At 44.5% G+C, this 144,179-nt stretch overlaps 2 protein-coding genes across 3 annotated transcripts; both read left to right on the top strand.

The window, feature by feature from the left end:
• Nucleotides 1–41,379: 41,379 nt before the first annotated feature.
• Nucleotides 41,380–76,141, top strand: APCDD1 (APC down-regulated 1). Its single transcript, XM_086682449.1, has 5 exons — nt 41,380–41,834; nt 55,042–55,225; nt 58,280–58,811; nt 72,274–72,595; nt 74,063–76,141. The coding sequence occupies exons 1-5, from the start codon at nt 41,777–41,779 to the stop codon at nt 74,512–74,514; spliced, it is 1,548 nt and encodes a 515-aa protein (XP_086538575.1). The 5' UTR covers nt 41,380–41,776; the 3' UTR covers nt 74,515–76,141.
• A 37,680-nt stretch (nt 76,142–113,821) lies between these two features.
• On the top strand, nt 113,822–143,474 carry NAPG (NSF attachment protein gamma). Of its 2 annotated transcripts, none has more exons than XM_086682448.1 (12): nt 113,822–113,978; nt 123,586–123,653; nt 125,621–125,705; nt 126,398–126,415; nt 127,289–127,319; nt 130,708–130,817; nt 130,932–130,998; nt 131,279–131,349; nt 137,112–137,190; nt 139,387–139,463; nt 140,013–140,142; nt 141,188–143,474. In XM_086682448.1, exons 1-12 carry the CDS (start codon nt 113,923–113,925, stop codon nt 141,326–141,328), a joined length of 933 nt encoding a protein of 310 aa, XP_086538574.1. In that variant the 5' UTR covers nt 113,822–113,922; the 3' UTR covers nt 141,329–143,474. The 2 variants fall into 2 exon arrangements, with proteins under 2 accessions (XP_086538574.1, XP_025787023.1); XM_025931238.2 differs by having other exon boundaries at nt 139,384–139,463.
• Nucleotides 143,475–144,179: the final 705 nt, after the last annotated feature.

Raw genomic sequence — 144,179 nt, 5'->3', positions numbered from 1 at the left:
TGGGCCTTCCCCAGCCAGGCCCCTCAAGCTGTTGGAAATAACGCCTAACCTGCCGTGCCCTGAAGTGCGAGGGACTCATCCACCGGCGAGAATCGACAAGACAGTATGGGCCGGGGTTAAGGGCACACACTTGAATCTGGGCTGCACTTGCTGGCTGTGTGATTGCGGGCAGTGACCTACCTTCTTTGTGCCTCAGTGTTTCTCACCTGTAAAACAGATACTAATAGATTGCTAATAGATTATTAGCAATGATAATCCTGCCTACCTCGTAATATCTTGTGTGGATTAAATGAGTTAATAGCCGTGAAGCCCCTCAAAAATTTCCCAGCTTCTATTGTAAGCTTGCTAAAAAAAAGTTCACATAATAAATATGCACTATTTTTAAAGAGTTTTTTAATGTTTATTCATTTTTTTAGAGAAAGAGGGAGACAGCAAGAGTGGGGAAGGGGCAGAGAGAGAATGAGAGAGAGAGAGAGAGAGAGAGAGAGAGAGAGAGAGAGAGAGAGAGAGAAGGAGTGGCAGAGGGAGAGGGAGGCAGAATCCGAAGCAGGCTTCAGGCTCTGAGCTGTCCGCAGAGAGCCTGTTGCGGGGCTTGAACCTACAAATGGCGAGATCATGACCTGAGCCAAAGTCAGACGCTTAACTGACTGAGCCACCCCGGCGCCCCAAGAAATCAGCACTATTAAGAGACAAGCTGGACTTTTCCAAGTCTCCTGCAAAAGGCCAGGAACTGTGGGCAGCAGTTAGGAGCTGGGAGTAGTCTCCAATCAATAGCTAGTCACAAAATAGGCACCTCCGTCCTACAACAGTAGGAACTGGATTCTGCCATCAATCTGCATGAGCTTGGACGATGACCCCTGAGCTCCAGACGAGAACTGTGTGGTTTCCTGGCACCCTGACTGCAGCCTTGTGAGATCCTGGGCAAAGCGTCCAATCAAGGCAGGCCCTGACTACTGTGTATAGAAATGCAAGACAATAAATGGGATTTGCTTTAAGCCACCAAGTTAGTGGTAATTTGTTACACAGTTGTAGATGACTAATACGAGGAAGAAAAGAAGTCTCCATAAACAGATAGGATCTTTTGAGTTCCCTCAAGGGGTATTGATTTTTCTTTTCCGTACAGGGTAAAAGTAGGCAGCTTTAGTGACTGAATACACTCCATGATAAGACACACACTTAACTATTTTCTTTCTTAGAAATGCAATTTACCAGTATGAAGATATAGGGACTGTGGATGATTCGAGTTTCCCAATAATGGATGGATTTTGCAAATGGCACATCAATTCCTATTTCTTCTTCCCACAGAATATGAGGAAAAGAGAAAAACAAGAAAATCCAGGGAAGCTAATCAGTAAAGCAGAACCATTTTGTCAGCCAGGTCTGTAAGATAAAAGTTTCCATACAAACATTTATTTAAGATGGACGTACGTCAACTCTAACAGGAACTAAGGGCTAATCATCATTGAATTCTATTTTCATCAATTCCATTTTCCTCTTACTTTTATCAATGCCCAGTCATGTGTTCTAGCTGACTGCAAATTGGCCACATACTGTATGTAAAGTTTGCCTCTCTGATTAATGTTAGTTCACATGCATACGCTATTCCATATCTCATTACAATCCATCGAGGTTTGACTAAAGAACATGGATTCTGGGTCATAAAACTTGGCTTCACGGATGCTTCTTAATGGCCGTGATCTTTTTAAGTGGATAACTTAACAGCTCCAAACTCCCTTTTCCTGAGAAATAAATGGGAGCCTCCGTAATACCCACTCAGAGGTGAGAACGCCAAGCCAAAAGTGGCCATAACGTATCTCCTGCTTTGTGAACCGGTAACAGGTCTTCAAAGTTCAATTCCAACTCCCCTTTCTCTCGCAGGCTTGCAAGTACACTCAAACAGGACCAGGATAAGCTCAGCCAACTACTGTGGCCTCCAGACAGCTTTGTATACGTTCTGCACAGTTTGAAGAGTGAAGAGAGTGACTGGCCCACCCCACTGAGAGCTGGGGACACTGAATTCCTGGGACGGGGCCATGGGGCTGTAGGGGGCATCCAGTGCCGAGGGCCAACTGGGTATAGCTGGTATGGCAGCCTCTGGAGATAAGGCAGGGAGCCCATGCTCTTCAGCAATGTAGGGACTGCCTTCCAATTCAGGACCAAGTCAACTCCATCATTCTGGCCAAGAAAAAAGCTCCCAGTCCCTAGAGGAATTCCCCTCCTTCTCCCCAGAGGGTCCATAAGGTGAAGGAGAGAACGCCGATTCTGGTGAAGGAAATAGGCAGGGCTGCAAGTCTCAATCCTGCCCCTCTGTGACCGTGCCCTGACCTGCTCTGGTCCCTAACACCCATCAAATACTTTCCATGTGCCATGCACCCACTGGCTCCTGTCCCGACCCTCCCCCTCAACCGAGTAAGGGAGGATACAGGGTCTAGGGGGTAACCATGACATCACTCTAACTGATTTTCAGAAATACATAACTTGTAAAGTTTCATGAAATCCAGCTTTGAGATCAGATTCCGAAGGTTCAGTTGCCAGCTTCCCGCCCCTGGTCGCCTGTGTTGGGTAAATTGCTTACCCTTTTCACCGTCTCCATTTCCTCCACAGTAAGCAGGGAAATTGATGGTACTGGCCTCATGGCGTCCTTGTGAATGTTCATCAGAACATAAATATAAAGCGTTCACAGGTCTGGAATAAAGTGAGTGCTTTGTAAGTATCACCCACCATTAGTAGCAAGAATAGTGTGAACAAGGGAGTTTCGACCCACTGCGTGTCTCTGAGCTCTGGTTCAGATGCTGTTCTGAAAAGCATCAGTGGAAGAGAACCTCTTTCCCAATGGAATAGTCTAGTCTACCCTCATCCTACAGCGCTTGGACAATATCCTGTCTCAGCCACCCCTCTTCCTCAGGTCCACGTGTAGCTCCGAGAACTGCACAGTCTCAGAGCTGAGGGATGGCTTAATGGCGGTGCCAGTCCTCAGGCCTCAAGATGCATATGACAAAGCCCAGGACAGAGGACAGGACTACCCCTTGTCTCAGCTCTCTGTCTGCTACTGAAGCTTACATTAAACAAGCAGCTGAAGGAGGCTGAGAAGGTTTCGGATGATGGTTTGCACCAGGAAAAAAGAGAAACCCGAATTCCTAGTCAGTGCACCCCTCCTAGCTAAGGGAAGCACCCCCCCCTCGCGACTTAACAACAAATCTCTCCCATGACATTGATAATGGGCTAACCTTGACAGCATCACTAGCAAGGCTGAACGTCTGTCATCATCTTAGCTCTCGGATGGCTTGAAGGTCCACGCCCAGGCCATCGGTAGGATCAGCCCTTTGCCAGAGGAAGGCCATGCTGCTGCTCAGGACTTTCTTTAGGGTGGCAGAGTAATGTTTTGTAGCGAGCCTCCTCTTGGCTGGTTGTGCCTTCTTACTCTTCCCGAGCATTTACTCTGCATTTCCAGTGCTCCTTGATGGGCCAGCTGGTGGATGGAGCTAGAGAATGGACTGTTTGCTGGACATGGCCCCAAGCATCCCACACACTGGCTCATTTACCCATAATATAACATTTTCAAAAAGAGTGAAGTAACTTGCCCATGGTCACACAGCAAGAGGCAGATCTATGGGCCATCAAAGGGCCAGGGCATCGCTGGGCATCGCCAGCCTTTCCATCATTGGATAGGACAGGAAAGAGTCTAGTTTTTATTGTTTCTTACGTGTTGAGGACTTTAGATGCATGTATTTTCATTCAATCTTAAAACCACAGGAAGTAGAGTTTTCTTTTTAATTTAAATCCAAGTTAGTTAATATCTAATGTAGTAATGATTTCAGAAGTAGAACCCAGTGATTCATCACTTACACATAACACCCAGTGCTCAACCCAATAAGTACCCTCCTTAATGCCCATCACCCATGTAGCCCATCCCCCCACCCAGCTGTCCTCCAGCAACCCTCAGTTTGTTCTCTGTATTTAAGAGGTCTTTCATGGTTTGTCTGCCTCTCTGTTTGCATCATATTTTTCCTTCCCTTCCCTTACGTTTATCTGTTTTGTTTCTTAAATTCCACATATGAGTGAAGTCATATGAAATTTGTCTTTCTCTGAATGACTTATTTCGCTTAGCATAATACACTCTAGCTCCATCCATGTTCTTGTAAATGGCAAGATTTCATTCTTTGTGATCACCAAGTCATATTCCATTATATATATAGGAATTCCATTTTCCTCTTACTTTTATCAATGCCCAGTCATGTATTCTAGCTGACTGCAAATTGGCCACATACTGTATGTAAATTTTGGTGTATATATATATATATATATATATATATATATATAGCACATCTTCTTTATCTATTCATCAGTCAATGGACATTTGGGCTCTCTTCTTAGTTTAGCTATTGTCAATAGTGTGGCTACAAACATTGGGGTACATGTGCCCCTTTGAATCAGCATTTTTTATCCTTTGGAAAATACCTAGTAGTGCAATTGCTGCATTGTAGGGTACTTCTATTTGTAATTTTTTGAGAAACCTCCAAGCTGTTTTCCAGAGTGGCTGCACCAGTTTGCATTCCTATCAACAGTGCAAAGTGTTGCCCTTTCTCCACATCCTCGCCAACATCCGTTGTTTCCTGAGATGTTCATTTAAAAATTTTTTTTTTGGGGGGCGCCTGGGTGGCGCAGTCGGTTAAGCGTCCGACTTCAGCCAGGTCACGATCTCGCGCTCCGTGAGTTCGAGCCCCGCGTCAGGCTCTGGGCTGATGGCTCAGAGCCTGGAGCCTGTTTCCGATTCTGTGTCTTCCTCTTTCTCTGCCCCTCCCCCGTTCATGCTCTGTCTCTCTCTGTCCCAAAAATAAAATAAACGTTGAAAAAAAAAATTAAAAAAAAAAAAAAATTTTTTTTTTTAACGTTTACTTATTTTTGAGACAGAGAGAGACAGAGCATGAACGGGGGAGGGTCAGAGAGAGGGAAACACAGAATCCGAAACAGGCTCCAGGCTCCGAGCTGTCAGCACAGAGCCCGACGTGGGGCTCGGACTCACGGACCGCAAGATCATGACCTGAGCCGAAGTCGGCCACTTAACCGACTGAGCCACCCCAGGCTCCCCTCCTGAGATGTTCATTTTAGCCACTCTGACCGGCATGAGGTGGTATCTCAGTGTGGTTTTGATTTGTATTTCCCTAATGGTGAGTGATGTTGAGCATCTTTTCATGTGTCTGTTAGCCATCTGAATGTCTTCTTTGGGAAAGTGTCTGCTTAAGTCTTCTGTCCATTTCTTCACTGGATTGTTTTTTTTGGGGGGGGGGTGTTGAATTTGATAAGTTCTTTACAGATTTTGGACGCTAACCTTTTATCGATAGCAACCTCTTTGACCTTGGCTGTAGCCACTTGTTACTAGACATGTCTCCGGAGGCAAGGGAAACAGAAGCAAAAATGAACTATTGGGGCCTTGCATCAAGAGATTCTTACTGTGAACATACACCTCCATATCCCCACCCGCTCTTTATGTTCAGTCTCTGATTTTGCGGTCGTTATACTTTTTGCTATGCAGCACATATTTCACTTAGCTCCTTGTTTTTTCTTCCTAGGATGCAAACCACGGGGCTTTGTCACTTTATTTCCCACTCCTGGGTTTCCCATACCTACAACATGGCATATAAGTGGTGTTCAAAAGAAACAGTGGAACAAATACCCATTTCCCCAATGAGAAAACAAACTCAAGGTTGTTGTCTAACTAACCCAGGGTGGCCGAGCTGGCTAATCACCGGCTTGGGGTTTGAACTCTGGGCGTTCTCACCTGGAACGCACACTCTTCGCTGTTCTCATCATCAGAAAGCACATATATGGAGAGACACCTTTTCTCTGGTATTGCCGCTTACCATCCCAGTTATTATTTCTGTATAAAAAAGTGAGTCTCGTCTCTATTCTCCCCAACAGTCCTCCATATTTGCAAACAGTTCTTGTCGCCTCTCATCCACACCCTGGGTCTTCATATAAAGCAGCTTTTCCACCTCTCTCCCCACCTGGGTGTGTTTTCGTCTGTCCTTCTAAAAGCATGATGCAGATCTCGCCTCGGGATGCAGGGAAGTAGAAGAACAAGCCAGATGGAAGGACCCAGACGCTTGCACAAGGGTCTTTGCTACTGCTCCCCCCACTACCCCCTGCTACCTGAGCCCCAACAAGCAGCCAAGCCAACTCTTCCTCATCTTGCCAACTGACATGGCGGATGCAAAGTCTCAAGCGCGTGTCCCTGTCCTCCGCAAAGGCACTGCTACGTGGGCAGAGAGAAGAGCCACCGGCAGCCAGGCAATCCCATCCGTGAGGGTGGGGAAGGCGGCCAACCTCCTCCAGCTCCTCTGTAGGCCGAGATCAAGACTGAGCAGGCCTGCGCCAACGTCCCATCCTGTGTGTTCAGACTTGGGGCTGTCACATTCCTCGCATAATTTCCCGTCCTTATGCCTGCAAGGCACCACCGTGTGGGAAGGGCACCCTCGCCTAATGAGCTCGGCTAAATCCAGCATCTCATGGCCGTGTGGGTGCCCCATTCCCCCGGGGCTCCCGTAAAGGGTGGCGGTTGAAACGGAGTAAACCCAAGTAGGAGGTGGGGACCCTCTTGGTCAAGTCCCTACTCCAGGAAATCCCGCGTCACATTTTTCTGACTTCTAAAAATTGCAGGCTGAGAAATCTTTCCTTCACCTCTGTCTCAGGATGGTACTGTTGATTCTGCTGGTGACAGGAGCTCCGCCTAAGTTCCCTGTGAAACCTGGAAGGCAAGGCTGCTTGTACACAGCTCATGAAAGCCCATGTATCCCTGAGTTCAGACCCTCCTATCAACCCTCTTATCACTACCATTCTGGAGAGAATCATGCCCATATGCTTACAGTGCTCTGCTGTCCTTCACCAAATCAAGAATTGATTAGTTTCTCCTGGGTCACCAGCGAGGAGTCTAGTTGGAGCAGAGCTGGGTGATGCTGCTGTTTATCTTCGAGGCTTGCCTCTTTCAGAGGTGGCCTATATGACTTCAGTAAGTTCCGGCCCTCAGAGATCTTTCATCTGGAAGCCTCCGGAACATTCTGTACACCCTCATGCCTCATGGAATGCTGGACTTACCAATATTAAAATACCCATTTTTCAAATGGAGGAAGTAGGATCTTCGAAGTTCACAGCATTCAGAAGCATCTCGGAAATGGCACCAAAGCAATTATTTTAAGCACAAATGGCTGTTTTGATCTGTGCAGGCCCTGAAGGCAGCTCCACTGACTGCCTGGCAGCTGGGCACAGACGAGTACTGACTGCAGGCCTGTCTGCCACAGGCTCGCCCGTGGCCACGGCAGTTCTGTGCTCCAACCCAGATGGCTGCTGGTGTGGGAACGTAGCCTCTTTGCTCAGCAGCTGGTGCACTGGACATTCTCACTTTCCCTCAGAGGTGTTGTTCCTCCAGTACAAGGTAGTTTGAATTATCCCAAGGCAACAGGCTTTGGCTTTCCCATCCAAAATAAAATACTACAGAAGCGGCGGGGAAGAATCCCCAATGATATCCACAGGAGGCAAGCATAACTTCCACCGCTTGGCCAAGAAAGGAGGCTTTGGCTACAGACAGCCTGGAGTGGGGAGCAGGGGCCTTCCCAGAGGCTGCCTGAACTTCTTTCCCTGCTGCTTGGGCTGGCCTCCCTCAACATGGCTTTTCTCTAATCCCGTCTGCACCCAGCAGCCAGAGTCTTTTTCTTGACACTTAATTTTCTCATGTCCCTTTTTGCTTTAGCTTGTAAAGGCTTCGTGTCCCTTTCGGAACACAATTCAAACTCTCCACCCTGATGCACAGAGTCCTACAGGCGGTGATCCTACCATACCTGCTGCCACCCCGGTCTTGGGGCTCTTCCTCTTGCCCCCTATGCCCCAGCACACAGACCTACTTTCTTTTTTTCTTGAACTTGCCAAGCACATGCTCGCCTTAGAGCTTTAACTCGCTTCCTTCCTTCTTATTGTCTATCTCTCACACTGAGATGTAAGCCGCATGAGGACAGGCCACTTGTGTCCCTAGCATCTAGGACTGTCCTGGGGGTGTATAGTCAATCACTGCTTTTTAAAGAATGAGTGAATATGTAGAACACTATGAGAATTTCCGTCCCACCCCCCAAATTCCAGTGCCTAGAAGACTCTCGCTATAGGCACAATTATTTATTCACAAATGTGTAGGAATATGATGCTCTTTGGGTCACACGTGGGAACTAACCTTTCAAGTTCAGTTGCATAATGCAAATGACTGCTTGAACCCAGAAAGGAAAAAATGTGTTTCCAAGGACACAATCATAAGGACAATGTTCTTGCCTTCCATGTTTGCTTAATGCCATTGCTCTATTCTTTGGGGTCTCCTCCTGGATACCCAATTCCTCTGACATTTAAAAAACAAAATATGCTTCTATGACAAAAATATATCTTATTTCCCATATCATTCATCTTTGAGGATCCAAAAGGTATCTTGTTCTTATGTATATTGATAGCAGAGGAAAAAGTAATTTTTAGGTCTTAAATTATCATTGAACATATAACCGGAACTGGAAGGAAACTTGGGATTGTCTGTTTAGTTCAGAGGCTTTTTAATCCCCTTTTCCTTAACCAAGACCCAGAGAATGAATTCCACTTTATATGATAACCTGGTACTCATACACATATATAGCTGAAATGGACAATTCACAGAACAATCTGTACCCTAACTACCTATAATGTTCTCCTATATTTCTATTCTATTCTATTCTATTCTATTCTATTCTATTCTATCCTATCCTATCCTATCCTATCCTATCCTATCCTACTCTACTCTATTCCATTCCATTCCATCCCATTCTTCAAAAGGCTGGCTCTAACTCACTAAATTGATTTCACAACCCACTAAGTTTATAACTTAAAGTTTGAAAATGTTGATTCTAATCCTAATCCCACCCTTTTTTTTTGCACAGAAGAGAGCACAGCCCAGAAGGTTGTGAACTGCCCAGGGCCCAATAGAACCAGGATACAGAACCGGGATAGAGCCCAGCATCTTATTTATGGTTCCTATCTGATCAATTGCTTCAAGTCTCCAGTGTGAACCTATGATCATCTGGAAAGAAATTCCATTGGTTAAAGCATTGTATTTTGTAGTCTTTGAAATTTAAACAATACTCAGCAATTAGCAGTTCATAGACAAGGTCCAGTTGTTGTCATGACATCACATACATGAATGATTTCCTCTCCAATGTGATCAGTCTATCTGCTGACCCACCCAGTAGACCACACCTGCCCCCACCCCCTCCAGAGTTAATGACACTCCCCAAAAAACAGACCCTCAGTCTGGCAAAGTATGTATATGTGTATAGACCATTGTGCCCCAGAGGGCTATTTACTTTGCAAGACAATGTTTTCTTACATTTTTCTCAAAGAGAAATGACCTGCTGATCTAAGATCTTATACACAGAGGAAAGGCATTTCAGGAGATAGTAATTCCAAAGGAGAATTCCAAGCTCAAAGTTAAATGGCTAGATACACACTGGAATTAATATATTCATTCATTCATTCATTCAAAAAATATTTTTCTAATGTTTATTTGAGAGAGAGAGAGAGAGGCAGAGTGTGAGCAGGGGAGCGGCAGAGGGAGACAGAGACACAGAATCCAAAGCAGGCTCCAGGCTCTGAGCTGTCAGCACAGACCCTGACATGGGGCTCTAACTCATGAGCCATGAGACCATGACCTAAACTGAAGTCGGACACCTAACCAACTGAGCCACCCAGGTGCCCAATTCATTCATTCATTCTTAATATGAGGTAAGCCTTAGAACAAAAGAGAAGGTTTTAGACACGCCAAGAAGGAATCTGGCCCAATATGTATGATTTTTTTCTAGGTTTAAGGAAATGAATGAGAAATACCAGGCTCTACATGGACACTCTTGGTGGGTGGTTTGAGAAAGAGTGTCCAAGAGCTCAGAGAGACAGAGGTTTTCCCTGATTTATCAGTAAGTATGCACTGAGCTATGTAAGAGCTACACCTACATCTGTGACACCTTTGCACACACTATATAAACAGCACATTGAAAAGTACAAGCGGCTGGAAATTGAAACACTCCCAAAGGAAAAGTCAACCAGGACAGACAGGCAGCATGAAAATCCCAAACCAATGAATGGAATGAATTTGGCCCAGACATTGTTGGCCAATTCACCTGGTCATTCAGTTGTGTCTTTGTGCCTTTATTTTTGGCTACTGTGCCCTTCCAGGGTCCTAGACAATGAGCCATTGTGCTCATAGTCACAAAGCTTGCTTTCCCTGACTCAGGAAGCATGGACTAGACTCCCAGTTTGTTCAGCCCGTAAGTTCTGTCACTCACTGTCTGAGCCTTCCTCCCACACAGCAGAACCTGGGGCGCTGCACCTGAGTTGGGGTGGGTGGGGTCCTCATGCCAAGACTGGGTGTGGCATTTCAGGTAGAACTTGCCCCTGGGCTCTGATGCTTAGAGACAAGGGAACCAGGCAAGAGAAAACACTTCATGTAGAAACCAAAATCAAGAGCACGGCAATCCTTCCAAATGAGGATCAGACTGAAGAAGCCAGGCACAAGGGGAATCAGGTTTGGGGCAACAGGACAGAAGGGTGGTGAGTGGTAAAACTTGGAGAAATTCCTTGAGCTATTCCAAGGCCAGCTTTTTGAAGGATAAGATAGGATAGAATAAGATAGTGTGGAAGAATATTTTATGTAGTAAGGGTGCGGTTATCCTGTGAAACATCATATTAGTTAAGTTAACGGGTACTGAGTTATGATGGCAAATACAACTCCTCCTGGGGCTCTTGGTTAAAGAAATGGACTTTGGTTACCCACTGCTACATGCTTGGAAAGTTGCTTGGGTATGCAGCTCCACTAACAGCATGTCCCCTGGAAGTGACCCAAGATTGCCCAACACAATACTCCACACAACCCCATGGCCTTTGTTCGGTGTCAGCTGCATCACCTTCTGTACCTTGACAGGCACTTTTATAGGTTGGCCTGGCCTGAACAAAATATGCTCAGCCCCCTTGACCTCAGCATGCACCCGCCACCCTACCCCAACCCCACAGGGTTACTTTTTCTCAAAATAGGAGCTATGCCATTAGCCAGGAATGGCGACTTAACCATAAAGAACACAGAGAAAGGGTGCCTGGAGAATACGAAGTGCCTTCATTGACGGTCAATACACCCGCAAATACGTCTCTCCCTCCATTATTCTAAATCTTTATTGAAAAATCACTATACGTGTCACGGACTTTTGAATTTTGAAATGCATATGTCAAGCAAGTTGTACAGACAGGGAGCTCTCAAAAACTATTGGCCCAGAGTCCTTCAAACCCTGAAGCCAGCTCTAGCAAAGAGGATGGTTGCCTGATCTTGGCCTTAATCTTATACTTAATCTTTCTCCTTGGTGGTTGCCTTCGAATTGTGTCCACAGTGCCGGCACAGTGATCGACCTATAGCTAGTCCTCAATAAATATGTTCTGAAAGAAAGAGAGAGTTGTTAACACTGGTAAGGACCCTAATGTTTCACTTTTCACCTTCTCAAAAGCAGTGTGTGATAGATAAGGGAATTATCCTAAACAGTGAACTAATAAAAGTACTTCTAGAAGATGAGTGTAAAGGTCAGATTTTAGGCTCCAAAATGAAGTTCAGTTTCAGATAAAAGTAAGGGTCTCAGCATGGAGTCACTCAGAGACAACACAATGAGACAGAGGGTGTGGGGCAGGCTGTGGGCAGTGGGCAGTTTTCTCTTTGACCTCCACGGGTGGCCAACTCTACTATAGATTAGCAAGCACGCAGAAAACCCCCGGGACAGCCACTTCGACTAAAAAGGGACGTGCTCTCAAATGGTAAACCCACAAATGAACATACAAGTTCAGAAATCATAAATGTTCCAGAAAAGACAGCACAGTTTAAAAGCAGTATGCGTTTCATTATAAAGCAAATTTACTGATTTGTTTCAGTTTTATGTCACTGGAAGGATATATTTTGGCAGGATTTCCATGTTCGGATCACTCTGTGCTGCTGCTTTTGATTTTTTCCTTCCTTAGTTGTGACCTCTACCAGAACTCTTGACATTGAGCTATGATGTTCTTGAACATGCTGCAATGCCAAACCAAGGCACTTAATCAAAAAATTATAGTTGAAATTTCTGATCTCTTTTGTTTTTGAAACTTGGATTGAAAATGAGGTTTGAGGGCAAAGCACTCTTTATAAGCAGAGACATAACCAGCACTAGTATAAATTGCTGAAAGGGCTATTCTGCCTAAAGATCTACATTTATAAACATGTGTGGTAACAAAGGCATGACGAGAGCTACTGTCACATTCCTCCTAACAGCCTGACTGTATTTCTGATGACCCCACCCATCTTGATGTCCCCTCCTCCCAAATCCTGGGAAACGCTCAGCTTCTCAGAATTAAAGGATTGAGTATCTCCAATTAGACACAATTTCTTCCCAACTGAGGAAGAAATTGCCTTTGCCAGATTGGGGAATGGCAGCGAAAGCATCCCCCCAACACCCACAACCCCCACTGAGCCCTGCTCATTGAGGCCACGAATATACACGGTGCCTGACCTCGTGGCAGGCACCATTCTGGGCATCTTTGCTCCCCGTGACAGTTGTGGTTGACATTCCTGCATCGCTGAGGGTTTTCCTCTGCAGTGACCAAGAAGAAGAGCACGTGCGTTTTGTTGGATGAACTGACACATGCGTGCAGGCTGCAGTAGACAGTTCTCTGCCCTCTGGGGGACAGACTGTATGAACTACTGTTGTATGACTCTATGGGTACGCCCAGAGGTGGAGTGGGTGAGGAAGCTCCATTCATAAGGAAGAGCAAACTGCGGCAGCCTTTACTTTCAGAGATTCCTGAGGGAGGAGACCTTACCCCTCTGACCCTGTCCTTCCTCCTCCATGTGAGGCCAATGGGATACAGGTTGCCCAGTTCTCTCCTGTGGCTTCCATAAGAGGCAGCAAATTGATCTCTGAAGTCAGGGGTGTCAGAGGATTATTTTCTCCCCAAAAGAGTCACCCGCTGGTGTAGAAGAGTCACAGTGATAGCTAGTGAGGCAGCCACAGAAACACAAGTATCACAAATGAGAGGGGAAAAAAGTGGGGGGGGGGGTCATTCTGGGGCCCAATACCATGTCAGTTCTGCCTGGAAACTGTGGTTTTGTATGAGCCCAAGAATCCTGGAATCTTAGAGCTGGAAGAGATGTTTAGATCATCTAGCCCAACATTCAGTCAATCCGGGAATTTTCTCTAAAATATCCCTGGCAGGATGTACAAAACCTTTGCAAGGATGAGGGACTTTCCAGCTGAAGAGGTGTCCATGGCATGACCATAAAGAGCCTTTACAAAACTAGTCGCATCCATCTGTTGAAGGCACACTAGGTGTCACACATCATGCTAAGCCTTACTTGCATATTCTCAGCCTTCAAAACAATAAGGAAACTGGGGATTAGACTTGCTCATTAACTTGCCCTTGGGCATACAACCAGTAACTGGCACAGTCAGGATTCAAAAACAGGTCTGGTTGACATCAGAGCTAAACAGGTAACATAAACCGTCCTTTCTCTGTGGCTCCCTATGTCATATAACAAAATGTCAACTTCCTTCTGAGGTCAAGAGGAAGCTTGAAAGGCTTGGAGAGCAAGGATATACCTCCTTCCCAAAGATGCTTCAGAATGCCAAGAAACTTGCCAGAATGGGCTACTCAGAACTGCCCCCCATTCCACATTCATGGCACACCATGGAACTGTTACTTCCTTTGTTTAAGAAATAGTCATAACATCACTCCTAAATAACTTGCTGTAGGGTTTCGCCATCAACCTTTCCCCCTTCTTCTGAAAGTTGGGGCCGTTTTCACATCTCTAAACTTCCGGTGCTTCTCATGTTTTCGTAGGGTATTGCCAGTAATATTACAGGCGAAGATGTCAAAATCCTATCTTTAATTCTTACATATTATAAATAGTGTTATTAGAATCATGAGGGAAACAAGCTCCAAAGATGGTCTCCCTGTGAGACATTTAAGACATTTCTAGTAGATTTTAACAAACTTCCCCTCATGCCAATAAATAAGGGCAGATAAATTGCACTCATGAGGGAACCATTTCTTTCAAGTATTTTAAAACATATTTTACTGAAAATTTTATTCAGGAAATACTTTGTAGACCAGCTTCATTTTTGCCAGCTCGGTTTTACCAGGACTTAAGTGGGTCATTTCCATTTAAGTGGGGACCATAGTCATGGAACCCACAATTTCCATCCTGGGACGGACAATCCCTCTATCTACCAATTGGCTTCCCTCTTACCTACAGCACAGAGCAGAATGCTTGATACTTTGAAGATTACTATTAATCCTCAGGAATCAGAACTTCTTTACAATTTGTGGTATAGATAGAACTTCAGTGAACCTTAGGGACCATCAATGGGGCCACCAAAACTAGCTCAGGTGATAAAAGCTTCCTCTGGTGAAGACGGGGAGCACAGGGAATTTTTAGGGCAATGAAACTATTCTGTATGATAGTGTAATTGTGGATACATTTGTCAAAATCCATAGAGTGTACACGATAAAGAGTGAACCCTAAGGCAACCCAGGGACTTTAGTTACTAAAAGTGTATTGATATTGGCTCATCGAAGGTAACAAATGTACCACACACCAGTGAAAGACATTGATAATGGAAAATTGAGGCACAGAGTGAGGGGGGTATGTGGGAACTCTTGTGCTTTTCCTTAATTCTTTCTGTAAACTTAAAACCGATTTTTTTCAAAAGTGTTTCAATTAAGAAAGAAAAGCCTCCTCTTAGTGTACAAATCTGTTGCAACAAAATAAGAGAAGAGAGAAAGGGGGATGAAAGGAAGAAAGAAAGAAAGAAAGAAAGAAAGAAAGAAAGAAAGAAAGAAAGCAAAGAGAGAGAGCGAAAGAGTGTGTGTGGTAGGAAGGGAAGAAAAAAGCATTACATGACAAAGGACCCAATCAGGAAAAACACATAACTTAAGAAATGGAAGAAATTTAAATATAACTTAAAGGAAAAGAAGAAATTCCTCAAGTGCATCGCACTATGGAACTCTGAAAACACATGTTAATAAATGACTGTAGAATGGCAGTGATCTTGCCAAAATAAATAAATAAATAATGCCGGATCCAACAAGGCAGTAGCGAGGTTAATTGAATCTATGATGTCACAAAATAAATTGTCAGTAACATGAGCACAGTGCAGAATCCCATCTGTCCAAGTCAGAGATTAACACTTAACAGAAGAGCAGAACTGGACACGGGAAGGGTGAGCACAGGATGGGCTGGTTGGAAAAGTAAATTCCACCTAAAAGTGGGGGTTGGGGGTTCTCTACTGACCTAACTGCCATCAGACCGGTGGAGTATATTCATCTGTGGCTTGGTATCATCACTAGCACTCGGCCGTGTAAGGTGCCTTTGTACAAATTAGAAAAAAGGCACAGGCAACAGGAGAATAAGTTGATGAATTAAAAAAGTGCCTCTCTGGCTACACCGGTTAGAAAAAGGCAAGGGGTGCCTGGGTGGCTCAGTCGGTTAAGCATCCGACTTCAGCTCAGGTCATGATCTCGCGGTCTGTGGGTTCGAGCCCCGCGTCGGGCTCTGTGCTGACGGTTCAGAGCCTGGAGCCTGCTTCGGATTCTGTGTCTCCCTCTCTCTCTGACCCTCCCCTGTTCATGCTCTCTCTCTCTCTGTCTCAAAAATAAATGTTAAAAAAAAAAAAAAGAAAGAAAGAAAAAGAAAAAGGCAAGGGGTGCCTGGCTGGCTCAGTAGGTAGAGCATGCGACTCTTGATCTCAGGGTTTGTGAGTTCAAGCCCCACGTTGGGGGTAGAGATTACTTAAAATGAAACAAAACAAAACAAACAAACAAAAACCAGAAAAAGGAAAGCGTTCTGGGCAGAGCAGTTGGCGAAAGGGCCCTTCTTCCAGGCTGATGCACGGCCTTGCCGGGGCCACGGCTTAGCAGAGTGCGGGCTGGATTTCAGCTCCCATAATCCTCCCGTGAAGATACCCCGGTGCAAAACACCACCTACACAACGATGCCTGACGTCTTTACTTGGATAAATTCATCCTGCAAGCGTCGCCCCCAGTTCCTGCGTGCTCGCTTGGATCCCTGATTGACAAGCAACTCCACCCAGGCCTAGAAGTTTGGTCCCGGAAACCCTAGTCACGTGGGAAGGCAAAAACGATTCCTCTTTGCTGAGTATAGAAATGTATCAACCCATGGGACTTTGAACAATAAGTATAGAGATAAGGTAACTCAAACTTACAGGATTAATTTTGGGCTTTGGTTTATATTTATACATAGAACTGTTAGATTTGTGGGTTAAACTTAAAGTCGAAATCATATTTTAACATTGGTGATTTTTGTCGGTCAATTTTCCTTTTAAGCCGATATCTCATGAGTAATCCATTCTGTACCTAAAGTCACCGCTTTAACATTATAAAGAACTCCAGAAAACAATAGGTAAAATAGGATTCCGGAAAAACACAGGGTAAGGATTATGGAATCACACAACTGAAGAAATAATTTGAGCATGGAAAGAACACCATTACAGAGCCAGTACATAGATTAGAAATAACGAGCAGCAAAATAGTTAAAGTCAGAAGTCAATTACTAACATAAAATAATGGACTCCAATAATCAGAGTAAATGGAGAGGAAAAAGGCAAATTACAACAAAGAGAACGTAATTCATAAAAGTTAGTGTCCTTAAAGAAACATGTCAGCAAATGAGTGGATGATGGGCATTGAGGAGGGCACCTGTTGGGATGAGCACTGGGTGTTGTATGGAAACCAATTTTACAATAAATTTCATAGTAAAAAAATAAAAAAAATGAGGGAGTGATTCATAATAAATAAATAAATTAAGTAAGTAATTAAAAAAAAAGTATTCAAACTAAGAAGTGAATTTTCCTGAGATGCAGGGAAAAGGGAACCTCTGAACCACAGGGACACGTTTTCCAGAAAGTCGATGCAAAAATTATGACCGCTGAGACTTTTCCTGATTGTTATCAACCTTCCACGCAAAGATCAAGAATTCTTCAGTCATCCAAATAGAGAAGCTTCTAGAGACTATCTGGCTGGCCTCAGACTTGTCCACAACAACATTCATAGCCAAAATACGTTGGAGCAATGTTATTAGGGAAGGAAAGCACAATCCAGGAATGTTACACCCAACCAAGATATCACTCAAATACAAAAAGTCCCAAACATGAAAAAGAGCTCCAGAAATACAGTATCGTTGAGTCCTTCTTGAAAAACTATGTATTGATATAACCAATGGACCAATGAATAAATGGAGAAACCAAGGACTAATATTTAATGCCAGAAAATACTGAAGCAATGTTTACAAGATTCTAAAGAAAAGTGATCCGGGAATATGCTATCTGGCCAAGTTTTCCTTTCAAGCATTTAAGAATGAAATCCAGCCAATTAAGTGATAAATCAAAGTAAAGAAGTAAGAACTGGAATAACCACAGTAAAAGAACAGATGGTGAGTAAGGAATCATTTACAAAGAGAACTAGGGTTAGAAAATGGAATATCAATGTTATAAATCTTAAAATCATATAGGACCTAAGAGAGGAGGCAGGAAGAATAAATGTACGCAAATATCCCACTTGTCACATCTAAATGTGAAATGTACTTCAAAACAACAAATGCCTCCTGCCGTTTAATGTTGTCTTGATCTTTTCCATCAATCATAGAAGAATATCTTCAGGAAAGGCTCTTTCACGGAGAAACAAATTGATCTGAATTCCTGAAATCCCATTATTTTACATACATTTGTGCTTACTTGAAGAAAAATTGTTTTTCATTCTTTTTTAAAAAATAGAATGCACAGCATGATCTCACGTTTATAAGACAATGTTTTGTCTGGTTTTGATTTGTATATATGCCCAGAAAGATTGCCGGAAATTTGTTCACAGAGTGCTAATAACACTTAATTCTTTGTGATGAGGTTTAGGATGATTTTTTCCCTTTCTTTATATTTTTCTGCATTGCTTAGACTTTTATATCAACTATGAGCCATTTTTACAAAAAGGATACAGTAGTCATTCTTGAAGAAAAATAAATTAGCCTCGGGGCACCTGGGTGGCTTAGTCGGTTGAGCGTCCGACTTCAGCTCAGGTCATGATCTCACAGCCTGTGAGTTCGAACCCCGCATCGGGCTCTGTGCTGACAGCTCAGAGCCTGGAGTCTGCTTCAGATTCTGTGTCTGCCTCTCTCTCTGCCCCTAACCCACTCATATTCTGTCTCTGTCTCTCTCAAAAGTAAATCAACATTAAAAAAATTTTTTAAAAATAAGCCTCAGGGGGTAAAAAATTAGCAGACCTGAAGGAGAGGGTTGTATACACCACTAATCACTTCTGGGCACAGAACTAACTTTAAAGACAAGTAGAGAAGACACCTGCCTATATTGCGTAATTTGAAGGACATAAAATGACACCAGCCCTTCAAAAATTATCATCCTTTTGACTTATCAGTTATGGTTACATCCACATGAATTCATTTATCAAATCTTTTATCAACCTGCTGGAAGTGAAAAACAAAGATCCGAAGGGATGACAGATGTTTGCTGGAAGACTGAACGGAGCTAGGAAAAACCATACCCAAGATCAGCAGGTGTGTGGGGGAACGAGGATGGAAGAAAGCAGAGCTGATGGGCAGAACTGGCCAAGGAACAAGGTGTCTACAAAGCAGAGACTCCAAAGACTGAATATGTCACCAAAGGAGGTCCGTTTGAGAACTGAAGTCAATGAAGAACTAAGGGACAGAAAGGATGGAAGAATAAATTCAAGATGGGGAAACTGGAGTAATTTCCTTTGGGCAAGAGTCGTTTGCCAGACTCTTCTTTGGGAGGCCACTGGCTCACATTACAGGTTCAAGTTGCCGATGTGGGACCCCCAGAAGTGTAGTCATAAGGCTTAAATATTAGGCCTGGTCTCAATGGGGCTAACTTGGGCAGGATCCCACAAGAGCCTGGGAGTGGCAGGGGACATCTGAGGCTCCACGGCAAGCGGGGCAAAGCGTAACCTTGAAAGGAGGGGTGTCTGTAGAGAAGGGCAATGTGTAATCAAGCCCCAAAGATCAACCTCATAGCCTTCACCCTTTGTCCTATCTCCAGCTAGCCTTGCCCCTGTTGGAACTGTAGGGCACACCCCTTAATATAAGCCAAGGCAAAGATGCCTAAGAGCTACTAGAAAACGTCTGTTTAGGTAACAAGCGTCGGTCTCCTTGTGACCAGGGGTGGGGATATATCCGTGCTGGTCACTCTGTACACACAGCCATTTCCGAGACCCTCACCTGTGTCTGAATTTTAAACTGGTTAACCCTAGCTGAAGGCAAAAAGCCTGCGTGGCCTCTGTTTGTGCAGCCGTGGTATGGAGGCGACACTGAGCTCCTATTAAGCTAGCTGACTCACGCTGAAACTCGGGATTTATTTCCAATTAGCAGTGATGTTAAGTAGAAGGTGCTCCTCGGGCAGTCTTGAAACACTCCCACTGTGTCAACATGGTTCACAAAGATAATGTTTGGAAGCACTATTGCCCAGTGAGTCGAAAATGGAGAAGGGATTAATTCTGTGCAATAGAAATTCACTTAAAAACCAGTATTAGTCACTTTAGTGTACTCCCAAAGACGGACAAAGCCCGAGTCCGCACACTCCCTCACTGATGCGAAACTTGGAACAAAGATTAGAACAAACCAGCATGCACGGGGTCAGAGCAGGAGTCAAAGAGCCACAAACGAGGTGTAATAAATGGCGTTCCCCGAAGGGGCAAAATGGCTCCCTGAAAGGAAGTCCACGAGTAGAGAGTGTTCTGGGTACAGCTGCTGAAGCAGCTTCTCACTTCTACTCCTATCCTTGTGCTCCTTAAAGACCACGACGAACGCTATACCCACCCCACTAGGAGGATGTCAGAGTCACCGTAAACACTTTGTGGACAAAGAAGCAGTGTGGCTCCTCCCGTAGTGGATATTGTAGGCTTGGCCAATGGTTTAAACGTTCACAGTCTCCTATACCTATCTGTTTATCAGCACCATCCACTCAACCCCCAACCACAAACCCGGGAGCCACCCTCCGGACTTCAATGCCCGGAAGCCAGGGCAGCAGATCCAGTGTTTCTGTCTGGTAGCATATTTAGCATTTTTGTCCCTTACCCGTCACACCTCAAGCACCTTGCCTCAGGTCGTGTCGGTTCTCACTGGATTCCCTGAACTCATTACAGCAGCTTCCTCCCTGCCTGCCCTCCGTTCCTCCCTCTTTTAATCGAGAACATCCATGAGCCTTTTGAAGTGATTTTTCTAAAACACAAAGTTTATTATGATTCTCCTCTGCTGAAGGCCCTTTTTATGGGTGTCATGGCTTCCTGGTTGGAGTTAAAGCCCTATGACCTGGCTCCAAGGAAGACCAGTGTGTGAATTATGCCCACCTTTCTGGCTTTGTCCCTTGCTGTTCCCAAGAGACCAACCATCTAGGTTCACCCAGGTTTGTCCTGGTTTTAGTCCTGCATCCTGGGGAACCTCCCAGTCACTCAACAACTGGTAAGATTGCTATCCCTACTGAGGCCCTTCTCTACAGCCCTAAGGGCTATTATAGCTCCCTAGAGGATCCCTATCTGGGCCTTCACCCTTGGTATTGTGTAAGCCTAGAGTGATCCTCTCTTTCTTCTTTTACAAAACCCAGCCAAGAGCCTCATCCTCCAGTACCGTGGTTCTCAAAGTGTGGGCCCCCAGTAGGGGTTCAGCATCATGTATGAACATGTCAGAAATGTGTATCCTTGGGCCTCCACCCCAGACCTACTGAATCAGAAACTATGGGGTAAAGCCTGGCAATCTATGTTATAACAAGCCCTTCAAGGGATTTTGATGCTTCTTAAAGTATGGGAACCACTGCTCCAGAAACCTTTCCTGAGCAAGGGCCCCAAGCCCAAGCAGCCTTGCCAAATCCCTGCTCTACATGACCAGGAGGCCAGTTCTAGGTGATATTAGTCCATGTTGATAAGTTTTTGGCAGTTTTATTAACTCTTTTATTAAGGGAACAGACTTACTAAATTGTATTTAGTTCCCTAAGTCAAACCATGCTGTAGAGAAGTGAGAGAAAAAAGATCAGAGAATGACAAAGAAGCAGGTGTTCACCTGTATGAGTAAATTTTACCCTAATTCTCATTAAAAGACACAATTCTTGGCTACTCTCATTTCATCTTAATGATAGACACTCTTTTCCTGCTCAAAGGATTATCACTACTTTTCAAAATATCTTATCCCTTGAGCTCTAAGGCTGCACACTGAATTTTTAGGCATTAAAAAAAAAACCCCTCTGGGGGACTAAAAATTGATCTTGAATATTTCACTGCCTCTGAGTTCTCACTGTCTTTGTACTATGAAGAACCCACACTTTTGGTCTCAATTAAAAACACTGCCACATGTCTGCTATTAATAATGACAGCAATTTACTTCTGTTGAAATTAAAAGCCTTCAATTCTCTTTGAAAAACCTAAATGCAATTCACATGGTTTACAGACATGTTTCAAAGCTTTCTTCCCCTTTATGGTTTTTTTTTTCTTTTTGTTTTTTAAACTAGGCCTAATCTTCAAAGTTTACGATTGCCATTTAGGGTCTGAAGATACAGATCTAAACACACACACCAGCATATGAGTGTGTGCATATACATTGATATTGATATTTGTATGTTGTGGTCAAACAAATAGTTCTGCCTTTTGAGGCAACATGTTATTTGTTCATCGGAATATAATGTAATTGATTTTTTTTTTCCCCTAGCATTTTTACTTGACATTTTAAGATTCAGTGAAACTATGGGGGGAAGAAAAGAAGAAAGAAAAAAACCTTTCAGTGAAGAAACATAATTGTTTTCAGCAAACCACATGTGGCATTTGAGATGTATGTTTTATATAGCATTGTCTTGAAAGAGTATACATTAGGGAAGATTTTTTTTTCAGTAAATCATTAGAAGAAAACCTAAAACAACTAATTAACATTCATCAAATGCACAAGAAGAGATGTAATTTGGACCACATCAAATGTCCAAGTTTTAATGGTCCAGTTTCATACAGTGAACATTGGAAAAACAGATTCTGATTCAAAAGGATTATTCCCTCCCCCAAACAAGTGCATATGGTCCAGAGTTGCTGGTATGGGTGAGGGAGAGACATCTGGAAGCAATTGGGGCAAGACTTCCCCAATACTCAATAGGAAGCAAATCCTATGCCAGGGCCCTGGAAGGACTAGGAAAACTTAGGGTCAATATCAAGTGTAAAGTTTTTAAGGCAATAAGATGAAAACTTCATTTAAAAATTATCTTAAAGCCATTAGTAGCAATGTTGGAGATTTTATTTGAAATGTGTTCAGCTTGACCCATGTTCGTTGATAGTTGTTGAAAGAGCTTATCTGTGCCATTTTGTTGAATAGATAGACATAAAACAAAACCATATGCAATCACGTAATTACCTACAATGGAGTTCATACAGAGAACGCCCTAGATTTATGATGACTCAAATGAGGTTTTTGACTCATTGGTTTATTTGTTCACTGCTGAAAGAGTGGTTGGCTCATTATAGACGCTTGATAGATTGGCTATTTTAGTAATTGTTCAATAGCTATTGTGAATTCCTAACAGATATTATCTTGTACTATATTGCCTTTGTAACTTAGTTTTGTGTGTAGGAGCTGAACATGCCACATATTTCAGGGTCACGCAGTTTGGCTATATTCACAAACGTGATGTGAAAAGAGCATACAGATATATTATATCTGGGTGGTGATTAATGAGAAACTAGTTGGAAGTGACATGCAAACAGGTAAACACACCAAAAACCCAGATGCTGCCGTGTTACCAGCTCCACGGGAGTCTGTAATCAAAATCAAGTAAAATGCTAATCATGAAGAGCTAAATTAACATAAGTAGATTTCACTGAACCTGTAGAATAGATCAATATTTTTGATAAGGTAAATGTGGCATAAATATTCCCCAAACTTCCACCTGAGAGCACAGTATTTATAAGACTCTTTTTGTAAAAAGACTCTGATATTTAGTAAACCATTATCTAAAATGTGTCAAGACTAGAAGCTGGAAATACATTTTAAGATAAATAGAAATTAAACAGGCTAAAATTCCTTTTACTATATTCACTCGGTCAATCACATCTGTGTTACTGTCATTTTTATTCTGCCACGGCCAGCTACTTTTGACACTTACTTAGGGCACGTTTTAACAAATTGAATAGTCGATGTATTTATAAACAGTTAAACGTGGAAAATTATACACATTTTCTCAAGTTCATACTCTCAACTCTGTCCTTAACTTTTTATTTGAGACACAAAATGAGCACAGTTCAGTAAACCCATTGAGGTTTCAGTTTACCTTACATGGTACATGCCTCTAACCAATGGAGAGAAGACCATGTTCCATTTGCCTTGTCTATAGGAAGGGATTCCGTTCTGCCAGTTTTATGCAACATCTAGAGCTGCGGCCCCTTAACATTTTTGATCTTATGCACCTGTCAGTTTGAAAAAAGGCATCACTGCTACATCCGTAATAAAACATACGTAGTGAGTATGATTTTCAAAAGGATGAACTAAGGGCAAACTAAACAGTATCTTAAACAGTATTAATGCCATTAAACACTTTCTCTTTGCTTTGTGATTGACTACGCTCCCTTGAAAAATCTTTGAAAATCTTTCTTTGATACTTTGTGATAAAGAAAGTTAAATGGTTATCTTCTTTCTTCACTGTAATAGTTCTGATGGCTGAAGTAGGCAATGCTCAAAATTACATCCCTCCAAATGGAAAAAACGTTGCATTCGTTGGGAGTTTTAAATCATGACACTCAATTTTCAATTCTGTCTACCAATTTTATCAAGGTTTCCAGTGAAATTGGCTGAACAACTTTCATTTTCTTATGTCAATCATGACTTTGAACTGTTCTGTTTCACTGCAAACTAATCAGAAAGTTTTGCACTTGAATGTTTGGGCATTAAATTGGACAGTTTAGAAAATGTCCAAGCGTTTTAGCCATAGAGATATGAGGGTGTTGATACAATTTTAGCAACAAATCATATAATGATTGAAACAATTGCGAAGATATATTTTGAATATTTGAGGGTAGCAATAGTCCATTTCAAAAACCAGTTTAGTCCTCATTTATTATTTTTTAAAGGCACCTTTGCTTTGAAGATAATAAATAACCGCTGGTTACTTATTTTTGAGTCTTGCTTTTTCAACAGATTACTTCCCTCATCTTCCTCCCATCTGCCTCCTCCCGCACACTCTGCCAGGTAGCTTTCCACTGGCAGGGACTTATTGTCAAAGAAAAGGTCAGAGTTTCCGAAGCATGCTGTCCCTTATTAATAAGAAAAAAGATACTGCCTATTTTATAATAGACGACTCTCCTAAAAACGTTCCCATATGACTAACAGTAAACCTCAGGGTGGCACAAAAGGTATGTTAACTCCCAACCTCATTACAAAGTTTCATGAACATTCCCCATCTAAAGTTCTCAGTTTGTGGGGGACCTGGGCGGCTCAGTCGGTTAAGCGTCTGACTCTTGATTTTGGCTCAAGTCGTGATCTTAAGGTTCGTTGAGTTCGAGCCCTGCATTGGGCCCTGCAATGAAAGTGTGGGGCCTGCTTGGGATTGTCTCGCTCTCTTCCTCTCTCTGTCCCCCTCCCCTGCTCTCACTCTCCCAGAATAAAAAATAAATAAATAAACAAACAAACAAACAAACAGATTTCTTAGTTCGTGAAAACAGCAAACTGAACACCCCTAGGACACAAACTGCCAATGCTGCAGTGGGCCACAGCCAGCACCCGTGAAGGTCCTGCTAGGGCTGCGCATTTGAGACCTGAGACCCCCTGACACACAGACCATCTGAAGCCTCTGCATGAAAAGTGAGGAAACCTGCATCTTTTTCTTATTTTAACACAGGAATAAAAGTAAGCACAAATGCTGCGATCTTCTTCCTGTCCCCCTCATGAGGCAGGAAGTGGATAGGGACCACTTTGGAAATCACCGTCTGGGGCTTTCCCAATCATGTCTGTGCATCCCGTCCTCCTGCCTCCAATCTCAAGTCTGGGGATAGGCAAAAGTATAACTATGTTATATAACGTCAGATCAACCCCTGCCAGTCATATCCAGAGAAAGCGGAGGTTGGTAACTCTTTCCCCTCCATGTCACGGACCTGTGAGCAGGGAAAGCGTTGGTGATCTCCCATGGGTTTTCCTGGCTCTGCTTAAGGAGGAGTAAAAGTTCCATGAGCACCCGGTAGGGGCACGAGGAGCTTCTTCAAACCTCATCAGTACACAGGGTAGGGACTCAACCCATGCTGGAGCCATGTGACAAGGCAGAGGCTGGACTGACCTCCCTGCAACCCAGGTGCTCCCCCCACCCCCCACCCCTGTGTGGAAGCGTAGCTGGTGATATGCTCAGGATTTTCAGCCTGTTCCCTCGGCTGACCTCCCTTCTCAAAATTCAGTGATGTCTTCTTCCATATTCATGTTCCAATACAAAGCAAACTTGCTTTCTATGCTCACTGTTTGCTGTCAATTAACCCCATAGATGCCTTTTGCAAGGAGACTCACCAGTTCCCACCTTCTGAGCTTTAGGGAAGACTGAGACCATTACAGACGGGTGGGCTGAAATATCCAGAGCCCCGCCACTGTCCAGTCCTCAAGCATCTCTTCTTGAGTCATGGGTCCCAGGGGCTGGAACGGACTGGATCCCCACCACAGAATTGGGCAGCCCCTAGGGGGCAGTAGTGCAGAAAGTCTGAACAAGAAGAGCCCATCTTTCCCCAAAGAGTGACTTCAAGGGGTGCCAAAGGTGCCAGTCCAACTCACCCGCTCCAGGTTTATAGCTGGAGCTCATGGTGACAAAAAGGGTTCCCGAGGAATCCGTTCTGCTGTGGGTGGGGCCAGCGGGGGAAGTTAGTCACCACTTTAGGGGGAAGTTAGTCACCACTTCAGTTCTAGTGGCCATCCCGGGGTCCAGTGTCAAAGGTGTCCACAGAGCAATCTACACAGTGTGGTCCAGTGATAGCAGTGACCAGCTGTATGCTTCTCTGTTTAAATTAACTAAAGTTGGTCTGTATTGCTTCACAGCCAAGAACCCTAGCTTGTACAATTAGTGACTCAAACAGATTTCAAGGAGAACGTCAAGAGTTGCAGGGGGCTCTCAGACTGGTTGCTGGCACGGGCTGGCACCATTAGGAGCTCATCTGCTCAGCTTATCTCAAAGGCTGCTCAGCTTTCACCACTAAACACACATTTATTGACTTCCACCAGGTGCCAGGCACGGTGCACAGAGCTTTTTTGTGTCACTCAGCTAATCCGCGCACAACGCCATGAGATCCCCACTGTGTCATTACCATTTTACAAACGCGCAAACAAGGTTTTCGAGAGATTGGATAATGCGCCAGAGCCCCGCAGCTATAGTAAAGATACGAAATGAGGCCCACGGCACACGAAAGTCCACGCCCTTACCTCCGGTCTCACGCATCGCTTTCCCCCAGGCACACAATCATTTACCACCACGCAGACCAGCAACATGTTCCTGACCCCGACAGGACCTCCCTCCACAATCTGATCCGGTATGAACCGATCTGAAACCTGGGAGCAGCTTTGAGCTGCTCATTCAGACTGTTGCTGCTGTATACAAGGCGGGTTTGAGAAACAGCCGTCAACACGGCCAGTTTGGGTCACTGTGGATGTGGCCGTGACTTTCGGTGTCACTGAAAAAAAGAAAAAAACTGCCTGAACCACTGCTGGCTTCATCGCCCTAAGCCGCAGAAGAAAAATCTGTCTTCCACCAGGCAATGGTCTGTGGTCTCCCTTTGACAGTATTGTCTCAGGGCCAGACACCCCCATCAATGAGTAAGTGGTGTTATCTTACTCAACACCGACCAGGAGACGTTATCAGAATTTTTCCTAAACATCTGATCAACAGCCTTCCTGCCTTGTCTGAGCCAGTCCCGACCACGTGGGTGCTACCTAACTGAACATCCCTCTTGTCAGCCGTCTTGAGGGCGAGCGATGCCATCACTGAAGTTGGGACAATGGAAAATCAGCGCTCTGAATGCTCCTTCAATGCACATACAAGTCCCCGTCACGCCTCCCTGCGTACTGGTCTTGCCCAGCAGATGGTTTAGTTTACTTTTACAAAGCCATGTTGTCTCATCTAGTGACACCATCTACACTTCCTACACTTCATAAAGGGAGTTGGTTCTCTATGCTACGGTTTTAATATTGTCCCTCTTTGTATGAATGTTAGTGCTAAAATGCTCACGGGAGACTGTCAACCAGCTGACATGTGAACTTCATCCAGCTCGGTTTTGTTTTCCTCCAGTTTATCCGTATTATCATGTGTATTCTGTGAATGTATGGAGCGGGCACCCCCCGGCCTCACACCCACACAAAGCTCGATTGTTCAGCAGCTGCCTGAAGACAGCTTCATTGTGTAGTGAGATACAACGTCGTTTAATGTTATTATTATTTTTCTTTGTGTGCGTAATTTCAGGCTAGCTTTTAGCCGCGCTGTGTATTTTATGGATTGTAAGTAAAACCGAACCCCGAAAAGCAAATGAGTTAAAGCTAAACTACTCCATTTCTCCTTTGTAACACCTTCTGTGTCTGCTTGAAATGACCTGAATAAACTGAAGATGCGACACCTTCGGATTACTAGAAATTGTTCTGCTTTAAAAGCAGAAAATAAAGGGGACATTTTAAATAAACATGGACAGCCCACCTCTCAGTAGGACAAAAAAAAAAAAAAAAAAACCCACAAAAATACTTTTCTTTGTGTTTCCCATCTCATAAAGAATCACCAGGCTTACTGCAATCCAGAAAAATATGTTTCCTTTTACTGTGTTTTCTGGGTTTTTTAATTTCTATTTATTGTAATTTCAAAGAGATCTGCATCCAAAAGGACTAGAAACTGAAAAAAAATCATTTTGGAACTCTGATAAGAAAATGTCTGCTTTCATCTGCAAAAGGGCAAACGTCTTTCCAAATGAAAGAAGTGATAGGAAGCTGTTTTCAGAGTCTGTCCTAGTTATTTATTTATTTGATCCAGGTATACTAATGTTTATAATGGGTTACAAATAAGTTTGTTATAGCTGACAGTTATCATACCAAGTCCCACAAGTAAAAATAGATTTATATATTCCTTAGTTAATACTGAAACAGCAGAGTAATTTTCGTAGGTCTCAGGCTAGGCAAACCCCAGTCCCAGGCCACCATCACCACGTTTGGGGTTTTTGACCCATCTTGAGGTCCATCTAGAGCTTGTAAAGTCCATTGCGTCACTGAAAAAAAAGACCCACGCAAAGTGCTTCTTCCAGGGGTCATCTGCATTTTCCCATTTCGTAAAGTGCTCTTGGACAACGCAGAGCACCATTGGCATATTCAGCGATAGGATCATTGTCCAGCTCTTGAAATGCACCAACTTCCCATCTATTACAGGAGACCTCTTCCATAATGCCACTGGCTAGTAGAGAACAGGAGTCAGAAATCTTGATCTCGGCTTGCTGATGATGAAGAAATCACCACTGGGAACCCAAGATACGGCAATCTGAGCAAACCATGGAATGAAAGCCAGGTAGAGCTTTCGGTTATTCCACGTATGTCTAGCCTTTCCCCAGTAATACTTTACAGAAGATATAGTGACTGGCCAAAGGACAGTAAAAGCGGGGGAGAGAATAGAACCTTCTTACACATGAGAAGCAAAAGATCCTCTAAATCTAACTAAATATGTATGGTGACTATCTTCAGCCATCTCTCCTCTTCCTCTCTGCTTTCACACGGGAGAGGGAAAGATTTTGCAACCCAATTCATGGTTCAGGTAATCTAGCTGCTGAAGGTATATTACATAAAGTGGAAAACAGAATAGAACTAGATAACTTCTACAAGTTAGAACAGAACCAGAAGACGATACCCCAGTGGTGTCACCAAATTCTCCACTCCCAGATAGAAATCATACACAAAACAACCAGAGCCATAATGAGAAATCTGGCTTCCCCAGAGTTCAAAGTAAACAAGTCTCCACCACTCCCTCACTCACACCCCCACAAGGGAGCGAGCAGCCTCTTAAATACAAGCACAGAGGCTCACAGGCAATACGAGTGTTTCGCAAAGTTGAGATGCTCTGGGGTCAGGGTAGTTACTCAAGACAGTCCTTGGATGTCCCTCTGTACTTCCAACTGAGATGCTCTGGGGTCGTCGAGTGGTTACTCAAAGCGGTTCTTGGATAGCCCTCTGTACTTCCAACTGATGCCTGAAACTCCACCTCTCCAGCTTGATTCTGGGTCAGGGTTTCGTCTGCAGTTTAAATGCTGACACTACAGACTTCTTCTTTGCATTTTCGTATGAATGAGTGTATGAGATCAATTCTTGTTTTGTTAGGGAATAAGGGCAGAGGACACAAGGACACTCTGGTATCTTTGGGGAGGATGGGACAAAGGAAGGAAGGAAGGAAGCCAAGTCAGATGAGCGCCGAGCATGACCTCGAGCAGCACCAGGGAGATGAGGGTGGGAAATTCATCTTTTTGAGACCCTTTCTCTAATCCCGATGCTCTTCTGTGTTTTCCTGTGAAAATAGCGATGCACTTACATAAACGGTGTCTGAAATACAGTGGATGCTAAGTAAATGCTTATTGAACAAAAGCATGATTTAAAGTAGACACAGAAGGCTCTTGGGTTGTTTAAGCAATAGTTATAATAGGAGGCCCAGCACAAGGGATGGCATACAAGGAGGAAGCCCAAGATGCAGCCCCTTGGACCCACCCCTTTTGGTTCCTAGAGGGACCTCAGTGAGGCTCCTCTGAGGACCGGGCGCTGTGCTTTACATAATTCATATCCCTAATACACCCACCAGCACCAAGAGGTAACTATTTTACTATTATGACCATCTCTCAGACGAGAAGCCTGAGATTTGGTTTGCACAAGGGCTCACAGACAGTAGAGTCAGAACTTAATCTGGTCTGCCAGGACCCAAAGCCCGCACCTCTGACCACTACGCTGCCTCCATTGTCGTAGAAAAAGGGAAAATATGCCAGCCTCTGTATCAGTGTGCTTCTCGCCACTCTTATCACATGTGTTTGGAAAGGGCGTAGATATCATGTAGCAGACCTTCGTGGGAAATTTTTGGAAACCGGTGGTTTTCAAGTCAGGAGTGTATCTGCCCGTGCTAATTCCCACACGTGTGTGACTATCCTTGTAACCTCAGAGATTTTCATTTTCAAACATGTCCTCAAAGCCACATGTATTTGCAAATGTGCAGGTGCACGTGTGTGTGGGGGGGCACACGTGTGTGGCTGTACGCGTGTGAAAAGAGGGAGGCGGGGACAGAGACAGAAAAGGCTTGTGTATGCGGATGCCTGGGGCATCTCACCTTTGTCCTCACCTCTTGTACAGTGACTGTTGACAGACACATCAGAGAATCGTGGGGCATGAGCATGGACTGGTGGAGACTGTGCACGGATCTTCTCCTGGGGCCATCTTTGCCTCTGCTCTGTCCTGTCCTGCAGCAGCCTTTGTTTCTATGCACAGTTTCTGCCAGGTCCTCCTGGTTCTCACTGCCCTGCTTACAGGAGGGGTCTTACCCCGTCTCCCAGGGAAAAGCGCACACCTCTTCAACTCCTCCTCACCCTTCAAGGCCCAGCTCCACCCACAACTCTTTGATGAGGCCCACCCCCCACCCCCCCAGCCCCCTTATCCTCTACATCTCTAGTTTTGACTGCTGGCCTTGTTGAGCCCAGTACAGTGCTGCAGTTAGGAGCAGAGAATCTCTCAGAAATGCCTGGGTCTGAATCTGGTTCAGCCTCTTTCTAGCCTTGGAATCTGTGGTACTCAGTTGCTTTGTGGGTAAGATGGGGCTAATAATAGCTCATGGCTCACCAGGGAGAACAAGCGGATGAGTTAATTCAAGGGTAGCTGGAGCTCAGCATGGAAAGGAAACGTGAGGTACAAGGGACGGAGGGAGTTTCCTCGATCTTAACCTGATGTAAATTTTAGCTCACTGCCACTCCGTCAGGAACACTGGGAAATGCAGGATTTCAGCGGGCCACATTTCCACCCCAAACACAAGGATGCTGATACTAAATCAAAGGGCTAGGATAGGTGTTAGACAAGCAATCGGCCACTGTCACACTGGGTTATGTCTTTTCCGTCTCTCACAGACATGCCCTCGCCAGGTATATCCTTGATTGCAAACTTAAAGATGCTGAATAAAAACATCATTGCTTCATGCCAAAATGAATATCCTTTGGAGAACATATTTCTTAGGATCAGGTTCATAAGCTATGCCTTCAATGGCTTCTGAAAGGTACATAGCATAGTGCTGGTGAAACAACCAATAAGTTTAGGGTGACCGCCCTCTGGCTCCATTTTCTCCTCCCAGCGAAAGACCAGTGGATATAAAAATTCTTCTGCTCCTTCCTCGGGACAGGACTCGGTCCTGGGAGGGGCCTAAGGAAACCCCGATCTCGCAAATGGGGAAACTGAGAGCATTAACTGTTAGGAGCAGAGTTGAAAACAATACCCCCACCCCACCTACCCCTTCATGGTCTCCCAGATTCCCCGTGGTCTCATGTTGCCCTGACTCAGGTTATCAACAGAATGTGTCCAGCAGAAACTATGATTCTCAACACACACCTCACATTGGCTGTGAGCTCCCAACGCCCAGCCAGACACCTAGAACATGTATCCGTTCTTTTAATTATGCAACAGGCACTTATTTCATTTATAGTTGTGCCACGCCTGTCCCGGATGCTGGCTTGAGTCCCTGCCTTCCCACAGCCATCGAGTCAAGTGAAGTGTCATCACTCCGTGAAATGCCGTGTGGGCCACAGCCTGAGGTCCAGGAAGGCTTCCAGGAAGAAGTGACATCTGAATTAAGATCTGGGTGATGGGCATTGAGAAGCACACTTGTTGGGATGAGCACTGGGTGCCGCATGTAAGCCGTGAACCATGGGAATCCACCCCAAAAACCAAGAGCACACTTTACATCCCGTATGTCGTGTGTCAGCATATGTTGTATGCTGTATGTTGTACATATTGCCAAGCCAACTTGACAACAAATTATATTAAAAAAAATGCTTCCAAAAAAAAAAAAAAAAAGATCTGATGGATGTGTAAGAGGGGAAATAAGGCTCAATTCTCAGTAAATATTTGTTGGACAAAGGAGAAAGGTTTTTAATGTTTTCCTTTCTTTGTGTTTGGCTCTCTGTGTGTAGCAACTTTATTCCAAGATGGTTCAGTCATGTTTGTTTTCTTTATTCTTCTGCGCTCTTAGATTGTTCCTGTTCTTTGACTTATTGGAGACAGGTGCTATTTGTTTTCAAATTATTTTGTGACAATAGGATTTCAGGGATTGCTTGTGCAAAAGTGTCTGGTCAGAGACATGCCTAACCACCAACTTCTCACTTTGAGTTGACCTGACCAGCAATGGAATGCGACATCAGCATCACTTAGTATCCAAGATGAGGATTTGGAGAGGGGAGGGGTGTTTGCTTTTTTAATTTGTTTTTTTTTTTTAATTTTTATTCCAGTAGAGTCAAAATACAGTGCTATATTAGTTTCCAGTGTACAATATAGTGATTCAACAAGTATACATTACTCAGTGCTCATCATACTAAGTGTACTCTTTATTTTTTTAATGTTTTACTTATTTTTAATTTTATTTTTTAAATTTACATCTCTAAGTGTACTCTTTCATCTCCACCCCCTACATAATCCATCCCCCTCTCCCCTCCCCTCCAGTAACCCTCAGTTTGTTCTCTAGAGTTAAGAGTCTGTGTTTTGGTCTGTCTCTTCCGCCTCCCCTTTTATGCATTTGCCTTGTTTCTTAGATTCCATATATGAGTGAAATCGCGTGGGATTTGTCTTTTGCTGGATGACTTATTTTGCTTGGCATTATTCTCTCTGGTTCTATCCATGTCGTCGCAAATGGCAAGACTTCATTCTTTTTTGTGCCCAAATAATATTCCATTGTGTATATACCACATCTTCTTTATCTGTTTTATCTATCAATGGACACTTGACGATGAGGATTCAACAAGCGTTGGAGCCAGACAACTGCACGTGGGGACCTGTCCTCTGGTGGTCGTCATAACGACTAAGGCTGTCTATATAGTGCTTTATGCCTCTTCCGTGGCAGCACCCACCTCCTGCAGCCACACTCAGCCCTGCACAAATGCTTGGGCTCCACGGCAAGGTCATTTCTCTGTGACAGAGGAGCGGATGTGTGCTTGGCAGTGGGGAATGGGGGTCTTCTGTGCACAAACTTTGTTCAGGGGACTGGATTAAGATTTTAAACCTGAGTTATTGAATTCAACTATAATATGTGGGGTCAGCCCTCTTCAAATGGGCTTCTAGCAAGCCGCCCCACCTCTAAAAAGCATCCAGGCTCAGGGGGCCTGTCTGCCACAGTGGCTTCCATGGAATTGATGGCAACATGGCACCATGTTAAATTCAGCGTGGGCTGGGAATGCCTTACCTTCCCATCTGTGAAGCATGGAATTAACCACTGCCCCTTTCTCTACCTGCCGTGTTCTTGGAGAGCTACCTAGTCTGGGCATACTTTCCAGTTATGCAATGGCAAGGAAAACGTCTCTGCATTTCATTTTGCATTAAAATATTAGAAAGATGAGTCAGAGGATCTAGGAAGGTATGGCACAATATGTATCAAAATGTAGCTTCAAATTTCTCTCCTTTATCCATCTCTCCCCAGGCCTGATCTGCGACATGAGTGAATTCTTCAGGAATAGTTTTCCCCAGCAGCACAGCTCATCTCACAGAATCACAATGGCCATCCTGCACAGAGGGGGTCAAAGTCAACAGCTACCGTGATGGACATAAAAAAAGAAAAAAAAAAATCACAGGTACCACAGATAAAGTCCAATTACTTAGTTTACAATGTGAACTTACATGCTTATAAACTAGGAGTTTTTCGTGAGGTAGAAAATATTTGGGTCCAGGAGAGAAGAATCTAAGGTACTTCCAGAAGCAGCAAGGACAGAATTGATGCCGTGAAGGAAAGAATTAATTATGCAGAATATACTTTTACAAGGAAATCCCAAATATAATGCATTTAACAAACAATGCCTCGTAAGGTCCTGCTTTCCAAGTTTTTGATCATTACAAGAGAGAAAATACAGATTTGAAGCACCAGGTGGGAGTGAAAGACCTCTGAGATGAGATGGGGACGCGGCGTCTGGTCCCGGTCCCCAGCTTGTGTGACTTCTGGAAAGTCCGAGTTCAAGGGCCCTCAGTCTACTCGTGGCTGTGAACCCTCTGGCTAACCCCAGGGCTCCTCCCCACCCATCGCAGGTAGACTCCATCTCTCCAAGTGTGGGAGTGTTCATTCCGCATTTCAGTTGTTTCGCCTCCGACTGTTTTGGAGTTACTCAACCCTTCTCCCATTCCAGCGTGAAAGAAACGAGTTCCAGCCTAAAGGACAACAGGCCCACTGTTCCGCTCGACCACCTGCTCGACTCCACCTGCCGACACCATGTGTGATGGTGACTGTGCAGCCGTCCTCAGTGGTGCCATTCCGCCCCGCAGCGGGGTGTGGGGTCAACCAACTGATCAGCGTTAGACTTCTACAACCGGAGAACCCTTCCTAAGCGTGATGTTTTGTTCTGGATGAACTTACTGGCTGTTGACATCTTATTCTATGAGCGTGGTTGGTGTAGATGACTCAGTTTCTTACCTCCTTATCCAGTTTCCAGCATGATTTGCTAGCGTATTTGCTGCTTTTCATTTGACTCAATGGTTCCATTATAGTAAAACACTAGGTTCCATCTAACCAATGGAGAATCTGTCAATAGCTGCTAATTTAGGCTAAAGCCGATGGAAAATCTAGAGATGAAATGTAAGAAAATAAACTGTCTATACACTTGCAGTTTTCCTAGATTAATAGGATTTATTTTTTTATTTTTTTAATGTTTATTTTTGAGAGGGAGAGAGAGAGCGTGAGGGAGGGAGGGGCAGAGAGATGGAGAAACAGAACTTGAAGCAGGCTCTAGGCTCTGAGCTGTGACAGAGCCTGACGCGGGGCCTGAACTCATGAACTATGAGATCACGATCTGAGCTGGATGCTTAACTGACTGAGCCACCCAGGCGTCCCATGATTAATTTATTTTTAACCAAACTCTGGTGCTTTTTGAGTGCTGTGTCTGTCTTTAAAAAAAAGATTTCCCCTGCTGCCTCCATAAGGATAAGGGCAGCAAAGACACCACGTTCTGTATAAGGAAATAAAAAGATTCTAAGTTAGCACCTGCTCTGCCCTGATAGAACTAAAGTAATGTTGTCGGTGCATGGAGATGCAAAATTGAGAAGTGTTCTGTGTCGTGAGGAGGTCTTAGCACAGACATCGTAATCCTCTCTGAAACTGGAGTTGGCATCTCTAAATCGAAAGGCCTGACTGTCCTCTGGCCTACACAAAATTGCACGAAGATCAAACGAGACCATGCACTTGGGAGCCTTTTGAGAACTGGGATGTGTTACTCCAACGTGGAGGTTAGGCGTCGCTACGGACCTGGTGATGTCGCAGTCGGTGGCCCGGCGGACCGTTTTGCTTAAGTTCAACACTGCTTTAGAGACCTGTGCTTCGGGGAGATGAAATGCGTTTGCGCACAGCCACGCCCACACAGCCCATCCATCACTCGGCCTGTGCACAACCGAAAACACAGTAACACGGATGCGAATGTTCTGAAAGGGCTGGGCACGTCCTAATGCTGAGTTCGGAGACTCACAGCAGCGAGCAGCACGTGACCATCTGCTCACCCCTCCTAGTTTACAGATTGCAATCATCTGTTCTAGAGATTAGACTGTTTGGGTGCTTTACATGTAAAACAGAGAACGGTGACACCAACCATCCAGACGGCAGTTGCAATCAGTGTCCTGATAGCCTATAGGGCAATGCGTTTTTTAGCTTGAACACTCACCTAACCCAAAAAACCTTTTCCTTCTGAGAGGTAAGAGGCATTTATTTTTGGCGGTATAGCATTAGAGTTGAAAATAGCCCCTTCTTAGGGAGCCTACCCTCTAAAGTTGTGTGACCTTTAGGCAAACCACTTAATCTCCTTGGCCTTAGTGTTCCCATCTGTGAAGTGGCTTATAACAGTTAAAGTATCTAAATCACAGACCAACAATATTGAATGTGATATGATGAGGGTGTAATCAGACGGTAGAATGCCACATCAGATGGCCAGTGGAAGTAAAACATATTTGGGTTCACGTAATCAAAACATACCAGGCGGATTAAAGAAATAAAGTTATGGTAAATGTTTGATATACGATTAACTATAATAGGACTGACCTGAAACTTTATTCCTCCAGTATTGTTTCTCAGACTTTTTTTCATTATTGGTCCCCAAAGAGCCTTTTAGACATTTATTGCTAATTGCTCCCACCCCCATCAAATTGTAGGGAATGTGGATATACATTACACCTGTTTAAGCACTGTGCCCCTCTGGAGACCCACAAACCCCTGTGTTCATCGTCGTTGTCATCGTCCCCTCTCCGCACCGAAACTCAATTTGCACCCTCTTGGGGGCAAATTCACCATCACTGACAACGTATGGTCTAGTCTGAAGTCATCATTGTCACTGAGTTATTTTTTAGGGTACGCTTACATAGTGCTTGGCTACGTGCAGGTATTCGTTACCGTTACGCCCGTCTCACGGCCACGTTAAATATCTTGCCAAAGGTCCTGGAGCTGAGAGGTTTGGGCCTAGCGAATCTGGCTCCTTAACAACTGTGCCACACTGCCTCATTTGACAAACATGTTTGAGCGTTGCCATGTGCTCCATAACAACACAGGGCGTGCTCGGATTGAATACCAGTGTTTTTGTGTCTTCCTGTTTCTGTAGTTGTGTGCTGCGGTGGCTTAGGGTAGTGTTGGCCTCATAAAGACTCTTTCTTGATGGTCTGATCTTATCCTGCCTCATCTACCAGCCCAACAAATGCCCATTATGGAAAGACTTGTGGAGGGGCTGGGGGAGGAGATACAAACATAATACCCAATTTTCTTCCCGCCCTCCAAGAGCCAAGTAATCTCGTTAAGCAGATAAAGCAGTTAGACAACCAGGGCGACCAGCACTACAAGGAAGAATATTACGAGAGGCACATGAAAGTAAAGACCAAAATGTTACCAAGGTCCTTTATTGCCTCCTGTCCCTGTTGATCTCATATTTTCCTTCGGTGATAAGGGTCCTCAGTCTTGTTATCAGCCCCCCAAATAGACGTGTGACATGGGATGAATGGGTGGTTAAACTGGGCCATCCTCCTGCATACCTATCCCTATTTTTGGATCGTTGTACGCATACGTCTGTATTTGGCAGTGGTCCATACGTGTTGGGACGGATGAACGAATGAATGCTAAGCTCACAGACATTTTAGTGGTTTCCCTTGATAACCGCCATGAGTATAAAATGGAAGGTAACCTTTAGTTTCTGAAGCTCAGAAAACCATGTCGCTCAGAAATATATCTGAACTACACTTTATTTTCAAAATAGTTTGTTCAAACTAATGTGTTGTAAAAATGTAACTCAGACGTACGTCCCCTTCTAAGGACTCCTCAGGATAATTTTGTTAACTCTGTCTCTGAGGAAACTATAAAAGATTTTTTAAATTTAATATCGCTATCAACTGCTAAAGTCCTGCTGGGGCAAAACACTGAAAACACTGGCCTAGGTGCTAAAAGGGTTAAGTCATGACTAGACATCATTCCTATCCTCCAGACTCTGACACTCAGAGGCATTTCCACGGTGTCACAGACTGGGCATTGACGTCTAACAAGTTTCGAGAAAAGCCTATTCCCAGGGACATTTCCCATCCTCTGAGGACACGGCCGTAGTAAAATGCTTTCAACCTTATTCATAGTTGAACATATTTCAAGATTAATGTTTTCATTCCTCTGACCCTTCTTAAAACTATCATTTTCTTCGAGAACCAAAAGACATGGAATCCCCCAAGTTGCAAATGGCTTGCACGATCGTCCACCCTTAATCAATTTCCCCAAAGACTGATTAGGAAACCAAATTGTAGCACAGGTTTTAAAGGACATTGGTCCTGGCACCTCCCCGGGCAACAATGCTGTTGAGCTGTCCACTACTGTGCGCTCACTAAAACCCGAGACACAAGCTTTGGGGCCAGCACAGTCCATTCCAGAGAATGTGCTCATGATTCGGAGTTACCAGGAAGAGCGAAGGGCTGGTTCTGACTCAAAGACGGGGCCAACTGTAGAGCCTCTGAGTGAGGATCAGCAGTGTTCGTGGGAAAATACCACTTGCTGAGCATGTGAGACACCTCGTGAGCCGGTGATGGAACACTCCTAGGAGTTCCAAGTGTGCCTCTGATTTGCCGCGTGGCTGAGAACTGACCCTTTGAGTTTGCTCTTCTCCATCGACCCGGCAAAAGTGAATTATGAGTAGCTCTGAATATTCTAACACACTTGTTGATGCTGCTGAGGGTACCTGTCCCCCTACCCCTGCCAGGGACTCTCCCGTTATCACCAGGACCTGGCCACACACGCTCCTGCTCGAGGCTCGATCCTCACAAGTGGCCTGGAGAAATTTCTCGTGCAGGTGGCAGGGGCCTGCCTCTGAGCTGGAGCTCACAGCCACCTTATTACCTCCTAGAAAAGGCCCTCATCCCAACTGTATTACTTTAAGCAGATAGCCACACACTGTGTAATCACTCTAAGACACATGTCTAACATCGTTTTCATTATTCTCTTCCAGAAGAGAGTATACTCAGGGTAAAACTAAACTTTAACACAGAGAGTGAACCCTACTCCTACGACAAGGCGGAAGGCCATGAGGGAGCAGAGACTCTGGCTGGATGTTATGCTGAGAGTTGAGGGTCGAACATTTAAACCTATGACACTACATGTGGAAAATAAACTGGCAAAAACACATTTTAAAATGATGACATCATCCTGGCTATATTTATACGACACCAGTAAAACCAGTTGGAAAACAAAAATTGAATCAATTTGACTGTCAAGATGACACCAAATTATTGGCTGGCCTGCTGGTTTTCTCCTTGTCTTCCTCCTCCTCCCCCTCCTCCTCCTCCTCCTTCTTCTTCCTTTTAAGTAACAGAATCAAGTAATTATTTAACTAAATATATTACCTAATTTTTCTGCTAACATGTGATGAATGACCTTAACATTTTTCAATTACTGTCCACCCAGTGCTTATTCATAAACACACCAACCCTAACATTCTGTCCTGTTGCTTGCTTGTTTCAAATATTCGCGGATAGGCTAGAAAAGCATCAAATGACCAGGAGGCATAGAAAAGCGAAACACTGCCTAGTATGTGTTCTTGGTGACAAGGCTAATGTTCTGCTTAAGCAGCCAAGTATGCTGTTTACATCATTTCCAACTGCCCAACATTCGTGAGGAAATCAAGTTCCTGCTTTAAACACGACTGACCTTTGGGCAACATTCAAATCCAACCAGTCATAGTCTGCTACCCAAACCTCGTAACAGGGACAAGCCAGAGACCGGGGGACAAAGTGAGCCCAGAGAGATTCAAGCCCAACACAAAATAATGCTGCTGCTCTGCCTTCCCTTCTCTCGCACACAGATAGTCTTTCATCTCTGAGATTTGCAAACATTGGCACGTAACCCTCACAACATCCTTGTGAGCCAGGCAGGTGGTACATGTTACGATCCCTCGTATTAAAGATGGAAAGATGATAATGATGGTGATAAAAATTGAAGCACATCAAACAGTGTCAGCATTATCACATCAAAAGACTCATGGCTTTCTCAAAAAAAAAAAAAAAAAAGAAGAAGAAAGAAAGAAGGAAAGAAAGAAAAGAAGGGAAAAGTAGAAACTGTCAAATGTATTCTTATCTATTTTACTAAATTGTACGCCCATGCTAAGGTCCCACTAGTTTTGAAAGTCTAGAGCACAAGGAGTTGAATTGTTACATTGTTCAAAGGGGCAGAGAACTCTCTTGGGAAGTCAGGCATTCTTTTTAAGTGTTTTATTTATGAAAAACAGCAGCAGAGTCAAGAAACGGTCTCTTGATTCATCTGGTCCCGTGGCTGCTCCCTTATCCCAGTGTGAGGAGGAGGTGACATTTAGCCTAGGAGCCTGGTTAAACCTCCTGGGAGCTGCTGAATGGCCCCTGGAGGAGCTCCGCAGAGGAGGGACCTCCAGATAAATCAGGGAGCCCTGGCACATCAGCCCAGGGGAGCTGCCCTGTAGGCAAACAGCTTGTACCAGGGCTCTGGGGAATGAAGAAAGTGGAAGCCGTTCCTGCCTTTGGGTCTGTAAAACTGACCATACCCCCCAAAGGCCCACAGAACATAAACAAAATCAAGATTTGGGCTGGGAGAGAGGAGGAACCAGAAAACGGGCCTCCGTGCACTTTCTTGGAGATCGACAGCGAGTGTTTCTCAGAGATTTCTCCCGTGTTTCAACAAGTCATTTGCCTCCTGGAAGGCTGGCGGGGGAGGGGGGGGGGCGGGGGAAGCAAGGGCTCCTGCTGCCTACACCATTCGCTTCACAGGTTGGGGCTGTGACCGGGCTCCTTGCTCACCCGGTAGGACGGCCGGTTAAAGCGCACACTGCGCCCCCCCCCCCCCCCCCCCCAGGGAGTAGGCACTGCAGCGTCGCCACCCCGAGCAATTTTCCAGAACTCACAACTCCTCTTTTTGCAGTAACCTCTTGTCTCTCCTCGTCTCCTTTCTCTCCTGCGCGCGGACACACACGCGTCCGTCCACACACACACACCCCAATCGTTGCAAGTGGACTTTTCTCAGACCCCCACCCCCCCTCGCCATGAGCCCCTTAGCTCTACAGCGCCCTCCCCGCCCCTTTTCGGAACAACTTTCAAAAGTGGTGCCTCCACCTCTGGGGAGGGAAGAGAAAGAGTCCAGAGTGCCCGGGGGGAGACGGAGAACGGGGGGAGGCCGGGACGGCGAAGGGCACCTCTTTTCTGGCCTGCGGGTGCGCGGAGGCCGAAGAGGAGGAGATGGAGGGGGGAAAGGGGCGCTGAGCCCAGGGCGAGGAGAGGGGGCGCCGGCGGGAGGGAGGAGGATAAGAAACGGGAGGGGAAAGGAAGGTGGAGGGGAGCTGGAGGCGGGGAGGCGGGAGGAGGCGAAGGGGCTGGAGAGGAGGACAAGGAGGAGGCTGGAAGGGGAAGCTGGAGAGGCGGTGCCCCACCCGCCCTTTCAAGTCTCCGCGCCCCCGGCCCCCGGCGGCGGCCCGGGAGGCGGTGGCGCGGCGTCGCCGCCCCGACTCCTCCCCCGGCCCCTCCCCCGGCCCGCGGCACGGCCGCCCCGCCGGCGGCGCTCGGGAAATATGAAGAGACGCTGCAGCTGCGGCGGCGGTGGCGGCCACTGCAGCTCGGAGCGGCGCGCGGCGGCAGAGGCGGCGGCGGCGGCGGCCGGGACGGGACGCGGACGGCACGGGAGCCTGCAGGCCGGGAGCGCGGACAGGGCCGGGCCGGGCGCGCGGGGCCCGACGGCGCCCAGGGAGCGCGCGCCCCGCAGCCCCCGCGCCGCGCCCCTGGGGCATGGGGCGCGCCGCGGCCGCCTGACGCGCGGGGCCTGGGCCGGCCGCCCGTGTCCCCGCGCCGCCGCGCTCGCCTCGCCGGGCGCCGCCGCCTCGTCGCGTCCTCCGGGCTGGAGGCGGGGGGACAGAGCGCGCGCGGCGCCGCGGCCGTTCCCGGGGAGCGGCGTCCCTGGCCGGCGGGCGGCTCGCGCGGTCCCGGAGGAGGACTGGAGATGTCCGGTCTGTGCCGCCTCCTGCTCGCGTACCTGTTCCCGGCCCTCCTGCTTCACGGTGAGTTCCTCCGCCGGCGCCGCGAAACCCGGGCGCAGCCGCTGCTTCCCACCCCCACCGCATGCCCGCCCCCCCCCCCCCCCGGGAGGGGGGCTCGCGGGTTCCCCGGAGGCGCCCGGAGCTGGTTTGCGGCTGGAGCTTGCTTTCTGGAAGGGTGCAGAGCTCACACACAGACACCTTTTAGCTCCTGAATGGATTGCTTCAAGTTCCAGGGAAAACTTTTACGCAGCCTGTTGGATTTTCAGAGTCCAGACTGTCATGAAATCGCAGGCTTGGCGATCCCGTCTCCAAAGTGTCACGGCGCCTGCCGGAGGGGCTCTTGATGTGGTCCAGGCTTTTGTGGGTCTGTAAAGCGAAACTGTGGTCGTTTAAGGGGGAAAAGCAGCCCGCGCGGGTTTCTCTGTGGCCTCAGAGAGGACTGGTGCCTCCCGAGGTGTGGCGATGGGGCTCTCTCCCAAGTGGACTGGGTGCAGTTCAAGGAGCAGGGGACACTTTCATGGCCACGGTGTAGTCATTAAAACCAGTCTGCTAAGGTTCTCCGGGATGGGACGCCTCATCTCCCGCATACTCTCGCTGGGTGGTTTTGTTTCTGCGCTTCGTGTGCCGCATTTTCTCAGGGGCTCCGGTAACCCCTTAGCCGGAGAACTCACCAGCGCTTTCAAAGAGTTCCAGGAATTGCCCTGAGAAAAATAAGGCAGATTTTGTGGTAGGTTGGTGTTGATGCTCGCTGCAGGCGGTGGGCAGAACGCACTGTGCTGATTCAGAAATCCAGAGTGAACTTTCCCTAATGGTGGACACCTGACATTTCGGCAGAGCGTCAACGCCGTGGCCTCCACAACCCCTGCAGGGCAGATGAGCACCCTCGAGGACACTCTGGGTTTCTGAGGATCTGCAGCAGGATGGAGCTTCAGAATGCATTGATGCATTGTTGCCAGCACTGAAGACCAAGCTGTGCCCCCCCCCGGCCCCCCCAAGATCTAGGAAGGGAAGAGGGGGAGAATCCAGGGGCTACAAGTGGCTCTTTTCTTTGTAGTAGGGCTTCAGGGCAGACAGCTCCAGCCCTGCAGCCCTGCTAAGGTGTCTGGTGGGGCCAGACCTGCCTGATTGCCAAGGTGTGTACCCCGAGCCCCAGTGATCCCAGACTTTAAAAGTCAGGATGGAAGGCTTGCAGTTCGAGGGCCGGGGAGAGAAGGTATAATTATAGGGTTGCACTCCTAGGCCCATCTGCTTAGAATTACAGAGCAGTTTTAATCTTTGGCTGAAACATGAAACAAATCAGAGCCAATGAACAGATCAAACAGCAGCTGCCACACACACCAGGGGGGAAAAAGAGGGTGAGAGAGATGAAACAGACAAAATTGTCCCCTTAAAAAAATCTGTTGTAATATCTGTGAGCAAAAATGGCAGTGTGGTCAAATGACTTTTGAAATGAGAAATTACTTGAGAGTTTGGCATAAACAGAATTTTTTCGCATAAGCTCATTGCCTTTTGCACTACCAAAAGTGGTCCTCAATGTGCAGTGTGGACCGTCTCATTCCCAACTTTCTCTCTCTCTTTTCAGAGGTGGGGGTTGTAATTACGGCCCCGCCAGTCCAAGCTGGGATAGTAACTAATAGTTCGTAATAAGAGCCCAAGTATATCCTTAGTGAGTGTAGCCCCTAATCTCCAAACTTGAGTCCGTGTTGGCCTGAACGTCTTGGAATGAGCGATTTACCCAGACCCGGTGGTGCTGGGGAGAGAACCTTGTGGTGGGAGGGAGGAAGGAAGGGGCCAGTCTGCACTGTAACCTGAGGAAGGGGGAGGGGGGCAGACCCCGTGCTTGTGTGCACGTGTGTGCCTGTGTGACGAAGAGGATGTAAGATAAAAAAGGAGTTTGCGAAGTTTAATTGGATGACATTGATACCCTGCAAAAAGCTATCCAATTTCAAAGTGAATCTGCAATGGCAAAATTATTAACACTGAAGTTGCTCAAAGATCAACTTAGATCCTGCAGGGAGTGTTGGACCCTAGCACAAAAAATAAACAGATGGAATAGTTGTGCAATGCATGAATCCTTGGGATTCAAGAAGGGCTTGTCATAATTCGTTAGGATAGTGTAAAGCACCAAGAAAGAATGGAGTATGCTCCCTCTCCCCTTTTTCTTCCTGATTCTACCCGATGGAAGTAATTTTAACAGAAAATGGGTGTTAATCAACTTAATCCAGGAGAATGCCTTGATGAATGTGTCCTATTCTATAGGGAGGGGCTTTACAAGCATTTACAAATTTGGTAGTGACAGATGAACTTGATCATATATTTTAATAGTTATGAGTCTGAAGATTACCTGAGATCTTTTTAGAATGGCTTAATGATTTTTTTCCCTCGATACCTAGGCATTTTATTTTGCTAACCATAGGACATTATTTGTCTATTCATGGTAACTATTAGTAGGTAAAAACACATTTTCTAGAGTTATGAGTGTATTTGTGACCAACTTTAATAAATGTAGTTTCAGACATTTATAGATTGTTACACCTGCAAGTCACATTAATGAGATTTCAAAGGGCACAGGGCCTTCACGAAGATTCTGCGTGAGGATGCTGTAGAAACTATGATGTTTGGCCTCCAGTCTTTGTTCAGTTTGTTGGTTACTTTTATTTCAACTCATTGCAAGTCATAAATCACCCCCGGCTCCTATTGGTGAGTAAGTTAGGCTCCAGCTAGACTCGAGCCTGTGGTTTGTTTTTGCTGTTTTGTAAAGCTGTAAATGTAGTGCAAAACTCAAGTTCAAAATTTGATGGAATAAAAGTATACATGTCAGTTTTACTTTCTTCTCCTTCAGCTTCTGAAAACAATTGCATTTCTTAATCCAAAAAAAACCTATTGAATGTCACGGAAGAATGCAGCTGGAAGATGTCCATTATCACTGTTTTCTTTGCTTAGATGAAAAGCCACAAAAATCATTCGGCTCCAGAAACACAGATTAGCATGAGGTATTCCAGAATAAGTGGTGCTTTAATGCGCAGCAAAGTGCTGACTCTCTTTGCTAATGGAAACCTTTGATTTTAAGTTTTGGAACTGATGCTGGGGGACATGTTCTATTCCCCAGAGCTGTTTACTTGTTCAGAATTCATTGACTTTTTTGAAAGGTGAAGGCACTTTTGAGCCATTCCCTTTCATTCAAGCATATTCTAGCAAAACTTGAACACACACACACACACACACACACACACACACACACACACAACCTGTAGATTTCCAAATGATACCTTCACCAACAAAATCTAAGGAAACCCTTAACTAGGGTAAGATAGGAATCTTTGAAATACCATTTTTCTGAAGACCGGTTTTGTAACCAAGAAAACATTGTGTTTCCTGCGCCCTTTCCCTGTTGGTCATAAAACGAAATCTTGAAAAGAAATATGACTCATTAGTACATAACAGGGAGCAAGGGTCTTAGATGTTAAATATTCTCTTGTGAAATAAATGGACTTGCTTCAAACATGTGGCCAGGCAGATCTATAATAGCCACATTTATTCTTTTTTCTCCCCAAATGAGAAGAGAATCGACCATTAAGTGGATGATATGACTGTGTAATTATATACTGCTTAGGGACAGACTGATGACAACTTGATGTAATCAATTAAAGTGGAGCATAGAACGTTTAAGACTAGAAACATAAAAAGAGATGTTAGTGATTGTATACATCTGCTGACAGCTAACACAGGAGGACATGTCTTCTATAGAGTCTCGTGTATGTAGTTGAAGCACAGAACCTGCCACCGTCATCCACGCACAACTTCTTGCCGTGTTAAGATTTTGTGTGTATAGACCCTTGTTTCCTTCTCTCTAATGCGGGAATAGAATGTTTCAGGAAAGTCACATGATAGGTATCTAGGTCAGAGAAATGATACAGTGTCGCCCTAAAATCATTAAGAGTATTCTGTTCTGTGGGAGTTGTCCCGTTTCGTTCGGCTAACCACTCGTTCAGGAGGTACGTTTATGAGGTCCTACTCTGGGCCAAGAGGCCCTGCATGCTAGGGACAGGAGGTGTGAGGAGATGCACACTGCCTTTCCTGCAGAGCCCCAAAGAATATCGAAGGGCGAGGAAACAAAAGCAGAGCTGGGAGCGTGGCAGGCTCTAGATGACTGCAGTATTTTCCCTGCTGAGAATCGCCACAAACCACGCCAAACATACACGTACCACGTGCACACCACGCACACACTCCATGCGCACGCAACACACATGCACGCACATGCACACGACTGAGCTGAAGAGGACGGGCGTGGCAGGCAGCAGCAGTCAGTTTCAGAGGCAACATGCAAATTTCGCAGTCTGTGGCTCCAGTTCAACCCCAGTGTCTAGCCTGGGGACTGTGGCATTAGAAGAAAAGGACATCGAAAATTACCTCCTTTGCAACGACAGCTGAATGGAGCCAGGAATTTGAAATCTTGACTTTATTATAATATAATATCCTTTAGATAAAAAGGCTTAAAGATTGGCAAAGCAGCTCTTTTAGCTTTTGTCTCAAAAAACAATTTGGGATAAGAGTTTGGTAGGCACAGCTACCCACACGGTCGTAAAATCCAGTTTGTCTGCAACGCGTGCGTGCTTTTATTCCAGCACATGGAAAACTGTGCTGGGGCTTATCTAGCAGAATCCAGGGTAAAGCATACATTTACAGTAATGACTGCTTATATAATTGGGCTGGGCAATTTCATGGCCAAGTAATTACCTTCATTTAATCTAATCAGTCACATTTTATCTGCTTTGGGTTTTTACATATCACACCAGTTCTAACTTGAGAATACTTTCTCATTCTGGTTATCCAAGTAATATATGTCACGTTATTGAAAACAGGAGCATGCGAAATGAGCAAGAAAAGAATCGCTCAAAACCCTCTACCCAGAGACAACCATTGTTAATATTTTCACATTATGCTTATTTAGCTCTTGAAATTTTTTTGAAGCATTCAACCACATATTCTAAAGACTGACCTGATCAAAGATTAGTTCAGTCCCAGTGTGCTGGAAAATTGTTTCCTTCCCCACTAATTTTGCATTTTACGACACGTAAACCAGTTTGGAGCTTTTGGTTCTCAATCTACATAGGTGAAAAACTCTGGAATATATCTAGAAAATTCAGAAATTTTAATATGTTACTGAAAAGTTGGCGATTTGGACTTGGGGTGTACCTACCTTTCCTTTCATTTATAAACAATGTCCCATGCTTGAGAGAGAACCTCACAGGTAGTATGCACTCAGCTACTTGGTGAATGAATGAATATTGACTTTCAAAACGCAAGTAGCCCCTGCTTCCTCCCCAAACCCCCACCCTTCACTCTTCTGTTTGGCCCCTGTCCCTGGATTGGCTTGCTTCCTGACAACACCGTGGGTTTAGGAACAAGCTTTGCCATGGATGACTGTAGGAGAGGTACTATATTCATTCCCTCTGAAAACTGTGCCAAGAACTGCTTTCTGAATGCATAATCTGGTGAATTCGGTGGTATAAACAGTCACCTGGTCCCATATGCTTTGTATTTAGGGTGTAAATCTCTGTGTAGGTGGTCAACCCTATGCTTCATTTTGGGAAATCTATGGCTTTTTTATTGATATCATTGAGAGTTATCAGCCTCTGAACAGTAGACTGTTACAATTATGATAGTGGGTAAGGTCATTCTACAGTCATTTTGGATTACTAGTATAGAATGATTTATTCCCTGGGAGTAAATCATTTGTGTGTGTGCATGTGTGCGCACACAAACACACAGGCACACACGTGAATAAACCCTCCAGAGCTCCAGGGTCTCATTTAGTTCTCTAGAAATGGTAATCTGTAGAATTATATCCTAAAGCCTTCAGGAATTAATTTTTTTTCAATAGATGAATAATTTCCTTCCAGAATCTACTTTTTTCCCCCACACTCACTTGAAAGAAGTACGCATTTGTCATCATAATTTTATCTGAGCCCAGGCCAGGGGACCCCCCCAATGCTGGAGACCATTTTATGGTGAAGTCATTTTCCTGATTTGGAGGTCTGCCGGACAGGGCACGATGCTGTGGAGAGCTTCCAGTTTAGCTGGTGTCGCAGACTGGCAATCTATATAACCCTTCGACTTTAGTTATTATTACCATTACTATAATTTTTACTTTTAAATAGATAAAAGGCACATATTACATGACCCACCCAAAGCTGCCTTTGGGACTGAATTCACAGTCACTTTCTTATTGTAGGGGTGTTGGTTTTTAATCCTTTGAGATGCTCTTTCCCTTGGATTCATTTGCAGCAAAAATCCTAATAAATGAGAACCCAATGAGCTAGTCTTCTCAATTAGCCAAAATGTCTAGAATCCTCAGTGAACCAAATTGTTGATGTTACTTGCACCCGCATTCCCACACACAGACTTTGTCACTCTTGTCTTATTAAAAAAAATGAGGAAAAAAAAAACTTTCATGGCTTAAACAGAGTTATTACCTGTTCACCCCAGTACCTCTGTATCCAAAGTACCATCCTACAAGGACTGATGTTCCTAGTAATGACCTTGAGCCTCTTTGAGAACCTAAATCATCAAAGAAAGACCGTAAATGTCGACTGCGTTCAACACACAATGGCAGAATTTTCAACAACTAGATATTGTGATTAGTCAACACTTCCAGTTACATAGGTAATCCAATTAAGTGGAGGTTTTAAAAAGTTATTATATGGGGCGCCTGGGTGGCGCAGTCGGTTAAGCGTCCGACTTCAGCCAGGTCACAATCTCACGGTCCGTGAGTTCGAGCCCCGCGTCGGGCTCTGGGCTGATGGCTCAGAGCCTGGAGCCTGTTTCCGATTCTGTGTCTCCCTCTCTCTCTGCCCCTCCCCCGTTCATGCTCTGTCTCTCTCTGTCCCCAAAATAAATAAACGTTGAAAAAAAAATTTAAAAAAAAAGTTATTATATATAACAAGCACGTTTAGTATAAATAATAGGAATACTCAGGAACCATTATGATAGTCAGCATCCTTGATTACTACACTGCTAAGTACCAGGATGACGGATTTACACAATTTAAAATTAAAGTAGGACATAGAAATATTTTGCACAAGGTTTATTTCAGATGTAGTGCTAAATTAGTATAGGTTCCTATTTTTCTTCCTCCCTTCCTCCATTCCTCCCCCCCTCTTTCCTTTCTTTGACTATAACTTCTCATATACCTTCTCTACAACACGCAAGAGATGGCCAGTACAAAAAACTCCCAAGACTACAAAAGAGATTTACTGCTATTTGTCCAGAGTGGTTCCCTTCTCATTTATTCAGGCAAAAATGATACACCGAACCAGACGATACACTGACCCATAGTAGAAGCTTCATAATGGATCTTCCTCTTTCCTATCTGTTTCCCATCCCTCCGAAAATGGGAAAAGTGATCTTCCCCAATTGGAATTCTTATTGTGCTGTGACATAGCTTAAAGTGTTTTGATGGTTTCTCTTCACCTTTCCAGTGAAATGCACACTCAATATGACCGTGACACTCTTGATCACAGCCCTGCCTCTCTGCTCTTCTGTCATGGGCCGCCCTGTGTTCCCCCCTCCCTGAGTCTATCCCCAGTTCCTCCTATGTGATCCCCTCCTGTCTGCCTCTTTATGTTTGGATAGGCTGCACACTCTGCCTAGACCACTTTGGTTCAGTGTTCGAGACATGGCTGCCCCTCCATGAACCCTCCAAGGATGAATTTAGAGCCTGCTCGCTCTGTCCTTATGAGGCCCTCTACAAGCCCACTCGGGGTCTGGTTTCTGGCCCAACTGAGACTCCCTGAGGGCATAATGTGTGTAGCTTCAGTGCCTAGAACAGAGCCTGGCCCTTCAGAACCATTCTGATGGTTTCTCATTCTGATGAATGAGTTACTAGTTTCAGTCCCAAATTGGAGTTGACATACTCTGAGTGATACAATGAACAAAGGGGTCCCTGGGTTAGTAAGGCTGGTCTCCTTGGAGGGCACACCATGGCTGAAATAGAGGAGGAAGTCTTGGGGGATAAGGAGAACTATTATACCTGACCTCTATTGCAGCTAGACTTGGTGCTTCAAATGGCCTTTTAATTCTAAGCCAATTAATAGAAGTAGCACTCATGAGAAAGCCTCTCAGAGTTTCCACACCAGACAAAACGAGTAAACGTTGGAGACCACTGTTGGCAGGTGACTGCAGACCAAAGACAGTTTCTCCTACCATACAGCAGGTCCTACTTTCACGTGACCCATTTATTTATTTATTTATTTATTTATTTATTTATTTATTTTTTAATGTTTATTTATTTTTGAGACCGAGAGAGAGCATGAACGAGGGAGGGGCAGAGAGAGAGGGAGACACAGAATCTGAAGCAGGCTCCAGGCTCTGAGCCGTCAGCCCAGAGCCCGACGTGGGGCTCGAACTCACGGACTGTGAGATCATGACCTGAGCCAAAGTCGGACGCTTAACCGACTGAGCCACCCAGGCGCCCCTCACGTGACCCATTTAATTTTGCTCCTTCATGGTAACCAAGGTGGTGGGTACTTCAAAGGGCAAAGATAGAAAGGGAACAAATCCCATTTTTTCTATGCTAAAAGTATAGCATCAGCCACGAGTGCAAACCCTAACTCACTGTGTGCTGAGGAGCCGTGCTAACTGGAGAGTTCTTCTCCATCTGGCTGCTCACACTACCACTCTCCTCCCCTGACAGCCTTGCTGGGTCTGTGAGCTTTACTCGTTGTCTGATGAGAGCGATGGCCAAGTGGAGATACGTCTCTAGAAACCCAAGTGATGTAATGATCTTTTGCCTGCTTTCCAATGGTTTGTGTGTTGGCGGTTCTGGGGTTTTATTTCTTCCACCCTCGGTTAGAAAGCATCACTGTAGGCTCCCTTCCTGTGTGACTGGCCTTATGAACGATCCATGCAAATCCTGACCACCACTCCCTCTTCCTCTGCCTTTGAACTCCCAGCTTCCTTCCCAGAGCCCTCCTTCATCATCTCCACCCTTGTTCTTGACATCCAGGCCAATGAGTGCTTAAGAGCCTCAAGGTCAGAAAAACTTATCTTCATTCTTGGTCATGCTTCCAGCTCCTGAAATATACAAAGTAAGAGTGAATAGGTATTTGTTAAACTGAGTAGAACTCGTCAACAACCACAGAGCCCGGTGCTTTGGGTCCCACCTTCTTCTGCATCAGGGTCACCAGTTAACTTTGCCGGGGAGCCCCGTGTCATTCTCAGAGCCCAGAGGGGCTGGCTCTGGATGACTTTTCCCATTATTTTAGCTGTTCTATTAGTTAGAATGGACTTTTTGAGGGCAGTCTAAGAGCCTAATCGTTATTTAAAATAATAACGCATTTAATGAGAACTATGTGCCTGTGCTAAGGAAGACAGTCTCCGATAATCCTGAGACCAGCCCTAAGAGATGGGTAGTGTTATCCCCTTTTTACAGATGAGTACACAGAAGCTTGGCGAGGTTAAGTCATTTGTTTAAGGTCACAGTGCTAATGGTGTGTTTCATCGATTGTGAGAAACACATTTTCTTGTCATTTTAAGATCTCTGCAGTGGATATGCATCTTATGGTCGATGGGGGTTCCAGTCCCTGTTAGCCTGCCGGGAGCAGTCAGGGGGTGATACGGCCTTTGCCTCTGTGAACCTGGACATAGTGGCACACACTGTCATCCCATCACTTCCCTTGTGTGTGTCCTTGTGACTCCATGTCTATGGATTAGTTGCAGACAGGTTGGTTTTGAAAGTAGAGTAAACGTTTGAGCCCCGCATGCTGGGTTGCTTTCTCTGTAACTTACTGATAAATTACACTCTTTGCGCTGAAAAGAAAAACCACTGTGAAAATTGGAGTGGCCTCATAACAGAGCAGCAGAGCGTTAGTGTGACATCAGCGAGGCAAATACTTATCACTGGAAGAATAACTGCAATTCTATATTTTCTCATGTTAGCAGTGATCAATTACCTGGAAAGGAAGATACCCACAAAACGGTGTGGCTGTGTTTGTTGTTTTGCTCTTGAGATCCTTGCAAAGCAAACATATTGCCTGTCACGTGTGAAGCATTGCAGCAAGAGACATTGTCAAATCTCTTGGAACAGATAAAAGCGATGTCAGAGTAGCAAATGCTACTCTGATTCGGGGTATCTCGGGACTGTAGTTCAGGCATTGTGTCCTCATTTAAATGCAAGTGTTTTGTCACTAGTACTAAAATAATGATGCATCTTAACAATCCTTGAAGTCTTAGATTCAGAGAAATCCTTCAAGTGGCAGATCCAGTTTCAAACTCACGCAGCCTAGCTCCAGATATTTCGCCCATACCCACTACCCTCCCAGCTTTCATCATCTTTACAGGAAAACAGTTGCGGGGTATAAAGGGGCTTACAAATCGAATTTTAGAACATAGCTTGGTTGATAGCGAGCTGATGGTTCTTTACTAAGTGTTTAGTGTCGCATTTAAAGCAGAGCCTTCCCCAACTCCCACTGCTTTGTAACTTGAATTAACATTGTAATTGATCACACAGTCCATTGACCTACCAGAGACAGCAAGCTGTACTGTCTCTCATTTCTTGATTGCCTAACAGGGAATTCAGGAAATGCTTCCCATCATCAGGATAATTACAACTCTTGGGATTGGTGGGAGGTATAGTCCATAGTATCCCCTCTCCCTCCTCTAGTTCAAAGCCAACTGACAGATCAACAGAGGTCTCAGACAGATGAAGGCATGAAAACATGAGGATTGTGAGAAAAATCAGAAGATACCGTATAGATGATGGCCAGGATAGGATTGCTAACGGTTCACCCCTGAAGTTTTCAGACTTTCCACCTGGCCTAGTGCCACAGTCAAACATCGGAAGGGGTGGGGTCCTTACTACGTGGCGAGTGTGGGAGCTGATCAAGATACACGAGCAGTTGACTCTTGAACAACACAGGTTTGAACTGAGTGGGTCCACTTACATGTGGACTATTTTTTTTTTCAATAAAGACACTACAGTGCTATAAATTTATTTTCTCTTACGATTTTCTTGAGAACATTTTCTTTTCTCTAGATTACCTTATTGTAAGAATACAGTACATAAAACATGTAACATGTTCAAGGGTGAACTATATTTTGAAAACAGGCCAGTTTGGCAAAGAAAGAGAAAAGGGCGTGGTCACACACACTTGTTTCCTTCTCCATCCTGCACCAGGCTTCACTGGGCAAGGGTGAATGAGGGAGGCAGAAAGGGTACCGAGAAATGCCACTCTTCCTTCCTCCCTGGAAGCAGGGGCCACGGGAAAGAAGGTCCTCATGGAACAGCCACGAGCATCGACACCACCCAACATGGATTTCGGATTTGAGTGTTTCGCTCATTCTGGCTGGGGTCCCAATCACCTGGCTGGGCGACACGGGGTTGGTGGTGAGGTTGCGTGTCATTTGAACACAGCACCATCATCTCGTTTTAGAATCTTTTTTCACACTTGTCATTTAGTTGAATTGTACCCATAGGTGTCTCTGCCTCGTTCCCTGTTCGCTTCATTTAAGATACATAAGAATAATCCCTGCTCTAGCCCACGGCCAGCATGTTGCTCAGAGGAAAGCCCCAGACTTCCCACGTGGAGACTGCTGTCTTCTCAAGTACCAAGGACTTTCCACAAAGGATTCGTTCAGCCCTCTGAATCATGGCAAATATCTGAAAATCTGAATATTTTACAAATATCTGAATGTTATCAACCTGTGGGTCTGAGTTTCCCCAGTAGATTTCATCATGTTGCTGTAAGTCACCATATTCTGGGTCTAACGTTTCATTTTTATTTATTTATTTATTTATTTTTAATTTTTTTTTCAATGTTTATTTATTTTTGGGACAGAGAGAGACAGAGCATGAACGGGGGAGGGGCAGAGAGAGAGAGGGAGACACAGAATCGGAAACAGGCTCCAGGCCCTGAGCCATCAGCCCAGAGCCCGACGCGGGGCTCGAACTCACGGACCGCGAGATCGTGACCTGGCTGAAGTCGGACGCTTAACCGAATGCGCCACCCAGGCGCCCCTAACGTTTCATTTTTAAATTAAATTAAATTTTCTCTTGTAAGCCATGGTTTCTCTATGAAGTTATTAAGGTGTTGATTAAAAAATATATGATTGCCCCCTCATAGGTAGCATTCTAACAGATGCATTTTATTTATTTCGTGTATATTTCTATTTTGTTTTTATACATTTGTCTAACTGGGGTTTGCGGGGGGGCGGGGGGCTTGCTAACAAGGTGCTGAGTACCTAGTAGGTCCACGATGAAGTCGTATTAATGTGTTAATTACTTCAGGAGTGAATCTCAAAACAATGGGTTTTCAGAGTATAACTTCATTTGCCAGCATGGCTTTATTCTGAACGTGGGGCTGGTGGCTATTTTGCATGGTTAAGTGTCCGGCAACATAAACCACTTATACTGAAGACAAACTTAGTCCTAATATCCCTTTACCCATGGGAAATAAAAATGTACAGTCTTCTTGTAGTTATTCCTATTAGAACCCTGTATTGTCACCGACTTTGTGGGTGTGAAGAGTTGGAGTGGGAATGTAACTGGGGGAAAGTGTCCCACACTTCCCCACTGTAGGGCGGGTAATATGACTTATACCCGACTGATGGGCAGCCCCGTGGAGGGTGTCCATCCAGAGACAGAACCAGAGGATGGAAGGCTTGGCGGGAACAGCTGGGAGCCAAGCCAGGGAGCACATGTCAGATGGGAGTCCATACAAGTTGTTCCTGGGCCTTTCTCCCCTCCATCACAATTCCCTTTCCCTTTCCACTGAGGCTGATCTCCACACTCTTCCCCCTCCTCCCCTAAATGGGTCCCCGCACGACCCCTTTCTTACTCCTCCCTTGGGACATGTTCCTTTCTCTCTTCAGTCCCTGTTACATTCATTTGCCTGCACTGTAAGCTGCTCGTTTGGATGCACGACCTTATTTGCTGCTTCACAGATGCACGGATTTGAGCTCAGGCTTTGCCAGGAACTAGCCAAGAGACCTCCCGCGAGTCTGTGTTGTCTCCATGGGCCTCGGCTTTCCCACCTGGGAAACGGTCTCCAGGGACACCTCTGCCTTTGAGATGTGAACTCCACGAGAACAGAGACAGTGATAAGCGTGGCGGGGTAGGAGTGCGTTTCCCACTTGCAGTGATTTCCGGCCAAGGAGCAGTTCCTCAGCCTGACTCCTTCCTGTCTGCTGCAAGCTCTCCTTTCAGCGAACTTCCACTTTTCTCTTTCAGGGCTGGGAGAGGGTTCTGCCCTCCTTCATCCTGACAGCAGATCCCATCCCAGATCCTTAGAGAAAAGTGCCTGGAGGGCTTTCAAGGAATCACAGTGCCATCACATGCTCAAACATCTCCACAATGGCGCCAGGATCACTGTGCAGATGCCACCAGCGATCGAGGGCCACTGGGTGTCCACTGGGTAAGAGGGCCAGGGCTGGACCGGGCCAGGGAGGGACCAGAGAGCACAACGTCTATGGAAGGCCTCTCTTAGGGTTTCTCAGATGCACAGAGACTGTCTCCTATCTGCAATGGTGTAGGTGTTATCTAAGTTCTAACTAAAAGCCAAGCAACACTTTGAAACTCTGGTTGGTAAAGAAACAGAGCTAAGTACTGTAGAAATCTTAGCTAAAGCAGAGATGTACCACTGTTAACCAAGGGGTGTGAGTGAATGGGTCCTTGTTTACCGAAGTCTGTGGGACCACTCGTGTATGAAAAGAAACCATTAGCAAGTGAAATTAGGAGTCTGTGTTTCACCAACCCTGAAACATGACTTGCAAGGTTCTGATGGTCTAAATATTCTAGCCATATTCTGGTAATTTAATATACGGCTTCAGGGTTCTAAGAGTACGTGAAAAAGTACTCAGGCTACCTCTACTAGCCAGGGCGTAGATCTTGGACTCTTTTCCAGGTTGCAGAGCTGAGATTTATCCCAGTTTGAGCTCTGGCTTATCTTCCATTAGAGCTTTTAAAAATAGCCTAGAGGCAGACCTGCAGTTTTTCCCCTACCCATTAAATTGTTGAGAATTAACGAGGCTCACTCTGGGATCTAATCACTTCTCCCTTGCAGCCTCCAGGTACCTTGGGGAGGGATCAAATGCACACAGAGAAGACAAAAAAGGAATTTTATAAGATGATGAAGACCCAGAGGTTTTATTTTTTTCTAAAGATGGGGTTTCTTAAAATAAGGAGATGGTAAATATTTGCACAGCCTGAACGCGATGTGCTTTTAATAATTTATCATTTTATTAAAAAAAAATATTTATTGATTGCACAACTATTTACTGTGTGCCAAGTACTGTTCTAGATTTTGTGTACATAGCAGTGAACAAAACAAGACATGGTCCCTGTCTTCAGGAATTTTTCAAATAAACATACAAAGAAGTGCTATGAAGAGGGAAAAAAACAACAGGTGCTAAAGGGGAATACCAGGGACCTTATTTTAGGATGGGGGTGGGGTCAGGAAAGGCTACCGAAGGAGAGGACACTTGAGCTGGGATGTCGTTAGCTGTGCAAAGACCCAGGGAAGAGCTTTCCATCTGGAAGAACTAGCAAAGGCTGGGTTGGAGAAACAACTGACCCAGAATCCTTGTAGCTGAGGTGCAAGTAAACCTGGGTGTCTGATCTGGGGAGAACAGCTCCAGAGGAGGCTCCTGAGGCAGGCAAGGCCAGCCAGAGCACGTCTGTCCGAACTGGACTTACCATCCAAGAGGAGAACTGGAAGGTCTTTGACGAGTTTGCAGCAAAGACCATGCTTTCATGCGAGGCACCCTGGCTGAGTGGTAGAAAAGTGATGTGAGGTTGACCAATTAAAAGACGCAGCAGGTGCATCTAGCGGCGAGGAGGCCTAGGTGAGGGAGGTGGTGGGTCCGTGGAGTGTGGAGGACTTGAGGTGCTCAGAGCGCCGAGCTCTGGAGCCCCCCGAGGCACACCACCACCAGTGCCCAGATGAGCAGTTAAACTGCATTTACCACTCACGCCAAAGGGAGCCTCCTTCCTAGGGGGGAGGAGCGTTATGTCTGTCTCCTTCCAAGCCTTCTCTGCAGACTCTGCCAAGTTCCTCTGAGTGCCTTCTGTGCATGCACCCTCATCGGACGTTCACTGACTGCCCTCCCCAGAGGGAGTTGCCCGCTTGGAGTAATGTTTACCTCTCTCCAGTGTGTGAGCTGAAAAAAAGGACATGTTAGCAATTTTGAGAAGCACGGGCCTTTGAGATTTCAGCCCCACTGCTTGATTTAGCGATGCTGGATCTGCTCAAACCAAAATTATTATAAATAACATATAGTAAATACTATAGATATAACATGATATATGATATATTGTGTATCACATTGAGTTCTGATATTACATTGTGTGTATATATATATGAAAATATATATGTGTGTGTGTGTGTATATATATATATATATATACACACACACACACATATATACATATATATACATATCACAGATTGGAGCAGATTTATAAGGCCAAAACTGATGACATGTAAGGCATGATATAACTGAGAGTGGGATCTAGCAGAGGGTTACAGAGGACGGAGTCTTTGGCTCTTTGGCCGATGTGTTGAAGGAACTCTCCAGCATTTCTCTGGTGCGGGCTGTGCTACAGAGACAGGAACTGGCCACAGGTACAGCGGTGATCAGTTCCTGTGAGCCATTTGTGCCCTGTAGACCTCATCCAAGTATTTCTGGCCTAGGAATCCAGCATTTATCTAAAGCCACAGCATAAAACCATTTTGTCATTGTCATTTTGTCAGCACAGACGGAACGGACCCTTATATCTGTTGTTATGTTAGCTTTGCTTTTTCACTAATGGACCCTTTGTTTTTCCAGGAGAGGGAAAATTAATTTTCACTAGATGGGAGGGTGAATGTGCAAGTGCCTCTAAGTGACTTCTCCCCAGACTGGATTCCATTTCAGGATGACAGACATCCAGCACCTGCCTGCTCTAGACAAGGTCCATAAAAGGGAATTGTTCAGGAAATCAACTCTTTTTGCACTAGCATAAGGATACTTCCTTCATAGGCCAGCACTATACTCTTCCCTCGTCCCACCAGAAAGGAAGACACTTCTCTGCAGTCGGGCCGCTGGGTGGAAGTGAGGCTGGCAGGATTGGGCTCTCCTGGCTTGTTCATAAAATGAATGAAAGAATGTGGTGTAGAGAGATTAGGAACACAGACCTGCAGCCAGACGGCCTGGATTCCTGGTCTGCTCCTGCTACTGGCTGGTTTTGGAGCCTGGGGCACATTCCCTAATCTCTTGTGCCTTGGTTTCCCCAGCTGTAACATGGAAACAATACTACTTTACTCAGGGGTTGTTGTGAGAATTCAATGAATTGGTGTCTCTGAAGGCAGAGAGTAATGTCCAGCCGAGTAAACGTTTGTTATCATGACCATGATTTCTTGACAGGGTAACGAATCTGTTCCACATGCCTTTGGGTTTTAAAATGCCTTCCTTCCCCTTTTCTCCTCCAGCTGTGAAGTGAGGTCGGGCCCAGAGTTCATCACAAGGTCCTACAGATTCTACCACAACAACACCTTCAAGGCCTACCAGTTCTATTATGGCGGCAACAGGTGCACGAGCCCCACCTACACCCTCGTCATCCGGGGCAAGGTCCGCCTGCGCCAGGCCTCCTGGATCATCCGCGGGGGCACTGAGGCTGACTACCAGCTGCACAATGTGCAGGTCGTCTGCCACACGGAGGCCGTCGCCGAGAGGCTCAGCCAGCTGGTGAACCGCACGTGCCCCGGCTTCGTGCCGGCCGGGGGCCCCTGGGTGCAGGACGTGCCCTACGACCTGTGGCGAGAAGAGAATGGCTGCGAGTGCACCAAGGCCGTGAACTTCGCCATGCACGAGCTGCAGCTCATCCGCGTGGAGAAGCAGTACCTCCAGCACAACCTGGACCGCCTGGTGGAGGAGCTCTTCCTCGGGGACATCCACACCGACGCCTCGCAGAGGATGTTCTATCGGCCGTCCAGTTACCAGCCCCCGCTGCAGAATGCCAAGGTACCCTGCAGCTGACCGCCCTCCCGGCCTGCGGGCTGTTTGTTCTTTATTAAGTAAGATGAGTGGCCCGCAGGGAGACGTGTCAGTGGGGCCCAAAGCGCCCCATGAGAGGAAGCACCCGGCGTCATGGGGGAGATGTGGAGGGCTGCACGGGGAGGCACGCGCAGCAGAAGCAGGAGACCTGGCTGGGCCACCACCTTGCTCTACGGCCAGGGGCTGTGGTTTTCCTGTTGACATGGGTGGTGGTAGTGGGGTTGTTGGTGTGCTAGGGGTTCCTGGGGTGGTTATTCTAGAATATTTGTAAGGCTCTGTTTAGCTCTGACCCTTCAGGAATATCTGCTTTGATTCTAAGAGGAAAGCATAAAGGGAATTCGGAGATGTTATAACCACACTTGGGAGAGACAACGACAGCAATGATCCCAGCCCTGGAGGAGGCGGAGGGGTGCCTGAGGGAAAGCGACAGGGCTCTTGTAAGGCTGTGGTCTTACACCCACCCACGTTACTGCTGTCAGTCTTCACAAGGACCCCTTGAGGCAGATGTCGCCACCCTATCGGGCTGAGGGGAGAGGCAGCAGAGACTCAAGGGGTTGTCTTTTGCCCCAGGTCACCCAGTTAGGGAGGTTCTGCACTGGAACTTGAACCCCGCCCTCTTTCTCCAGACCCCACATTCTTTCCATTCGACTAAGTGAAATGTAAAGTCACTGTAATCACCAGGGAGGACGGAGGGGGGCAGGAAACAATTAAAACCTTATAATGTTCTTTTCTTGAATGATAGTCCAGTAATTATATTTGGAATTCACAAAGCATTTCCTTCCCATGGGCTCAGAATCCGTGTCAGCCTGTAACATGATCGTTTCCACCGCAGAAGTTGGGGAAGCTCTAGACAGGGAGGGGGTGCAGAGAGGGTGCCAGGGGAGATTTCTCCAGTGCTCCCCTGCATCAGATTGGCTTCTGTGGAATCTTCTCTAGAACAGTGATTTTCTAAATGAGGGGCCCCATTTGACTTCTGTTTGACAGTTTACTCATTATTTTTCATCTTTTTTTTTTTTTCTTAGTCCTTTGAGTTCATTTATGACTGGTAGAGATATCCCAGAGTACTTTCCCTGCCAAAGACCACTTGGTGTTATCTTCTATTTATCTGTGTTATTGTGAGCTCCTGTAATGAAAGTCGCCTTTATTATAATTGTGGGAAATCTGCTGAGGAAGCCCACTTGGCGGAGGCTGCTTCCTCTAGATGCATCTCACCAGGGACTGTCCCCACGTGTGAGGTGAAGCCAGACGGAGGGCCCAGGGCCCCAGACCCAGCGCTCCCTGGGCTCACGGCTTGACTGTGTCCTGCCGTAAGGTGCCAGACGCACTGAGGAGGAAGAAGTGAGTTAGGGCAGTGAGGGAGAGGGTGGCCTTTCCTGCCTGCCTTCGTCCCAGTATCTGCCTGGGATCCCCCAGCACCCCTCAGGATGGGGGAGGAGCTGAGAAGCTGAAGCTCCACCCAAATGCACATCACACAAAGGCATCCAGAGGACAGTGGCACCTGGGCACGGGTGCGGTTTCTGGGGAGATTTTTAGGAGTCACGGGCTCCCAGTACCATCGTGGGACCCTTCCAGGTGGAAGTGTCATCCAGAGGCGGTGCTGTATGCTGCTGCTAAACAGCACTTCCCTCCTTTTTATTTTTAATGTTTGTTTAGTTTGAGAGAGCATGTGAGTGGGGTGGCCAGAGAGAGAGGGGAAGAGAGAGTCCCAAGCAGGCTCCATGCTGGCAGCACAGAGCCTAATGTGGGGCTTGAACTCTCAAACCGTGAGATCATTACCTGAGGTGAAGTCAAGAGTCGGATGTTTAACCAACTGAGCCACCTGCTGCCCTATGAATAGAACTGCTCTTGATATCTCTGGTGTGAGAGAGCAGCAGGGTAAGGAGCTTTCGTCCAAACATTTGGCTTTCTCTGAGTACAATCTAGCCAACTCTTCAACTATCTATGGTAATGAGAGGTAAGAATGTCATGAATCAAAATGGCCCACAGATAATCCAGAAACGTTATGCAAGCCAAGAGCACCAACCGGGTCCCACTCTGAAGCTTTATGAAGATCTGCTATGCACAGAGAGTCCTTTTCGTGGCGTGCTCACCCACCAGCAGAGACACTGCTCAACAACAGACAGCCAAGAGGCAGGAGCATTGAAGCAGGGAACTGAATATGGAGGAGGGAGTCCGAGGGAGGAGGCTGAATTGCTGCGGGAAGAGGCAGGTGCAGCCCTGGAGCTGCCCGAGCTGGAGTCTGGTTGCTCTGCTGTCTGCACCTGACCTTGGGCTGATAGCTTGCACACATTCAGGTTCAGATTCCTTTCCCTCAGCTTCAGATGCCTATGGAGGCTCTTTTTAGGACTGAAAAGAAAAACAGATTTAACCATAACACCTTTCTCTTCTTACCTCTACCCCCTCACTCTGAATTTACTGTGGTACTTGTGGCATGCCTCATCAGGAGGCCTGACAGGTAAAATCAGTATTCCTAAGACTTGCAGCTCTGGAAGATTCTCTCCCACTCCTTCCCAGACCTGTAGGAGGGATTTCTCATGCTGTCAGTCGACTCACTGAACAGAGCCTGTCTGTTGGGAGGGCAAAGGCACACACTTGTGGTTCCTGGAGGAAAAATGTCTTGACTGTGAGTTATTACCATTGGCACAGGGACTAAGGATGACAGTTGTAAGGCTGACCTTAGGATTTTTGTAAACAAAAAAGTGGGAGACATGCTTTTTTTTTTTTTTTTTTTAACACTGTCTGGATAAATTGATGAGAATATGGACTTTGGAGGTGGTAGCCAATCCTGGAATCCTCTTCTGTGTCCGTCAGCTGCGGGGTGTTGGTTGTGTCATCTGACCTTCTGAAGCCTTAATTTTTCTTCTATAAAGTGGGAAGACTATAAGAGTCGATTGGATTGGTGTGCAGAATGCTGCCCGCCATCTGGAAAGGGCCCTCCACCAATGCTCCTTTCTCCCCACTCCTGGAGGAGGTAGCCCTTCTGGGCAGGTGTCTCCTAGAGGGATGACATTGACCACGGGCCTCCAGGTGTTTGATGATGACTCACTATGAAGCATCTCCTTCCATTTTCTGCTCCCTCCCCTGCTAAGGCGATCGTGAGGACATTTACCCAGATTCTTAAGACATAGATCCTTTAAGCCCCAATCCTAATGCCCTGATTTAAGAAATTTTAAAGGTAGAAAGAACCTTGGGCATACTGTTAAGAAGAAGGAGGAGGGGGAGGGTGAAAGGGGACGGGCAAGGGGTGGAGGAAGAAGTATAGAAGAGTAGGAACAGTATGATACCACTGTGTAAAACTAATAATGAAGGGAGAACAAGATAAGCTTACAGAGGGGGCAGTATTTCTGGAAGGGGACGTGAGAAACAAAATGATTGTCTCCGGGGAAGGGAACAGTTGGAGGACAGTTGGACGGAGCCTCAACACTGTATACCTTTTTGTACCTTTTGCAGTTTGTGCCATGAACCCGTATTATCTAAACAGAATCACCATGCAAACTTTCAATGAATTAGGAAAGTTAGGACCCTGAGGCTCAGAGGAGTGCAGTGGCCACAGCTAAAGATGGCGGCAGGGCTGGGAGGAGGACCCAGGCAGGCGTCCAGGGCCGATGAGCCCTGTCCACCGCCTCGACTGCCAGCCCGCGTGGCCAGGGGCGTCCTTCGAAGGCCAGTGAGGTCTGTGTGGCTCTGGGAGCTGAAAGGGCCCATTCTTCTCTTGTTGTCCCTGGCGTTGAACGTCTTGGCCTGCAGCATGCCGCCAGGTCCTCAGGAAGTTTTTAGATCCTTCCCCAGGACAGCTACGAGAAGAATAAACGGACTTGGCCATTGGTGCCTTTCCAGACTCGGTGCAGGCAAAGCCCCAGGTGCTCCCTGCCTGCTGGCCAGTGGCGGGTCGCCTCACCCGCTGGGAACGGGAAGGAGGAGGGCTGGGAGCACATCCGGAGAGACCGCACTCCCCCCGCCACCCGCCTCTTTGAACTCTTTGCCTCCCCCTAATTGCCGGTCCGTAGAGACCTGGCTGAAAATTAGTTTAAATGCTAAATTGAGTTTGAAACCACTAGTCTCAGCCCCTCTGGAAACGGGACACCGTGTAAAAATAGAAACTTTAAATCAACTTGTTTTTCTAAGCTTTATACAGCTTTGCTGTGAGGTTCAGAATCCTTTGGCAAATACATTGCCTTTGAAGAGAATCAGGTGTGCCGGGAGGATTCTTTCAGGATGAAATTGGCTACCCTTCGCTACGAAAAATCAGGACTGCATAAAATAACCCCGAAAGGAGAGGCTTTGCCTGAACTGAGCTTAACATCAGGGCAGCTGTCACCCTCTGCCTAGATTTTTTGTGCAGTTGAAGGGTTAGCCAGCCGAATTCTTTCAGTGGTAGAATCGAATAGTAATTAAAAGCAAATGATTGCCCGGGAAACGCCAGAGCCTCAGGATCAGACTTGTAAGCAAATGGAATTGGTCTTTCGCCAAAATCCTGCACTGATTTAGCCACAGGGTCGTAAATCAAAGGGGTTGTCTGAAACCAGACAACTTTCCGCAAGCCGTGTATCTCAAGTATTCTGCCCCAGCACATGCATAGCACATCGGAGGAGGACAAGCACCGAAGTGTTTTAAAGAGTAGCTGAGGACTGAAAAGGAAGAAGGAAATACTCATGGGCTTTCTGTCCTGAATTCTGTAGAAACTTCGAGACTGTGAACGAGCATTCGGTTTTGAGGGAGCTTGCTTTTCCAAGCCTTTTCAGAGTATGTGAGAAATACAGAGACTTTCTGCTATCTATGACATCAGAGAGACTGTGGACCAGGGCCGTGGGCAGCACACTTCTCGGGCCAGCTCCGGGAGATGGCTGTGCCGTGGGAAGTGGCTCCTCCTTAGGCATGTGCTTGGCGGGGACCCCGGACGGGTGGGTAAGTGGGTGTCACGGAACTAACAGTAGAGGGAGCCGTGCATGGTGTTTGTGGAAGATCTCGTGTTCCTTCTCTTCGCGCCAGCGTAGGGAAAGGAGACGGGCTTCGTGGAGGCGACAGGGAATGGAAGAGGTGATAGAGGACCAGAGAGCTCAAGGAGTCATGACCTAGGAAAGCCCGTCTCGCATTAAGGATGAATCCTAAAGAGAAGCGTGGCCCAGCTCGCCGGGGCTGGGTGTTGCAAATGTTGCACATCATAAGGGAAGACAGAGCTGATGACTGGGGTTGAGTGATGGGGTCTTGACTGTGAAAGGGTTGCCTGTGTGGACCTTTTATTTGGGCCAAAGTATGAAATGCCCTACAGTTGCTCTGCCTCACAGCTCCTGGCATACACTTTTACTGCAGAAACAGTTCATTACATTTCTTGACTCCAGAGTGTTTCAGCAGATAAACAGACATGCAAGGTTGCTTTATTTAAGGAGTTAGCACACCAGGAAATACTTGTTGTCAGGGACGGAACAAGTGGTAAACATTTCAGCCCTTAAAAGGCAAGAGAGGGGCGCCTGGGTGGTGAAGCGTCCGACTTCGGCTCGGGTCGTGATCTCGCGGTTCATGAGTTCCAGCCCCGCGTCGGGCTCTGTGCTGACAGCTCAGAGCCTGGAGCCTGCTTCAGATTCTGTGTCTCCCTCTCTCTCTCTCTGCCCCTCCCCTGCTCACAGTCTGTCTCTCTCTGTCTCTCAATAATAAATAAATGTTAAAAATTTTTTTAAAAAAGAAAAAAAAAAACAAACCAAGAGAGCCCAGAGGACGGAGTGAGAGCCTGGGCGTGCCAGAAATCAACCATCCACAAAGTCTGTAGGAAGCCCATTCTGTGGGAAGAGTGGAAGGGGGGCGGACCCTTGGATGGGCCAGACCTTGGGGTCTGCTGGATTTACAGCAGATTTAATTTAATTATTACAATGAATCTACTTCAACTATTTAAATGAATTTAAATTGATAAGAGTATAAGAAACAAGCAAAAACATCTATGAGAAATTTTCTTCTGAAACGTTTTTGAAGTCATTTGTTTTAAAGAACCAGCCTAGGGGCGCCTGGGTGGCGCAGTCGGTTAAGCGTCCGACTTCAGACAGGTCACGATCTCGCGGTCCGGGAGTTCGAGCCCCGCGTCGGGCTCTGGGCTGATGGCTCAGAGCCTGGAGCCTGTTTCCGATTCTGTGTCTCCCTCTCTCTCTGCCCCTCCCCCGTTCATGCTCTGTCTCTCTCTGTCCCAAAAATAAATAAACGTTGAAAAAAAAATTTTTTTAAAAATAAATAAAAATAAAGAACCAGCCTCTTAGGGCCCTTTACATCTGGCTGTTGAGTCTGTACATAATGTGTACGTGTAGGCAAGGTGGAGGCAAAATTGTCTTTTGTGTGATTTGCTGATGTTTTGCAAACTGGAAAGGCCTTTGTGGGCTAACCTCTCAGATTCTAGACTTCTTAGAGAACACCGTTCTAGGAAATGAAGGGTTGCTCCCAGAGACACCCCCCCCCCCCCCGCCCCCAAACAGGTGCCCCTTCTAAACTCCAGGATGCAGACAGTGTGGAGTTGACTTCTGCCTCGGGAGACAGATGTGATCTGTGAGAGTCAGCAACCCACCTGGCCTGTGTTCTTCCATCCGCCTTCCATCCCCCGTCCCTTCGTGGGCACCATCAGCCACCGCTTGTGGCCCGGAAAGCTGCTGTTTTAAGACACAACAGGTGTGACCGTGGCTGTTCCCCTTGCTTCCTCCTGAAAGCAGAATCATCATGACTCATTGAGGTGGTCAGAATGAGCCCAAGTTCATGAACTCCTGGGATCCCAGATCTGAAAAGCACCCAGTGAGGCCCCTTCCACAAGGTGGTCAGCTCTCATTTGTGATGAATGCTGGCCTAATCTATTCATATTGTTAAATAGCCGGTGACTGCATTCAAGCAATCAGGCTGTCACTCTCAAACCTTTATCATACCCTCCGTGCTCCCCCCAGATGTCACGGGAAGTCGGAGAAAGGGAGAGTACTTTGGTCTTAGTTTCAGAAGGCTTGATGAAGTTGTTCTCCAGTGAAATGGAGAGGCCCTGGGAAGTCTGTATGTGTAGGAATACCTACAGTAGAAATTTAATCAAATGTGTGGAGATTCGGAGTTGTAAAAAAAAAAAAAAAAAAAGCTTTCAGCTTCAGTCATTGGCAGGTTTCTTCCTGAGAAACATGAATGTTTTTTATCCCATGGAAGAAAACTCTGTGAAAGGAACTTTCCAACATCTGTGCCCATTTCTCCTCCTCTTTGAGCAAAACTTTTAGACCAAGAAATGTTTTATTCATCCTGCTTTTCTAGTTGATCTGTTCACAGCAAGATGATATCAAGTAATTTCTTCCATTCTGGGGAGACGCTGGAAACAAGTGGATACTGTCAGCAAATGTTGTCGACGCACCAGATCTCTCCAGAAATAAATATTGGCAAGGAACGAGAGAAAGCCTAGAGAATCCCTATCAGTCATCGGCCAGAGAAGACCTTTACCCAGGGACCCGAGTCCTTGACAGGGAGACATCTGTTCTTTGCAGGACCTCAGCCTAAGAGACAGCCTGGGGCCAGGGTGTAGCGCTCAGCAAAGCCCAAGACCAAATTATGCTCCAGATTCTACTTTTGGCTTGTAAAGTCATCTGAGCCATGTTATTCTATCTCTCTGTGCCTTGGTGGCCTCATCTATGAAGTGTCCCCGTGGTCTCTTTGAGAGGTTGTAAAGCTAAGGGGATGGTGTACTTGAACCTCCTCAGAATCAAATGTCCTGTGTGTGCAAAGCTGCCCTTAGCTGACGTGTTGCCAGGGTGCTGGGCAGGAGAACAGAGTGGGCAAAACCCCACTCTTTGCCTAGAACATTGCTCGCTTGTGATGTTGAAGGTTTATCTTTCATTTTTAGAGTAAGTTTGGTTGTTTTCTTTTACGATGTTAATTACATAGGGATCTTTTTTTCTCCCCTCCTCCTTCAGAATTAAAGCTTTTTATGGTTGGTGGGAAGAGTAGTAACAAGGAGACATATTCTGGTCCCTTTGCTTTAACCTTCAGATCTTTTGTGTTCAGAAACCCAGACTTCAAAGCAGCCCTTTCTAAGAATCAGGGAGGGGAGTGATGTAGAAAGAAGCCCAGTGGGAGAGCCTACAGACCGACAGCTTCTCAGAGGAGAATCATGTATCAGAGTGTGGACCAAAAAAGAGAGCAATTCCATAAAGCAAGTGATATTCCATACTACACATGACCCTTCATGTCGAAAAACTCTTCTCATTTAGTAGTGTTGAAGAGCTGCGATTTAAGGAAAGCATCCTGAAAAAGAGAAACGTTAGAGCCAGTACAGTGTATAGGTCTTAATTTCTGCTTCCCCATCATTGTTCCTATAGGCCTTTTGGGTTTTATTCAAGCCAAGGATGGTGGGAATGAAGAGTACAAAAATATAAAAATCTGTCCATAAAACAGAGTGGTTTCCCCTTTACCTAACCATGACTAAAACTGGTCTCTTGGTGATAATATCCACAGAGAGGTCAAAAATCCCACCCCTGTTTGCTACATCTTTGGTTTTTTAATGCCTTCTCAAAAGTTGTTATCAAAAGTTACTAGTCGGCAATAACCAGAAAAGCAACCCTGTTAAAAAATGGGCAAGTGACTTGAATAGACAGGTCTCCAAAGAAGATACACAAATAGCCCATAAGCACACGAAAAGATGCTCAACATCACTCCTCATTAGGGGAACACAAATCAAAGTACAACACACCATACCCATTCGATGGCTGTTATCAAAAAGAGAAAAAAATACCAGTTGGCAGGGATGTGGAGAAATTGGGACCCTTGTGTACCGTGTGTGGGGGTGTAAAATGGCGCAGCTGCTGTGGAAAACAGTATGGTGGTTCCTTCGAAAGTTAAACACAGAATTACAGTGTGATCCAGAAATTTCACTTCTGAGCACATGCCCAGCGTTCCTGAAAGTGGAGCCTTAAGTAGCTTGTACACCCGTGCTCATAGCATCGTTACGCACAGTGGCCAAAAAATGGAGTGTTCGTCAACAGGTGAATGGATAAACAAAGTGTGGTCCATACATACGTTGAGATACTATTCGGCCTTAAAAAGGAAGGGAATTCTGCAACATACTGCACCATGGGTGAACCTTGAGGGCATTATGCTAAGCGAGATAAGCCAGTCCCCCAAAAAACAGTAAGTTCTGTACGCTTTCACTTGTGTGAGGGACCTAGCGTCGACGGAAAGTACAAGGGTGATTGTCGAGGGCTGGGATTGAGAGAATGGGGAGTTGCTGTTTCTTGGGTACCGAGTTTCAATTCGGGAGGATGGAAAAAGTTCTGGAAGTAGACGGTGGTGATGGTTGCACAACCGAGTGAATGTACTTAGTACCGCGGAGCCGTGCACTAAAAATGGTTCAGATGGCAAGTTGTGTGTTATGTATATTTTACCACAATTAAAATAGCTTAAGAATTTGGCAAGATCAATACCTAAGGGCCAGGTTCTTCCCATTGTGTCCCTCAATTCTCACCGACCCAACTCCTGGACGGCGAGCTTCCTTTGCTTGTGGCCCGCTTTTCTCTGTCGCCAAACAGGATATCTTCCTCCAGGTCCCCATCTCAAAGGTCAGGACCCTGCCCCATTATTCTTAAAAATGCCAAGTGGACTCCAGGTGCTACCATGGCACCTTCCTGGAACCGCCTGGGCCAGGCTGGACGGTCCTCTTTCTTTCCAGGGCCGTCTTCCGCACAGCTCAGCATCCTTGCCTATTACAATAGGCCCAGGCACCAGAACGCTGCTGTTCGGTCTGTGAAATCTCAGGGATTTGGATCTGAGTACTGGGCTGGTTTTACTCAGACTGTGTGGGGCAGGGTCAGGGGACCAGGAACAGTAGGTATGGTTTGGTAAAGGTGCTGGTCATGATGACATTTGTTAGCAGTTAAGAGGCTGCTTCCTCTTCATATGTGTTATAGACATTATGTTCACTTTGCATCCCAGACTTTTGAGTATCAGAACCCCATTCCAGGGTAAGAAGTTTGGATTCTTCCCCTCCTGATAGTTGACTAAGAAAATACATAATGATAAAACTACTGAATTTGGTGGTGCTTTGTTTTATTTATTTATGTTTATTTTATTTATTTTTTATTTAAATTTTAGTTAGCCTACAGCATGATACTGGTTTCAGGAGTAGAATTCAGTGACTCATCACTTATATGCAGCACCCAGTACTTATCCCAACAAGTGCCTTCCTTAATACCCATCACCCATCTAGCCCATCCCTCACCCACCTCCCTCTATCAACCTTCAGTTAAGAGTCTCTTGTAATTTATTTCCCTCTCTCCTTTTTTCCTCTTCCTGTATATTCATCTGTTTTGTTTCTTAAATTCCACATGTATTTGTCTTTCTCCGATTGACTTATTTTGCTCAGTATAATACATTCTAGCTCCATCCACATCGTTGCAAATGACAAGATCTCATCCTTTTTGATGGCTGAGTAATATTCCATTGCATAGATATACCCCATCCTCTTTACCCAGTCATCAGTCAATGGACATTTGGGCTCTCTCCATAGTTTGGCTATTGTTGATAGTGCTGCTGTAAACATGAGGATGCCTGAGTCCCTTTGAAGTTGTATTTTTCTACCCTTTGGATAAATACCTAGTAGTACAATTGCTAGGTCGTAGGGTAGTTCTGTTTTTTTGAGGAACCTCCATACTGTTCTCCAGAGTGGCTGCACCAGTTTGCATTCGGTGGTGCTTTAACTACATTTTTATCTTATCCACCCCAACCTGTGTTTGCACCTGTAGTGGGAGACATGCCTTTTTTTAGTCTTCCTGTCAAATGCCGTGCATGCCTGCGATCCAGCTCCCTGGGCCTCATCTGAGAAGTTTCTCCCCAAAGTGATTCTGGGTGTACTGAGTGGGAGCCATCTTAATCTACTGCTAATTTGTTGCAGCAGTTATGCAAGTAGAATGACCCCCATTTTATACATTAGGACATTGGAATAGAGATTAGTGACTTGCCCAAGGTCACCAGCTGAAAGCATGGGGCTGGCCCGTGGCTCCCAGGACCTGGCCAGAACTTCTCCTTCTGTGCACAGAATATGTAACAGATGCATCGGGACCCCAACACAGTGAGGACTTGGCCTTCATCTCACTCTGTGGCGGCCCACTTGATCTTACCATCTACAAGCCATAATCGGTGTTAGCAAAGGAAGCCTTCTCTCCCCTCAGTGACAACTCTAGGCTCATCTAACGAGCACGGTGACAAGTTAGTGAGCCTTGAGTTCTCCCTGGAGGAGAATGTGGAGGGAGGGCAGCTCCCTCGCTCTCGGAGACATCCGAGCACTTAACTAAACAAGCGCAGGAACATCACGCTGAGTCAGTGCTGAAAACGCGAAGGCCTTGGGAAGTTGGATTCCTGACTTTGGGAAACACGTGTGTGCCCTCCTGGGAGTGCCTGCCAGTCGCTGTTACTCGGGCCTGGGGCCGCACCATTGAGCAGCTGCACACCCTGGGCCCCGTGGCTGGGGGAGCCCCAGGCCGGTGTCCGGGAGCTGTCCCCCTGAGAGCGGGCCACAACTGTCACCCTCCTGCGACGGCACTGATTAGATTTGCCTCGTGCTTCTGTCCGCTTTGCCACAGCCAGTGTGGGAGGGAGAATTCCGGAGAGACGCTCCCCACGGCCAGGGGCAGGCAGCCCCTGGCACACAGGCGTCCTCTGACTGAGGTCAGATAGCCAGGCAATGGCGCGGGTGCTCAAGAACCCAGCTCTGCTGTCTTCTAGACCGTGGCATTTTGAGGGGAGCCCTGAGCCGTCTAGGCAAACAGCATTTATGTGGCTGGCAGTCTCTGGCCACCTCTACTCACTGGAGGTTTTCTAAGCCACAACCCTAAACAGACGGCCCTTGTCCCCGAGGCTCCGTTAGCGTTCTGAAGCAAATGCAACCGGGAGGCACTCCCGGAAGAGCCGCAGCTATCTTGCACTAATTAAGTGGCTTAAAGCTATAAAGCAGGAAGCAAATGAAGAGCCCATAAACCTTGAAACCTGGGGGCCAGCAGACACAAATGGATGTGCGTGCTGACTTCTCGGAGGCCGCTGCTCTCGCCCTCTTTCCGGCCTCCTCCTTCATGCCCTCCTTTGAAAGGACCCCTGCCTTACTACGCAGCTCCCCTTGTCATCCCAGCAATTAGAACATTATCCTTTGTGTGTGTGTTATTTTGTGTGTCTCATCATTGTTTTTAGTGGGAAAAAAAATCTAACTGTCAAATACACACACAGAATTTCCATCTTAACCATGTTAGGGTATCTGGTTCGGTGGCATGGAGTACGTTCACACCGTTGTGTAGTCGTCTCCCCCATCCATCCGCAGAGTTTTTTCATCTTCCTGAACTGAAGCTCTGTCCCCTTCAAACACTAACTCCCCGTTCCGCCCCTCCCCCGCCCCCGATGCCCGCCCCGCCCCCCCCCCCCCCCCCCCACCAGCCCCTGGCAACCACTGTTCTCCTTTGTCTCTGACTTTGATCACTCTGGGTCCCTCCTAGAAGTGGAATTGTACAGTTATTCGTGCTTTTGTGTCTGGCCTATTTTTTATTTACATTTACTTAATTTTTGAGAGAGAGAGGCACACACACAGAGCACGAGTGGGGGAGGGGCAGAGAGAGAAGGAGTCACAGAATCGGAAGCAGGCTCCAGGCTCCGAGCTGGCAGCGCAGAGCCCGACACGGGGTTCGAACTCACAAACCGCGAGATCGTGACCTGAGCCAAAGTGTGTCTGGCTTATTTCATTTAGCGTCATGTCGTCAGGGCTCATCTATGTTGTAACGTGGGTCAGAATTCCCTTCCCTTTTCAAGATTGAATAATATTTTGTTGTATGCGTGGACCACATCTTGTTTATCCATTCACTCGTCAGTGCACATCGGGTTGTTTTCATCATTTGTCCATGTGAATAACGCCGCTGTGAACACGGGTGAACAGCCGTCTCCTCAAGACCCTGGTTTCAGTTCTTCGGACTATAAACCAGAGGTGGGGTTGCTGGATCCTACGGTAGTTCTTTTCCGCAGCAACTGCCCCGTTTTCCATTCCCACCAGCAGTGCACGAGGGTTCCAGTTTCTCCACATCCTTGTCAACACTGTTAGGCTCAGATGTTTCTCAGAGTAGCCGTCCCAACGGGTATGAGATGAGGCTCGCCTTTCTGAAGTCAAGTGTCCAGGACGTGTGATAGGATTCTAAAGAGAGTACACATCGCAGCTGAAATAGACAAGTCCCTGATGTCGGTGCTCACAGGTGCACTCTTGAGCCCACACCAGCGCGCACACACACCCACCGCGACCCTCCTGTCTGTGCCCAAGGGCGTAGCTCCAGGTGTCTCTTGGGTTCCCAGGTGGCTAGTAATGGTGCCTTGCCCGGCCCCACTGGTGAGCCTCACTTGAAGGAAGCGTGTGTGCGCTGCTCTGTCGTGAAGACAAACGTCTCTCCATGTGTTTGTTTCTTGGCTCCAGAACCACGACCACGCCTGCATAGCCTGCCGCATCATCCACCGGTCAGATGAGCACCGCCCGCCGCTCCTGCCCCCCAAGGCTGACCTGACTGTCGGGCTGCACGGCGAGTGGGTGAGCCAGCGCTGCGAGGTGCGGCCCGAGGTCCTCTTTCTCACGCGCCACTTCATCTTCCACGACAACAATAACACCTGGGAAGGGCATTACTACCACTACTCCGACCCCGTCTGCAAGCACCCCACCTTCACCATCTACGCCAAGGGCCGCTACAGCCGGGGCGTGCACTCCTCCAGGGTCATGGGAGGAACTGAGTTTGTGTTCAAAGGTAGGGCTCCCGCCTTGACTCCCAAGGGAGCAGCCCCACGGGTGAGAAAGTGGGCAGTTTGGGGACATTTTTGTCCAGGCAGAGCCTGAGGGAAAGGGCTTTTCTTCTGGTAGAGATGTTGGGGGAGAGATTAGGGAGGACTTTCTGCTTCAAGTTCATCATTCGCCACAGCCTCTGAGGTCCTCTCTGCTCAGAATGGGGCCAACAGGGGTGGCTCAGCCCATGGGCCACAGTGCTGGAGCCGCCCACCCCGCTGTGCACGGTGTCAGATGTGGTCAAGGAGCATGTTCTCCTAGTAATGAAGCCTCAAGTCTGCATGTTTCCTTTCTTGTGCACAGCTCATGGCGACTCTGAGCTGCCCCTGTGATAACATCACACTTACTTGCTGCATTCAGTGTGCTTTCTTGAGTGGGCAGTAAAGAGCAGGTGTTAGTCACACCGCAGGTGCTCCCACAGTTGTCCTTTCCAGCGCTGAGTTTGTCACGCGCTTAAGAGTTGTCATGTGCTTGGGGGGAGGAGGTTTGAGATTTGCAATGATTACCTAAGCGAGGAAGGTAAGGTGAGGGGTGAAATTCACCAGGCTGTTATCAGCAAGGGAGGCCTTGTGGCCTCTATTTCTAGCATCTTTTAAGCTTGTACACCTTTTTAAGACGGAGTCAGTCATGTCATTGACAAATAAAAGAGAGGTGGCCCAGAAACTGGATGTGACCCCTTCTAGGATGGCATTCCGTGGTTCAGTCTTTTTAATGTGAAGTATTTCTGCTGACCCAGATAAGTGCCAGGGCATCTTAACCCTCCGCTTAGAGAGAAAGAGTTTCTCCAGGAAATATGGACCTTTGCTAGATTTGGCCAAGAGAACAACCATCTCTGTCTGATTCCACCCCGAAGCTGCCTTGGGATACATAAAATATAATCCCCTGGGGTCTTTCAAAAACAGCCCTCTCCAAGCACTGGGATTTTTTATTTAATGCGTATACTCACATTTTCCTTGCTCGCAGCCTAATTTATTTTAGTCGCCTGATCTATGGGCCGGTATTAATTTCCAAGACTGCTAATTAGTATAGGTGTGTGACATGACAGCAAAACTAAAAACCTCCAAACCTTTCATAAAAATAAAATTCCAGTTTGCGTCGAATATTTGGTCAATCCCGAAGAGTCAGTGTTCCCAAAGACCACTCCTTGGAGACCCTCTGTGTGACAGTTTGATTTCACCCTAACAGGCAGTCAACCACAGTCTGGGCTCCGCATTTATACACCAAATACAGTCTACCTGCATTGTATTCAATGTGATGGCCATTCGGACCAACACGTTGAACTCTTTCCACTGGGGAATGCTTTTAGGGAGGCCGCGACAGGTGGGTGGCTGCGCAGGGTCGGGTTTAGAGCAGGTGGCCTGTGCAGACAGAGTGCTTTCTTCACCGCACGCCACCCCCTTAGAGTCACCACCCTGTCGTCTCTCCTTCTCAGTGAACCACATGAAGGTCACCCCCATGGATGCGGCCACAGCCTCGCTCCTCAACGTCTTCAATGGGAACGAGTGTGGGGCCGAGGGCTCCTGGCAGGTGGGCGTCCAGCAGGACGTGACCCACACCAACGGCTGTGTGGCGCTGGGGATCAAGCTACCTCACACCGAATACGAGATCTTCAAAATGGAGCAGGATGCCCGCGGCCGCTATCTGCTGTTCAACGGCCAGAGGCCCAGCGACGGGTCCAGTCCGGACAGGCCTGAGAAGAGAGCCACCTCCTATCAGATGCCCTTAGTCCAGTGTGCGTCTTCTGCGCCCAGAGCCGAGGACTTCTCCGAGGACCACCGGGGTCACCAGTATGGGAGCCGGGCGCCAGGGAGGAGCGCTTGTCCCCTGCTCCTGGCCACGCTTGCTGGCCTTTTGACTCTCCTGCAGTGGCACGTCCTCAGATAGAAGTTGTCAAAAAGCTATATGTTTTTCCACACCAGGATTCCTTACAACTTACAGGTTTTCTTTACAAAAAGGAAGGACACTTCTTGTGATGCACTTGAATGGCCGAGAACTGTGGCTCCTTTTCTGCTGTCCGGCCCCCTCCCTCCCGGCCTGAGTCCTGAGCAGCGCTGTTTGAAGTTCCTGCTTTGAACTCTGTCCATGGGATCCCAGGCCTGGGTGCCTTCTCAAGAGTAATTGCACTTTAAGACCGCAGAGGGTGTCGAGCTAGTGTGTGTGGTAGAGGGGGCAGGGTGACAGCTAAGTCCTCTTCTTTTCTTCCCTGTAATTATTATTAAATTTCCGAGTTAAACTTAAATGGATATCAAGCTATGGCGTTTTTTGCCACTATACCGCAGTCGCTTCCTGTCCTCCCTCAAAACTGCTTTACGACCTGGGAATCCAGTGTGGAGTTGGTTTGGAACTGCAATCAAGACACCTTTCATTAATAAAGAAGAGACTTGGGTGTAGATATGTACATAGGGAAAGACACAGGGTTTAGCTTAACCACCTCGACAGCCTTTATGCAAAAAGAGGGAATCCAAGCTTTCAGATGTTGAGTGCAAAAGTATCTGTAATTAAAGTTTCAACATAATTTAAAGTATCATTGTTTTAACTGGTGGGGAAAGGAGACTCGGTTTCTGGGTGGCTGCAGGACGCACACTGCTTTATTCCTGCTCCGTTGACGAGGGCGGTTGAGCAAATATCAAAAGCAGTACAGACAGGAACAGTGACCTCCGGGATGGTCACAGTGTGTTAAATGCCACCTTACTGATAGAAAGTGCCTGTTCCTTCCACAGTTGCCTCTTCGTGGGACCGTCGTCCTGGCTCATGGTGGTTCTGGTGAGGGGCGACCAGACGTCTTCACTCTGCCATCTCTGCTAACTTCAAAGATGACTGTTCAGAGACCACGCTTTGCTGTTAAGGGGCCTGGCCGTTCAGAGAGTGCAGTGAAGGCACCCTCACGGGGGGGCTGCACTAGACCCTCGACTCGTGTGAAACCCAGGCTCTGGGTAAAGCCGCTCTCTCGTTGGACATGCCAGTTTGACTCGATTTCTGTCCTGCTGTTGCCTTGGCCGTGTGGCAGAGAGTCTCAGGATCACCTTCTACAGAATCTGTGAGTGTCTTCCTCACAGGCACTGGGAGGGCGCCTGAGTCACGTCTGCCCATTACTTTGGATTATTACACACGGTGCTGTCTGCACACCAAGTGCTATTGCTAATAGAGACTGATGGAGGGAAATAGCAAGTCACTGAAAGCCTGGATGCAACTGGAAGTGAGCATCAAACCATGATCAAGGTCAAGAGTCATACTTGTATTTAAAAATTAACTTTATGAAATGCTGTAGCATTCAGGATGGTGATAAGTTAAATGGATAGCATGGAGCACCAAAGTGCTTTATCTTTAGAATATATTTTAAGTTGTGGTGCATACTGAGGGGGTTTATTCAAATGAAAATACTAACTTAAATGTCTGCCAAGTTTCATAAACAAAGATGTCAACGATACTCCCACAGAATACATTTTGCCTGTGGATCTATTTAATACTAATGCTATCTTTAAAGGATATAATAAAATTATGTGGAAAACTATGTTCACCGCTAAAGAATACCTCAGTGATTTGCCATAAAAGTGATAGATTTATAGCCATTTAATTCACAGCCACTCACCTAGACTTAGCTGCTCACACTCTTAAAAAGTACACACACACACACACACACACACACACACACACACACGCACACACTTATATCCAAATACATAGGTATTAACATGCATATAATGTATGTGTATGTATATGTGTCTTAGGGACAAGGTGGCATTCATGTGGTCATATCACTTTCTGATACTCTATACAGAGAATGGCCAGTATAATTTATTCACAAGTTATCAACCCAGTTAGGTGTATGCCTGTCACTTGCTGTATCCCCCACATTTATCACATCTTGTCTTGGTTATGACATGCTAACACACATAAGGGTTAGGAAGTTAGTAGCAGGCAGGTCCACATGTAAATTCTAGGTTTGGTGAAAGAAGTAAGTAAATAAAGGACAGCTCTTCCAGACTTCCCTGGCCTGCTACAACTAGACTTGCTCCCTTCCTGGGTAGTAGCTGATGATGGTCAGGATCAGGAAGTTGTTCCTTGGGCGAGCATTGTAAACTCCAAGTTGACCTTGGACTCAGAAGCCTCCTGGAGCCTCCAGTCCCCGACCTGTGCGGACATGACAGATCTGGTCATCTGCTGAGAGTAGTAGCTGACACCGGGCCCAGTGTCTGTGATGTCCATCCCACCATCCTGAACAGTCCGCGATGATGCCACAGTGCCGTGGCAGCCCACGGGGGTGACTCTCAGCAGTGCCCAGCACCGAGGATGCCTGCAAGAGAGGCTGGGGGTCAGGGCATCCTCCATGGGGCTTTACACACACCTTGTAAACATGACTGGATTAATGGAAGTCCTGTGATTCCTGGTTGAAGGGACAGCTTTCACAATCATAAAAAAAGCCATTCTGTATTCCACCAACTCTTTAAATATATCTTGAAAACAAAGATGGTGTTCAAAACAGTCCACACACACGTTGCCATGTTTTATTGTAACGTGGTAATCCCCCCTCCCCCGTCCCTACAAGACTTACTAGGCACGTGGCAATGGAGTGCAGAAACCGACAGATGGCACCTCACTGGGCATTTCGGGATGCTGTCCTCGAAGGAAAATGCAGACCATCCCAAAGTGGTGATATTGGAGCAAGGATGTGGGGTGGAAATACAAGCGAGAGTGGGTCCACTCCCACACACAGACTTTCTCTGCCCGGCACAGAACTTTCCGGCCATTTCGAGACATTGAAGCTTTCATGAATCCAAACATCTTTCGTAAGGATACCTCTGCGTCAAGAATAAATAAAGGTAGCTGGGGCAGATGTTTCTCACTGATTTCTGGATTCATGAGAAAATGTGTAAGCACTCTTTCCTGAATCACGTGTCCTAAAGTACTAATTCTTTAAATCCCTGTGATGGTCCAAGAGTGTTTCCGGCTTGCAGGGTAAACAGTCTCTGAAGGTACGTGGGACTCCTATTTTATGATTGCCCCATTTCCCCGGTGTTCCGGCAGGCAGAAGTAAGTGACACTATCATGAGAAAAAAATACTGGGGGGGGGGGGTTATGACCTCCAGCTTCTCCATTGACTGAGACGTGATGACGTTATGTCACATCGCTCACGTGACATAACCACATTACTCCAGGGGAGACCCGACACCAAGTTGTGCTCCACAAAGGGTGCCACACTGAGCAAACACAGCTCTTTTACTCCAATGCACGGCACACTGGGCAGCAGGTTGCAGGATCCCACCGGTGGGCACCCCCATGGTTTCCGTGGATTCCTTTTGGTCTCTTGGTGTCTCACATCTGCCACACAGTCACCTCTGAGAGCCCTACGCCCTCTGGAACACCACCTGAGAAATTCCACACCCCCTTCACTTAATCAATCTTGTGTAGCTCTTACCCTAGAATTTAGAGGTTAGAGGGTTTGCGGGCACAGAGAGCAGCACTTTGCAGCCCCAGGCCTCCACGCCACCGCGGCAACCGGTGGGTAAATCTTCATCCTCCTGAGCTGGAGGGGCTCCTGGCAGCTTGGTCAGCCGCTCAGGGACTGCTCCGGCCTTCTTATTCCTCCTGAAGTGTCTCCCTCTCAAGCGATATGAAAGGCTGGGAAAGATCCTCAGAAGGCTGGGAATTGTATTTCCTGAGGACTTTAGGCACTTGAGGCTCGGGCTTTTTCTGCAGCAGATAAGGCAACATAGGTAGGACAATTGAGAGGACGTATGTAACCTTCAGAAGATCAAGGTTATAACAAACAGGTGAGGGACACTGTGTATTAAGAAAGCTCATTTATGGGGCGCCTGGGTGGCCCCATCGGTTCAGTGTCTGATTCTCGACTTGGGCTCAGGTTATGATCTCACAGTCAGTGGGATCAAGCCCCGTGTCAGGCTCTGCACTGACAGCTCAGAGCCTGCTTGGGATTCTCTCTCTCTCCCTCTCTCTCTGCTCCTCCCCCATTCTCGTGCACGTGCTCCCTCTCTGTCAAAATGGATGAATAAACATTTCACAAATTTTTTAAAAAATAAATAAAGCTCATTTACAGAATATCTTCCTGTTCCCTAACTAAAATAGGCTGTGTTCTCATATGCTAGGCCCAGGGTAATGCATCTGCCCTGGAATCAGTTTGAAGTCTTGAGATATCTCATTGAAACTGAGATATCTCATAGATGGAAAAATTAGGATATCGGTTGCATGTTGCGGTCTTACCCTCTCAGTCCCAGCATCACTTACGTAAAAGAAAACAGTTAATCAGCCTCGCAGTATTCTCAACTCATAGTGCCTAAGTAGAGCATTAAAAAAAAAAAAAAAAAAAAAAATTCCCTGAAAAGAGTGTGCAGTCTCGAAGCATGTCCTGGGAAACTCGTATTTGCAAGAAAATACCTCTTCCGCTATTGCTGCCTTGCTCTCCCTGGAAACAAAAGACACCTTAGGAATACGTAGGGCTACTTTGTCTTAAAATCCCTTTGCACAAATTAAGCTTTTGAAATGAATTCTCTTCCTAATATCAGATGGAGAGCACAGCAATACATGCACCGTGGGCCATTAAAAAGAAAGAACCTCGTTTATAGAGTTCTCTGCCACCTATGTAGAAAGAGAGGCAATCATTATCCAATTCCGGTGGACATCTTTATGCATTTTCAATGCTTTTTCGGCCCTTTATCAATGGGAAGATCTTTCTGTTTTTTTAACCGTGTGTGTATTTTGTCAACGTACAAATCAATTCTTCCCCATTACGTGTTCCAGATTCTATTGCCCATGAAATTTGACTAGGTGTTAAATGTTTGTTAAAATAAGGCTAGCGAATAGCCTTAAACAAGCATTAAACTGCCTGGAAACTTGGATCAACTCTAGAGCAGACCAAAAACGTGTTATTAATTTCATGTTGTAGATGATGAAGGTGAAGCTCCCTGAGGTCAAGGATTAGGGAATCAAAGAGCTTTTAGTGAGCTGTTGTTTTTTTTTTTTATGCCCCAGCAGTTCAGCCTGGTTTTCTCAAGCACGGCAGCCGTTTCTTGAATGCTCACCAAATATATTGCATCATAATTGGTTGTCTACGTATATTTCTTTGTTTAATCTTCAACCTAGTACCACGCTTTGCAGTCTGGAGTTCTTGCTGAAAAGTCTGGTCATGGTTTGCTTGTCCTAATTCCCTACAAACAAACCAGTTTTTCTTTAGGGACTTTATCACCCACCCTTCCAGAACATGTGGAGACGCAGCAAGCAAAGCTTACGAAGCATATGTTAGTCCCCTATCTCAGGATAGAGAGAGAAGAGAGACTCGGGGGGCATTGGTCTCTGCTTTTAAGTTTGAGAGTGAAACTCCCAATCATTCCTCCCAGGATCAGGCTTGGGAAAGCCGAGGGAGACTCTTTCCTCCCAGAAGGCTTCGGGAACCATCTGGACAGAACAACCGATGCCCTCTTTGCAACAAGTGGGCCTTTTCAACTTCCAAACCTCGTCAGGCTTGAGTGACGACCCTCAGTTCCTCAGCCAACCCAAGATGATTCCGTCCTGATCTTTCCTGGTTGGTCCAAGGTCTACTAGACCAATGGGTAAAGGTGCCTTCAGGATGGGCTCCTCACACACGAGCACACACTTGATATTTAAGGTTCGAGGGACAGGTATTTGAGCCCCTCGGGTCAAGCCGGAGAGATATTTAATGCATTCAGTGGAAGTCCTTAGAAACAGCATGTTGTGCATGGGAGGGATCCTCTGGGTAGAAGTACATGAACTATCGTCCGTGCTCTCTGGGGCCAAAGTATATTTTAGGCCAACTTTCATCTTGGCCCTGGCTTATCACACAGTCCAGGTAAAGCCACATCTGCCAGGGTGGCTAAATAGCCATTGTTCAGTCCATCACTCCCTTCAGCTCTCCATTGTGCCTTTCAGTTCTTTCACCCAAGTCAAATATTCAGCCATTGCTCCCCTTTGTGGGGTGGTGTTATCAGCCAGGCCATAGCCTAGACATTTCAGGTATACAGGCTCACCTACGTCTTGAGGATGAAGTTCTAGAAGCCATGCTCAGCAGGAGAGGCCCAGTGGAAAGTCCAGGGGAAGGACTCCATGGTAAGCTGAGCAGGGTAATATCTGCTGGTTTCTCCAGGTCCAGATCTGGGCTCCACTCTTCCCCGCCTGGGTCCCCACACAGACGGCAGCCATGCACTCCCTGGCCATCTGACCGACCTCAGCCAATGGGGGTATAGGCGGGAGGAGAGGGGTGGGAGAGTCTGTGGAGAGGGTGTGGAGAGGACTGGCTGGTAGGAGCCCTGGCTCTCTCCCCATTGGCTCACTTTGGTCAGCTGCCAGAGCCACGGCTCCTACCAGACAGTCCTCTCCACACAGCTGTCTTCTCTGCTCTCTGGAAGCCCTTCCTCCCACACCCTGCATGGCTCCCCACCAGGCTTGGCCCTCGTTGCTTGCCTTTCATTTTTGGTGCATTCCTTCATAAATAACCTTCATTTCCCCCACTTTTGGTGACCAGCTTTGTTTTTCTATCTTTGTGGCACATCTGATCTCATTAGAGGGAACACATAAATATGCATTTGAATCTTTTTTTTTTTTTGAGACGATGCCTTAGCGCTTCTAGGACATCTGGGCGAATCTGGTGGCAGCCTTTCCAAGGAGCTGCCTCCTTTCATAAGCAGTAAAGTCCTTCCTTACCTGACCCAATCTTCCGGGGCCCATGCCCACACATGTGGTGGCCCCTCACACTGCAGATCGCATTTCCATGGAGACAGGTTAACTGCTGGACAGGGGGAGGGGGCAAACAAGAAGAGGAGAGACGTGGACGAGAAGCTGAACTGCTCAGGTTCCATGAGGGCATGCTGAGTGAAAAATATTTTCCATATTACACAAACTTCACTCTCCACTTGGGGGAGGGGAGTAACTGATCATTTAATTCAGATCAGATTTCACGTTTTCACCCCAAGCTCTCTTCTATTTGCCTGCATGCCCTATTCATCTTCCCGTAGGTGACTTACGTAGTCACTATGACTTTGAATTAGTTGACGCTTTTATTTTCAATATGAAGAGTTCAATGCCAAAACGTGGTGTGTGTTACATGTATTATTTTTTTTATTATAGTAAGAAGATTGAGAATGTCTAGGCTTTTAACAGAATTTGAAATGTACAGGAAAGTATTGTGAACTATAGGCACGATGTTGTACAGCAGATCTCTAGAACTTACGTGTTTCGCATAACTGAAACTTTATGCCTATTGAAGAACAATAACCATTTCCCTCGCCCCACAGCCTCTGACAACCACTATTCCACTCTCTGATTCTGTGAGTTTGACTATGTTGCATACCACATATAAATGCAATAATACAGCATTTGTCCTTCTGAGTGGCTTCTTACACTTAGCATAATGTACTTCTAGCTCATTTGTGTTGTCACATTTTGCAGGATTTCCTTCTTTTTTAATGCCGAGCAAAATTTCATGATGTGCATATACCCCATGTATCCATTTGTCTGTTGATGGACATTCCGGTTGTTTCTACATCTTGGTTATTATAAACAATGCCGCAGCGAACATGGTACAGATATCTTTGTGAGACAGTGATTTCATTTCTCTTGAACAAGTAGGCAGAAGTGGAATTGCTGGGTCAGATGGCAATTCTATTTTTAAGTATCTGAGGAACCACCATATTAGTTTCCATGGTGGCCGCACCATTTTACATTCTCATCAGCAGTTACAAGGGTTCCAATCTCTCCATGTCTTCTCCAATACTTGTTATCAGTTTATTGTGGTGGTGGTGGTGAAGTGGTTTTATAAGGGCCGTCTTAGCAGGTAGAAGGTAATATTTCATTATGGTCTTTATTTGCAGGTCCCTAATGATTTTAGTGTACCCATTGGCAATTTGTATGTCATTTCGGAGAAATGCCTACTTAAGTCCTTAGCTCATTTTTTTTAAAATAAAACTTTATGTTTTTAGAGCAGTTTAAGGTTCACAGCATAATTGAGGGGTAGGTACAGAGATATCTCAGATGCTTCCTGCTCCCAGACATTCACAGCCTCCACCATTATCAACATCCTGGCACCCGAGTGGTACATTTGTTAGGATAGATGAACTTATGTTGACCCACCATTATCACCAAAAGTCCATGGTTTTACATTACAGTTCACTTTTGGTGCTGTGCCTTCTATGGGTTTGGCCAAATGTACAGTAACATGTATCCATCATTCTGGTATCATACAGAGCATTTTCATTGCCCTAAATATCTTCTGTGTTCCGCCTATTCATCCCTCCCCCATTCCACCCCACTAACCCCTGGCACCTATTGGCCATTTTACCGTCTCCATAGTTTTGCATTGTCTAGAATGTCATGTCATTGGATCATACAATATGTAGTTCTTTTCAGGTTGGCTTCTTCACTTAGTGACATGCATTTAAGGTTCCTCCGTGTTTTTACATGGCTTGATAGATCATTTCTTTTTTGCTACTGAATAACATTTCATTTTCTAGATGTACCGCAGTTGATTGATTCACACATTGAAAAGCATCTTGGCTGCTTCTAAGTTTTGGCAATTATGAATCAAATTGTTATAAATATCCATGTGCAGGTTTTTGGCTAGGCATGAGTTTTCAACTCCTTTGGCTATATACCAAGGAGCATTCTTGTTGGAGCATACGGTAAGAGGATGTTTAGTTTTGTAAGAAACCATCAAATTGTCTTGCAAGTGGCTGTACCATTTTGCATTCCCTCAGCAATGGGTGAGAGTTCCTGATGTTCCACATCCTCACCAGCATTTGGTGATGTTCATTCTAATAGCTGTGTGGTGGTATCTCATTGTTTTAATCTACATTTCCCTGATGACATATGATATGGAGCATCTTTTCATATGCTTCTTTTCCATCTGTATATCTTCTTTGATGAGGTGTCCATTAAGGTCTTGAGCCCATTTTCTAAATTGGACTTTTTGTTTTCTTATTCTTTGGTTTAAATAGGTTTTTTTTTGTGTGTGTGTGTGTGTATTTTGGATAACAGTTCTTTATCAGGTGTTTATTTTGTAAATATTTTCTCCTAGTCTGAAGCTTGTCTTCTCATTCTGTTGACATTGTATTTCACAGGGCAGAAGTTTTTAATTTTAATGAAGTCCAGCTTATCAATTATTACTTTTTTGTGTGTGGATCATGCCTTTGGTATTGTATCTAAAAAGTCATTGCCCTACCTAAGTTCATCTGGGTTTTTTTCCTATGTTATCTTCCAGGAGTTTTATGTTTTACCATTAGGTCTATGATTCATTTTGGGTATTTTTGTAAAGCGGAAATGTCTGTGTCTAGGTTCTTTTTTTTTTTTTTTTTTTTGCATATGGATGTCCAGTTGTTCTAGCACCATTTGTTGATACATTGTATTGCCTTTGTTCTTTTGTCAAAGGTCAGCTGAGTACATTAATGTGAGTCTATTTCTGGGCTCTCTGTTCTGTCCCATTGATCTATTTGCTTATTCTTTCCCCAGTACTACACTGTTTTGGTTACTGTAGTTTTAAAGTAAATCTTGAGGTCCAGTAGTGTCAGCCCTCCCACTTAGTTCTTCAATATTGTGTCAATTATTCTGGGTCTTTTGCCTTGCTACATAAATTGTAGAACCCATTTGTCAGTATCCACAAAATAACTTGCTGAAATTTTGATTGGGTGTGCACTGAATCTATAGATCAATTTGGGAAGAACTGACATCTTGAAACTATTGAGTCTTCCTATCCATGAATATGGAACCTTTCTTCATTTATTTAGCTATTTTATTTTATTCCTCAGAGGTTTGTAGTTTTCCTCATATAGATCTTGTACATATTTTATTTGATTTATACCTAAGTATTAATTTTTTTAGAGTGCTAATGTAAATGACGTTGTATTTTTAATTTTAAATTCCGCTTGTTGGGGCGCCTGGGTGGCTCGGTCGGTTGGGCGTCTGACTTCAGCTCAGGTCATGATCTCGCGGTCCGTGAGTTCGAGCCCCGCGTCGGGCTCTGTGCTGACAGCTCAGAGCCTGAAGCCTGTTTCAGATTCTGTGTCTCCCCCTCTCTCTGACCCTCCCCCATTCATGCTCTGTCTCTCTCTGTCTCAAAAATAAACAAACGTTAAAAAAAAAAAAAATTCCACTTGTTGCTACTATGTAGGAAAGTGACTTTTGTATATTACTCCTATGTCCCAACAACCTTTCTATAATCACCTATTAGTCCCAGAAGGTTTTTTGTTGATTCTTTCAGATTTTCTACACAGATGACCATGTCAACCGTGAACCCAGTTTTATTTCTTCTTCCCCAATCCGCATGTATTTTATTTCCTTTTCTTGCCTTTTTGCATTAGCTACAACTTCTAATATGATATTGAAAAGTGATGGTGAGAGGGGATGTCCTTGCCTTGTACTTGGTTTCAGTGGGAAAGTTTCCAGTTTGTCACCATTGGAGATGATGTTTGTTGTAGGTTTTCGTAGGTAGTCTTTATCAAGTTGGAGACTTAAGTCCTCTATTCCTAGTTTAGTGAGGATTTTTATCATGAGTGGATGTTGGATATTGTCAAATACTTTTACTGTATCTATTGATGTCATCATGTGATTTTCCTTTTTTTTTTTTCTATTGGTGTGATGGATTACATTTTTGATTTTCAAATGTTGAACCAGACTTGCATGCCTGAAATAAATTCCACTTAATCATTGTGCATAATTCTTTTCATTGTTCATTGTATAATCAGGATATTTATTTCTTTTGCTCTTGGATTGTAAGAGTTATATTTTTAAAATATTAACCTCTTGTCAGATTCATAGTTTGCAAATGTATCCTCTAATTTCATAGCTTGTTTTTTCATATTAGAATGAACTTAACTAAGAAAGCAAAAGATTTACACACTGAAAACTATAAAACATTGATGAAAGAAATTAAAGACACAATAAATGGAAAGACATCCAGCTCATGGAGTGGACAAATTCATGTTGTTAAAATGTCCATACTAGCCAGAGAGATCTACAGATTCAGTGTAATTCCTTCAAAATCTCAATGGCATTTTTTGCAGAAATAGAAAAAAATAATACTAAAATATATATGGAACCACAAAGGACCCTGAAGAGCCCAAGCTATCCTGAGGAAGAACAAAGCTAGAGGCATCATACTCCCTGATTTCAAAATACATACAAAGCTACAGTAATTAAAACCGTGTGGTATTGGCATAAAGACATAAACCAATAGAACAGAACAGAGAGCCCAGAAATAAAGTCAGACTTATACAGGAAGTCATCTTTGACGAGGGCACTAGAAAAACATGGGAACAGCCTCTTCAACAAATGATTCTGGGAAAACTGGATATCCACACCCAAAAACATGAAATTGGACCCTTCACCATATACAAAGTTCAAATAAAAATGGATTAAAAGCTTGAACATGTCACCTGAAACTGTAAAATTCCTAAGAAGAAAACATAGGAGAGTATCTTCATGATATTGGTCTTGGCAATTATTTCTTGAATGTGACTCCAAAAGCAAGGGCAACAAAAGGAAAAATAAATCAGTAGCCTGCATCAAACTCAAAAGCTTCTGCAGAGCAAAGGAAACAATTAATAGAATAAAAAGGCAACCTATGGAATAGGAAAAAAAAATTACAAATCATATATCTAATTAGGGGTTAATATTCCAAGAAATATAAGGTATAAGGAATTACTACAACTCAGTAGCCAAACACAAAGGAAGTAACTTAATTTTCAAAATAGGCACAGGACTGGAATAGACATTTCTCCAAAAACAATATTACATTTTATATTGTCTTTTCCTTGACTTTTTCTAAACTTTTTAAAAATTACTTTCTTTGCCATGGAAACGGCTGAATGATGTCACAGACAGATTCCATAAACATGGAAGTTCAGACTTCACAAAAGAGTTGGTCAAAGATGAGAAATGGCTCTGATTTCCAAATACAAATCATTTCAATGGCCAAAAAAACAAAGTCCCTGGTACGATAAAATGCATTCTCTAAAGAAACTTCTTTGAGTGTGTTCCAGTACAAATGTCTATCTACAGTATTCATAGCAAACTCTAGCCAACCTCTGCATTTCCTTATTAGCTTGAAACTAAATGGCAGGAAACACCCAGGGGCACCAATAACACTTCAGAATCTTGTGCCAATTCCAAACTGGGTAGACAGTACTATGAAGCTAGTTTCTGGATGCTTTGAAAAATTCCATTGAAATGAGAGATAACAAACTTGAAAGGCAGGTCCCTTTTTTGCATCAATAAATAAAACATCAAAGTGATGATTGAGCCAAAGATCCAAAGAAGTCATGTGCAATTTTCAGCATAATAAAGCAGTGAATATGAATTCAAATGAGCAGTCTGATTCAAAACAAAACAAAACAAAACAAAACAAAACAAAACAAAACAATACTCTCTATTTCTGGAGCAACCTTTCTTCTAAGGAATGAGGTAGGCAATAACATCACTGCACTATGCCCAATTGTTCATTTGTGCCTAGTTTCTGATCATTTTTCCAGACAACAGAGAGCCAAGAAGTTAACTTCCCAGTCACAATTCACTCAAAAAGCACCAGGATGTTGGAGAAAACGGTGACGATAAAAATAATTACAAGCTAATAGGAACTCTGCAAGCCCCAAGTGTTTGTGGTAATACGTAAATTTAAGGAAGAGAGTGTCTAGCCTCTTACCTTTAGCTGACCCTTCTAATGATTTGTAAGCGATCCCGAAAGTCACCGATGTTGCCCTGGAAACTATTTTCTCCTTTTTGCTGTTTCCTCTGGGCAGGTTGGCCAGAACTGCCATCATTTCCTGTAGCCCTTCCCTGAGCATCTGTGCAAGACATCCAGTGGGAAGACCACAGGCTTCGGAGCCAAGCAGACCCGCCTCTGAATGCCTGCTCACCCACTGCCCACTTGCCCTGTTTGAGTAAGTCCTTCAGCTTTTCTGTGTTCAGCTTCTGCATTCATAGAATGAGAAGCCTGACCCGGTGGGATAGAAATGTTTATAGCAGACCTGCACTTATCAGTGTCCTGGACTCGTGGACTGTCCGGTTCCCTCCAGAAAATATCCTGGAGGCCTGGCTGGTGCTCAGGGCTTGCTTCAGCACCTTGCTTCTCAGAGTGTGGACCACGAACCAGCAGCGTGGCGTCCCCTGGGAGTGTGTTAGCAATGCACATTCCCAGGCCCCATTCCAGACCTCCTGAATCAGAATCTGCATTTCAGTAAGATCTCTCTCTAGGTGATTCTTGTGCACAATGCAAGCTCGAGAGGTGTGACTAACTTACTCTCTAGTACAGCACTTCTGCTGCTACCAACTGACTTGTGTGCTCATTGACGAGTTGTTTTAATCCCCACACTTATTTGCACATGCTCTTCTTTTTGTTGTCATTATATAAATAACTTCATGGGGCGCCTGGGTGGCTCGGTCGTTGGGCGTCCAACTTCGGCTCAGGTCATGATCTCTCGGTTCGTGAGTTCGAACCCCGCGTCGGGCTCTGTGCTGCCAGCTCAGAGCCTGGAGCCTGCTTCGGATTCTGTCTCTCTCTCTCTCTCTCTCTCTCTCTCTCTCTCTGTTCCTCCCCTGCTCATGCTCTGTCTCTCTCTGTCTCAAAAATAAATAAAAACATTTAAAAAAAATTTTTAAATAACTTCAAAACTGAATTTTAAAAGGATAGAAAAGAAAGAAATTCATAAACACAACTTATTTTTAAAAACTTCAAAAGAGAACTGTCGTGGCCATGAAATCCACATTGAATGTGTTGGGAAGACAGTATAAAAAGGGAATGAAAATGTGCTGCTGAGTAAGGCATGAATAAGGCAACTGTACGTTTCCGGGTGGGATGGTGGGATGGCAGGACTGTGAAAACTTCAGAGATGAGTACATGGACCCTGGCTTCTAAGTGTTTGCAACTGAATATTGACAAGGCAACAGAAATGACTTCCATCTGAGGCAAGATGTTTTCGGTGCATTTGCAGAGTTGTTCACTTTCAGAAAAATATGACACTGAATGAAGTTTAGATGATATCTATAATTTACCATTTGAACAGTAATGATTTTTAAAAATTGTTTAACATTATTTACTTTTGAGAAAGAGACAGAGCAGGAGCAGGGGAGGGGCAGAGAGAGAGGGAGACATGGAACGCGAAGCAGGCTCCAGGCTCCGAGCTGTCAACACAGAGCCCGACGTGGGGCTCGAACCCACGAGCTGTGAGATCATGACCTGAGCCGAAGTTGGAGGCTTAACTGACTGAGCCACCCAGGCGCCTCTGAATTAATAATGATTTGATTTGTGTTTAAAGTCATGTAACTTAAATTTTATCATTTTAACCACTTTATAAAGTGCACTGGTCAGTGGCATTCAGTACATTCACAACGTTAGGCAACCATCACCGCCATTTAGTTCCTGAGCATTTTCATCACCTCCAAAGGACACCAATACCCTTTAAGTAGTAGTTCCTGTTACCTGCTTCCCCCAGCCCCAGGCAATCACTCATCTGCCTTCTGTCTCTATGGATTTGCCTATTCTGGAGATTTCATCTGAATGGAATCCTCCAATATGTTGCTTTTTCTGCCTGGCTTCTTCATCCAGCATGTTCTCTAGATTCATCCATGTTGTGACATTTATCAGGACTTCATTCCTTTTTTGTGGCTGAATAATATTCCATCGCATACCACATTTTGTTCACTCATTCATTATTCATTCATTTGGGTTGTTTCCAACTTTGGTCTATTGAAAATAGTGCTATTATGAGCATTTGTGTGCCAATTTTTATCTGAACACCTGTTTTAAATTCTTTTGGGCTTTTTCCCAGGAGTAGAATTTCCCAGGTCATAGAGTAATGTTTAACTTGTTGAGGGACAGCTGTGTCATTCTATGTTCTAACCAGCATCGTGTGAAGATTTCAATTTCTCTATACCCTCGCCAACACTTGTTATTTCCCTTTTTCTGTTATTGTTGTTATAGCCATCCTAGTGATTGTGAATTGGTATCTCACTATAGTTTCAACTTGCATTTCCCTAATGACTATCGACGTCGAGCATCTTTTCATGTGCTCGGCGGCCATTTGTACGTCTCCTCTGGAGAAATGTCTATTCCAGTCTTTGGAACATTTCGAATTGGGTTGCTTGTATTTTAGTTGTTGGGTTTTAAGAGTTCTTTACATATTTTGGATCCTAGACCTTGACTGAGTACGTGATTTAACAAATATTTTCTCTGATTCTGTGGCTTTTCCTTTTTTTGTTGATTGTGTTCTTTGATTCGCAGAAATTTTTCATTTTGATGAAGTTCAATTTATGTTTTCTTTTCTTTTCTTACATATACTTTTGATAGTATATGTAAGAAATCATTGCCAAATCTAACGGTCATAAAGATTTAGTCCTACCTTATCTTCTAGGATTTTCATAGTTTTATTTTTTTATTTTTTAAAATTTTTTTTTTTTTACGTTTATTTAGTTTTGAGACAGAGAGAGCATGAACAGGGGAGGGTCAGAGAGAGAGGGAGACACAGAATCTGAAACAGGCTCCAGGCTCTGAGCTGTCAGCACAGAGCCTGACGCGGGGCTTGAACTCACGGACTGCGAGATCATGATCTGAGCCGAAGTCAGTTGCCCAACCGACTGAGCCACCCAGGCGCCCCGGATTTTCATAGTTTTAAGCACCATTTTGCATTAATTCTTGTATATGGGGTGAGATAGAGTTCCAACTTCCTTCTTCAGCACAATTTGTTGAAGAGATTATTCTTTCCCCATTGAATGATCTCAACAGACATGTTGAAAAATAGATGTATAGGTCATTTATAAAGCCTCAATTCTATTCCATGATCTATATGAATATGTTCTCACATATACCTTTATTTATGGTATATCCTTATGCCAATACCACATTATTTTGATTACTGTAGCTTTGTAGTGAGTTTCAAAATTAAGAAATATGAGTACTGCAGCCTTACCCTTTGTTTTGACTGTTTAGGGTGCCCTGCAATTTTGTATAAACTTCAGCATTGGCTTTCCCATTGCTGCAAAAAAAGCCTCTTAGAGTTTTGATAGGAATTGCAGCAGATCTGTAAATTGCTTTGGGAAATACTGCCATCTTAACAGTATTACGTCTTCCAACCCATGGACACAGAAGACTTTCCACTTACCTAGGTCTTCTAGAATTTCTTTCAACAATATTTTGTGGTTTTCAGTGTACAAGTCTTGTACCTTTTCAGTTAAGTTTATTCCGAACTGTTTTATTCTTTTTAATGTTACTGTGAAAATGCAATTGCTTCCTTAATTTCCCTTTAGATTGTTTATTGCTAATGTATAGAAATGCAATTGGTTTTTGTGTGTTGATCTTGTGTCCTGCAACTTGCTGAATTCATTTATGACCTCTAATCATTTTCATAAGGATACTGTAGGATTTTACATAGGATTATGTCATCTGTGAATATGGATAGTTTTCTTTCTTTCTTTATGATTTGAATGTCTTTTATTCCTTTTTTTTTTTTTTTTTTTTTTTTTTTTTTTTTTTTTTTTTTGCTTAATTGTTCTCGATATAACAATCAGTAAAATTTTGAAGATAAGGGTCCAAAGTAGGCATCCTTGTCTTGTTCCTGATACTAGCAGGAAAGATTTCAGTTTTTCATCATTGAGTGTGATGTTAGCTGTGGAGTTTTTCATAAATGCCCACTGCCATTTTGAGGATGTTCCCTTCTATTTCTAGTTTGTTGAGTGTTTTTATGATGAAAAGGTAGTGGATTTTGTCAAATGCTTTTACTCCATCAATTGTGGTGATTGTGGGGCTTTTTTTCCTTCTTTGTTCTACTAATGTAGTGCATTCAATTGATTAATTTTCTTATATGGAACCACCCGCCCTTGCATTTCTGAGATAAATCCCACTTGATCATGATGTTTAGGGGCGCCTGGGTGGCGCAGTCGGTTAAGCGTCCGACTTCAGCCAGGTCACGATCTCGCGGTCCGCGAGTTCGAGCCCCACATCGGGCTCTGGGCTGATGGCTCGGAGCCTGGAGCCTGTTTCCGATTCTGTGTCTCCCTCTCTCTCTGCCCCTCCCCCGTTCATGCTCTGTCTCTCTCTGTCCCAAAAATAAATAAACGTTCAAAAAAAGATTTAAAAAAAAAAAAAAAAAAAGATCATGATGTTTATGTGCCGTATGCTGCTGGGTTCAGTTTGTTAGTGTTTTATTGAGGATTTTTTCGTCTGTAGTCATTGGGGATGTTGGTCTATCATTTTCTTTTCTTGTAATATCTTTGTCTGGCTTCGGTATCAGGGTAATTTTGGCCTCATAGAATGAGTTAAGAAGTATTCCTTTCTCTTCTATTTTTTAAAGCACTTGAGAAAGTTTGCTTTAATTTTTTTTTAATATTTGGTAGAATTCACCAGTGAAATCCTCTGGTCCTGGGATTCTCTTTGTTGGCAGGGTTTTTTTTTTTTTTTTTTTTTTTTTTTATTACTGATTTAATCTCTTGTTATATAGGTCATTGAGATTTTCTATTTTTTCTTCAGTTAGTTTTGGTAGTGTGCTGTTTCTGGGAATTTGTTCATTTCATCTAGGTAATCTCATTTGTGATGTACAAGTTTTCATAGTATTGGTTTTTAATCCTTTTTATTTCTGCAAGGCTGGTACTTTCTGATTTCAGTAATTTGAATCTTCTTTTTCCTTAGTTTTTCAATTTTGTTGATCTTTTCAAAGAACTAATTTTTAATCTACTTGTTTGAACACTCTATTTCATTTATCTCTCTACTAATCTTGATTATTTCCTCCCTTCTGCTAGCTTTTTAGTTTTTTTTGTTTTTTGTTTTTTGGGTTTTTTTAGTTTTTAGTTTTCTAGTTTTTTTTTCTTTTTTAGTTTCCTCTTCCTTTTCTAGTTCCTAAAGGTGGACACTTAAGTTATTGATTTGAGATCTACTTTCCTTTTTAATGTCAACATCCTTAGTTACAATTTATCTCTGAGCACACGTTTCACCGGATCCCATAAGTTTTGGTATGTTGTGTTTTTGTTTTCATTTGTCACTTTAAGACAAGTTTTGCTTATTTTCTGATTCTCTCTTACAATTTCTTCTTTGATCCATTGGTGCTTAAGGATGTGTTGTTTAATGTTCACAAATTCGTGCATTTTCCAGTTATATTTTCCTTATTGATTTCTACTTGCATTCCATTGTAGGCGGAGAAGATAATTTATAAAATTTCAGTCTTTTTAATTTTAATGATAGTTGTTTGTGGCCTAACGTATGGCCACCCTGGAGAATGTTCCATGAGTACTTGAGAAGAATGTGTATTCTATTTTTGCAAAGTGTGTTCTGTAGATGTGTATCAGTTTTATCTGTCTGCCATCTATATGCCTACTCACTTTTTTAAATAACTGATATCTTGGGGTGCCTGGGTGGCTCAGTCGGTTGGGCGTCTGACTTCAGCCTCAGGTCACGATCTCGCGGTCCGTGAGTTCGAGCCCCGCATCGGGCTCTGGGCTGACGGCTCAGAGCCTGGAGCCTGCTTCCGATTCTGTGTCTCCCTCTCTCTCTGCCCCTCCCCCGTTCATGCTCTGTCTCTCTCTGTCTCAAAAATAAATAAACACTAAAAAAGTTTAAAAAAAATAAGTAAATAAATAACTGATATCTTTTTAAAATCATGACATGTTTCACATATGTAGAAGTACTTAAAATGCAGAAAAGAAATAAAAATGAAAATATTCAGTTACACAACAACCCAGAATTGTAATCTTAATATTTTGAAAAAAAAATTCTTTTGGTCCAGGTGGGTGGAGTGTCCCAAGAAGCCGACAGGGCTCAGTTAGAGCCCTGCAGGATATGCTATGTGACTGCATGTGTATAGGGGAAGTAAGTGTGGGTCCTGATGGAGGGGCAGGGAGAAGATGGGCTGAGATGAGCTTAGTGTAGGGGCAGCTCAGAGAATGGTGAAATCAGGCCTGGGATGCTACAGCCATGACCACTCTTCCCAGAGGAAGTCCAATCTCATGGGATCTTGGAAGTTCTATGGGGCTGGCAGGGGGCTCCTGGGATGAGGAACTCCTGGGTGTTCTGAGTGCCCAAGGCTCCTTGTCCCAGATTCATCTGTAAGGAGTCTGACTCGGACTACCTATCAGGCAAATCCAATTTTTATTCTCAGCACTTTAAATGTGTCATCCAATTGCTTTCTGGCCTTCACAGTCTCTGACAAGGAATAGATGGTTAATCTATTGAAGATCCCTTGAGTGTGAGGAGCCTCTTGTCTCTTGCTGCTTTCAAGATTGTTGCTTCGTCTCTGGCTTTACACAGTTTGATTACAATGTGTCTCTGTGCATCTCTCAGTTTATTCTACTTGGAGTTCATTGAGTTTGCTGGATGTGGAGATTGATGTCTTTCATCATATTTGGGGAATTTGGGGCCATTATTTCTTCAAATATGTTTGCAGTCTCTTTCCCTTTCTTCTCTCCTTCTAGGACCCTCATGATGCATGTATGGGTATACTTCATGGTGTTCTATATGTCTCTTCTGCTCTGTTCATTTTTATTCATTCTTTTTTCTCTACTTCTCAGACTTTCAACTGGATAATTTCAACTGACAGATCTTCACATTCACGGATTCTTTTTTCTGCCTTTTCAAATCTGTTGCTGAACTCCATGAGTGAACTTTTCATTTTAGTTCTATTTTTAAGCTCCAGAATATTTTTTGGCTTCTTTTTATAATTTTTACTTTTTTATTTATAGTCTCTATTCGGTGGGACATAATTCTCCTGGTTTCTTTTAGTTCTTTGTTCTTGGTTTCCTGAGCATATTTAAGACAATGGCTTCAAAATCTTTGTCTAGTAAGTACAATGCCTGGGTTTAATAATGGACAGTTCCTCTTAATTTCTTTTTTTCCTTGTGATTAGATCCTATTTTCTTTTTTCTTTACATGCCTCATACATTTTTATTGCAAATTGGGTATTTTGAATTCTATAACGAGACAGCTTGAGATCAGATTTGCTGCTTTGCCTAGGGCTTGCTGCTGCTGTGTGTTATGCGTTAGAGTTGCTTGCTTAGTGACTTTTCTAAGTTAGTTTTATAAAGAATGTATTCTTTGTTACCCAAGGTCACTGATTGTTCTGTTGGTTGTGTCATTAGACAGTCTTCCTTAAATGCCTGGAAAAAAAAAAAAAATCCTGGGTTTGCAGATTGCCTTTTGCTGGGACACTCTTTCCACATTTAGCCAGGCCATTGACAAATTTGTCTTAACCTTCATTTCCTGCTTATCCAGAGCCTAATGGTCAGCCCGAGGGTGGCCAAAGTTCAGGGTCTTCTCAGGTCTTTCCTGAACACGTATCTAGTCCTGGGCATGGATTTCTAAATTCCTTGGTACACTCAGGAGCTTTTTAAAGCCCTTGTTTCCCCATGGTGTCTCTTTCCGAGACTTTACCTTCTTTGGCTTTTTGGTCTGTCTGCTGCTTGCCCGTTGGTGGGTGGCTTCTGCTCATGTGTTTTCCTTTAAATGCATTTGACAAATGCTACCTAGGCATCCCTGAGGCAGCTCTAAGGTAGGAAAATAAAGGTTATTCACCACCCTCCACCAACCCCACCCTGGCACCGATGTCAGGGAGCCAGCAGACAGATCAGTACCTGCAAACACACTTCTCTGATAACAAGGCCCACACTGCTCCCGCTGGTTGGCGCAAGCTGCATCAGGGACTCATGGCTGCTGCCATGCTGGGGCATGGATGGTCATGGGCAGGTAAGTAAAAATACCCCCATTATTTCTTATTGAATTTCAGTGGCTTCCTTCTTCTTTAATCCTTCCCCAGTTGTTGCAAGTTTTTAAAATATATTCCAGAGATCCAGAAAGTTAATTCTGACAGGTTTGGCTAGCTTAATTGTTGCTTTAGTGAGGGAAGGTAGTTTTAGACTTCTCTACACTACCATTTATCAGTCATTCAATAATGGTTTAACCTAAACTTTTCGACAACGGTTACTTCTGTTTCATATTTAGTAGCACAATTTATGCCGATCCCAGAAGGACTTTGCCAAAAGTCCAAAATCTTGCCACACCTCTGAATCAAATTTTCTTTACGTATTTTCTTGACGGGCATTGACTTAGGATCGATTCCATATTTTTTAATATCCCTGATTGCCTCAAGGTAAAATCTATCTATTTATTGACCATGTCTTAAAAACTCAAGCCTTCCTTTCTTCTAAGACATTTTAGGATCTGGTTCATTGAAATAATATATTGTTTGAAAACAACAAGCTGGAGACGAATACTGCTTTATTATGGTCTATCTCTCAGAAAAGACTCAAGAATAACTGTTGGCAATGGGAACTTGGCTCTTTATAGTTTTCGTATTATTTTTGGCACATTTTGTGTGACTTGTGACTTCACAGCCTTGCCCCACAATCTGTGATTCTATCTATAGTCTTATTGCCAGGCACTCTGGCAAAATGAAAATAGCTCTCACGCAAAATTCTACCGCACATACGAATATCTATTAACAAGTATAAATATGGTTATTCAACCTGTTCTTGTAAGGTCTGTGAAGTCCCAGCATCTTCCTCCATGCAAATGACATATCCTAACTGCTTTATTACTAGCAGCTGTTTCACAACACAGTGGTACATGCAGCTTAGCTAATCTTAGATGGCATGACTTAAATCAATTATCCTAGAGTTCACTTATTTTTATATGGCCACCATTATGTAAGCCAATCTCCAGGCTCTGCCCTTACACCATTTAAGCAACAGCAAATATATTGCAACAAATAAAGAATGTTATACACAACAAAACTTCGAATCTATCTAGTCCCACCACATATCCCATGCAGTGAGCCCCTCGATCCTGTAACTGCTCGGGACGTCCAGTGTTAGCTCAAACACTTTCAGAAACATCGCTCAAATCTCCCAAGGCTTCCCATTCCATTCTAAACACTTGAAATTCTTTTTTTTTTTTTTATTCTTTTTTTAATATTGATTCATTTATGAGAGACAGAGAGCACAAGCAGGGTAGGGGCAGAGACAGGGAGACACAGAATTGAAGCAGGCTCCAGGCTCTGAGCTATCAGCACAGAGCCCGACACAGGGCTCGAACTCACAAGCTGTGAGATCATGACCTGAGCCGAAGTCAGACGCTTAACCGACTGAGCCACCCAGGCGCCCCTAAACACTTGAAATTCTTAAAAACTTTCTCATATTGAGTTAAAACGAATTTGCTCCTACCCATGGCCTTAGTTTTGTCAGAATAAACTATACTCTTCCTTCACTTGATACGCTTCCAAATAACTATTCATTCCAATTTTGTTCTCTGGTAGTTTCTTCACACTTTCCTAATAGACTTGGATACAGTGCTAAAAATCACTTCTTTATTCTTTCTCTTTCAGTTGGCTTCAGTCTCACAAATTAACATTTCTCTTAAAATACTGAAAAGACTGTCATAGATATTTAGATGAATAGACCGATGAAACTAATATTAGTACCCATGCTTCCCCTATTTTAAGCCAGTTCTGGTGGTTATCAGTAAGTTACAGTTTTAAATATAAGACTGGCATTCATTTTTGGCATTGGTGTCCTTCAAGATTTAGAAGCTAGAGTTGTCTCTTTCGAGTTGTAGAGTGTAGAAATGTAAGGACTCAATTGCTCTGGGAATTTGAGAAGATTCCAAGTTGTTTCATACAGAAATGATGGGTGTCTACATTTGTTCTGTCTCTCTAGAAGCTCTACCAGTGCAACTCCAGCATCACCTCCTCTGGTCTGGCATCTGACATATGCACTATATGTCATATTTCATGAAGACAATGGCTAAAATGTTTTACCTTTGACAGACTCCATGCTTATCAAAGCTCACAAACAACACTTAATTATGGTGGAAGAACGAGATGAGTGTGTGGGACAAGACACTATCCCCGGAAGGCAGGACCCCTGAGTTTCGGTTCCATAAAGGATCAAGAAGTTTTAATGGGTCAAGAATTTGATGTATTTTCAGGGGAAGACAAAACAGGGAACATCACCTTGGCCTGATAGCGACTGGTTGTATTTGAAGCAGGGGAGGGGTTATAAAGTTATATTTTGCCTATCTTAGTGCTTTATTATTTGTGCTTTTGAAGCTTTGATCTTACTGCATTACTTTAGTATGGTTAAATTGTTGGAGTTCCTTAATGTGCAATCAATGTTTCTTCATTTACTTATTCATATCCCACTATATTCCCAAAATGATTCAAGGCAGCTTACAGAAATACCTACAGTTCAACAAGACCAAATGAAATATAAAAATAGCTGAGTGCATCTGAGCAAACAGAATGTAGGGCTACAAAAACAAGAACAATCCGGACGTGACAGGGTATTCTCAGGAGGTGCTGGCAAACCTCAGCTCCTCACTTAGAGGGGAGCCATATTGAATGCTCCCCTTGGCTTTCTAGACGCCAAAGAGGCAACATGACTTAAAATCTCAAGTGACTTAAACAAGTTAATTGCTCAGGAAAAAAAGAACAACTATTTCTGAAAGCAGAGATTCTTCTTTGGAAAACTTACTCAATAAAGAAGAATCCGCTTGTTTATTCCTCAGTCTAGTCATTTCCATTGAGGAATTTGAAAGCTAGACCATCTTGGTACCTAGTGAGCTGGCTACCTTTTTGTGTATTTTTCAGAAGGTGAAGTAAGGATGCCTGTGTTGCATACCCCAGGTCTACACACCATTTAGTCCCAGTATGGAAGCTTTCGCTTAAATTTGAAGCCCTGGGTCCGTCTGAAATTAGCCTTTTCTGGTGCAGGGATCTTTAGGAAACATACTTCTCTTATTTGTGTGTACCTTTGATGTATGTGGCTTTCATGTTCAATTACTGTGTTAAACACAGTGGTCTTCCTTTGCAGGGCTTTGTGTAGCAAAAGTTGACTTTCATCCTTCGGTTAAATCTAATTAAGAAAATCAACTGAAGGAACTTCCCATAAAAGTGAGATGTTATTGTGTGCTAATGAAAGGCAGATTGTCCTCTTGTTACCCCAGTCATAAACACGAAGATGCATTCCCATCAAAGGGTCATAATTATCTGTCCCCAGAGCGGTCCCATAATTATGGCATTCTATTGTCAGGTGTCAATGAAGGCCCAAACACGCAGTCTGCATGCAGAGTATCTTCTGCTGAATAGTTGACATGACAGTCTTGGTTAAGCTTATCCAACTTTAAAACCCTAAATGGCTCTACCTCTTTATAGCAAAACCATTTATTGTGTGGCCTCCACATGGAAGGGTCCTTGCGTTTTTATACATCCAAGGGTGTTCTTGGAAAAACTTTGGGAGGGTGGAGTGGGAGTAAGTGGCAACACAGAGTTCTGCTTACTGTCCCCACAGCTGGAGGGGCTCAGTGAGGCCAGCCAGTGGGTCTTCTCTCTCCACCAGCCCTAATCGCATCAACCTTGCCCTCCTTCACCCCAGTTTTCTCACCGAACGATTGGCAGTACGGAGTCCTTTTGTCCATCCCTCCTGCCTAGGTAGTCTACCCCAGACCAATTGCATCAGACCTTGGTGGTATCTCTTTGTGAAGAGTCAGCTGGATCTCAGAGCCATGGCATGGCATCCAAAACACTAAGGATGGAATTTTTCTTTCACTTGATCACAAACCATTCTCTTGTCTTACCCGTAGGTGATGGGCCTTCCAGAGCTGAGTTCCTCAGATGCCCACTGTCCACCCTCTCTTATCTTGCTCTCTTCAATTCTCCTTTATCTTCTTACAGAGGGTTATTTTTTAAGTCCTCAATCCAGGCCAATCTCTTCTCAAAGAAAACCCTGCTATCGCTAAGACAGGGATGTGTGTGTGTGTGTGTGTGTGTGTGTGTGTGTGTGTGTCTATATGTGTGTGTTTCTGTGTTTCTCTCTCTCCCTCTCTTTCTCTCTCTGTGTATGCATCTATGGGTGTGTGAATCTGTATGTGTGTGTCTGTGTGTCTGTGTTTTGCATCACAAAGCTTTTCCTTTGTCTTATAAAACAGTGTCCTAGGCTTTAATCAGAGATGCTTTCTTGGCTGGGTCACAGCTGCCCCCAAACAGCAGGAGAAGGAGTGGTCTCTAAGTGAGTTCAAAACCAGTTAAAAAGAGCCTCCTTCATATCCTCCTCACCGTCTTCACTGGCATGAACTGGGGCAGGTTTCATCAGCAGAAGCAAGCATTGCACCACAAGATAAGCTTTTATTTTGAGGGAGAGAGAGAGAGACAGAGAGAAAGAGAGTGTGTGTGTGTGTGAGTGGGGGAGAGGCAGAGAGAGAGGGAGAGAGAGAGAGAGAATCCCAACACGGGATCCTGACACCGGGCTCAAATACACAAACCATGAGATCATAACCTGAGCCGAAATCAAGAGTCAGACACTTAACCAGCTGAGCCGCCCGGGCGCCCCTGAGCACTATTTTTTTTTTAACTGTAGCGTCCAACCCTTCCCTGGAATTTCTTCCGATCTAAGAGTAACCCAAATTAGACTCTTTCCTTCTTCCATTCCCTTCTACCCATAAGAGCGTTTCCTCTGCTGGGGGGCACCTGGGTGGCTCAGTCAGTTAAACGTCTGACTTCTGCTCGGGTCATGATTTCACAGTTCATGAGTTCAAGCCCCACACTGGGCTCTCTGCTGCCAGCCTGTCAGCGCAGAGCCCGCTTCGAATCCTCTGTCCCCCTCTCTCTGCCCCTCCCCGACTTGCGCTCTCCCAAAAATAAATACTAAAAAAAAAAAAAAAAAAGAGTTTCCCCTGTTCATCTTCATATAATTGTAATATCCACATATAAGTAATTGATCATTTAAAAGCCAATCACCTTAAAGAATGACTTTCAAATGGGAAAAATACCAGAGTTAACCGGAATGTGCCTTTCCCTTGAATTCTTATATTATTACTTCTCAACCTTTTCTGACAACGTTGCAGTATTTGAGAAGTAACCTGTGACATGCCGATGAAGCATCACGTATTCGGTCGATAGGTACTCAGTGCCTGGCTGCTCAGGGGGCAGGCTCTCTCTGCTCCGCAGCTACTTGCAATTTTAAAAATATGTTGGGGCGCCTGGGTGGCGCAGTCGGTTGAGCGTCCGACTTCAGCCAGGTCACGATCTCGCGGTCCGGGGGTTCGAGCCCCGCGTCGGGCTCTGGGCGGATGGCTCGGAGCCTGGAGCCTGTTTCCGATTCTGTGTCTCCCTCTCTCTCTGCCCCTCCCCCGTTCATGCTCTGTCTCTCTCTGTCCCAAAAAGAAATAAACGTTGAAAAAAAAATAAAAAATAAAAATATGTTATTTAGGGGGCACCTGGGTGGCACAGTTGGTTAAGCATCCGACTTCGGCTCAGGTCATGATCTCACGGTCCGCGAGTTCGAGCCCCACGTTGGGCTCTGGGCTGTCAGCTCAGAGCCTGGAACTTGCTTCGGATTCTGTGTCTCCCTCTCTCTCTGCCCCTCCCCCCCCTCATACTCTGTCTCTGTCTCTCAAAAATAAATAAACATTTTTTAAAAATGTTAAATGTTATTTAGTATCTGACACTTTTGCTACAGAGTGAGTTCCTCCAGGGTAGGGACGGTGCCTGACTGGCCCATGCTGTTTCCATATCAGGGGACCTTAGTACTTTGCAAACATGTTCTAGATGAATAAGTGAACATTGACTGTACCGTCTGGTTTCCCCACCAACCATAAAGCCTCGCTTTATTAAAAACTTCCCCAGAAAGAATTCAAGGTCACAGAATGCTACAAAATTTGAAAATAAACAAACTTCATCATAGCTCTGGCAATACAATTAGCAGACCTCTAGCTTCAGAAACGATCTTTTGATTCAATTCAGTATGTTTAGTTCTGTATAAAACATACCGACTTTTTTTCCTAAGATGAATGTTATTCTAATTATCTATCTAAAACTATTGTCAAGAGCAAACTTAATTATAAATGCTCCTCTATGCAAAGACATCCAATGCTTGCCTAAGACAGAAAGAGAACCTTTATTCCAGAGGCAGAGAAAAGAATCTTGTCTGGGAAAATTACACACAGATAGTCCCAGCAACAATTGTGAAGATCTATGTCTTTTCCGTTCAATGCCTGGCAAGCAAGGCAGCTGAAGCTGGTCTCTGGGAGCCAAGAGCACCAAGTTGGCTGACTTTGACCGGGACCCAGTCCAAGGCAGGGCACTGCCTGTAATGTAAGGGCTTCCAATGACAACCGATAAGTCTTGATACATTCAACAAGGAAAACTTACTAAATTTATCCCTTTTTACAAATTTGTGTTTTTAATAAATAAGGTATAGAAGATGATAATTCAGGAGCAGCTGGGTGGCTCAGTCGGTGGAGCATCCGACCCATGACTTGGCTCGGGTCATGATCTCACAGTTCGTGGGTTCGAGTCCCTCATCGATCAGGCTCTGTGCTGATGACGCCGAGCCTGCTTGGGATTCTCTCTCTCCCTCTTTCTGCTCCTCCCCCACTAGTACTCTCTTTGTAAAAATAAATAAACATTTAAAAAAAGAGTATAGGGGTGCCTGGGTGGTTCAGTTGGTTGAGCGTTCGACTTCAGCCTAGGTCATGATCTCATTCTTCCTGAGTTTCAGCCCCGTGTCGGGCTCTGTGCTGACAGCTCAGAGCCTGGAGCCTGTTTCAGATTCTGTGACTCCCTCTCTCTCTCTCTGCCCATCCCCCACCCGTGTTCTGTTTCTCTCTCTCTCTCTTTCTCAAAAATAAATAAAACATTAAAAAATAAAAAAAGATTATAATTCAGTTAGAAGGTTGATTTGAGAGCTGATTTTGAATATCAAAGACTTACTCTGTAGTTTAAACCGTAAGTTGCCTGCTGGTCGATGCTTACTCAAAAGTGAAACCCATAAAATCAAAGTTCTACAATGATAAATGAGACAGCTTCTAAACGGTGGCTCTGAAAATGAAGCTTTAGCAGGGCTACAAGATCTATTTGTTCAAGTGGATTGCTGCTATCTCTTCCCCCTGCTCCGAAGGGGAATCTTCTCTGTTCCTCTGCAGGACCGGCACTGGCCCCTAGAAATGGAGAGACTTAGAGCAAATCACAGCTAATGTAAAAATGCTTCCTAGAACCACTCACAACCACCCTGCATTCTTATAACGGTCTGTCCGGGTGTGCAGACTCCCAGAGTTAAACCCGGAACCCACTAGGTGGAAATCACCAGCCCCCTTGTCTTTCTGTCCCCACTCTGATACTTGGTGGGTGGCAGAAAGCCAAACAAAGGCAAAGAGAAGCCACACAGGGAGTGTCCTTCAGAGGTAATGAGGCCAGTGGGGAGAACAGAAGTGAGCCGGGGCTGTGTGCCAGGTCAACAGAAGAAATCGGGGTCAAGCCTGTGGGAATACTGGAGATGTGTGCTACGGCTCCAAAGGAAGAACTGAAAACATGAGCTCGTGTGACAAGAGAGACCGGAAACATGAGAAATAGAAGCTTGGTTTCTAAATGGGGACAGGGGAGGTCACAGTGGCTGCGTGAGGGCCCTAAGGCAGAGTTGCATTCCTTGGGGAACAGAGGCGTTTGGAAGCATCAGTACGAGAAGTGAGGTGCCTGGTCCTAGTCTGCTGGGGAACACGAGCGCCTTCGCTGAAAGTCTCAGTTTTTGCTTTTTGACTTTTCGATTTTAGCGAATCCTGCCTTTTTCCAAGCGGTTCCAAAGCACCGATGGGGACAGCACCTCACTCAGTTATTTGTTCCAATCCCGGCGATTTGAACCAACCTTGAGATTCCCAGGTTGAGGATCCAGGGGCGGATTGTGAGAAGTACAAAGTCCTCAAGCAAAAGATCCTCACCTCACCTCCCACCGAGTCATCTGCTTCTGCCACCTTTGGGCTGTGACATCCCCACCTTCAGCCCCCAGTCCTCCCCACGTCCCCTCCCGTCTGGGGATGGGCAAAGCACTGGCCTGAGCCATCAGTCAGAGCAGGTGGGGCAAACGCAGGGCCTGCGCCCGGAAAGCTGGGCTCCCAGCCCTGGACTTGCTACATTTTCTTCTGTGTGAAGAGGAACTACTGAAGTCGTTGAAACAGGGAGTGGTATTGTCACACCGTGACACTGGGGCTTCGAGAAGGCTGCCGGGAGGATGATGGCTTCTACAGAAGTCAGAGCGATGGCAGGATGACTGGCCGGTAAGAACAGGTTGGCCAGTCGTCCAGGCCAGAGAAAGGGCCAGTGGCAGCAGGGATGGGAATGTAGGCTCATGTGGGACAGATTAGGAATCAGTACACGCCCTTCTTTGGGATTCTGAGTTCTAGAAGTTCACTGCACTAAGAATACTTTATAGGGGGGCCTGGGTGGCTCAGTGAGTTAAGTGTCAGACTTTCGCTCAGGTCATGATCTCACGGCTTGTGGGTTTGAGCCCTGCATCTGGCTGTGTGCCGACAGCTCAGAGCCCGGAGGCTGCTTCGGATTCTATGTCTCCCTCTCTCTGTGCCCCTCCCCTGCTCACGCTCTGCCTTTCTCTCTCTCAAAAATGAATAAATATTAAAAAAATTTTTTTTAATTAAAAAAAAAAGAATACTTTCTATCCTAACATTACTACCGCCTTGATTATCCCAGGAGGTCTAGTGTCATCACTGGGAGGATCCCCTAAATACCTGTGACCAAAAGAGAAGGTCACTTGGAGGCCATGGGGAAGGCGAGTGCTTGAGAGACTCTCAGCCTGGTTGGCAAGCTCTCAACTCCTCCACGGACCTGGGCATGAGCAGCTGCATTTCAAGACAATCTCTTACCTTCTTTAAGCCCAGTTGTGTTCGGTTGCCTACCGAAGTTAGGTGGTCAAAGAGATTTACAGGAGAAAAAGCACAAGGCAGGCACAGAGCTGCTCTTGCATATGCCGTAGCGTCCCTGGAATGTGGGGACAGCATGTCCTGCTCCCGGACGGAGCTCATGTTTACCAGAAGTGCCAGCAAAGGCTGGACTCAGTGGCTCTCCTTGCGCCTGACTTGCTTAGACCGCGGAGGATTTGCAGTCCCGAAGCCCGTGGACTTCCAGACGAGTCAGCTGCGAGGGCTCTCAATGTCCTCTGTGAGCTCAGAGAGGATTTTCTGCCCACAGTCTTAAAAACTGTCCTTTGGAAAGAAAATACAACCAGCAGTAATGATGAGGGCACTGTCTACCAAGCGCTCAGCCTGTGTCCGTTCTGGGCTAGGTGGCTTGGAGGTATTTTTGGTAAAACTGACAACAGCTTCGCAAGATAAGCCCTCAGTGTGCTTATCTGCTGCTGCTTAGCAAACGATCCCGGAGCTCGGTGGCTTCAAACAACGATTGTGATTTATGTGTCTCATGATAGTGTAAAAAGGCATTTAGATAGGTACGGTCGGAGGACCTCACCTCTGCCTCGCGACGTGGGGGACCCCGGCTGGGGTGGCCCACCGGACTGGGAGCCGCCGGCAGAGCTGGGGGCTGGCTGGGCATCTCCCCCTCCACGCGCACACAGACCATCTCCTGGTAAACTCAGGGGTCTACCCATCATGGTGGCCTCGGGGTGGTTGTGTTCAGGGCTCCAAGAATGGCAGGAAGTAGTTGCTGCCTGGAACAACACTGCCGCCTCCACGTCCTAGGGGCCAAAGCGGCCGAAGCACACCTCCCCACCCTGGGTTCAAGGGAGGAGGGGACACAGACTCCACCTCTCAGTGGGAGGAGCGCCAGACATTTGACTGCCATTTTGAATCCACCACGCTATTATTATGCTTATTTCACAGAAGAGGAGACTGAGGTTCAAAGAAGTGAAATAATTTACATCCTACGAGGAACACAGCTGAGACTGGCAGTGGGACTGCCTCGAAGCCTTTTCTTTTTCCAGTACCAGCCCTGTTCTCTCAACATGTGAACATTTGGTGAGCAGCAAAGAACTCTTGCGACCGAATCTAGAAGAAAGCATAAGAACTCCCTTCGCCACCGCCACCTTTCACCCTCTGTCACTAGCTGTAGGCCCCCGGTCCCAACATACAGCTGTAGAATCTAAAGTTTCCTTCAGTTTGAGAGGTTGTTCGAGGTAAAAGACGAGGAAAAATTACCAATGAGCAAAATCACCAATTGAAATGAGAACTACCTGGCGCGGGATAGGTTTCTCTCCACAGAGGATAGAAATATATTTACATTATGAAATACACTGCAATCCAATGGGAACCCCTTGTTATTATTAGATTTCCTCTTGAGAAGGATTCATAAGTGAAAACATAACTTGCTATTTTAGTATTTTGTTTTTCGGGGAAGAAAAAACCCTTTGCAAAAACAAATTTAAAAGGAAAACCTTATCCATTTCAAGCACTTGTTTATTTTTCTTATTTGCCATGCTAAAACCGTCTTCTTTCAACCTCTGATTTTGTTGGGAGCTGGGAGATGAGGTTTTATTTTGTTTTGTTTTTTATCTTCTTCTTCTTCTTCTTCTTTTTTTCTTCCCCCCCCCCCCAAACCTGGAAGGTCTCCTTTCTAATGTGGGCATGACTAAAAAGCCTTACCAGAGTCTATTTCTGAGTCCACGCCTTCCTCTGGCAATGGCCGTGGCCCTAGAGCTCCCCCCAGCGGGAAGAACGGGAACCGCGAGCAGAGGGGAGCTTGGTGCGGGCTGTGTAGGTTCACCGGGATTGCAGGGGCCCTACTGATCCCTGTGAACATGATTCGTCTCTGGAACTTTTACGTCTCTTTACTAGAATGTGTCCCACCATAGTGTTATTCTATCTTCACAGCGACACGAGAATCTCGAGAAAAAGGCTGCTTTTGCAACTCTAGTGCACTTTGTGGGCTTGAAATTTTCATGTTTGAGTAAGCTTTCCATCATAGACTATAGGCACTTTTTTTTTTTTTGCCTTCTTTATTACTATTTGTTCATTTCTAATCACACAAGCAGAAGGAAGCTGTCTGTATGTGATCAAGAGGCATATTCCTGAAGATTTTCAACCAAATCCAAACTTTGCCTGGCTTTAGATGGGACTGGACGGAGGAGGGGTGTGTTGGCTCATTCACTCAGCAGTTGGTCTTCTGCACTCCGATGGGGCCTTGGCATTGCGGGTCCCTTGTGTTCCCTGGAATAGGCCAGGAACACACCCTGCCACACCAACGTGCTGCTTTGCTTTATCTCTCTATTAGCCATGCTCCTTGACCGGAGAGCCCACTGGCTCAAGCCATCGTGCCTGCGTGTCTTCATTCAGCTGTCACCTGCCCAGTCAGGTAACTGCTCCCACCCTTGTGCGTGCACTGCTCCAGCTCTCCTCCTGCTTTATTTTCCAAGAAGCGCAGATCCCACCTAGCATTCCAGCTGGTCGCCCAGGCCCCCACCCGCACCCTTCCCTCCCCAGCATATAAACTCTGAGAGCACCAGGCAAGTCTGCCGTCTGTTGTGTCCACAGCTGTACCCCCAGGGCCTGGAACAGTGCCTGGCCCACAGAAGCCAGTCCACAAATATCTCTTGAATGAATGCCTAACGAGTAAACAGCATAGGGGCGCCTGGGTGGCTCAGTCTGTTAAGCGTCCAACTCTTGATTTCAGCTCAGGTCACGATCTCAGGATTTGTGAGGTGGACCCCTGTGCCTGGCTCTGCACTGGGTGTGGCACCTGCTTGGGATTCTCTCTCTCCCTCGCTCTCTGCCCCTCCCCCACTCAAGCATGTGCTTTCACTCTCTCTCAAAAATGAACTTTGAAAAATGTTTTAATGTTTGTTTATTTTTGAGGGACCGTAAGAGACAGAGCGTGAACGGGGGAGGGGCAGAGAGCTATGGAGACATAGAATCTGAAGCAGGCTCCAGGCTCTGAGCTGTCAGCACAGAGGCGAATGCGGGCTTAAACCGTGAGATCGTGACCTGAGCCAAAGTGTGACGCTTAACCAACTGAGCCACTCAGGCACCCCTCAAAAATACATTTAAACAAAAGGGTCGATAGCATGAACTCAGTCTACAACTCTTTGTTCCTGACAGGTTCAAATTGTGCAATTCTTGAGGAATTTTTAATGTGGAAGATGCATGCTATTTGTAAAATTTCATTGATAAAGTCAATGTTGTGTTACTTCAAATTTGTCTAATTTATATTTGCACAAAATGTAGCCACACGAATGTATTCTTTTGCAACAGTATTAAATTATTACAATTGAAGGCTAACGTCATCTTTACAGGTATATCTTTGGGATGTAGTTTTAAAAAGAACATTTTCAGGATGAAATCAGGTTGTCTGCAAGCAGGCTAATAAAATATACAGTAGGACTCTACTAAGCCGATTTGGTAAATTGGTTTCAACTTTCATTCAAAGATAACTATCAGAGTAAGTTCTACATCTTTTCTCTTCTTACAAGTATTATTTATCAAAACAATTGTGTTGGTTAAAGGGGATTTTAAAAATCTGTTACTAAGCCCATTAATGCTGCAGATGTTTCTAGCTTTACTGTGCTCTGAACTCTTGGGAAACGCTGCCTAACTTTGTGTACAAAATAGTGAGAGGTATCACTTTTATGTGGAAAGTTCAGTTATGAAGGCAGCGTGTTGCCGGAGTCTGGCTCTGTACCAAAAGTAGCAAATCACTGCTGTTTGGATGGCCCGCGGCTCTAAACGCCTGTGCGAGTGGCGCCACCGTGTGTCTACTAGAGAGAAGTACAAGACCACCTCAAGGAGGCAATGAACTGGGAAAGTCTCTGTAAGGTCCACTTACCGCATCTGGCAGGGATGTTTCCTTCTCAGCCATTTGGCAACTTCTGTCAGTCGTATCTAATAAACTCCCCAATTTTTCAATGATTAGTGAAATTTCCAAACACTAACAGATATGTAGTAAAACGTGCTCCGATTTTTTTTTCTTCAGAAATATTTGAACGTCTATAATTGATCCATGCGCCTAAGTGGGTGTATTGTGTGAGTTGTTATTAAACGACTACAAAACAGGTTCCATTTTTAAGTCCACTAGAGTGGCTCGGGTATAGATTTTGGAGTCTCATGGTTCTGGGTTCAAGTTCTGCCTTCCCATTTACTGATTGTGTGATCTTAGGCAAGTTACTTAGCTTCTCTGAGCCTCAGTTTCCTCCTATGTGAAATGGGATTGTTATCGTGCTTCTGAGGTGGTGCACATGAAATGCTTCGTAGGGTTTCGGGCAGATTTTAGTTGTCCTATTGAGCCGTTTGTCTCTCAGCTGCCAGGGACTGCCAGGGTGGGGGTCTTGGCGGCTGGCCTCCATCCGTAGCCTGCAGGGTCAGGCAATCCGGACAGAATCCACTGTCAGCCCCGCAAACACCCATCTCCTCCCCACTGAGGCAGGGGCGACTGTGGCATCGTGGCTACATGGGAAGCTATGCTCCGGCTGAGGCCACACTGGTCTGCCGTCTTGTGCCGAGGTAAGAGGAACAGCACACAGGGTGTGTCTTTTTCCATTCTCACACCCTTGCCCTCTTGTTCTGTTTCTGAAATTCTTCTGAAGATATTAAGGCATTAACAATGATGCTTGCAACAGTTTCCTATCTATAAATCCATCTAGAAATCATCCCGGGGAGGAGCCACACCAAGGCTCTGGAGGAAGCAGCATCTAAACGTCCTAACTCGTCTTTCTCTTCTTCCGCAGGAACGAGAGAATTGCAGAAGAGCGCTGAGTGAGCTCTGTTCTCCGTGCAGCCCTGTACTGGGTCCTGCAGAAGTCAGGGGCCCTGTCCCCCAAAGCTCACAGGTGAAGGGCAAAGACAGATACTGCAAACCCTCAGACAATGCCAGATGGAGGCCCTGCGGCCAGAGGGACAGGGAACAATTCACCAGTTAACCCCAGGTGTGCACATTGTGTGCCTCTTAAGGGTCAGGCATTGTTCTAAACACCAGCAAACAGACAGTACAAAGAAAGCCAGCCACACAAGTCTTAACTTCCACCAGGAGAGATGAGCAATAAACAAAAATCTTCATAAAACAAGAAAATGACATCAGGTAGGGAGATAACAGATGGTCTGGGGGGAACGTAGGGCAATGCTGAGGACTAAAAGTGTGGGTTTCTTATTTTTCTTTTTTTAATTTTTTTTAATGTTTATTTATTTCCGAGGCGGAGAGACACAGAGCATGAGTGGGGGAGGGGCAGAGAGAGAGAGAGACACAGAATCCAAAGCAGGCTCCAGGCTCTGAGCTGTCAGCACAGAGCCCGATGCGGGGCTTGAACTCACAAACCGTGAGATCATGACCTGAGCTGAAGTCGGTCGCCCAACCGACTGAGCCACCCAGGTGCCCCAAAAGTGTGGGTTTTTGAGTCAAAATAGTCAGAGTTCATCAACCAACCAACCTCTCTCCCAAGCAGTGACAAAGACACTTCATTTCCCTGAACATTCAGCTGAGGAAGGTGGGTCCAAGAATCTTGCTTTCTGGCAGCAGAGGAGACGAGGGGAGGGAGGTTTGTGCACATGAGGAGCCCGGGGATCCGGGCATGGGCATGAAGAACTCTCCCAAGACCACAGCCCAAGACCGCAGCCCGCCATTAGAGAGCCGGGGGTAACAAGCTCTACCTCAGCCTTGTTCACCCTTTGACGGAAATCACTGTAGTCAGATCCAAAACCAGGACAGCATGTGGGAAGGTAAATTTTTGTGGAGGCAAGATAAAGAAGGAATTTTTAGAATAAGAGGAAAGGATGAATTTGATGGTGTCACTTGAACCAGCAGCCAGCCTGGGGAATGAGTGGGACATTGAGCATCTGAAATTTTTTTTTTTTAACGTTCTATTTATTTTTGAGACAGGGAGAGACAGAGCATGAACAGGGGAGGGTCAGAGAGAGAGGGAGACACAGAATCTGAAACAGGCTCCAGGCTCTGAGCTGTCAGCACAGAGCCTGATGCGGGGCTTGAACTCACGGACCACGAGATCATGACCTGAGCCGAAGTCGGCCGCTTAACCGACTGAGCCACCCGGGCGCCACCAAGGGACATTGAGCATCTGAAGGGGTTCAGGAGAGGAGGTGAGAGATGCCCCGGAAGGAGGCGAGGCAGCAGGTGAGTCGAAGGCAAAAGCCACGATGGCAACCTTTGCTTGGGTGCTGGAAGCAGCTGCTGTGATATCAAGAATTATTTTCATGGGGTATACCACCAGATTTAGCTTGAGAGACTACACTCTTTCGCCTTTCCTCAGTTGGTCCAATCTTTTCATTTTTTGCCTCACCCAAGCTGGCTTCCCTAATATCCCTCCCTCAAGCCCTATTTCAACCCTAATGTAGGAAAGGATTGGTGGAGGCGGGGGGGGGGGGCGGAGAAGAAGGTAGAATATTTGTGTACCCCCATTTACTGTCCCTGTTCTCCCTGCTCTTGCTCCCTTTCCTGTGAAGGAGAGTTAGCATGTACTTACACACCTTCCCTAGTCAAAGGTCTTTGGGAACATAGAACCCTCAGATGCCATGGGGATGTCCTAGCCTTCTTTCTTTTTTCCATTCTTTGTTGCTACTTAACAAAAGTAGGTTTAATATTTGTGTCCTCTCATAGACCACAAGTTCCATGTGGGCAGGCATTATGTCTTGATAGGGTTTAGAACAGGCTACCCCTAAATATGGCACCTTGGCTTAGTGAAAACTTTAAGATGAAGAAATTCGAGAAACAGCAGGTGCAGGATGTCTCTCTGACCTCGCCCTTCTCTGCCAGAGCAGGTCATAAGACCCTGCAGGAGAGGGAAAAGTTTTTCTCAGCTCTCTTGGAATCTCTGGCTGGGTCTGCAAATTAAACAGACAAAGATTAACAGGAGAAAAGCCTACAGGTATATTTCATGTAAGTTTTACATGGCATGGGAGCCTTCATAAGGAAACAAAGACCCCAAGATCCAGACCTGTGTACTTTTATCCTAGGTTCAGTGAAGAGTGGAAATATGACAGGTTAAGGAGCAGAAATAAGGGTATTAAAGTGGCGGACGCTTAGCAAAGCCTGTTTGTTCAGCTTCTTCTCCTCCGTCTTTGGAGATAAGGATGGTGTTTTCCTCCAGGTGTAGGGAGGCAGCTCTCACGTGAGGGTTTTATGACCTGTTTTCAGAGCAGAAGGGCGGTGGGCAGAGGAATTCAGAGTGATCTTCCTGCTTGTACTGTTTTCTCAAACTTCCTCAGCTTAAAACATTCAATACGCCAAGGTGACATATTTTGAGGATCATGTCCTGAACCCATCAGCCCTCCTATGAGATGTGCCCTCCTTATACCTGGAAAAGAGGACCTTCCTTATCTCAGAAGATGCAGGGATGCTGAGGGGACCCTGAATGATTAGTCCTTGCTAAGCCTCCCTCTGGTTACTACCCTTCACTCATACCCTTTGTCCTATTACGTTTTCCCGCAACTTTCCTGTCCTTCATCGACTCTAGCATCACATTCAGGTTTACCCACTTTTGCACGTCTTCATTTCCTTGGGAAGGCTCTTGTGTCCTGTGAAACTTCCATCAAGCAGATCTGTATGCTTTCCTCCTGTTGATCTGTCTTTCCAGCCTAATTGACAGTGCCCCAGTTGGAGACTCTAAGTTGGGTAGAGGAAGATATTTCTTTCTCCCCTATGTTCCCTTGCTTACAGTTGTATCCTGTGGGTGTGGGCACGGTGCCTTGTGCAGAGTGGGTGCTCAGAAAATGTTTAATAATTGAATGTGTGAACAAGGGAGAATGAGGAGAAGCCTTTTGGTGCAGAAAAACTTCTGGGACAGTCAAATGGTTTTAGAGGTTGATAATGCTGGGTGGATGTTAAGTCTAATTTCCCTTAAAAATGTAAGACTTTCCTGTTTTCTGATAAAGGCCCCAGTTCTCTTATGCTGAACCAGTCATTCCAGAGCTGTGGTGAACTGGAAGTCAAGGTCACAATATTTTGCAGCTCCTTTATTTCCCCACCTTTTGAATCTGGACTTGCCTTGTGACTTGCTTTAACCAATGAAAGCTGCAGAGGTGATTTTGAGTTGCTCCCAGAAGGCCTAGATTTCCACTTCCGCCCCCCCTTGGAATGCTGTGCCTTCATATAGGGAAGCCCAGACTAGATAATGGGATGATGGCGGGAAGCCTCATGTGTGGGTGGTACTTATACCCAAGAAACTAAGTAAGGAAGTGAGGATAGATGAGAGGGGTTCACTGGAGAAAAGGCGGACTATTCGGGAACTGATACAGATAATTGGTAGATGGGCTGATGAGGCCAAATGCAAGATCTCTCTTCAATTGCTATTTCCTATTACACAAGAAGTTAAGAGTTGGCAGGCAGGCAGGCAGGACGATTGTGCTGGAATTTTGAGGAGAAAGAGGGTGTCAACAGCCATCCAAGTGAGTGGGTGAGTAATTTGGCAGGAAAATAAAGAACAATTGCTTAGCAGCACCAAAGATCTCCTTGATGCTTATGATCATTAGAATGAGTAATGTTGGCAAGCTGCTTTGTTTTTTTTTTTTTTCTCCAGCCACATTTCCTTGCTCAAGAGCAGTTCCAGAGTAGGTAGAGAGTTGGGGGTTTTCTAGACAAGGAGAGAGGAGAAAGGGACGGCCACGGAGGTTGAGGTTTAGTTACCAAAGAGTAGCTAAAATGATAGAACACAGAATCTACGCTGGGTAAAGAGGGGGAAATGCATAAGAGTAGAAGGATAGGAAAAGGTGAGCGTTCTGTTGAAGGTGAAAAATTCCTGGCACGAGAAAAGGTGATGTGGAATGGCAGGAGGAGGTTAAGTGGAGGTTAAGTACGCAGTTACGAGTAATTAGTAAGGTCAAGAGTATGATCCTGGGAATGGGTGGATGAGTTGGTGGGGTTAGAAACTGAGAGGCTGCCTAGGCATTGCAGGAATCGTCTTTGTGGATATTGAAATCACCGTGAGCTAGCAATTGAGCCAAGGGTGTTACTGGCTATTATTTCTGCTTGAACATTGCAAGCGATCCTAACTCCGTTTCATTCAGAGCGCTCACCGTAGTTTGTAGCGGCTGGGTGATTATTTGACAGTAACCAGGACGGACAGTCTGTTTTGCTTATTGACTGACGTATAGTTGGCGCTCAAAAGGCAGGATGAGTGAATGAATACTCTTGCAGTCATGGGACAAATGTAGTAAATTATAGCACCAACGTATTTTCACATGAAGAGAAAAGCAAGGCTCCGCGAGGGCGGGGGTTTTTGTCTGTTGTACCTCCTGCTGATTTCCCGGTGCTTGGAACAGTGCCCGGCACATATTAGATGTTCAGTAAATAATCATCGAACGAACGCCGGAATGAAACAACCACCGTCATTGCCCACGGCGCCTGCGCTAGAAGCGCAAGGCTCACGCGAAACCTGGCACTCTGCGCCTGCGCGTTGTGTGCCTGCGCTGCCTCTAAACGCCCCGCCCCCAGCCTGCTTTGCCGCATTAGGTTTGAGCCCTACAGGCCCCTGTAGCAGCCGGGCTGCCGCGTCGTCCCGGCTTTCCCCTCGGCGTTCCCACGCCTCCTCAGCCGGGCTCTCGCCCTCCACGTCAGGGCCCGGACCTTCGAGATGGCGGCTCAGAAGATAAATGAGGGGCTGGAGCACCTCGCCAAAGCAGAGAAATAGTGAGTGAGAGACACTGACGTGGGCCGCTGTCCCGGCAGTGGGTCGGTGCCCCCACCCCCGCCCGGTCCTGGCACCTGGGAGTTGGAGGGAGGGCGCGGGGGAGCGAGCGGGGAAGGCAGCGGCCTCCCGGAGGGGCTGCGGCCTGGGCGGGGCCAGCTTCTCCTCCGGAAGCGGACTTGGTCCCCCCCTGCCGGAAGTCGTCTCCTCTGTCTTTAGGGGTCGGTGGGCTGGAGGCTGTGCAGCTGCTTCTGTTCTGGGCTCTCTGGACTGGATGATTGGTTTAGGAGACCGTCTTGTGCACTGTAGTTTAGCAGCGTCCGTGGCCTCTAGCTACTAGATGCCTGCAGCACCTCTCCTCCCTGTTCGAGCCGACGAAACTGACCCCCTGGGAGATAAAATCGCCTTCTTGAAAACCAGCACTCTAAAGTAGAGTTGAGAAAGGAGCTACAGATGTACCCTGAAAACTCCGCAGTTGTCTCTTGTGTCCCAATATACGGTTTCTGGGGGGTTGAGCTTCCTTAGTCATTTTATGTGTTCGCCCAGCTTCTGAGATGGTACTTAAGTAGGCACCCAACAGACATTTGCGGAACTGAACTGATTCGTCCAGTCCTTGAACACTCTCCTCCTCCTCCGTGTCATTACTGCAACGAATTTTTGTATAGCAGTACTACAACGTGAAAAAGTCTATACGGTGCCGTGTGTCAGATGCTTCACATACCTGATCTGAGATCTTTACAACTTTGGACGTGCAGAATCTCATTTTACAGAAGAGGAGGCGAGGCTTGGAGAAGCTTTATGGTGACTTGCCCGAAGCTGTACGGTTGAAAGATGGCAGCGCCAGTTTTTGAACAGTGGGAAAATTCAAGATCTTTCCGGTGTACCATATCACTGCTTCCAGGCAGTGTGTAAGGTACTGGAAATGACCACAACAGTCTTGCTTTCTACTGAGAGCAAACAAAAGTATCATTAGAAAAGTGTGTGTACTAAGGACCAGAATAAAGCTGTGTTAACTTTGCTTTGGTAGCACAGGGAGAGAAGTTTCTTCTGCCTGGGGAAATTTAGGAAGATTTCCCAGAGGTGATTTCTGAGCAGGGCGTTTTTAGACGGAGGGAAAATCCTGTGAGACAGAATTTATGCACAGGATGTAGTCTGAGCACAGCCCTGAAAATATGCTGGGAGAATAGTTAGTGTAGAGTAGTTGTAGTGCCAGGGGATGAGCTACAGCAGAGAATTTGGGGTCGGACTTTAAAGGGGCTGCCCCTCTGATGGTCCTGAACCTTAGCTCTTCTGGGGATCATATAAGGAGTGGGACGTGTTTGGGTTTACTTTTGGCAGAAGAGGTGTGGCAGCAACATGGAGAATGGGCAGGGAGAGAGAAAAGTGAGAACTTTGGCCTATTCAGTAAGCAAACATCTGCAAAGTTGTCCTGTGTATCTGTCCCAGCCACTGGGGTTATTGAGGTAATGAAAAGTGGTCCTTTGCTCAGGAGCCTAGACTTCACAGGTGGGCACATAAGTCAGATATTAAATGCTAGAATAGAGGTATGCAGTGGTTTCAGTGGATATACAAAGCAAGGAAAAGTTACTATCCTCGGGGTGGGGGAAATGGAAGAAGAGAGCAGGCAGGAAAGGTGACTTTCCCATGACAGGTTAGTAGACTTGACCGGGGTCCAAATTAAAGTAACTGTGCAGGGGGCAGGATTGGGCAACATCTGTCAGACAGAATTGGCAATCTTTAATGACTTGACCGGAGTGAAAAGCTTGACAAGAGTCAAGGTTTCGGAGAGTTTGGAGAGATGAAGTGGAAGAGAGATCTTCAGCTATTGACTCTGCTCTTTTTTTAATTTAAAAAAAAAAAAATTTAAATTAAAACAATTTTTTTAAATTAATTAATTAATTAATTTATTTATTTATTGAGAGAGAGAATCCTGAAAGGATTCTGCAGTCACAGCACGGAGCCCAATGAGGGCTCGATCTCCGGGACCAAGAAATCATCACCTGAGCCAAGGTCAAGAGTCAGATGCTTAACTGATTGGGCCACCCAGGCACCCTTCTTTTTTGACTCTTTGGACCAAAATATCAAAAACACTAACAGGTAGAGCCATTAAATTAACCAGTGTGCCTTCTCTCTTTCTTATTAGAGGTATTTAGTTGACTGGGGATGATTTGCTGTATTTTTAAATCTCTAGCTCTTTCCATGTGTAGCACATCAGACAATACATTCATACTGTGTTTGGGTTGGGATTTAAGAAATTACGTTAGTATACAGAATATAACGAACCCTTTAGTGTAGGGTGAAGGATTAGAATTTTGCTTTATTGGAGTACTTCTCTAGTGTTGTGGATTAGACTGCAATTTAAACATTTTCTTTTTCTTTTTTTTTTTTTTCTTTTTTTTTTCAACGTTTTTTATTTATTTTTGGGACAGAGAGAGACAGAGCATGAACGGGGGAGGGGCAGAGAGAGAGGGAGACACAGAATCGGAAACAGCCTCCAGGCTCTGAGCCATCAGCCCAGAGCCTGACACGGGGCTCGAACACACAGACCGCAAGATCGTGACCTGGCTGAAGTCGGACGCTTAACCGACTGCGCCACCCAGGCGCCCCTTCTAAACATTTTATTTTTCTGAGCAATAATATTCTTGGTGAGCTTAAAAAATGGGTCACACATTTGGATCTTATAGCAGTAAATACGCAAACACAAATGTTAAACATGCTTATTTGGCAAAAAATATTGCTTAAAAGTTAGGGCTGACAAAATAAACATGTATTTCTGAGGGCTCTTGGGGATTCCCCCGTCTTTCAGTTAGGGTGCTCCTTTGAAGCACCTTACAGTGTTCTGTGTAAGTAGACTTTCCTTATTGAATTGAAATTTAGAAACTAAAATGACATTTATTTAGCAGTTCTTATGCACACCCAAGTTTGACAGTCACTTTACTTTAGTGACTTTAAAGTGTTACTTTAAAGTTACTTCAAAGTGTGAGTCTGAGCTTATTTTAAAATAAAAAAGGAATAAAATATTGAAGAAAGGGCAAGTAAGGTAAGGACTCAAAATTGATGGTCCTTTGCTTTGGTTTCTAAGGAACCAGTGGTCATCCTGGAATAGCTTCTGTTGTTTTCATAACATCCTCATCTTTCTTGTTATCCTCCCTGTTCACTGGTGTGAGTTCTCAACCCGTGTTGCTGACTCCCTGTGTTGTTCCTCTGAATGTTTGTATTCTGTAGTCTTTCTGCTCATTCTCTAAGATATCCCTAGGGGATCTTACCTAGGCCCCTGGTGTGGCATAAGCCAGTGGCTCCTTAGTTAATACCTCTAGCCCCTCCTGAGCTTCAGCCTCATGAATCCAAATGCTTACTTGATGCTGTGCTGCAGAGGGTCTCAAGCGTTAATGCACCTCACGGTTTGTTATACTGTGATTGCTGCTGCCAGCCCGGGGTTTCTGGTTCTGTAGGTCTGGGGCAGGATGAGTTACTATTTCTAGCATGCTTTCTGGCAGTGCTGGTCTGGGGACCCCGCACTGAGAATTTCTGCTGTATGTGGATGTTATACCAACATTTCAAAAGAAGGAAATCCACATCTATGATAGTGAAAGGGAAAATGGCGAGGTTGTAGTTCATTGTGAATAAATTTGGGTAGAGGTGGGCAAGATGGGGACTTTGTACCTGGTGGCTTCCCCATGTTGTTGTTGGTGTTTTGTTTTTAATATGAAATTCATTGTCAGATTGGTTTCCATACAACACCTAGTGCTCATCCCAACAGGTGCCCTCCTCAATGCCCATCACCCACTTTCCCCTCCACCCTACGCCCCCATCAACCCTCTCTTTATTCTCAGTATTTAAGAGTCTCTTATGGTTTGCCTCCTTCCCTCTCTGTAACTTTTTTTCCCCCCTTCTCCTCCCTGCTGGTCTTCTGTTGAGTTTCTCAGGATCCACATATGAGTGAAAACATAGGGTATCTGTCTTTCTCTGTATGACTTATTTCACTTAGCATCACACTATCCAGTTCCATCCACATTGCTATAAAAGGCCATATTTCACTCTTTCTCATTGCCACGTAGTATTCCATTGTGTATATATACCTCAATTTCTTTATCCATTCATCAGGTGATGGACATTTAGGCTCTTTCCATAATTTGGCTATTGTTGAAAGTGCTGCTGTAAACATTGGGGTACAAGTGCCCCTATGCATCAGCACTCCTGTATCCCTTGGGTAAATTCCTAGCAGGGCTATTGCTGGGTCACAGGGTAGATCTATTTTTAATTTTTTGAGGAACCTCCACACTGTTTTCAGAGTGGCTGCACCAGTTTGCATTCCCACCAACAGTGCCAGAGGGTTCCCGTTTCTCCACATCCTCGCCAGCATCTAGAGTCTCCTGATTTGTTCATTTTAGCCACTCTGACCAGCGTGAGGTGGTATCTCAGTGTGGTTTTGATTTGTATTTCCCTGATGAAGAGCAACATTGAGCATCTTTTCATGTGCCTGTTGGCCATCTGGATGTCTTCTTTAGGGAAGTGTCTATTCATGTTTTCTGCCCATTTTTTCACTGGATTTTTTTTTTTGGGTGTGGAGTTTGGTGAGCTCTTTATAGATTTTGGATACTAGCCCTTTATCTGATATGTCATTTACAAATATCTTTTCCCATTCCGTCGGTTGCCTTTTAGTTTTGTTGATTGTTTCCTTTGCACTGCAAAAGCTTTTTATCTTGATGAGGTCCCAATAGTTCATTTTTGCTTTTAATTCCCTTGCCTTTGGAGATATGTCAAGAAATTGTTGCGGCTGAGGTCAGAGAGGTTTTTTTCCTGCTTTCTCCCCTAGCGTTTTGATGGGTTCCCCTGTCTCACATTCAGGTCCTTCATCCATTTTGAGTTTATTTTTGTGAATGGTGTAAGAAAGTGGTCTAGTTTCATTCTTCTGCATGTTGCTGTCCAGATCTCCCAGCACCATTTGTTAGAGACTGCCTTTTTTCCATTGGATATTCTTTCCTGCTTTGTCAAAGATTAGTTGGCCATACTTTTGTGGGTCCAATTCTGGACTCTGTATTCTATTCCATTGGTCTATATGTCTGTTTTTGTGCCAATACCATGCTGTCTTGATGATTACAGCTTTGTAATAGAGGCTAAAGTCTGGGATTGTGATGCCTCCTGCTTTGGTCTTCTTCAATATCACTTTGGCTATTCAGGGTCTTTTGTTCCATACAGGGTCTTTTGTTCCATACAGACTTTAAGATTGCTTGTTCTAGCTTCAAGAATGCTGGTGCAATTTTGATTGGGATTGCATCTTTTGTTCCATTCAGAGTCTTTTGTTCCATACAGACTTTAAGATTGCTTGTTCTAGCTTCAAGAATGCTGGTGCAATTTTGATTGGGATTGCATTGAATGTGTAGATTGCTTTGGGTAGTGTTGACATTTTAACAATATTTATTCTTCCAATCCATGAGCATGGAATGTTTTTCCATTTCTTTGTGTCTTCTTCAGTTTTCTTCATAAGCTTTCTATAGTTTTCAGCATACAGATCTTTTACATCTTTGGTTAGGTTTATTCCTAGGTATTTTATGCTTCTTGGTGCAATTGTGAATGGGATCAGTTCCTTTATTTGTCTTTCTGTTGCTTCATTATTAATGTATGAGAATGCAACTGATTTCTGTACGTTAATTTTGTATCCTGCGACTGCTGAATTCATGTGTCAGTTCTAGGAGACTTTTGGTGGAGTCTCTCGGGTTTTCCATGTATAATATCATGTCATCTGCAAAAAGTGAAAGCTTGACTTCATCTTTGCCAATTTTGATGCCTTTGATTTCCTTTTGTTGTCTGATTGCTGATGCCAGAACTTCCAACACTATGTTAAACAACAGTGGTGAGAGTGGACATCCCTGTCGTGTTCCTGATCTCAGGGGGAAAGCTCTCAGTTTTTCCCCATTGAGGATGATATTAGCTTTTCATAAATGGCTTTTATGATGTTTAAGTATGTTCCTTCTATCCCGACTTTCTGGAGGGTTTTTATTAAGAAAGGATGCTGAATTTTGTCAAATGCTTTTTCTGCATCGATTGACAGGATCGTATGGTTCTTATCTTTTCTTTTATTAATGTGATGTATCAACATTGATTGATTTGCGAATGTTGAACCAGCCCTGCAGCCCAGGAGTGCATCCCATTTGATCATGGTGAATAATTCTTTTTATATGCTGTTGAATTCGATTTGCTAGTATCTTGTTGAGAATTTTTGCATCCATATTCATCAGGGATATTGGCCTGTGGTTCTTTTTTTTTGCTGGGTCTCTGTCTGGTTTGGGAATCAAAGTAATGCTGGCTTCATAGAATGAGTCTGGAAGTTTTCCCTCCCTTTCTATTTTTTGGAACAGCTTGAGAAGGATAGGTATTACCTCTGCTTTAAATGTCTGGTAGAATTCCCCAGGGAAGCCATCTGGTCCTGGATTCTTATTTGTTGGGAGATTTTTTTTTCTTTTAATGTTTTATTTATTTTTGACAGAGAGAGAGAGAGAGAGAGAGACAGACAGAGCATGAGCGGGGGAGGGGCAGAGAGAGAGAGGGAGACACAGAATTCGAAGCAGGCTCCAAGCAGTCAGCACAGAGCCTGACACAGGGCTCTAACTCATGGACCGCAAGATCATGACCTGAGCCGAAGTCGGACGCTCAACTGACTGAGCCACCCAGGTGCCCCAAGGGAGATTTTTGATAACTGTTTCAATTTCTTCACTGGTTTTGGGTCTGTTCAAATTTTCTGTTTCTTCCTGTTTGAGTTTTGGAAGTGTGTGGGTGTTTAGGAATTTGTCCATTTCTTCCAGGTTGTCCGGTTTGTTGGCATATAGTTTTTCATAGTATTCCCTGATAATCGCTTGTATTTCTGAGGGATTGGTTGTAATAATTCCATTTTCATTCGTGATTTTATGTATTTGTATCCTCTCTCTTTTCTTTTCAAGAAGCCTGGCTAGAGGTTTATCAATTTTGTTTATTTTTCAAAAAAACCAACTTTTGGTTTCATTGATCTGCTCTACTGTTTTTTTCAGATTCTATATTGTTTATTTCTGCTCTGATCTGTATTATTTCTCTTCTTCTGCTGGGTTTAGGCTGTTTTTGCTGTTCTGCTTCTATTTCCTTTAGGTGTGCTGCTAGATTTTGTATTTGGGATTTTTCTTATTTCTTGAGATAGGCCTGGATTGCAATGTATTTTCCTCTCAGGACTGACTTCGCTGCATCCCAAAGCGTTTGGATTGATGTATTTTCATTTTCATTTGTTTCCATATATTTTTTAATTTCTTCTCTAATTGCCTGGTTGACCCATTCATTCTTTAGTAGGATGTTCTTTAACCTCCATGCTTTTGGAGGTTTTCCAGACTTTTTCCTGTGGTGGATTTCAAGTTTCATAGCATTGTGGTCTGAAAGTGTGCATGGTATGATCTCACTTCTTTTATACTTATGAAGGGCTGTTTTATGACACAGTATGTGATCTGTCTTGGAGAATGTTCCATGTGCACTCAAGAAGAAAGTGTATTCTGTTGCTTTGGGATGCAGAGTTCTAAATATATCGGTCAAGTCCATCTGATCCAATATATCATTCAGGGCCCTTGTTTCTTTATTTATTCTCTGTCTAGATGTTCTATCCATTGTTGTAAGTGGAGTATTAAAGTCTCTTGCAATTAACCACATTCTTATCAATAAGGTTGCTTATGTTTGTGATTAATTGTTTTATATATTTGGGGGCTCTGAATTCGGTGCATAGACATTTATAATTGTTAGCTCTTCTTGATGGATAGACCCTGTAATTATTATATAATGCCCTTCTTCATCTCTTGTTACAGCCTTTCATTTAAAGTCTGGTTTGTCTGATATAAGTATGACTATTCCAGCTTTCTTTTGACTTCCAGTAGCATGATAGATAGTTCTCCATCCCCCCACTTTCAATCTGAAGGTGTCCTCAGGTCTAAAATGAGTCTCTTGTAAACGGCAAATAGATGGGTCTTGTTTTTTTATCCATTCTGATACCCTATGTCTTTTGGTTGGAGCATTTAGTCCATTACATTCAATATTATTATTGCAAGATACGGGTTTAGAGTCATTGTGATATCTGTAGGTTTCATGCTTGTACTGGTGTCTCTGGTACTTTGTGGTCCTTGCAACCTTTTACTCACAGAGTCCCCTTTAGGATCTTTTGTAGGGCTGGTTTGGTGGTGATGAATTCCTTCAGTTTTTGTATGTTTGGGAAAACCTTTATCTCTCCTTCTATTCTGAATGACAGACTTGCTGGGTGAAGGATTCTTGGCTGCATGTTTTTTCTGTTCATCACATTGAAAATTTCCTGCCATTCCTTTCTGGCCTGCCAGGTTTCAGTAGATAGGTCTGCTACTACCCTTATGTATCTACCTTTGTATGTTAGGGCCTATTTATCCCTAACTGCTTTCAGAATTCTCTCTTTATCCTTGTATTTTGCCAGTTTCACTATGATATGTCCTGCAGAAGATCGATTCAGGTTATGTCTGAAGGGAGTTCTCTGTGCCTCTCAGGTTTCAGTGCCTGTTTCCTTCCCGAGGTCAGGGCAGTTCTCAGCTATGATTTGTTCTAGTACACCTTCAGCCCCTTTCTCTCTCTCTTCTGGAATTCCTGTGATATGGATATTGTTCCATTTGATTGCATCACTTAGTTCTCTAATTCTCCCCCTCGTACTCCTGGATATTTTTATATTCTCCTTTTCTAAGCTTCCTCTTTTTCCATAATTTTATCTTCTAATTCACCTATTCTCTCCTCTGCCTCTTTAGTCCGCACTGTGGCCACCTCCATTTTATTTTGCACCTCATTTATTGCATTTTTTAATTCATCATGATTAGTTTGTAGTCCCTTGATCTCTGTAGCAATAGATTCTCTGCTGTCCTCTATGCTTTTTTCAAGCCCAGGGATTAATTTTATGACTATTACTCTAAATTCTTGTTCTGTTATATTGCTTAAATCAGTTTTGATCAATTCATTAGCTGTTGCTATTTCCTGGCATTTCTTTTGAGGAGAATTCTTCTGTTTCGCCATTTTGGCCACTTTTCTGTCCCTTATGCGTTTTAAAAGCTTGTTGTGTGCTCTGCACCTGTGAGCACTGCTATATTAAAGGAGGGTGGTACACTGTCCAGGGTCTGGCCCTTCAGGAGGTGTTTTTCTGGAGATTGTTACTTGATCTCTATTTTCGTGTCCTTGGTTATTTTATTACCCTACTGGTAGTAATAATTTGGACCCTCTACCAGATGTGCTTGGATTTGTTCCTTGGAGCAGCCCAAGAAGGCAGCTGGGTAAGAAGATAAATGCCGGTTTGTTTGTTTTTTTTAATGTTTGTTTATTTTTGAGAGAGGGAGAGAGCATGAACAGAGGAGGGGCAAAGAGAGAGGGAGACAGAATCCAAAGCATGCTCCAGGCTCTGAGCTGTCAGCACAGGCCTGACATGGGGCTCGAACCCACGAACTGTGAGATCATGACCTGATCAAGTCGGACGCTTAACCGATTGAGCCATCCAGGCACCCTGTTGTTGGTTTTTTAAAATCACCTATAAAGTTATTAAAGCAGGGTTCTGACTTACACATGTAGTTGGTAACTTGTGTCTTCATTTCATTTTAGCCTGAAAACTGGTTTTTTAAAATGGAAGCCAGATTATGACAGTGCCGCTTCTGAATATGGAAAAGCAGGTATGTGTGACCGTAGCCTTGTAACTCCAACATGTAATCTTAACATAGGCTGGTAACTTCTCGGCAAAGTACTTAACACTCGATGCTCTCTGTAAGATTTTAATAGTTAAAAAAACTAAAAAACAACAAAAAAATAAACCTGCCCAAACCCTTGCTTTGTTCTCACTTGTTATTTTCAGATGTGTTGAGGACTGAGTGAGAGGTCCAGTTCCCTGCAGCTGTCTGTCCTGACGGCAGAGATGGGGAGGGCTGGTGGCACATAGCTGCAGGGTTTTTGCATTGTTCTTACATGCTTGAATTTCAGTCAGTTGTTTGCTACTTCCAGGAGTTTTTCTGTATCTCTCTCTTGTGCTTCCTATAATTGAAAAAATTTTTTCTTAACTTTTTAAAATTTAGCCTTAATCTGAATTAGATCTGCCAATCTTGTGTTTGTTTGGCACATGTTTTTTTAAGAGCCGCGCTTTTGAGATACACTGATAAGTGTTCATGAAGTATGAAGCTGTATAAATCTTTGAATAAATTTATCTGTACATTAGATAAAAATGATCTGCAATATGCAACAGAGAAGGACTTTATCAAAAATTTAGCATTCAGTTATGGAATGATAGATTTCGGCATATCCACAATTATTTTGGATATAAAGCCTAATGCGGTTTTTGAAGTGCTCTGAATACATTTGCAGTTGTGTTGCAGCCACAGCTTGGATCACGTTTGTTAGCCGAATGTAGAGACCACCTGTGTAATGTGCTTTTGATAGACTTTAGTTTTAGTATATCACCAAAGAATGCAGAAATCTCATAAGTAGGAACTAATGAGTCTTTAACACTTTCATTTAAATCCTGAGTAAATTCTCTCTGTTGACTTACGCCAGTTATTTATGTTATACTTAAAAGAACAATTATTAAAATCAAACCTCGTGTGGATTCTGTCGATACCTTGTACAAGAATGCTTTTGTAAGTGGAGGGCACAACGTTTTGCAAATCTCCTGAGGGAAATTTAACACGGATTTGTTTTATATGCATCCGAGACCATGAGTTGCTTTCATAGATAACGTATTTCAGGTCCTGTTTTGCCATTAAATCATCCTTTGTTTCTTTTCTTTAAGGGGTTATGCAAAATACATTTAATCCTTAGAATAACTTTTTTAAAAAGCAAAATGTGGAAGCCCAGGGATGAAAATAGTTCGGTACTTTATTTTCAACATTTTATTGACGAGAATTTTAAGAGTTTGATTTTAACGAGTACTTTTTTTTTTTTTAAGCAGTATCCTTTTTTACTTATTTGTAAGCAACCCTTGACAAGTTTTCCAAAATCTGTAAGATCCTATTTTAGGACCATTCCTAATTGTTTTACTCTGATGACACTTTATAACAGTGAGCAATATATTTTAGCTCTTTGGACAATAGAAATGTCATTTTCACAGAAACCTGAACAGTGTAAAAGCTTTAAAAGACATGCATTGTTAATGTTTTGGGCATTTATTTAAAGATTGTGACAGGAGGGTTTATTACACAAATATTGAATGTGTTTATTGGTCTTCAGTTTCTAAATAACTTGAAAGATGGACTTAGCTATAACTACAGCACTGTTTTTATTATTAACTGTAAAACTGGTGAAGTAAGGTACTGTCTTTTATGACAGTACCTTATAAAGGTGTTAAAAAGTAGGTGTTAAAAAGACTTGGCTTTGAGTGAAAGTAGCACTGACTTATCGCCAGTAGTCTACAATTTAAAAAAAAGCAAAAACAAAAACAAACTTTTGAAAGTACTTCTAAGTTACTGGTAATCAAAAAAGTTACAAGAAAATTGCTTTTTAAAAAGTGCTGTTTTATAAAACTCCTTAGGTGTTTGATTAAAATAAGTATATTTTCTAATACTTCCCACGTGATACAGATTTTAGTAATGATTCGTTGGAAGTTTTGTCATGATGGATTAGAACGTCTGTCTTTGTTGTTGTTCCGTTTCAGCTGTTGCTTTTAAAAACGCCAAACAGTTTGAGCAAGCGAAAGATGCCTGCCTGAGAGAAGCTGTTGCTCATGAGAATAACAGGGCGTATCTTTTTCAACCTTTACAAAGGAGTTCGGGAATTAGAATGATACAGACTGAAACTCGTTTTGTTATAAGTTGGCTATGTGTGGAGAGAACAATGCTATTAAGTTAGAAAATGATTAGAAAAGTTCTGCATTTTTAACTGAGGGAGCATTTACAGAGACTTCTCATAATGTTTACACTGTTTTGCAGAACCGTAGTTGAGAGTTTATTTCTGTTGTTTCTGGATTTGCTTCATGGTGGTTTTACTTGGGCTGAAGTGAGGGAAATACACAGGTGCTGAAGAGTGAGGCAGGTAGTGGAAATTTTTAAAATACAGTCTTCCTTAGGTATTTGAAAGAAGAGTAGTTTAAATAAATTTTTCTAAGGTATTTGAAAATTTACTCTGTAAAAAGTGTCTTTTTTATCTACTTTGAAATTGCGGTTGTAATAACCTTGCATTTTAGTGAAACTTTACAGATAAATGGGCAGTGGAAAGAACTTAAAAATCTATGTGGTATTTTTATTTTTTCAGTGTTTTTTGTGAATTATGTAGTTTTAAGCGACATCAATAGGCATAAAATTACTGCTTCATCTGTTTGTAGGATTTGTCTTTTGGAACCAACTGGGGCAGTTGACGTTTTTTAAGTGGTAGATCTGTAGAAACTGTTGATTTGGTTTTTTTCCTTAATTTTAACTTTGTTACATCCATTCAGTCTTTTTCATGCTGCCAAGTAAGTAAATATTTTCCATGTTTTCATGTATTTGCAGTTTATGTTTTAAATGTTGCTGTTTTTCCATAGGTCGGTAAATTTTTCCTACGTTATAAATCCATAAATAGTGAATTATTCTGTATTGATTTAGATAAAATCATCATTTCCATTTGTTTCAGTCTTTACCTGACCCTTAGAAACTGAGTCACTCCTAAGATATACAGCGGTTAAGTTCAAATTTTTTTTTTTTTCAATGTTTATTTATTTTTGGGACAGAGAGAGACAGAGCATGAACGGGGGAGGGGCAGAGAGAGAGGGAGACACAGAATCGGAAACAGGCTCCAGGCTCCGAGCCATCAGCCCAGAGCCTGACGCGGGGCTCGAACTCACGGACCGCGAGATCGTGACCTGGCTGAAGTCGGACGCTTAACCGACTGCGCCACCCAGGCGCCCCTACAGCGGTTAAGTTCAATTCACCAAATATTTTTAGGGCCATTTTGTTCAATGACCTATGAAAAAACAAGTATGTTTTCCCCCCTCTTCCTTGATAGTTAATAGTACTTGTGGAGAGAAGCAGGCTTTCTCCTGCTTTCGTGGAGAGTACATGTTGCAAAACTTGGATTTAGTTTTGTCACATAGAAAGTCCTTTAACCTGTCTGAGTTTTACTTAATTTTGCATCTGCAAAATAAAATCCCTTTAACTCAGATGTCAGTTGTTTCCAAGGCATTATTGCCCTCAAAAATAAAAAGAAGAAAAAACTGTTACTCAAGGCCTAAAGCAGCATATAGTGCCTGAGCCAGTTTTAGTTGATCTAACTTCTATCTGTGGTAGAAAGTTTCCCCTCCTCCTTATTTCATTAAGATCTCATCTGAGAACTTGTATTCTCTTTGCAGAGCTTATGAGCAAGCTGGCATGATGTTGAAGGTCAGTAATGTGTCACAACTGTTCTGTAGGTAAAATGAATTAACTAGGTGTTAAAGTAAATTTGTGTTCAGATTGAAAAGTCTCCTTGCTGTAAGGTGAGAGGTGCTAAGATTTCATTTCCAAAGTATATTCTGTGTGTCTTAAGATAGGGAGTTTTAAAGGTGAAATTTAAGAGAAAGCTTAATGGAGGAAACCAGGAACACATTTCTATGCTTTGTAACCAGGAGCTTGTTAATAAACAGAGAGCTCTTTGGGAGATTTCCCTACTGCTGAGAGCTTCAGGACATTTTAATGCAGTAAAAATTTACAAATACATGTTTTTTGTTACTCTTGGGTTTTATTTTTTTTATTTTTATTTTTTAACTTTTTAAAAAATATTTATTTTTGAGAGAGACAGAGACAGAGCACAAGTGGGGGAGGAGCAGAGAGAGAGAGGGAGATACAGAATCGGAAGCAGGCTCTGCTCTGTCAGCACAGAGTCCGACACGGGACTTGAACTCATGAACAGCGAAAGTCAGACACTTAACGGACTGAGACATCCAGGCACCCCACTCTTGGGTTTTAGAAAGGAGAGTTTTGCTTGTTTTATAAAAGCTGGCATTGAAAAGAACCTTAGACTTAAGCAATTGATACTTAATTCTGATTCTTGTTGAATGGAATAGTTGGCTAATGTGCTTGTGCCGCTTTTCATATTTCTGCCTCATTAAAGCAGGTTGGGAAGTAATACACTGTTGTGGTGAGAAAAAACATGTTACTTTATGACACTTACAAAGCATGCCAAGTAGCAGTTGACATAGAACATTTCCTTTCCATTTTTATGTTTCCTAATACAGTAAAAGCTGTTTGAATTATTATGAAGCTTTAAGAACTCATGCTTTAGTAAAACTATTTTTTTTTATTTTTTTAAATTTTTTTTTTCAACGTTTATTTATTTTTGGGACAGAGAGAGACAGAGCATGAACGGGGGAGGGGCAGAGAGAGAGGGAGACACAGAATCGGAAACAGGCTCCAGGCTCTGAGCCATCAGCCCAGAGCCTGACGCGGGGCTCGAACTCCCGGACCGCGAGATCGTGACCTGGCTGAAGTCGGACGCTTAACCGACTGCGCCACCCAGGCGCCCCTATTTTTTTTAATTTTAATGACTTTTATAATCTTACTGATTTTTTAAGGAATACATGCTCATTGTAGAACATTTAGAAACTGGAAGGACCAAAAAGCGTTAGTAATGAGTTTATTTTTTTCTTTTAGTCATTTTTCTAAGTACATACGTATCTTACTATTTACATTTAACTTTTTCATGCAGATTTTCTTTTTCATGCCATTTAAAAAATTACTTTCAAAATATATATCACGGGCTTTAAGAATTTCCATATCCTTTGACCTAGGAATTCCAATTCTGTGACTCTGTTGTAAAGAGACAGATAGCAAAGATTTATGTGTAAAAATGTTTATTATATATTGCTTAAGAAAAATGGCAGTTATCTAAATTTTTAATAATAAGATATTTAAATAAATTATGGTGCTTCCTTGTGATAAACTGTTACGTTGCCATTGTAGTAAAGCTTTTCTGGATAAAACCTGCAACCAGATTTGGTGATGCAGGTCAGGTTATCAGCAGTTTCTTAGCAACTAGAATTTCTCTTGTAGCCGAAGGAGCTGGGTGTCTGCCCTGACCTTCTGCTGTCCCAGGTCCCCCTGAGAAATAGGAAGCTCCCAGGTGGCTCGTGTCATCTCATTTGTGGCTATTATTAGGATCCACTCTCTTAATACAGAAATGCTAGACCACTATAATTTATAATCCTCACAGCTTCAGTTTATATTCTAACAGCTGGGCTAAGACTTGAGTCTTCATAAAAAGATATTATTTTGACATCATTTCCGTTGTGGTAGTATTGGTTTAATTTGAGGATTTGAAGGCACTGCTTTGAATGAAGGAAAAATAAACCTAGTAGGTAGGGGAAAAGACAAGAGAAAATGCTTTCTGCCATGCTCTTGTATTTAAATTAAATGCCTTTGGACAGTCCTTAGCAGCATTAGGGGTCCTGAGCTGCTTGGCTCAGTGTTAATTCCGTGGGTTGAAATTTCCATTCATACAGACCTTTGTAATCATCTGCCAGCAAGGCTTAGGAAGTGACAATATGTGGAAGGATGCCGAGTGGAAGACACCACTTACTGGAGTCGCCCCTGGTTCTGTCATTGTACGACTGTTAGATTTCATATCTTCTGTGGAACAAAAGCAGTAGGGTGACTCAGGCACAAAACCGCTGAAAATAAGCATGCTTTTATTTTCCTTTCGATTTTGCCATGCTACAAGAACATGGGGAAGAGTATAAAATAGTGTAACTTTTCAGATGGCAGCCTATCCTTGTTTATTCCTTAGCTAAAGAATGAAAAAGTTATATTTGGACATCAGTAAGAATGAGACCAACAGGTTTTGTATCCTAAAGAATTTGCCAACTTAGTGAGTGACTGAACAGGCAGATTTGAAAACAACCCATGAAACGTCTGCATGGAGCCTACTTTAAGATCTAAGGATGTCAACCCTAAGTAGGACGATGCCACATAAACCTTATATCTGGCTTGTAAATGATTATTGTTCTGTTTCTAAAAGAGTTTAGATTTGGAGATAATAGATGTAAGGACCACAGGATGCTGAGACCTATGATCTCCTAGTGAGGCATGGAGTTAACCTGTTGGTGGCACTCATTGTGAAAAAGGGCTGCAGACCCTGATGAGCCCAGGGCAGTGGGGACTGAGGCAGGCCTGGGCGTATAGGACAGCAGGGAGTGTGGAGGGGAGTGCGGAGAGAGGAGGCCACTGCAGGAGACGCCACGCCTCCCGGGACATCCGCTCAGCCTCAACCCACTCCTGCCACGTGGGAATGAAAACCTGCTGACGCCAGAGCTTGTGATACTTTTTTAAAATAGGAAGCTGTAAAACAGAACCTTTGTGAAAGTTTCTGATTTAAAACTACTGAATGGTTCAAGCAAGATGCACTTGGAAATGAGGTACAGCCCTTGAGCTGCTGGTTTGCAGCCTTTGGCATAGGCTTCGCAGCTGGTAGGGACTCAGTAAGTGTTCAGAGAATTATAAATCCTACAAAACAGTCAAGAGCAAGGGTTTTGGTTTCTACCGTTGGTAGAGCTTTTCTGAAACTCTGAAGTGGTGATGAACTCTGTAGAACTCAACTGATAACGTTTTTAGTTTGGCAGAATGAACTTGATGGGGGAGAGTAACCACGTGAAGGCATTTCATCTTAAATCTATCTGTTGTATAATGTATTCAAACGTTAAAATTAATAAATTGTACTTTTCATGAATAAGGAATAAAATGAATTTCTGATTGTTAATTCTGTGCTTAAGCTGATGCATTTATCCTTTGCCTAAAGGAGATGCAGAAACTACCAGAGGCCGTTCAGCTGATTGAGAAAGCCAGCATGATGTATCTGGAAAACGGCACCCCTGACACGGCAGCCATGGCCTTGGAACGCGCTGGAAAGTGAGTGTGTGGAACACAAGTCTGCATAGGAGCCATTGGCTTTTTGTCTTAATAAAGTCCTTGGAAAAACAAGTTTTCTATCTCTCATAGGAGTCCAATTTTCTTGTCTCATAGGCTTATAGAAAATGTAGATCCAGAAAAGGCTGTACAGTTATATCAACAGACAGCAAATGTGTTCGAAGTAAGTCTGAATTTTACTTTTTTCCTTTAAGTATACTTAGAATGTTTAGGCTCATTTTCTGTAGGAAAATAGAGAAATGCAGTGACTGCTTTTAAAGTTTTCTGTGCTCACAGTTGAACTGTAGTTTTTTATTAGACAGTTAATAAAATGGATTAACAGCTTTGGCATTTTCCCCCTGCCCACTTTGAGTGCTGTTACTTTCTTATCAAATAATTATTGGGAGGAAAAGAAGATTCCTAGATTAAAGCAGCCAACTGTCTCTTTTCTCTGACTCCTTCAGAATGAGGAACGCTTACGACAGGCAGTTGAATTACTAGGAAAAGCCTCCAGACTGCTGGTCCGAGGACGCAGGTAAGATTTCCAAAACTGTGTTGCTGTGTGTCCATGTAAACCTTCAGTCCACATTTGGAAGCGTTAAGTAACGTCGGGAATGGCTTGTTAATCTATTTGGTGTAAGCCACAGGCACACCAGGCCACCGAGTAGAAAGAGTAATGTCTACAAGATGGAACATGGAATTAAATATTAAAAGATCTGCTGTTTTTGTAAATCTGATGCCAAAATGTATCATGCATTGTGGTTTCATTGGTTAAAACCTGGCTCAGCAGTGTGGGAGAGCAGTTGTCTTGATACGTTATTTGGTTGGGTTATAACGTGTTTCTCTTGAGGAGAAATTGCTGTACAGGCATAAATAACAAGATCCCCCAATGTTCACCCAGGGAAATTGACCAGTTCTTGACAGTCAAATATTGTCATTAAATAGGGTATTTGCTTTTTTATCCTTTAAACATATGACTTAATGCATAAATAGCTGGACCCCAGAAACCTAGAATGCTACTGGATTTTCCTTTATTTTTATTCATTTACCTTAATTTAAGCTTAGTAGGCACTCTCTGTCATTAATAAAATTGTTTGCCAAGACACTGTTTAGTACTATTTAAGATGAACGCACTTAGAAAACTGTAAATCTGAAGGTAGATAACCTCATTAAAATTTGCCCCTACTTCCCTCGTGACAGAAAAGACCCAAGATCTATTCTGTGAAGGAATCAAAAAACAAATGACTAAAGAATCAGTTGACCTTTTTCTGAGACTGAATTAAATGTTTTCTTCATGAAGACAATAGATTGTAAAATATAATTCAAACAGGTTTAAAGTAGCATCGGAATAAATTAATATAGAATTAATAACTTTGGTGTGTTTTCATTTAGGTATACTACTTTATAGGACCTTCTTTCATTGATTAGGATTTTTTTGTTGGGCTAAACGGCGTAGTATTTTTGTTGTGATTTTAAATTAAGAGTTTTGTATTAAACCGTGAGGCAAAACTTAACATATACATAAGCCTTGGGTCATTACATTTATTCATTTTACTTATCTAAGCTTCCTAGAGATCCAAACAACTGGAATGCTAACTCCAACGATTCCCAACTTATAAACGGTGATATAATAAGTTGAGGTCAGTCCCTGAAAGGGTTTCTTATAGAAACAGAGCTGTCTGTGGTGATGGTCCCAGGTGGTGCAGCATAGCTGAAGTGTACCTGGATTCTGATTCTCTGAGCAGAGCCTCGCACTTGGAGAGACAGGCAACGGTGCCCTGGACTCTTCTCATCCCAGGGCAGACAGGCATGCTCTGGCATACTTTGTCCTCTTCTCATCCACTCCCTGACAGTCCTCCCGCAGACCTCCAGAGCCTTCTTAAGGCCCGACCGAGGTCCCTTAACCACTGAAGGCATCCGAAGCGAAGTTGGAGCTAGGGACAGAAAGTCAGGCCTGCTCTGGGCACGAGTGCGCGCTGCTTCAGTCTCCCCAGGGTATTTCTGCTTTCACATCTGCTCACCTGTTGTCCAGACTGAGATTATCTAAAGCTGGTTTCTAGGGGGTGGAGCAAAGGGAAGGAGGGGGCCAGGAGGAGCTCCCCAGGAGGGCAGCTGAGCAGCCTTTTCTAGCTACATGTACATGGTCCCCGGCCGAGCAGTAGCCACCACCATTCCCAGAAGTTACTAGTCAGCTGTAGCGTGTGTGATGAGAACCATTATTCTAGAACAAATACGGAGTTTTCTTCACAGTCCGAGAAAGTGGTATGGAGATGCTGGAAGGAGGACATTTATATGTCTAGGGCAGCCAGTATGTCTTTTATTTACTTCATGAATGTTTTATTGCTTTTTTTCTTCCTTTTTAGTAAAGGTGCATTGAAAAATAGTATTTTATGTAGTATCTTGAACAAAAATTTTATGGAAATACTTTCTTTAAGTTTTATAAGAACATAAAGATTGATTTGAATTTATTCAGGAGTGGTAAGGAATTTGATGTTTTGAAAACTATCCCTGGGTATGGATAGTATGAAAGAGTTACAAGTCAGCTGTCACAGTACTGCCGTCAGAATTTCAGTAGTATGGGATGAGAAAAACCTGGAGGATAGATGTTAAAAAAAGATAGCTGTGCGAATTTATGTGATATTTGAGTATTTTGAATATATACTTTGATTCTAATCTCAATTGGGGCTGTCAGTTGTCCAAAAGAACTAAAATAGTAATTTTATATAATGTTGGAAAGAGCATCTAATAGAGTATAGCTTGCAATTTTAAATTTTATGTTTGTTATATTTAGAATAATATATTTTTATATTAATGTGATTCTGTAATATTTAGTCATAACTTAACAGTAGTTTCTAAGTATAGTGACATTAAATATCCTGTTTAATATATTGGTATTAGGGGCGCCTGGGTGGCGCAGTCGGTTAAGCGTCCGACTTCAGCCAGGTCACGATCTCGCGGTCTGTGAGTTCGAGCCCCGCGTCGGGCTCTGGGCTGATGGCTCAGGGCCTGGAGCCTGTTTCCGATTCTGTGTCTCCCTCTCTCTCTGCCCCTCCCCCGTTCATGCTCTGTCTCTCTCTGTCCCAAAAATAAATAAACGTTGAAAAAAAAAAATATATATATATTGGTATTAGTCTCGTGCTCTTCCTACATTTCTGGAGAGCCATAATTCAGAAGTGAGTCAGAGTTCATTTAGGTTCCATCTGTGAGGCCTTAAATCCGTCCACACCAGTGCCCATGTCCCCTCCCTGAACAGGCCCTTCCAGTTGGTTTGACTTAACAGACCATTCCTGTGCCTTCCAGAGAAGTTCTGAGGCAGCTGAGCTGGTTGGTAACACTGTGTGGTTGGTGCTCAGTGAACCAAGTCAGAGTGCTTTCCAGAGCTTTGTCATAATTCTCGGTGAGGAGAATAATCTGACTTCTGTATCAATTAACCACCCCCACCACTACCTGACTCCCCACTTCTAAGGCTCTCTCTCAGACTCTCCCCTGGTGGCTGAGACAGTCACTAGATTATAAACACAGGGAGAACTGGGTGTGTGCATGTGGGGTAGGTACTAGTTGAACATAACTAGTTTCCTGTCCTTGTCCTGTCCGTTGTGATGCCAAGGTTTATTAGGGTGATATTAAGCTTAGTTGGCAATGTGATGAATTGGCTGAAAGTTTTGTAGGTAGTTAAAAATACGTTCTGGATTTCAGGAGGCTGTGGAGGGGTTTTGAGTTATTGTGAGGGAGATAGATGTCCATTGAAAACTGGGTTGAGTGAAGTCCTGTGACAATTTCCTGCCGTATGCACATAATTTTTGTGGGGCTTACATTTTATTTTATTTTTGAATTGTAGGAAGATCAAAAACAGTTTATTCTCTTTTCAGCAAAACCAGATGCATTTTGTTTTGTTAGGAGTATTAAGAATTACCTCCATGTTCCATTATAATTTATGAATAATTCCTGGATACATTTGAAAACAGTTGGCTTTATATGTCAGTTTCATGGACTTTTAGCCAAGTTGATCATTTTTTTAAATCACACATAAACAGTATTTCTCTTAGATGGCTGTTTTGCTAACTAGCTGTTAGCACATGGAAATGCTGTTTTTATGCCAAGGAGATAAGTGAGTCACGTGTGAAGAATACAGCCTTTATCGTTAAATATATGAAAAACTTAAAATGTTAAGATTCCTACTAGAGTGGTGTAATCTGGTGTGATGTTCACCGAATGTCCTGATGTAATATGTTTTATAAAACAGGATCTGGGATAAGCTCATGTCGTAATTACAAATGATACAAATGTATGTTACCCAGCATATTAATTTCCTTTTCTATATGACAAGTAACCACAAACCCAGCAGCTTAAAACAACAGTCACTCATTCATTGTCTCACAGTTCTGCAGGTTAGAAGTCCAGCTCCAGTATAGCTGGGTCCTGTGCTCAGAGTCTCATTAGGCTGGAATGAAGTGTCCAGTATGGCTGTGAAGTCATTCTGGGCTCATTGGCTGTCGGCAGGATTCCTTTCCTTGTGGCTGTAGGACGCACACCCATATTTTCTTGTTAGTCGTTGGCCTGGGGGCAGTCCTCAGCTCTAAATGTACCCATAGTTCCTTGGCATGTGCCCTCTGGACGGTTCACAAGATAGTAGTTCTGTGGCTTCTTCAAGGTTGGTGAGAGCATGTCTCTTGACTTCAATCTCTGACCTTTTAAGAGCTCTTCTGATTAGGTCAGGCCCATCCAGACAATCTCTCTGCTTCACTCAAAGTCAGTTGATTAGTCACTGAGTCACTCCTCATAGGAGTGAGTTCTATCATATTCAGAGGTCATGCCCACATTCAAGGGAAGACTACATAAGGATATATATAAGGAGCAAGAATCTTGGGGAACAGTCTTAGAATTCTGCTACCATGTGCAATTTATAAACTGGCTTTGTTCCCCAGATTTATCAAGTTGGGCTTAAGAAATTCAGAATTATTTGTCCAGTTAGCCTTATTTTTTTTAATTTATTTAATTTATTGTCAGATTGGCTAACATACAGTGTGTAAAGTGTGCTCTTGGTTTTTGGGGGTAGATTCCTGTGGTTCATCGCTTACATACAACGCCCACTGCTCATCCCAACAGGTGCTCTTATTGTATGAGGTATTAAGTTGCCAGGGTAAGGCCCACAGAAATTCAATTTAATTTATAAGAATTAAACCAAGCCAATACTGTGTGTGTGTGGTGTGTGCACGCATATGCGACTCAACTATTCAGGCATAATTTTAAAATTACCTTTTTTAAAAGATAATTGTTAACATTTTTATATGTTAATTTGGGTTACGAAACAGCTCTTTGCCTCTGCATCCAAACAGTGCAGACTGCTTGCCCTTTTGGCTTTTGGGGTGAGGCCTGCACACTTTCTTGAGGCACGGGTTAGGTGCCAGGAAGGGAGTCCCAGGACGGGGCCATGGTACGCCTGTAGAAAGAGACGAGGAGCTGTGTACGGTGTGCTGGGATTGAGGCTGCAGAATGGGAAGGGCGAGGGCCTTGGAGGATTCGGGGGAACAGTGTTAGCAGTGCCTTTCCCCTTCATTTCTTCATGGAATGGAAGAAAAGGAAAACGGATGAGAGTTCATTGAAACCGGTGAATGGTGAGGACGAAAGGGACATTTTTTCTGGCTCACTGAGCAGCAGTGGAGCATGTGGTGGTGAGGACAGAGTTGGGGAAAGAACTCTCCAGCTGTGAGGCACTGCCCTTGGGGTGTCTGGATGGCCTTAGTGGAAGGAAAGAACTCTGGGGTGATTAAATCAGGGCTTGTCTAATGCTTTTCACGGAAATTCACAGAGCAGTTTGTTGAATTGGATAGATGGCTCATTAATGGGTGATCTTTACCAGACTTAAACTTCTCTGTTTGAAGTAACTTATCCTTACGTGCTGCTTTTTGTCTGTCTGCTTGATGCCTGAACGGGTGAGTGGAGTGTTTCAAAGATAAGCCATGGGGCGCCTGGGTGGCTCAGTCGGTTAGGCATCCGACTTCGGCTCAGGTCATGATCTCGCCGTTCATGAGTTCGAGCCCCACATCGGGCTCTATGCTGACAGCTCAGAGCTTGGAGCCTGCTTGTGCTCTGTCTCTGTCTCTCAAAAATAAATAAACATTAAAAAACAAACAAAAACATAAGCCAGATGTGCAGAGCTCATGGAAACTGGGTTACTGAGCTAAAAGTGCTTTATGTGTTATTTTCGCTAAAGTCTGTGCTATCAAATACAAAGGCGATCTTCCCTTTAGGTCATTTAGAGCTGCCTTGTTTGACATTTCTTTGTTTTGTCTTTAGGTTTGATGAGGCAGCACTTTCTATTCAGAAAGAAAAAAATATTTATAAGGAGATTGAGAATTATCCAACTTGTTATAAGGTATGCTTTGAAAGTGCTTATTTTGGCTTTATATTTGTTAATTTTTCATATTGGTGTAACTGTGTACCTAGGACTGGATTCCATGGATATTTTTAAAAATAATTTTGGGCAAGATGGAGTAAGCCCCCTATAGTCTGTCTCTCCTGCTTATTACAGCTAAAACTTCTGGACAAAATATAAAAATTCCTGGACTCTGAAAAATAAAAGCAGGGGGTGAGTAAGCACTTGGACAGGCAGCCAGTACAGGAGATGGTTTCCAGAGTTTTCCCTATTTTTCTTGTGGCATTGCTGGAGAGAGGCCCCCAGTCCTGGAGCTCGGCAGCAGAGGCTCCAGCAGCTAAAACCCATCAACCCCGTGTTTCTAACTGGAGGGACCCATCTATCCCGTGTTTCTCCCATGGCTTTGTTCTGAGGGTGAGTCCTAGTCATGGCAACGGCTGTGATGATGGTGCAGGCAGATGAAACACCACAAGAGGCTTATCAGTCTCTTTGGCCAGAGGAGCTGGGACGATGAGCTAAGAGCAAGGTAGAACGCCCAGGAAGGAGAAGGGAATCCCGAGTGTGGGTGTGAGCAGGCGCCCACACAAGTCCTGGGTTTACTCTCCAGCTCCGCATGTGCCGGACAGACCCAGAGCAGCAGGGCATAGGCTTTGGGAGCTGAAGTAAGATTTGACCACTGTCCAGGGCCCACAGCACCCTGGCAGGACTCTTGCTTGGGGCTGAGCCGCAGCGGCAGGGCAGAGGCGCCGAAGACGAGAGCCGCTGCCCGCCAGCCACAGACGGAACCTGCAGTCTGAGCCTGCCTGCGGTATTGCCTGCTGAAAGCATCCATGCTCTCCTGAGAATTCTTGGAGAGTCTATGCAGCATAACATCCACAGTGTCCAGGATACAGCCCCAAAGCGCTCCACACAGAAGGAGCCAGGAAGTCGGCCAGTTTTCAAGAGAAGACAGTGGACGCCCACCCAGAGGTGCCCCAGATGTTGGAATTACCAGGTCACAACTTCCCAACCTTTTTTTTTTTTTTTTAATGTTTTATTTATTTTTGAGAGAGAGAGACAGTGCAAGCAGGGGAGGGACAGAGAGAGAGAGAGAGAGGGAGACACAGAATCCGAGGACAGGCTCCAGCCTCTGAGCTGTCAGCACAGAGCCCAACGCATTGCTCGAACTCACAAACCATGAGGCCTTGACCTGAGCCGAAGTCAGACGCCCAACTGACTGAGCCACCCAGGCGCCCCCACAACTTCACAACTTTGAAGCAGCTGTTGCAACTGGCCCATGAGGTGGAAAGGCAAACAGATGAATGGACAAAAGGACTGTTGTTTCCTCTTCTTTTTCTTTCTTTCTTTCTTTCTTTCTTTCTTTCTTTCTTTCTTTCTTTCTTTCTTTCTTTCTTTCCTTCTTTCCTTCCTTCCTTCCTTCCTTCCTTCTTTCTTTCTTTCTTTCTTTCTTTCTTTCTTTCTTTCTTTCTTTCTTTCTTTCTTTCAATAAAAACTAAAGATGAGCTAAATGAGAATTTTGGAACTGAAAAGGCAATGTCTGCAGTAAATATTGTATGAACTTAATCTGATAATGGAGATGATAAAAGATACACTGAATTTAAAGATGGATCAGTAAAAGTTGTCTGAAGAACGGAAAAAAATTGAAAAACCCGTTTTGAAGAGCCGTTCTGCCAATAAGATCTTATCAGTCATATCTTTGGTCTTAATGATGCTTTTGTGGGCTTATAGATAGTATTGTTCCTATTACCTAAAGTTTTTATTCATTCATTTGTCTTTTTCCTACTGTCTAAGAATTCCAGAGTATTATTGTGGCGTCACAGGTCTCCCCTCTTTTTCATTCCTTTTTCAAGATTGAGCCTATGTAGATACCTAAGAGATGTTTTCTTACAGCGTGTGGTAGTTGTGTTCTAAGTTGTATTATTCAGTGTGGTCCTCAGACTGACAGTGTTGGGACACCTGGGAGCAAGCGGGATTGCAGGCTTGCCTCGGACCCCCTAAATCAGCCTTCATTTAGCAAGACCCTGCGTGGCTCGTGGGCACAGTACAGTTTGACCTGTACCGTTGTGTGTTTTCCTTCACGCGTCCTGTGGAAGCTACTAAGAATTTATAAGTCTCCATATGACTCCAGATGTCAGGGGATTGACTTTGCTAAACAGATGTAAATTTGGGCCGTAATCACCTCTTCTGTTTTAGAAGACAATCGCTCAAGTCTTAGTTCACCTGCACAGGAGTGACTACGTGGCCGCGGAGAGGTGCGTCAGAGAGAGCTACAGGTAAGAAGACGGAGGCAGCGCTGCCCGGATGTGCAGTGTTAACGTCTGTAGTTCTCAGTGTCAGACCACTGCTTAGACAGCTGCTATTGGTCCTGAAGCCATTTTTGGTTTTTAATACATTTCATAGTGGTGGGGGGACTTCCCTAACCACTTCAGCAGGATTTTGACAAGTTCGGATCTTCCCTGTGTTTTTCTCCTGGGGATTTCGTGGGAGTGAATGACTTCAATGATTTTGTTCTGTTTGCCTTCTAAGAAAAAAGAACAACAAAAAAAGGAGTAAAGAAATGTTCTCAGATTATATGTTACAGGAGGATCATGTCTTACTGAAGGTAGTTCAAATGAGTGGTCTCAGCCTGGGCAGTGCTGACATTTTGGGGCGCATACGTAATTCCTTGCTGTCTGGCCTGTCCTGTACCTTGTGGGGCGTCTGGGGCATCCCAGGCCGCCACCCACTTGTTAACAAAAATGTCTCCAGATATTGCCAAACATTTGCTGGGGGGCAGGATGGCGGGGGGGCAGGTGGAGACGTGTGACTCGTGCTTGCCGCAGCATTCCAGGGTTCAGTGGGAGTGAGGACTGCGCCGCCCTGGAGCAGCTCCTTGAAGGCTATGACCAGCAAGACCAAGACCAAGTGTCGGAGGTCTGCAACTCGCCCCTTTTCAAGTACATGGACAATGATGTAAGTGGCCTCTTTTCTTTCCCCTTCAAAGGTGGAGGCTTCTAGTGAGATCATTTTTCTCCTGTGGGCGTGTGAGATGTTCCCCCTCTATTTTTCACCTCCGGCTACTGCCCGACAAGGAATGCGGCAGTTGCCCTGAATTTCACCATAGTCTGAGACTGTTGAGATGTCAGCCATGTGGGTTCACAGCCATTTATCTAGCCTTCTAACTGTTGACCATATCTGTAGTTTTTAATTCGGTTCCAGTTCTCAGCTTTGCCTTCCTCCCGTAGACCTCTGTAGGTTGCTTAGTTTGAGTTTTCTTTTAGGCTTCACCGAAAGAGGCTCTTCAGGTAGTGGCCTTTGTAATTCAGGGGCCTTGTCGGAGGCCCACTTCCGTGACAGCTGGTTGTGTGACACGGGGTATTACTGAACTCCTGAACTCTGGAAGCCTCACTTAACTCATCTGTATGAATGGAGCAGCAGGTCCCTGTCTTGCCCACCTGTCTCGAAGAATAGATATGTACGTGGGAAACAGCCTCGCACAGTGCCGTATACAGAGCGCGAGCCGTGTCTGTGGGTCTCCCTTGTGTGCTTCCCTTTTCAGTAGATTGATGAGCCCCTGTTCATTTGATTTGATATTAGAGCAGCTTAAGACCTTCGTTTTTTTGTAATGATGTATATAGGTTTTTTTCTTGATAAATTCTTCTGTAGGTTTTTGTAAGTTTGATGATTTTTGAAGAATTTGTCTCTAGCTTAACTTCTCATTTACTGCACAGATCTTTATTTTGTAGGTACCTGCCAGTATTACTTAGCGGGTCCCAATGATCTCAGATTCCTAGGTGTGGCAGAGAACTGATGTTTTTACTGGTTGCGTACCTGTCACGTCACGGTCATGAGCCATCCGCTGGCAGAGCAGTGTGGGTTGTGCTGTGGGTGTCCGTCCATCTAAATGGTAGTATTGGTAGAGAACTAAGATCTGTCTCGTATAGATAACTACTGTTGACACGTGGCACACTGAGATTCTGGTCATCCAGCTCCTGAGAACATGTTTTGTCGTTGACAGTATGCTAAGCTGGGCCTGAGTTTGGTGGTTCCAGGAGGGGGAATCAAGAAGAAATCTGCAGCACCACAGGCTAAGTCTGAAGGCGCCACTGCCCCTGCCACCGAGGAAGACGAGGACGAGTACGCTGGAGGCCTGTGCTAGGGTCTTGGCTCCGCGGAAAGGAAGAGGAAATTTCTGACGTGCCGTTCATGGACTTGGACCTTGTCTAAGGGGATCCAGACTTCACTGCAGTCATGGTTTTGAAAATGCTAATAAAGACTCATCTTTAGTCATCATTTTGCGAAGTCACCCATTGTACCCACTACCTGAGAACTTTTTTTTTTTTCTTTCCATAAGAGCCTTTCTAAGACACCCAGCAAGAATGAACAGGTAAATGTATTGTCACATTTTAATACAGTTGATTTTGAAATTTGCAAGCCATAAATGATGTTCTAAACAAAAGGGACAGTAGACATAGAAATTCTTTTCTCTTGGGCTTTTTTAATTTATTGTTAGAGAATTTTCTTTGCATTTTATTTAATCATTGCTGCTAAAAGTAAAGTTTACTGGTTAAACAAAGCAGTATTTTAAACTTTTGTTTTGAAAAGGAGATTTATCCCCAGTGATATCAGATACATTTAAATTATTAAATCTAAGTCTTTTCCAAGGCAAGACTGGGACAGGATGCTATTTTGAGCCTTACAATATTGTTTAGCCCAATGAAAGGTACATTTAAAGTCTTACACGTAAATTGAATCCTTTGAAGGCATATTTAGCTCCTCTTTGAAATGCATTTTTTCCACCTAAAAAAACACAGCGGCTCTCCCCAAATCCACTTGGTTTTGACTAAATGGGAATTAATGAGGACTGTTTTTATGCATTCTAATTCCCAGCAGTCTAGAACATTTCTTCCCTCCAAAATAATTTTCGATTCACTTAGAGCTGTAACCGGACGGTAACTAGACGTGGGAATGCCGTATACCATAGACATTTAGCTGAGAGGGAAGAATGGTTTCTGAAGTACTTCTGTTTAAAGGACTGACTGCCAGCATTTTAGTCCTGGTGGGTATTCCTAAGAGATTATTTTTGAAGCATTCCTTTTTCACCTCTGTCTCCCAGTCTGCTAAGCGGAAAGAGGCACCGGTCAGCAGCAGGGTGCCTTCTGCGGGCAGGGTGGTTTCCTGTCCGCGTGTCCTGTCTTCACAGAGCCTGGCCTCATGCGAGTGCAGCGTGTGTCTGTTTGCTGCTCCCTGAAGACCCCAGGGCCGATCCATCACGATGTGTGGTGTTTAGCCATGGTTTTAGCCGAGGGAGAGGAGGGCTTAGCCAGGACGTTATCTTCATGTGGCAGGTGCTCTTGGGTGGGGGTGGGTGGGAGGGGAGACAGATTTATTGAAGACCCTATTTAAAATACTAACAAATACAATGTTTGGATTCCCCAAGTTGCTCTCCTAGTTCTGGTAGCAGCCCATTTTCACTGACTGTATGGAGATTAACTTTGAACAATCTCAGTAAAGCTGCACTTAGACATTTGTACTGAAGGACATACTAGAATGCTGCCAAGATCCCTCCATTGCTGCTGTGCCCTTTAGATCTAGTTGGAAACTTCGGGAGCCTCATACTAACGCTCCTGTGAGCTAAGTCACCATCTGTCTAAACAGATTTGGCAGCACTTAAAAGATACTTTAGACTATTTGTTTAAAGACCATATTACCCATTGCAGCCTTGGAAAAATCGGTAACTTTTACATTCTAAAAACGAGGAGTGATTCAGTGCATTCTGCATCCGCAGGGCAGCTGACCCTTAGCAACGTAAAAGGCTCTGTTTCTTCCAAGTGCAGCCTCCTTCCCCCTCCCTGCCCACGCTCAGGGACTGACGTGCAGGACGCACGCTGTGGTGTCCAGGAAAGAGCCCTTGTTCCATCCTCATGCAGTTTAGTGTTCCACGCACGGAAGTCTGTATCCTGAGTGTGGTCCGAAGTGGGAAACGTGTGTTTACAACAACAGGAAAACCTTTTGCAGAGCTCGCGCCATCACTTTTACCAAAGTGGAAGTCTGCATGAGTATGCTCAGAATTGAATACTCAGTGTTCTATTATATTGTAAGTGAAGTCGATCTACAAATCTATTTAATATATTGAATTTGTTTGTACATAGAGTATGTATGGTATTTGTGTATGGAATCTGTGCTTCCTTCCTATTTTTTCCAGTTCTTTGATGAGAAAACATTAAATGTGTTGTTACGGAAATGTAGATTATTGCTTCAGTGGGAAGATACTATGAAAATAAAATCTGTAACTATGATATATATGATATGAAAGTATGATTATTACTGTTACTCATTTCACTTTACTTATTTCCTTTCTTCCAAGAACATAGTCTCATTTATGTGATTTCCAGCCATACATATACAAGAACAATATTTTGTTAGGTCCTGTATTCTGCTCTTTGGGAGTCAGTTAAGTACCTTTAGGAGTTACTTTAAACTATTTGAGTTTTTAAGATACTGATCCTCCAGTTAGTATAATACTGTACTATCTGCTGCTTGTTGAGGTGGAAGACTTTAATACCTCTTCCAAGAGAGTAATTCTTTCACGAAGGGAGGTGGTGGAAGTCAAGTGCATCATTTCCAGGCCAGACCACTTACTGCTGGAGGGACACTCACGAGTTCCCTTTCCCCTGCCACTCAGATCCAGAATGCTCCCGTGTCCCGCCCTGAGAGCGGAAGCCGTAAGCAGAGCCCTCAGCTGACCTGTGATGCACACAAAGCAGGAATGAATTTGGTTTCCAGTGCGTCTTAGTACGTAAAGACTGTCCCAGTGCAGGAGTTGACTAATTATTCAAGAACTTTTTCTTGAAAAATGTTATTACTTCTATAAGAATATAAGCCTGGAGTAAGGCACGTTTTGTTGTAAAGTGTTTTAGTTGGTCTTCGAAAAGCGTGTATGACTTTACTGTTAAGAGTTGAAGCTATATTGTGTTTTTTGTGCGGCGCTGGTGAGCCAGGCTCCTGGG

This window comes from Puma concolor, chromosome D3 (assembly GCF_028749965.1).
Source record: "Puma concolor isolate L17-30 chromosome D3, mPumCon1.1.hap2, whole genome shotgun sequence".
Lineage (NCBI taxonomy): Eukaryota > Metazoa > Chordata > Mammalia > Carnivora > Felidae > Puma > Puma concolor.
The sequence above is the reverse complement of the archived record's forward strand: the minus strand, read 5'-3'. Positions and strand labels throughout refer to the sequence as shown.

Coding starts and splice junctions, on each gene's coding strand:
- APCDD1 (XM_086682449.1), top strand. CDS start 41,777: ATGTCCGGTCTGTGCCGCCTCCTGCTCGCGTACCTGTTCCCGGCCCTC. Junction 55,226..58,279: donor GGCCACTGGGTGTCCACTGG/GTAAGAGGGCCA, acceptor TTTCTCCTCCAG/CTGTGAAGTGAGGTCGGGCC. Junction 72,596..74,062: donor AACTGAGTTTGTGTTCAAAG/GTAGGGCTCCCG, acceptor TCTCCTTCTCAG/TGAACCACATGAAGGTCACC.
- NAPG (XM_025931238.2), top strand. CDS start 113,923: ATGGCGGCTCAGAAGATAAATGAGGGGCTGGAGCACCTCGCCAAAGCA. Junction 123,654..125,620: donor TTCTGAATATGGAAAAGCAG/GTATGTGTGACC, acceptor GTTCCGTTTCAG/CTGTTGCTTTTAAAAACGCC. Junction 130,818..130,931: donor GCCTTGGAACGCGCTGGAAA/GTGAGTGTGTGG, acceptor CTTGTCTCATAG/GCTTATAGAAAATGTAGATC.